The sequence below is a fragment of the Pezoporus flaviventris genome, unplaced genomic scaffold, assembly GCF_033815535.1.
Source record: "Pezoporus flaviventris isolate CSIRO_AGI_PZ_B2104156 unplaced genomic scaffold, CSIRO_AGI_Pfla_v1 ptg000082l, whole genome shotgun sequence".
Taxonomy (NCBI): Eukaryota; Metazoa; Chordata; class Aves; order Psittaciformes; family Psittacidae; genus Pezoporus; species Pezoporus flaviventris.
The window spans coordinates 1,651,002-1,761,492 of NW_026892630.1; the positions used below are offsets into that span (position 1 = coordinate 1,651,002).

The following is a 110,491-nucleotide window of genomic DNA, read 5'->3' on the forward strand; positions in this document are numbered from 1 at the left end:
GCATAAACTCCATCATCATACAAGCCCTTGGTGGCAGCTGCTGTGAAATCATGGAATGTTTAAGAGGCTGTCATTCATATTTCTTTGAATCTCTGTAGAACTGATAAAAATTGTACTTCTGGGTAAGATTTGAAAGAATAAAAGTCAGTCACCTTGTTAAGAAGCACAGCTAGTCACACAGATGAAGCAGCAGCAAAAGCAGTTTCAGGACGCCTAGCTGGACCAAAGAGAGGGGTGTAAGGGCTCCAGAGAGAGGGGTGCACTTCAGCTAATGCTGTCTGATGAGGACTTCTACCCAGATACAGCCTAAGGTGCATTATGGGCACAAAGAAAGAAACCAAAAACCCACTGTCAGGAAAGGATTAGGTGAGAAGGATGAGGGAGCTCTCTCCAGTTTAACCTTAATGTCAATAAGATGAGACAGTTTTCCCCATTTCTTTGTGTTTTATTTTGGGCTTGGCTGATTCATACCTATGTTATCTATTCAGAGCTTATGAACAGAGTTAAGTCTAGCCACAGGGTTGACCAGCTTTGAACCTTTTGTACTTCCTGGGTGAGCGTTAGCTGACTACAAGAAACAAGGCTGCTGATGTTGGGGCTTGGCTTCCTCCCTACAAAATGCTTTTTGCTTAGAAGAAACAAACTAGGAGCCTTGGCAAGGCTCCGGCCAGCCAGCTGCACACACGTGAAGCCTCAGCGGTTCTCATGCCTGGGAAGATTTCACTATTCCTCTGAATTATGCATGAAACATCATTTCATTTGCAAATTCAAGCTTGTATTATTATTTTTTTTCTTCCCTTGGCTTTTGTTGTTCACAGGGATTTGAATCAGAACACCCTGTGAATCCCGTTCTAAGTGGTTTCGGCAGTAAGCGTTTACTCAGGTTGAGAATATCGTTGCCTCAGCTCAGTGAGTATAGCTAAAGAAGGAGAGGCTGTGTGACTGCAAGGAGGTTGAACGGTTGGTGTTTCTTTCCTAGCCCAGAAACAAAATTTACAGAGTTAATTTCTGCTCAAACTAACTAAAGCTTTAAGTGGGGAGTATCCCCTGAACCTGATTGCAAACCACCTCCATAGTTCGTTCAGGTTGGCTCCCACTGTTTTTATCACTAGTTTTACATTCATGGAGTGTACAAACATATATTTTATTGACAACAGAGAAGCCCAAACTTGCTCATTGCAAACAGCTTCCTACAGGCTGACGCAGACAGTGAGAATTACCTGCTTCAGGTGTAACCCTGCAATACCAGCAATCAGACACGTGTCCCAAAATGCATATGAGTGCAATGATGATTTGATAAAAACAGGGAAACCTTCCTACATAATGACCTCAAAGGTGACAAGTCAGAGACCATCCTCTGCTTTCTAGAACCGTAAGAACTGCAAGACTAGTAAATCCAATAGATACTAGTCTGGGCTAGGTGCAGTTCAGTACCTTCAGTACCCCCTTTCCTATTGGAAAGGCAGCATTAGGTTTGATGGGAGATGTACTGTAGCTAGCTCTAATTTTACTGTGCTGGCATCCAGAATGCCTCATTAGCTTTCTCCTGCCAGCTCCTTGCAACACACTAGGACGCGTTCCCTTGCTTCCCATTACTTTCACCTCTATCATTTGGAGACAGGAGCTGTTTTGCCTGCCTCTCTTGGTGGCACACATCAAGGTGACACGTTCTCAAAACACCAGTCTCCTCAGATGCAGCTCAGCCATGGAAATCCCTGATTTTCTTCAAATTCTCCAGATGGCCACCTCCATTCCAGCTTGATTTTCCTTTTCATTTACCATTACAACAGAAAAACAGCCAAATCATCTGCTTGTCTCCCTTATAAGAATTAGCTTCTTGGAGTTAAAGAGATCATAGCTCAGCTGCAGAGGAGATGCTTATGTTTGGTAAAATTAGCATGACTTCTAGGAACCCTTGGGATTACTTTTCTTCACTGCGCTGCATCTTTCCTCACAACTCAAAGCATCTCTGTATGCAAGAGGGTTTCTTGCTAAAATCCAGGTGCAAATATGCTGTAAATATTTAGCTAAGTGTAGTCAACTGTTTAGTTAAGATGCTGGCAAAGAGCTGCCAGCTCTGATTGCTGTCTAAACACAATCACCTGAGTGGTGGCACCCAAGCAGGCAGCAGCATGTTCTGCTGCCACACATTACCAGTGAGTGATGGCTATCAAGGTCCCTGTGAGCACTACAGGGTGCCAGCAACATCCCTCCATAGAGTGCACACATGAGACAGGTTGTGCCTGAGCATCACCTGCTTTACACAGTTACCACTGGTCCCAAGTCATACTGGAGTCTTGGAATAAATCAGACCGGGGACAAAAAGGAGCATTGCTGAGTTTAGGTTAAAAGTGGGTAGAAAAAGCTGATCATGGGAAAAATTAGCAACCAGCGCCACTGCCTAAAGGGAATTGGGTTGTCAGTCATCCCTGACATGAGCTGAGAGCAAACTGCTTGACAGCATGGAGGGGTCACAGGAGGAGCAAACTGCTGCCACTACTGCTTCCCAAAAGGTACCAATGATACTTGGCACCGAGAGATGTCTGTGAATGTGAACAGCTTGTATGACAACCCACCGGGAATCCCAGTTCATTAGTATAAAAATTAAGACACTTGACATAAATGCTTCAGCATTGGAAACCTAATTACTGCACCAGGAATTTGTTACGTTTACAAACATCCATTAAGAACCAAGAACTACCCAGGTTACAACAGGGCTTCAACAGGTTAAAGAAACGAAGCCTGAAGAGCTTTCATTTCTCAATGGAAGTATTTGCTGTATGTCTAGGGGCTCCTGCAATAGCAGCATGCATTGGATGCTGTCCCGGTGAAGATGCCCTGGGATCCTGCAGGCACTGCTGATGCTCTGGCAGCATTCCTGTAAAGCTGCTTGCATGCCAGTGACACAATGACAGACATAACTTAACTGCCCATTCCCTGCAGGAACACGAACATCTATCTTCACTCCCAGTGACTCCACTCCTAGAGATAAATACACTCAGGAGCTGTCAGATGGAGGCAGCTGTAAGATAGCCCTGATGTGCAACTGTTGTCCTGCTTGAGCAAACAGTACTAATGGCACTATGGAAGGAAAAAGGCCTCTGAAGGTATATCACACACTCAGGTAGGACCCTGCCGGGTACCTTAAAGCATCCACAAGCTCTAGTGGAGCCAGGATCAGTCTTACAGTGGCTGTCCCTTCATGTTAGCCATAGCAATACTGCTTCCACTAGATGCTAAACACCAAACAGCAAAGGAGCAAGAACCTTTCAAGAGCAGACCAGATCAAGACCAACCAGAGGCTCTGGGGAACCAGTTTCCACGATGAACATGAGGCTATTGGGCCTCAACAGACAGGCAACCGCAGGCACAGTCTATTGCATCAGCCCTGCTTTCCCTCCTTACGTAGGTACACATGCTGCCAGGACAGAGTGTCCTCTTGAGCTGATCAAGCACTGTGGAGTCAGAAGAGAAAACCCAAAACCAATACCTTTCACTGGATACCAGGAGGTTGTGCAAATGTTTACAAGGAAGATTAACTCTGACAGAGGCATCTGGCACTTCTGAGCCAATTACCCCAAAATGCTTGGGACAGAGTATTTTTTGCATGTGCTGAGTACTGTTGTTGCAGTAAGATAGGCAAAAGGTCTCAAGAGCTGCCTCTCAGCTCACAAACTTACCCAGAATCTTTTCCCCATAGGCAGAAAGGCTCACATCTTAAGGCATTAACCCCTAAAAGATAGTGGAGTGAAGACAGCACATACTGCTATTAGAAGTCTTGGATAACTTTATGGGGAAAGCTCACATTTCCTCCCTGCCTCATGGAGGAAATCTCTGATGCCTTGCAATGCTTTCAAGAGACTCCACATCAACTTGACACTTCAGGCCACCCCATGCCCCTCAAGGCAGCATTCCCCACTGCTGCACCTCAGCACTGATGAGGACACAGCCTCTCCAGACCAGGAGCTCCCTTTCCTCTCCATTGCACAAAGCCATTGCTCAGTTTTAGCCTTAAGCTCTACCTGGTACATGGCACATCCATCATGTTGCGCTCATTCATGCTTAGGCACCTTTTGCTGCCTGATGCTCAAATACAGCCAACACCACTGGAGAGGGGAGAGACGCTGCTGTGCTGCTGCCCCTTGGACACAGCCGTCCATTATGGTGCATATGGGTCTGTCACCGCCTCCCATTTGCTTCTCCACACCATATGTTAAACCAGTAGGATGAGCAGAATCATTTATCTTGGTTTTAACATCTATCTTTTCTTGTTATCGCTGTTAGCCTTTCCCTATCCTTTAGAACACTTGAAAAAATGCAGAGGAAGCAATGGCATGGCCCAAATTCCTGTTTCCAGGCCAACGCTGGTGGACAGGTACCACTTTGGGAATATTTTTGTGTGTGTTTTCTTTTTTCTTTTAAAGAACAGTGCTTCCCACTCCAGCATCTAAACACATTTGCAATCATAGTGGCAATATTTGGGGTGAAGGGATATAAACAACTCTATATTATTGCATGAACCTGTAATTCAAATGAGGCTATGAAACAGCCAGCTCCCAACATGAAATTTTAACATAAATCTATGTGATAAAAACATTTTTTCAGTTGCTAAGTTTTTAACCTTGTACTTCATTAATTCACCTGTGCCAAGCATGCAACAAGATTACCTTGTTCTTACCTTACACTAAAACATAATTGTATCACATTTGCTCTCTTTTCCCCCATTAATCTTTTTAACTAAATTAGGCCTTTAGGATTTTGTCGTTCAGGCACCAAATAGAACTGGTTGCCCAGACAAATTGTGGATGCCCCATCCCTGTCAGTGTTCAGGGCCAGGTTGGATGGGACTTGGGGCAACCTGGTCTAGTGGATGGTGTCCCTGCCTACAGCAGGTGGTTGGAACTGGATGAGCTTTCACCTCCCTTCCAACAAAACCCATTCTATTATTCTATGAATTGAGTTAGGGAAATTAAAGGCGTTAAGATGCTTTCTGAGACATGCAGAAGCCATTAACAGTGATTCCTAATGCTTATTCTGAAAAAGGTAACATTCACTGGCACAGCAGGGGAATAAATCACCCTCGGGCCATTCTCAGATGCACATCTTCTTCTTCTTCATCTTGTTTGCTTTGTTCGCTGTGTCATACACACATCAGAGACTTCCACAGATGCTGGTGGATCGGTGTCAGCACTGGTTGCTGAAAAGGCATGACCATAGGAAACCCAGCACAGACAACAATGGCTACAATCAGACTGCTGCTATGGAAATTGTTATGGCTGAAGGGCAATAATGTGGCTGGTTTTCGGTTATGAAACAAAGTACAGTGTGATATTCTCTCCACCAAAGAAAGAGAACAAAGAAATCAGCACTGCCAGACTTGTGCAGACCTCAGTGTGGGAGTGCTGATGTGCATTGTCCCACTGCCAACATCTCTTCCCCATTCCCGGGGATGTGGAAATAAAAGATCTGCTTCTCCCATTACCACCCAAAGCCACTGAGAGAAGGTCAAGCTTGGAGCATCCCCCACTGTCCTCACTGACGTCAGAACAGGCAACCCCATCCCAAGGTTTTGTGGGATGGGATGCTACAAAACCAAGGAGCACAAATAAGGATTCAAAGTAAATAATTTTACCACAGTTCACAATCTCTTAAATGGCACTTTTTAAAGTCATCTCCCCTGGTGAGGGAGGTGTGGAAGACAGCAGGTAGGTTAACATGACCAAACGTGTGATGTGCCAACAGAGCTGAACCAGCTCAAACACATGTCCTGATTATCACTGTGCTTCCTTCCATCACCATCTGCCGTTTATATGAACCAGTGTAATTTTGTTTTATTTAGATCTTTCATTCTCACACCCCTTGATTTTTGCTTCATCTTTCAGCTTCTATTTCGAAGTCTGAAACATGTCCTTTTACAACATAAGAGGAAAGTCCCAAATCCAGATGGTGGAAACACGGCTGGAAGGCAAAACTGATGGAGGAAAACTAGCTTAATTATGAGGTCACTTCTAGAAAGAGCTACACACTCTGCACCTCCCAGACCTCTCCTGATTTATCAGACTAGTAGCAAAGGCTGAGCTGGCTCCACTAGGATTTGAAAGCCATCCTTCGCTTACTGAGCCATCCTTTGTTCTCTCACACATGGCAGATGCCAAAATCCAAATTCTTAGCTCACAGAATTAGTTTCCAGCTTGTTCAGTGCTCTCTCCAAACAAGGATATAAATTTGGATTGTGTAACCTACATATTCTAGGCATTAAACCTGTGGAGACTGTTTATATCACCATAATTACTTTCATGCAGGTTATTAAAGCCAGATTCATTAGCTTAAATTACAATGACCTATACAACATGCTTAAAACCCATTCATCCTATTAAAGAGATTTAAAACTCATCTCCTGTCATGAGATGTCTGTGATTCTTGATTTGTTATTAGGTCATGCTTTAAAAGCAAAAGCAATTACCTCTCTTACGATGGTAAAAGCCCACTGCCTCAAGATTGCCACAATGCATCTATAATTGAACAGCAACAGCTTTAATGTTCAGCTTGGATGACACAAGCATTGCTTATTGAAATACTGCCTAGGATGGTGTCTGCATACCAGGGAGCACTACATCAGCTGACAAGTTTCAGCAGGAATGATTGCACCTCAGGCATCTCAGGATCCAATATGCTGGGTGTTTCCTGGCAGCGGCAATACTTCCCATTTATGTATCCTAACACTCTAAAGAAACAGGGAAAAAAAGACACCCTCCTGTTAATGTCCTTGCAAGAGCCAAGATCTTTTGTTTGAATGCTTTTCCTTTGAAGTCTTCATGATTTTTATTTCAAAGGAATTTTCTTTAGGAGTTCCTAGAAATATGATGACTCCATGATCCACAACACGCTTGGGTGTTGCATCATTTTGAGAATCCAGCTGATTCAAAACACAGCCATAAAAAAGCTAAGCCAGGCAATGTTTTACCCCAGAAAGGATCCCAGAACCAGTCTCTTTAGGAAAAATATTGCAAATAAAAGACAGATTAGGGACAACGTGCGCTCTCTCTGGAAGCTCTCAGGAGAACTGGCTGCCCTGCATTTGGAGAAGGCTGAGGTTCATAATGACTTCTTTGCCTCAGTTTTCACTGGCAAAGGCTCTGACCAAACCACCCAACTTTTGGAAGGCAGGCGCAGGGACTGTGAGAATGAAGACCTTGGGCCCATGGTAGGAGAGGATCTGGTTCGAGACCATCTTAAGAACCTGAACGTGCACAAGTCCATGGGACCTGATGAAATCCATCCGCGGGTCCTGAAGGAGCTGGAGAATGAAGTTGCAAAGCCACTGCCCATCATATGTGAAAGATCATAGCAGTCAGGTGAAATTCCCAATGACTGGAAAAAGGGAAATATAACCCCCATTTTCAAGAAGGGGAAAATGGATGACCCAGGGAACTACACAGCAGTCAGTCTCACCTCTGTGCATGCCAACATCTTGGAGCAGATTCTCCTGGACGGCATGCTAAGGCACATGAAAATCAACAAGGTGCTTGATGACAGCCAGCATGGCTTCACTAAGGGGAAATCCTGCCTGACCAATTTGGTGGCCTTCTATGATGGGGCTACAGAACTGATGAACAGGGGTAGAGCAGTTGATGTCATCTACCTGGACTTGTGTAAAGCGTTCGACACTGTCCCACACGACATCCTTGTCTCTAAATTGGAGAGACATCAATTTGATGGATGGACCACTCGGTGGATAAAGAACTGGCTGGATGGCCACACACAAAGAGTTGTGGTCAATGGCTCAATGTCCGGCTGGAGACCAGTAACGAGTGGTGTCCCTCAGGGATCGGGGTTGGGACCGGTCTTGTTCAACATCTTTGTCACTGACATGGACAGTGGGATTGAGTGCGCCCTCAGCAAGTTTGCCGATGACACCAAGCTGTGTGGTTCGGTTGATATGCTGGAGGGAAGGAATGCCATCCAGAGGGACCTTGACACGCTTGTGAGGTGGGCTGATGCCAGCCTCATGAAGTTTAACCATGCCAAGGGCAAGGTCCTACACCTGGGTGGGAGGAATCCCAGGAACAGCTACAGGTTGGGCAGAGAAGAGATTCAGAGCAGCCCAGCAGAGAAGGCCTTGGGGGTGTTGGTTGATGAGAAAATGAACATGAGCCAGCTTCAGTGTGCGCTCGCAGCCCAGAAAGCAACCGTATCCTGGGCTGCATCAAAAGGAGCGTGACCAGCAGGTCGAAGGAGGTGATCCTGCCCCTCTACTCTGCTTTCGTGAGACCTCACTTGGAGCATTGTGTGCAGTTCTGGTGTCCTCAACATAAAAAGGACATGGAACTGTTGGAACAAGTCCAGAGGAGGCCACGAGGATGATCAGGGGACTGGAGCACCTCCCGTATGAAGACAGGCTGAGGAAGTTGGGGCTGTCCAGCCTGGAGAAGAGAAGGCTGCGTGGAGACCTCAGAGCAGCCTTCCAGTATCTGAAGGGGGCCTATAGGGATGCTGGGGAGGGACTCTTCATTAGGGACTGTAGTGATAGGACAAGGGGTAATGGGTTAAAATTTAAACAGGGGAAGTTTAGATTGGATATAAGGAAGAAATTCTTTACTGTGAGGGTGGTGAGGCACTGGAATGGGTTGCCCAGGGAGGTTGTGAATGCTCCATCCCTGTGGTGTTCAAGGCCAGGTTGGACAAGGCCTTGGGTGAGATAGTTTAGTGTGAGGTGTCCCTGCCCATGGCAGGGGGGTTGGAACTGAATGATCTTAAGCTCCTTTCCATCCCTCACTATTCTATGATTCTATGATTCTAAAAATGAGCAAACTCATGTATTTGACTGAAACACACTGGAAAACTGACTTGTGCACAAATGGATGTTCATGGCCATCTGATCCAAGCAAATAAAACGTGATCCATTTTAGTTGCATCTGTGCAGTGCTGTGCCCGGACTAGTTAATTTACAGCAAAGGCAGTGGGTTTGGATATCACTGAGATCTGAAAGTTCCCTGGAATCATCCTTTAGATACAAAAAATACATACAAGTATTATAATGACTTTGTTTAGGCAACTATAAACAAAACATACCCCTTGTATACGGAGCATGCACTCATAGGAACGTGGACGTTATCCCCTTTCTTCTCAGTATAGCCGGGACTCAAACTGGCAAAATCTGGAGATTCTCTAATATTCATGTATGCCCTAACAGTAAGAAGTTATTTTAATGGTCACACAGTCAAAATTTAAATACTTCAGTTTAGAAATACCTAACCTTCTTTTCATGATCATTAAATTATAAAAAAAGCAACTATTCCTTTTCTCCCCATTTCCATTTTTGGCCTCTGCTACTGAAAAATGGGCGTTAGGATTACTGTATGTATTTGACGCTATATTGATGGCTTTGTCTTGAAAAAAAAAGAAGTCGTGCATAACCATTACCAAGACAGCCAGCACAAAATTGTCTGCTCAACCTTCTACAGACCTTGAAAGCAGTTTTACAATTAATCCCTGTCCTCATATGAGTCCATATCCCTCAGTGACCCAAAACTCCCCACTCTCCTATGCCACCAGTTATATCCAACCCAAAATTCACTATCAAAGCTCTTGTTTGAACATTCTTTAAATTTTCCAGGCCTTTTCCCTACTTCCAGCCACATGGACACGTTGACCCTTCCTGCTCTTCTTGAAATGCAGAGGCCGTCCTCTGGCAAGCGGCCACCAAAACTTCCCTACCATGGCTTCTTGCCATGGCCAGCTATTGACATAACCACAAAAAGGCCTGATATTTTATCTGTCTTCTCCAGCCTGCAATGCTAGAAGCAAGCATTAGATAAGGTGACCATTAGGGGCCCCGTAGAGAGGGCAAATGGATCCAGAATAACAGCTACAGAAGCAAACTATGTTCCAATTCGTCTTTTGTCTCACAAAGCTACGTATCTGAAAATCAATTGTTCACATCAAGTAAGAGCATTATGTCAGCCAGAGCAATAAAAGCAACACAGGAGAGTGGGAGGCCCAGGACAACAGTCACGGATTTGCTTGGTAAAACGCATCCAACAGCATTTACATCTCAGTCACAACCTGCATTCCAGAGGCTGGATCAGAGGAAAGTGTATAAAACCTACTCTTTAATAATGATTTCTGCAGCTTATAACCCCTTTTAAACCATACACATGTGGGTTTAATATATACACACTTGACTAGCGTGGGGCACTAAGTTACATTTTAGAGTATTATTTATTAGACCTTTTTTAGGGTTAGAGCCAATTTCTTCAACTTATCAGATGCTTTTCTTCATGCCATATGCTTTTTGTTAGAAATGCTGCCTTTGAAAATAGACCCAAACCGTGTTCGCTAGTTTGGGGGTTTTAATACATCAGTTTCCAGTGCTTGAACTAAACATCCTCTCTTCCCACACCTAAAATAGCTTTGCATTAGGTATATATGTAACCAAAGGTATATATGTAACATTAGGTATACATGTAACCATAGCATTAGGTATATATGTAAACAAAGGAGCATGACACATCATAGGCATTGGTCTTTGAGAGCATGAGCTGGCATTGTCATTAATATCTGCATGGGTTTGTTGGCCACAAATACCCACAATTTATTCTGCAGTTCTTCCAGCCTCACGGTTTGGATTATTTGCAATGCAAACCATTAGCAAAAAGAAACTTACCTCTAATATTACAGCCATTAGATAGCACATAATTCAATAATGTCTTACAACAGAATTGTCTTCGAGAGACAAAATAAGATCCCTATAGGAACAAAGCCATAACAATCTTTGATACCACAATTATTGATGCTTGCTAAAATACCTTTGTAGTTGGGTGAAGAGATGCAAAATGACTATTTAGAACACAAATTTCCTGCGAAGGAAAAGCAAAAAAAAAATAAGTCAAATCTTCCATGTAGATGCTTAGTTGAATATGTCTGCAATGTGGAAGATAATATTCCTGTTACAAAAAGGGAGAAAAAAAGCAATTACATCTTACAAGCACAGCCAAATAACAAAGCAACAACTTAATCTTTAAGGCTTCTTCCAACCCAAACCATTCTATGATTCTAGGATTTGGGGATTTTGGTTGATGAGAAAATGAACATGAGCTGGCTTCAGTGTGCGTTCACAGCCCAGAAAGCAACCGTATCCTGGGCTGCATCAAAAGGAGCGTGACCAGCAGGTCGAAGGAGGTGATCCTGCCCCTCTGCTCTGCTCTTGTGAGACCTCACCTGGAGCATTGTGTGCAGTTCTGGTGTCCTCAACATAAAAAGGACATGGAACTGTTGGAACAAGTGCAGGGGAGGCCACGAGGACGATCAGGGGACTGGAGCACCTCCGGCATGAAGACAGGCTGAGGAAGTTGGGGCTGTTCAGCCTGGAGAAGAGAAGGCTGTGTGGAGACCTCATAGCAGCCTTCCAGTATCTGAAGGGGGCCTATAGGGATGCTGGGGAGGGACTCTTCATTAGGGACTGTAGTGATAGGACAAGGGGTTATGGGTTAAAACTTAAACAGGGGAAGTTTAGATTGGATATAAGGAAGAAGTTCTTTACTGTGAGGGTGGTGAGGCCCTGGAATGGGTTGCCCAGGGAGGTTGTGAATGCTCCATCCCTGGTGGTGTTCAAGGCCAGGTTGGACAGAGCCTTGGATGACATGGTTTAGTGTGAGGTGTCCCTGCCCATGGCAAGGGTTTTGGAACTGAATGATCTTAAGCTCCTTTCCAACCCTAACTATTCTATGATTCTATGAATTAAAGTTTAGCATGAAGATTGCTACTCAAAACAGCCAACTGACTGCTAAGAGGAATTTTGGTTGTACAATATATAATGTACCTGATGGCAAAATTCTAGCCCACCTAAGTTACACCTAAATTGTGTGTGAAATGCAACAACCACATCCATCAAAGATGGGGATAGAGATAGGTTAACTGGCAGTATGTTCCCTTGCCCTGAAGGTAGCCAAAATTCAGAGATTGCTGCCCTGGCTCTCTATCCCATTGCACCCGCCTTTCCTTTCAGCTCTCAAGCTACCTTTGAGCCATTTGGGATCATGTCCTGCCCAAAACAAGGCACCAAATGTCATCCTGCCCCTTTCCCCCGGAGGAGGTCCCTCGATGCTCTCCTGCTAAGGGAACAAAGGGCAGCACAGGGAGGGAGCACAAAGCTCAAAGGGTAAGATAAGAAAGAAGAAGTCACAACAATACAGTTACTAAATGATATTTTATTAGGCATTTTTGCTGACAAATAATAAAATTTGGAAAATAAAGGAAGAAATGGGCAGAGATAGACATAGTCCCAGATTTTGAGTGAAAAACATTTGGTCACAGTTTCTCACTGGAAAACAAAGGTCTGTAATCAGCAGATTGATATGAAGCTGCAAGGACATCAGACTCGGTAGTAAAAACAGTAGTAAAAGTAATCATAACAAAATGTACAGGGCAGGATGATTTCCACACTGAGGCACAAACTAAAATGGTGGGCCAAGTCTGCTGACCATCCTCTGTGCATTAACAAGAGTTCTGCACTAATGTAAAAGATGTAAGGAGGTACTACAAGAAGAAGTACTACAGATGCAAATTAAACTGTGATTTTGTTCAGTTGACTGCAAGAGTACATCACATGAGGAGGATTATGACAGAAGACTGGAATTTGCTCAGAAAAGAAGGAGAAAAAAAAGTCTATCTACATTTAAAACCCAGAATGTAACAACTTTTACTTTTTCATCATCAGAAAAGGAATACATCTTGTCAAAGCGAGGCACAGGACAGATGGCCAAACCAGGGAATGCAGGGGGAGTATGAGGATTGCTTTCAAAATATCACAGCCTTTCAAAGCCAGGGGATGTGATAGGCAATGAAAAATGGGAGTGGGGTAGAGGAAATATAGGTGAGTTGCCCAGTCTCTTGGCACTGGTGAGGGGTTTGTGGTATGGGGCACAGGGACAACCAACAGCAGGGAGCGTAACTAATACTCCTACAATGAATTTAGGGAAAATGAGTGACCAAAATCCAGCAGAAGATAGACACTGGACTCCAGTAAAGCCTGCCTGAAAACTGACTTAGAGGAGTAAGCACAAACTCCCCCCAAAACAGAGGGTGACATAGGAAGGTGTAAGGAGTAATGGGCAAAACCATGAGTTCTTCGTAACACCAGAGCCAAGCAAGGAACTGTATAGAAAGCAGACACGAGATCAGAGTATACTAATAATTAAGGAAGCACAGACATAAACAAGCAAGAGACAGAATAACCAAAGACAGTCATATAAAATTAGCAGCTGATACTCTTATCATTACTTTTCCTAATACTGTAGAAAGGAGATCAACTACTTCTTCATGAAAGTCTTGACCTGTCCTCGTTCATTTTCCCTCAACTAATATAAGTTGCTTAGTCTAGCAAAGAGGATACATGATAAACATCACAACTATACTTCACAAAACTTGATGGGGAAAAGGTCAATAATTTCTCAGGTTCAACAGCAACAGAACCAAGAAAGCCTGTGATATATTAGGCTGAAGATGCAGCGAGAAGGATTCGCATCAGGCATTTCTAAATCTCTTCAGTGATAGAAATACATGTAACTCTTCATGGTGTTTAAGAAGGTTGTTGATCTTCAAGGATTGTTTTGTTTTGAAAAAATATAGGTTATACATCTGTTTGTGTGATGGTGGTGCCTTTTGAAGCAGACAGGAAATATGTAACCTCATGAGATACCTTACACAGAAGGCAGGATACAAAAACACCCGGAAAACATTCAAACTCCCCCAAAAATGCCCCATCTGGGAATAGATTTCTATTTCTGATTATCCATTGCTTTTCCTGAACATTACTTTTAACACAAAGATTTACTTCTGTTTGTAAGGAAGTGTAGATGTCATTTAACAAAGACAGTACAATAAATAGCAGTGTCTTAAAATAGAGTTTTCCCCAGTTATCTCATCAAGTAAGACAAATGCTAATGGATACCTCAGAGATTCTTGCTTTCTTCTTCTGATGTTCTCAGCGCCCTTGGGACAGGCTCAGAACTCAGCATCTTACTAATGAAAAAGTCATAGAACCAGAGAGGAAAGCAGCAAAAGATGCAGAGGGGCATGTAAGCCCCTTTGCCAGGGGTGTACAAGCCATGTGGTCTCTTGGCCAGCAAAGCATGCAGGACAGCATTCAGCACAGGTGAGAGGTTGGCGTCACAGTACGCAGGCATACGCAGGAGGTAGGTCTTCAGCCCCAGGAGGTATTCATCACCATAGGCTTGCCTTGTGTCTGCTGGAAGGTTCTCCATCAGCTCCTTTTCTTGCTTATCCCACATGTCGGATGTACCTTGTATACCTGAAACAGCAACATCACAGTACAGCAAGTGGGTTTGGGCTGAATTAAACAAAATTATCTATAATTAATAGTCAATAAGTTGTTCTTCACCATGATGCTGATTCACAGTTGTTCTAAATTGGGTCAGTGAAGAACAGAGAAAAGTGCCAGTTAGCTGTGAGTGCTTTTACCCTGAGGAGAAAGTATGAAGCACAGACTACTAAAAAATGCATGAGGCACATGCACTATTTGGTTACCAGCTCCACCTAAAAAGCCTCTCACAGCCACGTCAGTGTTTTTTTCTTCCTCTTACCCCTCACCATTCAGCCCTTACTCATTTTGTGGGTGTTTCTAATCAGTATTTATTAACATGTGTGAGTCACTGAGGAAAGACAGGCAAACTGAGATGAACAGGATTTACTTGTGTTGGCCAAGTCCTAAGCCCCTCTTTCACAAGTGACACTGGTACTTCAATAACTAGCTTTGTGAAGAATAAAGCTTGTATTAGGCCAGATTTCTTTAAAAGTTATTAATCCCCCCCCCCCATCAGTATCATGTAGGGATGAAATCAGTGGCTTTTCCAGTGCATTTATTGCCCATCTATCGTTCATTAAGCATTGTAAATAAATAAAACCTTTAAATAAACACTTAAATCTCAAATACCAGGGCTTGTTTTGATGCATTAATTTTTCATCCAGAAGTCTGACAATGGGGCCGTGACACTAAAACCTCAGTCATGTACCACTGACCACACAGGCACCGTCAGAGGCCAGTGCTCTGCAGAGCCTCTGCCCTGGAGGGGAGGCATTTAGGGCAGCAGGGATTTATGGCCATTTTGCTTTTCATCAGCTTAAGAATTAAGGTCTCCATGAAGTCACCAGGACTTGCTGAGTAGAGAGATGTGGGATTTGATGTCCTCAGGTAGCTGCCAGGCGTGTCCTAGAGCAGGGACCTGTATGACACCCATCCTGCTCTTGGGTGCAGCAGGAGGTGAGTCTGTAACCTGGACAGGCTCTGCACAAAGTGCTCAGAGCAGTGGAAAGAGAAGGGTTTGGAACAGAAAGCAGCAGGATTGCAGCAGAGAGAAGGAGTGGAGAGGAAATACCAGAGTAACATGGACAGCAAGTAGGCAGGATAACAGGTATTGCTGCAGACACATCAATGCAAGATGAGAGAGTTCAACAAAGACAGCTCTGGTATTAAGAAAGGTAGGACTGACAGTGAGCCCTGAAGTGCTCATTCAGTTCAAGCAAGGGATAACACTCAAACCCAACACATCATGACGCTTGGTTTGTTAACTTCAGCAAAGCTGCAGCAACAGGAAGACACAAATTGCATGAACCCTGCTCTGTCTCAAAGCAAGGAAAGCTCTGCCTAGGATAAAGGCTGCACTTGCAAGGCAGAGGCAAGCAGATGCAGAACTGGAGAGGACATCTCAAAAAATGCAGATCTTCATTTCCATAAACAACATAAAGGATGGGAGAAAAAGTCCAAGTGCTGAGAATCACTCAGGGCTCTGTTTGGGGATGCTGACTACAGGGAAAGAAGCGAGGCAGAAAGAACTACCCAAAATGTCAAATACCAACCTGTTCGGAAGCCTGATGGATGAATTGCAGCAACTTTAATTCCCCATTTGGAAAGCTCTTGCCTCATTACTCCAGAAAACATGGCCAGAGCTGCTTTTGATGCACCATATGCAGCATACCTTGGTAGTGGAATGCCTCCTGCAGGAGCAATATAAACATAATGAAGCTCAACGGTAGATCTTTCCAGCCTTTATTTTAATGATTTAGAAGGAAGATTATAGCACAACCAAAATTATGCGTCTCTCACTGAGGTTAAAGACAAGTCAGTAGGGGATTGATTTCTTTCTAGAGGTTAAAAAAAAGTGAAAGTCGTAAATTAGCAGTTGCTTATAGCAGTTATGCTCACTAACACCTGACAAGACACCTTGTGCGGCAGAAAAAAATAAACCTTAGTGCATTTAAGCATAAAAACTGCTGAAAATCATGACTGTTGGTTTCAGAAACACAGATGATGTTTTAGTTCATATAAATAGTGGAGCAACAGTTTAATGCTGCTGTTTCTTCTTCTTACTGTAACATGAATTTCAAGCTCTTATTATAAACTACAGTTACAACAGGGTAAGTAAGCTCAATTCTAGCTTTATAAAGCTAATTTATAAGTTCTTTCCAGTTAGTTTCAGAAAACTAGAGACAACAGTGGGCAAAAAACTTCTGTGGCTGGAATCACACCCCTCAGGGCAACAGGATTCCCCAACACCCATCACAGAAGCAGACCCCTGCCTATAGTTTTATCTTATCTTCTCCAATCCCAGCAGCAGTTGATCAGATGGAAAAGATAGAAAACAGACAGTATTTTAGGTGGATTTAAAATAAATCTGTATTTTTACAAACCCAAATCTTCCAAAAAATAGTACCTTCCAAATACAGAGATTTTCTCTGTTCCAAAAACTGGTAGACTGTCACTTCTTCAGCTTTAGAAAAATACCAAGATGCTTTAATCTGAGCATCATCCCCCTCTTTACTTTCTCCACAAGTGTGGTGTTATCACCACACAGAGTATCACTGCAGATTTAGGGGTCATCACAGCCACCAGAGGCTGTGTTAGCACTGCAGGGAGGAGGGAACAGAATGGGCAGCCCTTCCTCTTGAGGAGGCAGTTGGGCACATGCTCCAGTGCAGCCTGTTTCAAACATTACATATTTATCTCAATGTGTTTGATCTTTTAAAACAAAATACTTTGATACAGGGGAATTTTCAGGTGAGCCACTGGCGCTGTTTATTGGGTTTTCTACCACAACAACCAAAGTATCACTGGACCTTCTTACCTTTGAAGAATTCAGGCCAATTTTATGTTAATTATTCTTCTGTATGCATCCGAATAAGTTTGCGTTTCAATTGGTTTGAGCCAATTGAATCACAGACTCTTTCCCTCTGAGGTCAGGCTAACCTCAAATTCAGTTAAATTAGCTCTGCACAGACAGGAATAGATCCAGCACAATGAGACCTCACTAACTTCTCTGTTAATGTTTTACCAAAGGACCCTCAGACCTGGCATTAAGAGAAAGTTATTTACTCAAACCAGCCGGTGAGCAAGAACATCTGTGTAAACAGATATAGTTTAAGCAGGGTCATTATCAACTCCTGTAAAGGCAAATCATTCAGCTCTCCATTTAACCCTGCAAACAAGCTCAGGCATTCATGCCTGGAATCAAGACCTCTGCCCCAAAACACTGTAAGTGCAAGCTTCGCTTGTGTGCTCAGAGAAAACAGGTCTGTGCTTGCAAGGGCTGGTGGGCAGAGAAGCACCAAAAAAGTCCTGACAGTTCAGTGCTGATGTCTTTAAGTGTCAGCAACAAACCATAAGCACAGGCATGCAGATACAAAAAAATACTTGGGATTATAAACTGAGAAAAGAAGATTGCAGTGTCAGAGCTAGCCTGCAGCCACATCCTCAGCATAAGCCATGAACACCAGGTAACACCTTCGCAAGCCACCCCAGCAGCACAGCAGGACTTGGGTGGACAGCTGTGCAGAAGGGTACAAGCAGACAGGGCAAAGGAACATTTGGGAAGCAGATGATACAGTAGATCCTTAAGAGGTCTTAAACCAAAATACTTCCCAGCATCATGACATCCTGCTTCTAGCAGGTCTCATTTCAAAGGAGCATTCTTGCTCCTCAGCTGTTGGCTACCAGATACTGTATTACTTCAGTTCCTACATCTTAATCTCAGCTGTTCTCCTAGAATAGAAGTCATGTTATAAAAGCATATATATATATATAGCAAGTACAATTTATGGGACAAAACTGGAAATCATATCACATGCTATTAATTTTTAAAAAGTTGTTTCACTCATGAAAAAATACCATCTTCCTAATAAGTTAGGCTAAAGTAATTTTTAAGAAAAAATTGAAAATATTTTTACAGAAATACAAACACACACTCTCTTCAGTTCCCAGGTTTTTAGCAGACCATGCTCTAGGACTGTGTACTCTAAAAAAGAGCCATCGGATGCAGCAAAAATTAAAACTCTGTTTTGAAGAATTTAATGTTTTTCTTCAGCAGCTGATTCATTATTGTGCTTTCTCACCCTAACTATAGTAACTGAGCCCTTCAGGGGTGGAAAGGTGGAGCTGCCCAAGTGAAATATCTAACATTTATTAGAGACTGTTACAAATGTCATGCACTTACCCAAAAGATATTTATGCTCTGGTTAACCCAAAGTATTAAGAAAAGGTTGAAACTTTATATGTAACCAGCCCAAATGGAATAAAGCCTTTCTCTGCAGAAGGCAGAGAAAGCTTTTGGGCATCTCCACAGTGTGGTTCAATGACACACAGACATGGTCACAGACTTCTGCTGGAACATATTATAGGAACATCTGTGATTTACCACCCATCTTTCTGGAAGCTCACACAGCCATCACTCAAAGCATCTGTAACACAAGATCCAAATTTCACCACCTTTCCTATAACAGCCTATTTTTAGTTGCTTTAGCTGATTCTTTAAGGGCTGATTTCTGGAAACAGCATCCCAATCAAAAGAAAAACCTGCACTTATTACATAGATATTAATTCCCTTGGTGTATTGACAAGCAAGAACAACCAACACCTTCCTCCACATTTTTGCCAAGAAAGTTAGGTGTTTTTGCCATTGCACTAGCAGTTTTTTGGCACTTTAGTTCAGCTCACCTGCCATGCTGGACATGTTAACCAGCCTCCCCTTGGATTTCCGGAGTAATGATAAGAAGGTCTTGGACACTTCTACAGCCCCAAAGAAATTCACCTCCATGCACATCCTATATGTGTTCATGGGGAGCAGCTCACCATCAGCAGGGAAGCCCAGGATGCCTGCGTTGTTCACGACTCCCCAGAGTCCTGGGAAGAAGAAAAGGCATAAGTCTGTTAACAGCATGAAATCATAGAATCATAGAATAGTTAGAGTTGGAAAAGACCTTAAGCTCATCCAGTTCCAACCCCCCTGCTATGGGCAGGGACACCTCACACTAAACCATGTCACCCAAGGCTCTGTCCAACCTGGCCTTGAACACCACCAGGGATGGAGCATTCACAACTTGCCTGGGCAACCCATTCCAGGGCCTCACCACCCTCACAGTAAAGAACTTCTTCCTTATATCCAATCTAAACTTTCCCTGTTTAAGTGTTAACCCGTTACCCCTTGTCCTATCACGACAGTCCCTAATGAAGAGTCCCTCCCCAGCATCCTTACAGGCCCCCTTCAGATACTGGAAGGCTGCGAGGAGGTCTCCACGCAGCCTCTCTTCTCCAGGCTGAACAGCCCCAACCTTCTAAGCCTGTCTCATACTCCACAAAGGTCGAACTGATGAAAACACTGATGATCTGCAGCTGCAGACACACAGTACTCACTCCATGAACAGCCATCACCATTTTTCATGTGGCCCAGAAAGCAGGAATCATTGATATAAATACCCTGGACTGCCTACAGACAGTGGAATGGAGATGACACACAGAAGCCAATGCACCCAAAAGTTAAGAGATGCAGCTTATTAGCAGCTACATTAGTACTCCTGTTATAATGGGAAAAATACAGTTACCTGTATTTTGCACCCTCTCTGAGACTTTCAGCAAGGCTTCCTTGACTTGTTTGGCATTGGTTACATCCAGCTGCAGCACAGAAAGTCTCCGAGAACAGGTCCGTCTCAGTTCCTTAGCTCCAGGTCCATCCTTATTCAAAACCCCGGCAAACACAACGAAGCCTAAGCTATCCAGGTATTTAGCCAGTGCATGTCCTATCCCAGTGTCGCTTCCTGAAAGCATCAAAAAGACTTGAAAAGTTAGGTCTGTCCTATACCATCATTAAAGGCACACACATGCAAATGTAATGTGTAATGGAAACACATGCAAATGTAACCAGAAGGGTGATGAAATAAAGTCACTGAAATACGTATGACAGTTGGAAGTTCAGATACAAAGGTTTGGGGAGCTGGACCTTCGCATGTTCCACAAAGCTTGATAGACCATGTGTTCTTGCCTTCTTGCTGACAGCATCACTTCATGCTCTACCAGTAACAGATTCCAAGACATACTCCATACACACAGCGGAAATAAAACCATAGATTGGTTTTATACAACTATTCAGACTGAAACCTTCTAACAAAAGTGTCTAGGGAAAATAAAAACATGCATGCTTTAATTTGAAATCTCAGATGGAGAAAGCAATTACAGGACATTGGAATTCAAATTGTTGGGTTTTATTTCTTACTTCAAAGAAGCAGCATTATTCTATTCAAACATCTACTGTCCAGATCCTTCTGATAAATACTTTTTTTGTCACAGGCTGCAACCAAGCCAAAGCCAAGCAACTGTTTCTTTACCTGCAAAGGAGTTCAATGATTTCAAACCCCAAGAAAGCCCTTGAGTGGCATTTTTAGGTTAAGCCAAACAGCACCAGCTATTTAATTCATGCTAACACTAATTAGAACTTCTCTTATCCCATCTATCCAAACTTATTCCCAAACTGTTTCTTATAATAAGGCACTGAACTACCAAACGCAGGAAGCACAACTGGAGCAAACACACGACAGCTGCGATAACAACTGTGCAATTCCTTCAACCAGGTAAGGAGAAATATTTAACAAATAATTCAGCTGATTCACAAGTCTCTCCCTTTGTCGCAGCGTTTTGCAATTTTAAGATATGTTAAGAAGGTGTTTTCTCTCCTGATGTCTTTTTTAACTCTGATTCCCATTCTTCTCGCCTACAGAGAAGCTTCTCAGCAAGGGAGGAAACGTGTCACCTATCTGCCCACCAAGACCCCAAATGAGGCAACATAGGGCTCTGCTAGAGAGAGGGAAGGAGTTTATAGGGTCTATGCTGCAGAAGTTTTGCAAAGGACAATGTCAGGAGGTAAATGAGGAGTTTAAGTAACTAATGCAGTTTTTACACTGTAAAGCAGAGGCACATCAGCATGTGCTGTGATTGTGCACCACACATTCCACTCTAACTGCGGCAAAGCAAGCTCCTGGATGCTGATGTGCACTGAGATCCATGGAGCGATCCCAGGGCTTGGCTATCTCCTGCAATAATAATTTATTACATAAATGCTCAGCCTCCAAACCTACATGGCTGGAAACGTGAATGCCGGACAAAGGGCTGGGACTCCTACCAGATCTTTTACTATTTCCTCATTTGTGAAAGAGCTGTGATACTCCCTACTTAATCCTACCATAAACTTACCAGGGTTAATCTCTGGCTTTGACACACAGAGGCAGATACTATCTTAGTTATTCACAGGCCTGCTCCTGCACCCAAAATCCATAGTCAATAGAACCCAACTGCAAAGAGACTCACCATAATCCTGATAGATCTTAATTTCTGTCTTCTAGGTGGGTCTTCAGTCCCGAAAGGTGAAAATATTTAATTTCAGGTGAAAGAAACACAAACTAAATGCCTGGATCAGTCACTGCAAGATGTTGAAAAGAATTTCGTGTCCTCTTTTTAATTCGATAAAGAAAAAATACCTGCTTTTTAGCATTTTTTAGGTCTGCAGTCTGTTGAAGATGTACCAGAGCACTACGTATATCACATTTAGCTTCTTTCAGCCCTGACCCAAAAGAGAAGAAAAAACCTGCATTCTTGGAATTCTCTAAAGAGACATGAAGAGGCCTGCAAATATCCCAAAGACAAGACAGATTTCTGCGTGTGGGGGCCAGGTGTCTTTCCTTTCTGTTTTTTTAGTGAAAAACCCTATTTCTAGATCAAATCCTTCCCCTTTCATCCTTCCCAGCAAGTACACAGCCACAGATACAGATATTAATTAAGTTTTACAACACAGCTTTAACTTGTTGATCACGCTGCCACTTCCCAAATAGGGATGGGTGTAGCTCCTCCAAGAAGGAAATAAAAAGCAGTGTTCATCTGTGCCTGCCATTGGGTTTGTCCCCAACTTTTATCAAAACAAGTCTGATTTGAATTTCAGACCTGTTTCTGACATCCACAGAAACATTACCCTTCAACTCATGAAATTGGAACAGTTGTTAATCCTCTATAGGGAAGAGAGAGAGAATTCTTTCCTCCCTACTTGTATGTCAAAACCAAAACTTTGTGAATTGATCTAAAGATTTATTATAGGAAAGGCAGTCGCTACTGACTGCAACTAAATCATGAGCATTTATCATAGACTCACACTAGGCATCAGAAACGACAAGCCCCACATCAAGAATGAAAAGACAAATTAGCTGCAGAAACTCATCCGCACGAGATAACTGAAGCAAGAATTTCACAATTCCTGCTACTTTGTATCTTCACAATTTTTTTATCACACTAATTTTTTACAGAAACTGGGTATTGGATCTACCAAACTACACTAAAGTGTTTGCATGTCCAGGAGCTTCTGTTTTAGGACACTGAAGTGCTGTCTCCCAGGAAGAGGATCAGAACAAATGTTTCACCAGTGACTTAAAGCAAGGCTCTAGGACGGCTCAGATGCGCACAGTTATTCATGTGAAAAAGCATTTTGACAACTGGATGCAGTTTTCCCTTCCCATGGTACTCTGGTGAACTGTCAGGTTAAATAAATAACACAGAGCAGCATCTGTACAAGGGACGCCTAAAGAGGGCCAGAACAATATCTGACAAAACCCAGAGAGATAAGCACACAGATTATTACTCCATCCTTTGGCAGCCATCTCGCTAGTGATATGTGGTAGCTGCCCAGAACACAGCAGCATTCCTCAACCCTGCAGGGCTGAAAGGGGTGGTGATGGCAGTATAAATAAATAAATAGAATCACCATTTTGCACAAAGTGCCTGCCTCAGGTCTTTTTTAAATTGGAGAAAATGACATCAAAAATTGATTTAAATGCACCTTACACCTGCAAAACATCCTATGGCTGGTACGGGGAAAATGCACTACAGTCAAAACAATTTAACAAAGAAATGTGCTGAGCAAAACTTCTGTTCCAGTTGATGGAGGGCTTGATTGATTGCATAACAGCCTGGATTCGAAGGAAGACCAAGAAGAGCCTCCTCAGACATGTCAGCTGTCAGAGGTGTCCAAACTTGCCTTTCCCCAGGACAGTTACAGCACGGGTACAGAGAAAGCACAATCACTTGCTGGAATATCCCCAACTATTCTTCACCCCCCTGTATTGCTCTAATTCATATTCTCTACAGCAGGTAAGCTCAGAGAGTGCTTTTCCCTGGAGAACTGCGGTCTTACAAAAAGCAAGGAGATGCCCAAGTACAAGCACAACCCCCGTGTCTGCAACCGTGGGAAAAGAGGGATCCCCCCTGCCCAACATCCATCTTCATCTGATACACCTCCAGGGAGAAACCCAGCTGTGAGGGGAGAACATACCTTGTTCTCTCTTAACTTTTGCATTTAACCCCCATATTAATGCTTGCTAAGCAAATCTAAGTTATTTTCAGGTGCCCCTATAAAAGCAAACGAAATTCTGCACGGAATAGCTATGTAAACTAAAGTGACTTAATTCACCATTCCAGAGGAGAAAAAGAGAAAATAAAACAACAAAAAAAAAAGAGAGCGAGTTAACAATACAAGAAGCAGTTGGCAAGCACTCCAGTTTAAAGGCTTGATTAACACAAATAAACAACACCTAAAGTTTTAGAAGAAGCGGAAAAAAAGACATAAAGCCACAAAAATGCCATCCTTGCAAAACAAAAGTGAGGTTTAAGTAGATCAGAGTGTTAACAGAGACTCAATTAATTAGCTCTGAGCTTTCTCTGCTAATGAAGGAAATTACTCAGTGTCGAACGATTTCATACATCATTTCCAAGAGATATCACCAAACCACTGTCTGGAAATACATGCAGCATAGACACAGCATGCACTGTCTAAATGCACATACTAAAAGATAACCAAGCATCCATATCCAGTACAATAAATTCAAGTAAACACAAGTAATGTATGAATAGCATGTTCTACGGGCTCCCAGAAGTTAACGTCTCTCTTAAAAAACTAGAACACCATAAGTATTCTTCTGCTTTTTGCACTGGTTAATTTCACAACTACATCTAAAAAGCTACTTGTAAAGATTAAATGAGACACTAAAAAATAATAGCGTCTATTAAAATGCTTTTCTACTTAATTTCAGAACACTCATTTACCTTAAAAAAAAAAAAAGTCTCAGGCAAAGCAAATAAAATTAGCAAAAAAACCCAAACAATAAAAGAAAACCTCACAAGCATGCATTTCATAGATACTTAACCCGAGGACACAAAGTTTTCCAGCCCACTTGTGAGAAAAGCCAGTTTTGCTTCCCGAAGCACGCCTGCAGCACCCTACCTGTAATAAGCACAGCTTTGTCACCCACAGGCAGCAGCACTGTGCTACTCAGGTACATGGAGGAAACGAGGCACGAGGCACAGAACACCATCAGCCCCTCACCAGTGCCCAGCATGGCCACGCACAGCAGCCCCAGCAAGGCAGGCATGAGGCTCCAGACCAGTACATTTTCTTTACCCACTGGACTCCTCTTGGCTGTGCAGAACACAGTCACCCCAAAAAGCGCAGTGATGCCCACACAGAGCCATCCAAGGGGGCTGTCAGCAAGAGCATCCATAGCAAGGGTGAGAAGCAGGCATGCACACACCCCACCACCGGCTGGGTAAAAGCAGGTATTGCTAAATGCAGCATGTGTTATATACAGGCAGGGGGTGGGGCAGAGAAAGGGGACTCTGTTTAAAGGTTTGACATAATCTCACTTACCCTTGGCATCAGAAAGAAAGCAGAAGCCTTCCTTTTCTTACCTTTTATTCCTTCTGCCTGACAGCTCCACCTTCTGAACACTATGCTGACTGGATAATGATTGACAGCACTGGGAACAGACATGATGTAGCGAGCGCTGGCTTCAGGAAAAAATTAACTGCTATATGTTTTATAAGTTTAAAGTACATTTTCATAGAGTTGGACAAAAAAAAACATAACAGTTTCCTTTACAGCAAACGGTTGGAATTTCCTGTCTAAAAACTTAGTGTAGTTTCAGGGGAACTGATTTCTGATGGGCAGTGGTAAAAACGAGTCAGGACAGGGTTATTTACTCTCTGTAGTGCAATCTGTGTGGTTAGAATTGTGCTTTATCACACATGTGCCACCTTCCCCTCACAACAAAAAGCCCAAAATGAGATTCCTTGCTTTAGCACAAACCTGTGGCTAGTCACCTACTCCCCATTCAGCAAATATCTGTAGTTAATTGACAATCAAGCTAGCCTAAAAGCTGAGAAAGGGTGATTACTGGTTTGCCATTAAGAACACTTCATTAAGTGTATACATGTAACACACATGAGGTAGAATCTTCAGTTTGTCGCCAGTGACAACATCCATCTTAGTTTTGACACGAATATCTGGTTCAACACCCACAGCAAGTTGGATTAAAAAATGTAATCAGTTAAATACATTTGAAAGATTTAACAGCTCCTGTTGTGTACTCTGGAAGTTACCTGAGCAGCAGGAAAATTTTGAAATTCATCCAGCGAAAGGGATTGAAATACAATTTAGCCATATTTAACCCTCTTTTAAAAATCCCCACTGATTGTTTTGGGGGAATGAGCCTAAGTTATCACACAGTCAGATAACATGCTTTGGTTTTCCAATACAAAATGTAGTGCTGACCTATTTTACTTTAGGCACTGGAAGATTGAAGTACAGGGCGCAAACCTAACATGAGACACAAGCACATTTCCCTTCCATGATTCCTCTGGGGTTTTATGGGATGATGAATCTGTTGAATATGAATTTTTAGAGCCAGTAAAAATGAAAGCATACCTCTATAGGTAGTTTACATAAAAGATGAGGTCAGTTTCTTAAAGGGACATTACCCTCAAGGTCTGCTGTCATTACTATTGTGAACACTCATTCATCCATCCTGCCACTAGTGCAAGAAGTATAAACTATTTTCACTTCTCTGCCATTTGCTGCTTCTGCTTTTTAATAGCACACTGGTCTCCAGGTCAATTATGCCTTGCCCCCTGTTAAGGCATCTTCTTACAGATTTCCTTGGAGAATTTTGCTTCCTCTTCCTTATTTACATTATTTGGATGATCACAGATGTGCCGGCATTTAAAGCATCCACTCTCACACTTGAGGCTACAGCCAGCTGCAGCTTCTGCATAATGGGACAAGGGGCAGAAGTGACCACCTCCAGCCTGATGTCCACCCTGGCTCCCCTTAATCTGCGGGGAGCAGACAGAGGTGGTCAAGGGGCCAAACTATTGTGGCCACCATGCGTGCCCCTGCAGAGCATCTCCACACGAGTCTTCCCCTCTGCTCTGTGCAGCCCTGCCACATCCCCCACTGAAATGCATATGTGCACGTGTACATGCTCTCCCTCACACACTGCACTGGAGGGCTGGGTGAATATATGGGCTGCTGGGGATGCCATATGCACACACTGACACAACACCCATCTGCACCCACAGCACTGAAGAACAATCATGGGAAGAACTGGTGGGGACTGATCTCTGTCTGAATTAAAGTTGAATTAATATTTTTAATATAAAATATAACCAGTGAAGGCTTCTTTTAATGAGAAACTGACCATGTGTTCACACTGGTGTGTGAATAAAATTACATGTAAGTGCATACACACCACAAGATGGGTTGCTGTCAGATGGGTATGATCTAAAGCTGGCTGAGAAACGCTAACTTGCAGTACCCACTTCATGAACTCCCTCAAGAACCAGGGGTGACAGATTGCTGCTTGAGGACTTTTCAGCACAACTTCACAACGAGTTAAGTTTTATCACCATATGCCCAGTATCCATCTTAAGAAAGCATCTACTTCCTTTTCTACCACTTTGGGATGTCTCCAGTTCTAACAGCTGTACATTAACAAGAGATTGTGATGGAGTTTGTGTTCCTATTTCTCTACGCCATGACTTCTTATGCTATGAATATACACCCTATCTCACACTTCCTGATAGTTTTGCTGGAAAAGATGTGGCTTCTTTAAATTATCAGGATGTTGCATCAACATAACATCTGTTACAAGGAGGATGGATTTGAGCTAACTGATTTTGAGCCAAGCTTGACCTACCTTTGCCAGGACATTTGTCTGTCTTCCCAGCTTTTCAGAGGCATCAGACAATAACTCAAGTGCCCTGTCCCTTTATGCCTTGGCAATCTATATATTCTATACTGAAGCCTCAATATTGCTTCCATAGTCCATGCCAATGCCAAACAGCAGCGGATTACATGATTCAGACAAGCCTCCTGGGTGAACTGTTCCATTGTGCCATTACTTACCCTCACTTCAATCTCTGTTTCTGATGTTTCTAACTGGGACTTCGCAGATCTCAAGTGTGCCCCATGACACAAGTGTCTTCATGCTAAGTGCTAACTATGGAAGGTCAATTAAAGCAATGGCAAAAGAAGATGCCTTTCATGCAGAATGAGCCTTGCATGGTAATCTCCAACATGAACAGCTAGTCTCTATAGAATTTCTTGAGTCCAAATCCAACTTTTATCCCCCCAAAATTCTACAGTCACAGCATCTTTCATCCTGCGTAGTATCACTGAAGAAGATTTTCCCCAGGAAAACGCATGAATACCTCGCCAGTGTGTGGGATCCTTGATACCACATTCTCATTCTTTAGGCACAATCACTTCTTCCCAGCTATTAATTTACTTCCTTCCTATTTCTTTAAGCTTTTTGCTGTCATCCTTTGCTGGCTCTGTATTTTTCAACATGATAGTTACAGGCTGTGCTTCCGATTTCTGTTCTTAACACAAAAATAGGCAAAATGTTCAGGTTCCCCTGTTCCTTTTTTAAAGTGGGGAAGCTGCGCCTGTTCACAACTTCTTTGAACTGCAGTGCCAAGCTCTTTTTCTGTTCTGGTATTACTCTGGTAATAAGCACTCTTCTGTCTTTTCATAGCTTCATTTCTTGTTCAGAAGTTTTCCTGCTGTTTACTTTTTTTAAAGCCTCTGTGATGTTCCAACATAGTAGAAGCTTCCAATTGAACCACAAGGCCTTCAGAATGTTTCTGTTACCTTTCCCTGTGTTGTTTTTCACCTCTTTGGCCACATTTCTCATGTGCTTCCTTTGCACTTTCCACTAATTTGCTAGTCAACATTCTTCCTTTCAGCACTTTCCCTTCATCCCAAAGTACCACATACCATTCCCAATATTTGCTGTCTGTTGATATTCTTCTGTCCCTGTTGCAATGTAAATTACATTCTTTAGAAGCATGAAACATTACTTCTACGTGTCCAGTCTCTATCTCAGCTTCCTCTGTCTCTGCCAGTCACAGATCTGTTTTTCAGTTCAGTCTAGGATTTACCACAGAACTCTTCAGTTTTCCATTTTATTCTATTGTGTTTGCTGATTCAGGCTTTTTCAGCTACTCCTGAGGGTCCCTGCTCTGTGTGTTTCGTGTGCTTTGTGGCTTGGGTAAAGGATTTGCATTTCGAGCTCTTCTTGGATACAAGGCTTTTCTTAGAAAACAATTTCAGCAGAAAATAGGTTGGAATCTGCTTCAACAAATGAGTCATTAACAAAAAGATAAAAATCATTCTCCTGATTAAATATATATATGAGCAGAAAACATACAAAATCATTTGTTTGGTTGACTACAACTTCTGAGAGTATATAAACACTTTCATACATTCGGATTTTTATGGACTTCATGGCTACACAAGCACTTTTCAGGCTATAAATCCTGGATGCAGAAACTATTGAACTTGCATACACAAAACTAATTTAGGCAAACAGACTTTGCTCTTACAAATATTATTGAACTGCTATACAAAGGTTGACATAATTCTTTTCCTTCAGCCAGTTATCTATTCGGGCACTCAACTTGAAGCACATGAATTATCCAGTAAAGGCAGCAAAACTATTAGTCTGCCTAAAGCCAGGAATGTAGCCAAGTACCTTGTGAATTAAGATCTCTGAACTCACAGGCATGAATAAAGGGAAAAAAGTTTACGTGTAACTGGAAATAGAGCTGTATAACCTCTCCTTTATGTTCAAACTATTTTTTTAATACACCCTTTGGGGAAATAATTCTTGTCAAATGAAGTATGTATCCATTAAAGAAAAGTGAAAAATACATTTTACTTCCAAGCTAAAGGAGGTTTTGTTTTTAGAAATACAGTAATTGTAAAGATTGTAAATTCAAACATAGTAATTCCTGGAGATCTTCACTTGGCAGTGAAGAAACAGCTGTAGCTCACCATTTCTCAATATTCTAAGAAATAATTTTAACAAAAGATAGTAATATTAATAGTAATTACTTCCTCAGCTAAATCTCGTTACTTTCTCAAGTGTAAGAACCTCAGACTGAGGAACATCTGTACTCATGGCCAAACTGGGCTTGTAAATCCTTTTGGCAGGGACCCGTGCAACATACATCTTAGCATTATACAGTCTTCAAAAGAAACAATTGCAGCCTGCCTTTCCCTTGTGAATCCAATGCCTGCAGCAGCTCTATCTTTGCTTTGAAGTAGTAGGTCTTGTAATAACGTGCCATATGAAATAAAGCCATAGGCTGTAAGTCTTCCTTGGTATTTCCATGAACCCTAATCACCCTTTTAAATTTTCTGAAATAGACAAAACATCTTAAATCAGACAAATCATTAAGATTATGAGCACTCCTGTGTATTTGTAAGGGAGGTTTTCTTCTCTATGGACATCTATTGCTCTCTAGGCTTTCAGGAACAGCTCAAAGCGGATTGTATACTTTCCAAACTAATTTTTTATCAATCAAATTGTCATTATTTTCCAAAAAGAGGATAGAATCAGAAAACCTAAAGGCAATTATGTACTCCTCAGCAAGTCAGCCAGGAATTATCTTGATGTTATCCTCATGAGAAATTACACTCGCCTGCTTTCCTTCTCTCATAAGGTAATATGAAACAGCTTTCACAGAACAATCAGGGTTAGAGAAGAAGAGATACCAGTTTATCTTAATCCACTACTTTGAGAGCAACAGACTCTTCCCTAAAATTCTTGAGATGCACCACTGGTTTGCCTGCTACTCTTTTAGAAGTTTCTCTATATCTACATCAAAAAAAAATGCACTTCTGCATCTTCTTCACGTAACTTCTCTTGCATGTCTCCAAACAATGGCAAGTTGGAGAAACATCTGCCTTACATCTGACCTTTTCCACACATGTTTATAATAGACCATAAAGCATTTTCAAATATTTAGGTAATATCTATGCAAAAGTCACATATTTTTTATCATAGTTAAATTCATAAACAGCAATGTGAATGTGGAGGCAAACAGAAAATGAGGCACACATGGTGACCAAAAGCCAGATTAAAGCACGGGTAGACAAACTCAGTAGCTAAGACAGGTAACAGTAGTGATGGAGATGCTAACTTCAGCAATCCCAGCTCACCAGGGACTCCAGGTACATGTGGTAGATTACTAGTTCCCATTTAAATCTGGGCCCTATAGCACCCTTACAAATATTTAACCAAACTGCAAACTTGCAGCTAGCATAAACACATATCTTTAATCAGACCTTTAAGTGCAACCTAGATATAAACCAATATTGTTTAAGCAAGATTTAAAAAATAAAAATAAATCCTCAACTCCAAGTCTATCTGCACCTCTCTCTCTTTGTCCTTTAAAGTGGGGAGGTTTACTACACCATCGACATAACTTGTCATTCCTGGTAGATAGTGACATTAAAAAAAAATCACATGCAACTTGGAGGCCCAGAACATGTCTCTGAACTCTGAGCATGGATTCTGCAAAGGGGATTAAAGAAAACGGGTGGTAGCATCTCGCCATCATCACTTGGGTTATTAACTATGCACATCTGCAATATGCCTTCCCTCCCACCTGCAAACTCTTAAAAACATCTCTGCCTCTCATAAATGGATTCACTTATTTTTAGGTTTTACTCTCTGTTATATCAGTTAGTCTTTGAAATGAAAGCTGAAGCAAAATGAGATGAAAAATGAGGTGATGATTCAAAAAAGCATTAAGTGATCAACCAACCATGAAAAAGTGTCACCTGCCCTAAACACATTCTGTCTTCTGTCACTTGAAGGACAAGTCTCTCGCTTCTGAATGGTGAAGCCATGTATTTTTCCTGTTGAGGAGTCGTGACCTCACTCTGTGTGTAATCAATGACTTACATTATTATTTTGATTGAACGTGTGTTTGCTACATACTGAATGTCACCGATTTCTCCTTTAATGCTGATCCGAAGGGCATTCCCCTTGCTTTCCAGAAATGTCTGTGCTGCTTGTAAACAGCTGTAATCATGTTCAAATGTTGTCAATGAGACCAGCTCTCTGTCAGGAATTACTTAATGACAGACGATCCTTGAGTGGTGCCTGGGGACAAATTAGATGACCCCTCAAGGTCCCTTTCAGGATGTGTGTGGGGTTTGATGGTTCTATGGCAGGTAGCATTTTAGCTAAATGGTGTTTTTCACTTTAGGCAACCCACCAACTATGGAAAAATCAGTATACTCAGTGTAATTTTTTGTTGTTTTGTTTCCCTTTATTGTCATCTTAGACATCTGATATCATACGGTAACCTCAACCCCTGACTCAAAAATTGTTTAGATTTAGATCTAATTGTTTATGTTATGTCTAATCCAACTGAAATCACTGTGACTATTCACACATAAAACTAGGCAGATCATTTAAGAGGTTGCTGAATGACGTCCCAATACCCTTCAAGACTAAATGTTCCTTGAGAGCCCGAACCCACAGACAATCAAATACATTCTTAAAAATAAACACAGACATTCATACATAAGTAAAGGACAGAAACATTCACACCCACGAATTTAAACATGTGCACACCTGCAGAATTAGACCCTGTCTTAAAGCCCTCCTCCACATTTGACACGTGCAAACAAACCTACACCATAAAAGTATTTATTTCTCTTTCCGTGTGACAAAACTATCAAATACAACTTTAATGAACTTCTCTAAGTTTTCAAGTCAGTATTAAAACATTGACAAGCCCCAGGCAGAGGTCACACCTGAACAGGCACAGATTCTATGGGAATAAGTCTGCACAGGCACTTCACCCTAATCATCCCTTGCAAGGAACTCCTTCCCAAGTTACATAGTTTGTAACTTGTTTTATTAATATTGTAAACTATCATTTGACTTTTAGTTTTCATTTCAAAACTGCTTTTTAACAGCATATTTAACAGCCTTAGGGCAAACATCTCTCTTGGATGCATACAAAATTTGTTAGAATCACTAAGGTCTATGCAGGCATAGCTTCAAAGGCAGATTTGGGACCTATAACTTTAATTCATCCACCAAATGGATCTCCAAAATCCATTAAGGAAAAATAACTAGTAACCATCTGTCTTTATTCATCAGGCTGAAAGCAGTTAATCAAACCTAGTGGACATTTTTACTTTCTTCTTTCTCTCTCAACAGCTTTGAACACAGATGCAGCCTTTCCATAATTAAGCTGAGCATAGTAGCTCCTAGACAGATTAATTCTGGAAAGCTTGTAAAAAATGTCAGATGGCATACAGGTTCTGTGTCTTGTCCTTGGGATTTCTGGGATTTTTATTTTTATTTCTTTATATATATATATATATATGTATATATATGCGTATATGGGCAGATTCAGGACACAACTATTAAAATTAACAGCTCCCTATATCCTATACTCTTAACCCACGACAATGACAGCAGCATTAGGGGAACCCATACTCTGTGATTAGGTATAATTTTTCTCTCTCTTTTAGAGATGCAAGTCATGATATCTCCTTCATAGCAAACAAATGTCACTGGGAACTGTACTGAAACATAGGATGCAAATGGCCATCAGTAGGCACCTACTTCCACTCATGAAATGCTGAACCACATTTTTGTGAGTAAGTGAAGGGCAACATTTTTTGTAAACTTATTGACAGTGTTCTGGATCAACATAAAGATGTTCCAAGTTACAGGAGTTATAGTCTAACTAGCTGGAATACGCCTGGATAGTTCCTACCTGACAACTATTCCAGATGTGTTTTTAGGAAAGTTCTCAGATATATGATATGGTTTCTATTAACTTTAAACGGGTATATGCAAGTATCCAAGGCAGTTTTTAGATCTCAATTACTTTTGATAATAAGCTCATGTGTGTTTTCAATTTCCCTTTTTCTGCGTTCTAATATTTTAAAGCAGAAAGCATCTCCAATTCTTAAGAATTTTATGTTTCTTGTTAAATATTCTGGTTTTTCAATTTAACTTTACAATCAAATTTATGGACTGAAACTAGGATTTAAAAGTACCAACCTAGAGGCAATTTTTTGCTTCCTTCAAACTGGGGCTTTAGTAATAGCTCATGTCAAATATGCCTTTGTGCCATTAAAATTAGAATTTTAATATTGTGTGAAAGTTTTAGAGTTCTCACCTTTATAACTGGATACAAAGAAGAATTTATTGCTATTACTTTTGATTAAACAATGCAGATTAAACAACCTGATTGAAAATGAGTTGTGCAAAATTAGGAAACACTGTCCCAGAGAGAGCCATTCAATGACTCTAGAAAAGAGACAGGCAGGGGATTTTCAAAGTAGTCATGAAAACTGGACCACAGGAAATACTGAGAGAAATCAGCAGACATTGGCCAAACTTCACAAGTCAAATTCAAATGAAATTTTAAAAATTAAAGGAGTATAAAACATGGAATCTCTTTGCATACTCAGGAATACAATTTTGCCTCCCCATAGTTAATTTCTGGATAACTGGTTCATCTGTCAGACTTCTAGCCCCACAGATACATTCAAACTGGTAAATGGAAATGAGGCACTCAACTGTACTTGGAAGAGTGGGCAAAAATTAAGCAGCCTTAATAACTCTGGATATTGGACTCTACAGCAGCAAATAAAAAAGATGTATTCTGAGGAAAAATAATGTTGGTATGATTTCTCTTTAAACCACACTCCTTTCCTTCACACTTAGCTTTCATAAACGCTCTAAAGAGCATTTGATAGAATTACTGTTCCCACAGCGCACATGAACAAACTGAAGCAAAGAGAGGTCATGGAATCGTAGAATATTTTGGGTTAGAAAGGAACTTAAGCTCATCCAGTTCCAACCACTCTGCCATGGGCAGGGACACCTTCCACTAGACCAGGATGCTCCAAGCCCTGTCCAACCTGGCCTTGAACACCACCAGGGATGGAGCATTTACCACTCCTTTGCGCAACCTGTTCCAGTGCCTCACCACCCTCACAGTAAAGAACTTCTTCCTTATATCTAACCTGAACTTCCCCTGTATCAGTTTGAATGCATCATCCCTTGTCCTGTTGCTACAATCCCTGATGAAGAGTCCTTCTTCAGCTTCCTTGTAGGCCCCCTTCAGATACTGGAAGGCTGCTATGGGGTCTCCACGCAGCCTTCTCTTCTCAGGCTGAACAGCCCCAACTTTCTCAGCCTGTCTTCATACGGCAGGTGCTCCAGCCCCCTTATTATATTCTAATTAGTCAGAAAGTCATAGATGAAAACTGTATCATGGCAGTCAGTTCTGGACCCTGCTGCTTGAATATGCTGGGTGTAGCAATCAACATGACAGAAGTACTCTTTGAGTGCAAGTAAGCGAAAGACCATCAAATGTTTTTTAGACTTCATAACAATTTTAAAGGTCAGCAGAGAATCACACTGTAGATGCTTATAAAGAATTCCTCTGGAGAATGAGAGAAATGTGGGAAAAAGCAGAATGATGCCTAGCTGAAAAAACACGTGGGCATTGGAGATTGGAATTGCAGGGTCATCGGAAGAGGGTGTTAGCATCCCTGAAGAATCAGAGGCAGCTGTAGGAGATCGAGACATACATATGTAAATGGACAGACATAAATGAAAAAGGAAAAAAAAACTTTTACAAAGAGGGGCAAGGAACAAAAAAAAATATTACTAATCCAAGGGAATTATGCCAAAAACTTGAATAAAAAATGTTACCGTATGAAGATATTGCCCATGGGCAATTGCCAACTATGACACACCTCACTGGTCTGATTCACAGAAGGGTTTTCTACACACAAGATACTCCTCTTCTCCTATTTACCTTTTCTGATGTTATCACCCCCTCTTAGTTCACATCTGTTATAAACTAAACTTCAGTATTGCTAAATCCAAGCATAATTGCTAGCTTAAATATTTTTTTTTTTTTTTAAATTGCAGGAGTCTAAAAGTTCTAAATGTGAGGCTCTTCCTCTTTTGGTTCGGAAGGCACAATGTGTTCAGACTTGAACCAGCTTGCCAGCAGAACAAGACTCAAATCCCAGATCTTCACTCAGGTACAAACTGTATCTACACTGCAGCAGAGCCATGTTCAGCTAGAATTTGTTGAAAAAGTAGCAGTGAGATGCTAAGCCAGGGGAGGTTCTTTACAAGGTGCTGTTTTCCAGAACAGCTACAAGTTCAGTCCTGAGCACTGCCTCTATTTCACAATTCTGGTAGGAATCTTTGTGCACCCTGCTCATTTCTATTCATCTTTCAGGCATCTTCCTTGAATCTAAGTCCAAATGGGAGAAGCTGAAGAGGACCCTTGCCACCCACTGTGTCCCTTTTGGGAAAGGATGCTCCATGTGGAAAACTCTTGGCATTTAACCAACAGAGGTCAGAGAGGAGGTATCTCACAGAGTGGAAGAAGTACAAAGCTGAGACTCAGCTCAGTATTCTTAAGGGCTAAGAATCATAGAACCATTTAGGTTGGAAAAGACCCTTAAGATCATCAATACGTGACAGAAATTAGTAATACTGGAATCTTTAAAACTGGAACTTTAGAATCTGTGAAATTTTGTCAGCACATTAAACACCTACTGAAATCTCTTAAGACTAAACCACAGCCCAGCATTGTATGGCAACACACCTGCAAAAAATGGAGGGATACATTCAACAAATTATCCATTAAAACAAAAGTTCAAGTAATGCAAGCCAGAATATTAAGAGAAAATACAAAAACTTATAATGAAGAGGTGAGAAGTGGAAACAATTATTTTCACCTGTTCTTTTGAATGCCATTACATGAATTGCATGTTGTGCTGTTATAAAGAAATCTCTATAATCTCTAAAGTCTCTAAAATACCAAAGAGCACATAAAGCTTTTATAAAATCAGTACTAATAGCAAGGGCACATGAAGACTTAGCTGAATGGTAGTAAAGGTTTACATTTGGTACCTCACCTGCAAGAGTACAGTTCAACTACTAAAAGAGTCAAAATTGGACAGCTCCAGCACCCAGAGACTCCGGAGAGTGCAACTGAAATATGACAGCTGCAACTCAAAGACTGCAAACATGGCCACAGAACACAGGCATCAGAAGGAAAAAACAATAAAATCACTTTGACAATGTTTCTCAGAGTGCTGTTGTACAACCAACCCTCCAGCATGATTCTGTGATGCACTAAACAAGCTAAAACCACTGTGCATGAAATATATTCTGTAGTATTTAGATACATACGTTTAGTTAAGCATTATTTTTTGTAGTAAACATTCCTCTTTTTATTCCAGAAAAGGAGAAACTAAATTAAAAGTTCGTAACTCACAGCAGCTTCATCTCAAGATATCATGCCATGGTATTAACTTTGGCTGTTATGGCTGGAAGCACCCTGTGGTCAACTCGTTAAAGAAGTTCAATAACTCAATCTAATAACTCTAATTTTAAGAAATCTAAATTATGGAACACATTAATGATGTAATATTGCACCAAGATTACCTATAAAAACTGGATTCAGTAGCAGCAGATGTTAACTGAGATCCCTTCTTACAGTATAATAATCTACAGGAACTGGACTGAGTGAAGTTGGGCTGCTTCACTTCTTACCTGAGGTAATTAGGAGAATACCTAAATGGGAGGAACACTTGTACTCTATTCCCATGAGGATCATTCCAATTTTGAAATTCTCTACAAGTTAGTAAACTTTAGTAAACATTAGGACACGATGGGAAACACATCACTGACAAAAAGCTGACTGAAAAGCCAAAAGTGTGACCCCTTTGCAAACAACACATAAGGAGAGTCTGGCTGCATAATATATTCTCATTAACATTTACAAACTGTGAGTCATTTTGGTGTTTCAATTACAATTATGGAAGGCATCTTCTTCGTAAACAGATAAAACTTCATGGGAGGCTGGATGACGCTGCTCAATAAGCTAATAACGTGCATGTTGCTTAAGTGTAATTAACTGACTGGTTTAGTTGATGCCTAATCTCCCCTTTAGAGATTACCTTTATTTATGATAGTAGGGACAAGAGCCAGGAACAAAACTACATGAGAAACACAATCGGTGAAGTCTGTTAGGCTTTATTGTTAAGAATATGGCACTCAAGGGATTCCTACTGGCCACTCAAACTGCTTTCCCAGGCTTTCCCACAGTTTTTTAAAAGGGCAAAGGAGCTCAGGCAATGTCAGTGACAGACCTGGGGAAAGAACTGTACTAGATAATGCTTTCTCTTTGAAAGTGTAAAATGACAGCTAAAATAGGCATTCCTGTGATGATGATGATAATTATAATAACAATAATAATAATAATTTGTTAAAGCTGAATACCTAAATTTATTAAGCAATTTTCCTCTATATAATTTTATTCAGCTAATGTCTAAAGAACTCCTTATGTACAGTTTTAAATTTTTTTTATAACTTGAAGATTACATATTAGACCTGAGAAATTCCATTACACAACACATCCAGTTACTAGAACATGTTGTTCTTCTAAGTCATTTAAAAGAACATTTCAGTTTATAAAGCATGTTCATAATGCGTTTGGTGTTTTATTCTTATATGTTCTTAGGAAGAATTAAGCTGATGCATGTCCTGGAATTAATCCAGCATTTTCAACTAACACAAATTCTGTTTCAGTGGACTGGATACTCTCTGAAAGATAAAGAAGCAGCATTTGAAACGCAAAACTCAGAATTCTTTCACTACAACAATCAAACAAAAAAAAAAAAAATCATATATACTTGAATTCCCCAGCTATTCAGATCTTGCTTCTCTCTCAAAAGTAGCAAAAATCCAAAATTAGATATAACCAGATGCTGCACAACTTCTGTTAAGTGGAATGAAAAAGAAGAACAAGAATCCCTTGCGGTAAACTACTTTAGGTTACAGTACACTCACATTCTCAGTCAAATAGCTCCTACTTTGAACATGTTCTTTGTGTTATCATTCCAGGACAAAACATGTCAACATAAGGCTTTTAAACCAAAGATAAATGCATGTTACAACTCTTATCTTTGTAACTTTAGTAACTTTGCCCCTTTGTAGAGTTAGGGCATTATTTTTTTTTTGACCAAGTGCCTTCATCCTTCAAAATTTCTGGTTCTGAACAAATCATTTCAAAAGAAAGCTCAGGTTTGTACCAGAAATAGCTCAGAATTATGAATTCTGAATTCTACAGTCATTAGTGTCATGGAACAGAACAAACAACATCACAAACACATACGAACAGAGTGCTACTGTAAACACCAAGATGTTATTAAGTAAGCTTTATAGGGGTTATCTTATTTAAACATGGCTGAAGCAAGAAAGAGATTGCATCCTTTTTTTGAGGTTGTTTTACCCTACTTAGGTGTTCAAACTCTTACCTAATCCTTCATGTGCAAAGTTATGCAATTTTTTGCAATGTTTTCAAGGTAATTACAGAACTAAAATGGGCAGCACCATTTTTAAGCCAGTGTCTGTTCTATTTTATTGCTGTTTTAAGTGCCTGAAAATGGCAGACCACTGCTTAGACCTTGAATACAGTGAATATGAAAGCATCAGAAGTAAGTGTGAAGATGGATAACATCTCCTCACCAAATATGTTTCCTTTCCCCCTCATCAAATACAGCTTCCACTGAGGAACCCACAGAAATGTTACAATTCAGGCTTTGGTGTTCTTGCTGGTACATCTCTTCTCATCCTCAACCCTATTGCCTGAAGACCTCTTACTCACACACAGAAAATTAACACAGTACAAATTACAGATTAAAGAACACGTTATGTCTCAAGTTTGTTCTACACATGGCATAGCACGATTTTCTGCCTGTGAAGCAGTCAAAAGATCAAAGTAGTACAACTCCAACCATCAACTGGGTGTTCAATTATTAGTGTCAACAATTCATAGCAGACTGACTTCACTTAGGTTTTGCTAACTAAGACAGTAAGATTTCTGCGAACCTATAGATCGATGAATTAAATTATAAATTACTACAACAGGGAAGCCATTCCTCATTATCCGTGCAGTAAATAAGGACAGCTGGATGCACATAAATCACCCTTGAAACTGAACCAGACAATTACTGAAAGGTTAAGTATATATTTACCTGCTGAAACTGTTGCCTATTCAAACTTAAGAGAAGACTTGCTTTTAAGAATAAAAGACATTCAGCACTGCATTCTAAAACCTGTCCTCCCTCACTTTGAGGGCAAAACCACCTGTAAAAATCTTTTCAAGAATATTTTGCTAGTCTTTTCATAAGATGTTTCTTAATCTACTCGCTTTTAAAGCATATAATCCCTTTGAGTACAAAGAGGCTCAGTCCTTTAGCCCTTGCAGTCTTCTGTGCTCCTCTGCATTACTGAAACAATTCATAAAATTATAGGATGGGCTAAAATTTGGCTTTTACCTCTATGATGCTGCAATTATATTGGATAAAACCTTTTTTATGCTGTTAAGTATTATTAACCATGCCAAGTGCAAGGTCCTACACCTGGGTCGGAGCAATCCCAGGCACAGCTACAGGTTGGGCAGAGAAGAGATTCAGAGCAGCCCTGCGGAGAAGGACTTGGGGGTGTTGGTCGATGAGAAAATGAACATGAGCCGGCTTCAGTGTGCGCTCACAGCCCAGAAAGCAACCGTATCCTGGGCTGCATCAAAAGGAGCGTGACCAGCAGGTCGAAGGAGGTGATCCTGCCCCTCTACTCTGCTCTCATGAGACCTCCCTTGGAGCATTGTGTGCAGTTCTGGTGTCCTGAACATAAAAAGGACATGGAACTGTTGGAACAAGTCCAGAGGAGGCCACGAGGACGATCAGGGGACTGGAGCACCTCCGCTATGAAGACAGGCTGAGGAAGTTGGGGCTGTTCAGCCTGGAGAAGAGAAGGCTGCGTGGAGACCTCATAGCAGCCTTCCAGTATCTGAAGGGAGGTTATAGGGATGGTGGGGAGGGACTCTTCATTAGGGACTGTAGTGATAGGACAAGGGGTAATGGGTTAAAACTTAAACAGGGGAAGTTTAGATAGGATATAAGGAAGAAGTTCTTTACTGTGAGGGTGGTGAGGCACTGGAATGGGTTGCCCAGGGAGGTTGTGAATGCTCCATCCCTGGCGGTGTTCAAGACCAAGTTGGACAGAGCCTTGGGTGATATTGTTTAGTGTGAGGTGTCCCTGCCCATGGCAGGGGGGCTGGAACTAGACGATTTTAAGGTCCCTTCCAACCCTAACTATTCTATGATTCTATGAGTCTGTATGTTTGCAGCACATTTTAACAAACTGGTATTAGCACTTCAGAACATCAGGTAGTATATCAGGTCAAATTATAACTTAAAAGGAACATGCTAGGTTTAAGAGAGCCTAACATCAATATTGCTGGAGCAACCACTTACTTCAGACTCACAGAGGGAAATGCTTAGGAGTGGCTTTTAAAGAGTCCCTTGAGACTGTTTAACTCTATGGAGATTATGAAGATTAACATCCACTCATTCTGAAAACTGGGTTATCAGTGTGCTCTGCTGACTGCCCAAAGAGATGCACAGACCATACACAGCTACTTGCTATCAAAGTAAAAAGGGAGAACACAGGCTAATCTCAGCTCTGTGTTCTAACCATTTGCTTCTCCTAAAACATGTAAACTTTCTTTCTTCCCTTCCCTTAGGATAAGTAATTGTTACTTTTGAAAATATGCTAATCTACATTTCTGAAGCATTACAGAATGGAAAAGAAGTTCATTTCAGATGACTTCAGAAAGTGCATGCATCACTTCATGTTACTGAATAGACACCTCAGAATCAAGCTTGCTCTTTAAGAATCCTTGCAAAAATAATTCAAAGCACTTTTAGCGTCTTCTATAGTAATTTTTTTTCATAATTAATGCACTAAAGATGACCACAGTGAAACCCGTGCATAAAATTCAAGATGGGCAAGGCATGACCACTAAGCCCAGGTTGTTCTGATCTCTGAAAAGCTACATGGAATGAAAACTGTTGTCTATAAGACACAGTATGAAATAACTAAGCTGCAAGATCTGGTACCATAACATCAAATATAATGCTAAAACTGTCAGGTATCTGTGCTCCACCAGCACCATGGTACAACAGCACCCTCTCTCAGATCACACTGAAGAATACACAACTGCAAAAGGAATCATCCAGACACTTTTCAGAAGCTGGTTCAGCTGGCAACTGCTCAGTATTTCCACCCAACCTGATCTTCTGTGGTGAAAACAGCCAAAGATTGAGCAGTTTGTGCCTTCTGAAGAGCTGATGGCACTCTTCTGCACCCAGCACCACAGACCCAAGATGCTGCCATTGACTGGTGACAGGAGGCTGTGGAAGGCTCCTCACTGTGTACAGCTTCGAGCAGAGCTGCCTTAACCAAATGAGGTGGGACAAGAACGTGTAAGCAGGGCCCTGAACTGCTGCTGCCAGCGTCACATCCAAGTCCCTCCATGGAATCTTAGTTGGATCTTGCTTCTGGACGTGTATGAAAATCTAGCAACACATTAACATTCCCCCCAAAACCTGCATCCCCATTCAAGATGATCTCAAACCTAAACGAAACAAGACTGGAAGAATGATACAGCAAAGCCCGCACATCCTCAATGCAACACACACCACACTTCTTCCTTCACCCAATGATCTCAAAATTCTCTACAATCAAATTCTCTGCCCTTTGCAAGAGCTCTGTTGAGTAGAAACTAACTTCCATTTTTGTGAATTCCAGTTTTGATAAGGAATTCACTACTCCATGCACCTCCTTCTAGTCAGGACTAGAAATGCCTATAAAGTCGTATTTCTTAAAATGAGAAAACACAGAAGAATTAGACTAGGAAAATTATACAAAACATCTGTTCAGATGAACAATTTGACTCAGCCTTAGTGAACGGTGTTCACTAAACAGTGAATACAACTAACGCTGAAATCCTTTTTCTTTCTTAGTGTGGAAGAGATAGGCTAAGTTTTTCCATTTCTGGAACTCATGTGAAAAAGAAACTTTGTTTTGTTGTCTCTGCATCACCAAACATGTGACAGTTTACACAAGCAATGCTGTACAGTGAATGGGTGTCCTAAGAAGAAGTCAATGTTATATTTTCAGAGGGTCTAACCTGCATACCTGCATAAACTCTTTAAGCCCCATACTACTGATTTCCTTGTTTATTGATACTTGTACAGCACCTACAATTCAAGCATCAGAAACACAAATAAATCAAGCACCACCACAACCTTGGAAAGTGAAGAAGTGCAATGCCACCATTGATACACAAATTGATGATCTGAAGGTCACTCAGGAAACTTCTGTCAGACCCAAGAATAAAACTCAGACTAATGTTATTATCCATAACCCTGTCCTCCTTTAAAAATATTCTAGTCTAATCTAGGTTGAATGAAGATTCTAATTTAGAAATTACAATTCTCTGTACCTCCATTCACAATGTAGTTGCTGTTTGTACTTTCTTAGTACTATTGTCACCAATTGGTTTTAAACATTTTAGTCAGACCACTAATGTAGTTAGTTCTGACCTAGTTTAAGTTGTTTCCCCTTCTCTTGTCACATTGCTCAATGAAGAAAAGCACAATTAAGTAATACCAAAAGAAATCAATCAAAAATACAAAACCAGTAGACTGAAGTGTATTTCTCCAGATGAAATATTGCCCTGCTTCCCAAGAAATTACTCTGGGCATGCTTTGTATTTTGATGACAAAAATCATTTTACCAGCTAAGTATTTTAAACTGCAAATGGAACCAAATGAACTAACATACTATGAAACAATAATTAACGACCTCATTGCTCATCGCTTCTAACTTGCATTGTTCACTACAGCGGCTTACCTAGCTTTTTAGTTGCTGATTTAAGGATTTATTTGCAGCCTATTTCAGGCGAATTGCAACTAAGATAAACACACACTCCCGCCCCACCATTTACACTGCAAATGCTTCTGTCCTCACACATCTTGCCCTAGGGCACAAGTCTCAATCTGATTTCTTCAAGTGGCTGTAATATAGTTTGATTCCCTGCACGCTGGGACATATGCAAGGCATCCTCCAAAACTCCTGGTTCTTTAAAGTGAAAATTGGTAGCAGAGACCAGGTTTCCGTGTTGGGAAAAAAAAAACCTGAAACAACAAAACTCAGGACAAATGCTCTATTATATATAAAGTAAAGCTGGAAGTCCACTTATTTGATGGCAATACAGAATTTCTGACACATTCAGAAAGTCCATAAAGTCTTGGGAAAAGCAGGTTCCCACAGGAAATGAGAGAGCACGAACAAATGGGTTGTGCAGAATGATGAGATCCGAGAGTGTCAAGTCTCAAGTCTTCGCATCTTCACATCAAATCTGTCAATGTAAAATGAGGACACTATTTAACCACAGCTTTCACTGGTGTCACCACTTTGAAGGAATGAATGTTCCTTACTATAATTTGAAGACAAAAAGGACTATTTACTATAATGAGAAATAAAACTGATAGTGGCTTATGAGCAGAAGCTTTACTGTATCTTAACTACAGCTTTATTATATTCACATTATTTACTCTGACATTATCTGACACAAATCACTCACTGTGGCTAACATACCAGGCAGAAAGCAAGAAAAAGCAGAATGCAGAGAGAAAGAGAGGGAGGTCTCAATCCTGCAAACTGTCCTGTATGGACATACCACAAACCACAAAGGACAAAACATCATCCTGAGTTTAACAGCTGCCTATCTGCCTATTCAAGACAGGCTGAGGAAGTTGGGGCTGTTCAGCCTGGAGAAGAGAAGGCTGCGTGGAGACCACATAGCAGCCTTCCAGTATCTGAAGGGGGCCCATAGGGATGCTGGGGAGGGACTCTTCATTAGAGACTGTAGTGACAGGACAAGGGGTAATGGGTTAAAACTTAAACAAGGGGAAGTTTAGATTGGATATAAGAAGGAAATTCTTTCCTGTGAGGGTGGTGAGGCACTGGAATGGGTTGCCCAGGGAGATTGTGAATGCTCCATCCCTGGCAGTGTTCAAGACCAGGTCGGACAAGGCCTTGGGTGATATGGTTTAGTGTGAGGTGTCCCTGCCCATGGCAGGGGGGTTGGAACTAGATGATTTTAAGGTCCCTTCCAACCCTAACTATTCTGTGATTCTATGATTCACCTACACAACACAGAGTGCAAGGTTAGAGATACTGTTCAGGTAGCGCAAAGCTCTATAATCTATAAGGAGAAAGTGGCTGAAAAGTTTCCATTCTTGGAGATACTAAATACCAACCTAAGTAACCTTTCTGGCTGAACCTGCTTTGTGCAGGCCGTTTGAGCAGCATTTCCTTTCAACCTCAGTTATTCCACAATCCTGCAATGTTCCATTCAAAGGCAATCTGTATGTCTGCAAGGCATTTCAAGGGATGCTTCAAGGCTGCCTCTTCTGCCCATACAGACGGAAATCAGCTGTGATTGAAGGATACCCTCCAAACCAGACACCCTGCACATCTACACAGATGCATCAGCTCTGCATAGTCAGGTTACACAGCACAAGCTCTGCACTTGAAATAGCTATTTAAGAGTCACCAGAGGTTTACCAGCAAGAATTCATTGCTAAAAAACATCCTTATGGATCACAGAATTCTTTTTAGAATCTGCTTCACTTTAATTCTTGCCAGCCATCAATCACCATAAAACCACTGTGTACCGTGCTTGCTTCCATCAAGGTTTTGCAAACAGAAACTTGTGCTTTTTAAGCAGATTTGACACTGAATCCACTTTTTGAGTCACACTCCCCAAGCAAATCACACTTCTGTGAAAGAAAATAAGAAAATACCACAAAGCAGACTTTGATAGTGTAATTCTTCACTGTTTTCCTATTACGGCTCACTCTCGCATGCAGCTTGCAGTGGATTGCTGATTCTTGACTTAGGAGCACTTCTGCATCAGTCAGTCAGCACTGTGGGTTATTTTACCCATATTTCAGCCTCTGCTTGAGGCACAGAAGATTTCTGCTAGCATGTTACATGGTACTTGTGATGGGTGCACCAGAAGGGTGCATACTCATGGTCCCAAGATGCTGCAAGAGCACAGCTCTCCTATGCATGGTAGGTCATTTGGTATCTTCACACTGTCATAGAATAGAATCATAGAGTCATAGAATAGTTAGGGTTGGAAAGGACCTTAAGATCATCTCGTTCCAACCCCCCTGCCATGGGCAGGGACACCTCACATTAAACCATGTCACCCAAGGCTTCGTCCAACCTGGTCTTGAACACCGCCAGGGATGGAGCATTCACAGCTTCCCTGGGCAACCCATTCCAGTGCCTCACCACCCTCACAGGAAAGAATTTCTTCCTTATATCCAATATAAACTTCCCCTGTTTAAGTTTTAACCCATTACCCCTTGTCCTGTCACTACAGTCCCTAATGAGGAGTCCCTCCCCAGCATCCCTATAGGCCCCCTTCAGATACTGGAAGGCTGCTATGAGGTCTCCACGCAGCCTTCTCTTCTCCAGGCTGAACAGCCCCAACTTCCTCAGCCTGTCTTCATACAGGAGGTGCTCCAGTCCCCTGATCATCCTCGCGGCCCTTCATGTTCAGCAGCAAGATCAGGAACAGCCCTACCCACCCGCAGCACCCAATTCAAGGTGTTTTCAAAGGGCTCTGTAACCACTAGGTCTCTCCCAAGTGTCCCAGTCCAACCTCACACCCCTGAGGTGACACTTGCAGGCACCCACTGATGAAGGACACAAACACCAGGATGTGGCACATCTGGAACAGGATCAGGCTCCAAAGACAATCAGAGATTCCCCACTTTAAAATGCCACACGCTGAGAGCCAAGCCCTGGTTGAGTGTCCTCGGGGAAGAGAAGGGACAAAGCATCTCCATAGCGCACCCACCACACGCCAGCATCCCGTAACCTAGTGCAGAGGCTGAGGTGGTTTTGGTGGTGGGAAAACAACGCAGTGCTGACTGCAGCACCTTTCCGGCACATAAACTGACACGGCAAGCTTCAACTGACCGAGCAAGCCCGCAGGGACAGACCTCCCATCCCCACATAACAACTCCCCCTCACACTGCACAGCCGCCATCTTGCGGGGGCTCCCGCCCCTTGCACTCCGTTTCCGGGAGGCCCAGCGGCACCGCGGCGCTGAGGGAAGGCGGCGGCGGAGCAGAAGGTACGGGTGGGAGCCGCCGAGCTTCCGTGCGGAGCCGCTGCCCTGAGCCCGGTTCTCAAGCGCGGGGGGCTCCGTTCCGCCCCTCAGCGCGGCTGTGCGCGCCCTGCAGTCACCGGTGGGAAGGCCCAACCCGCCCGCAGCGCTCCGCATGCGGCCGCTGTACAGGGGGTGGAACAAGGCCCGGGGAGGAGGGTTAACTCTTTGTAGCGGCAGTTGTATATGAACTTGCTTTTCTCACAGCATCATCGGTAGTACATGTATACATATATATAACCTCTCCTTTGAGAATGGATTTCTGCCTCGCCTACAAGGTGGTGAAATGAAGGGATTCAATAAAACATGAAATAGATCTGTGAAGAGCAGAATGTGTAGCAACATTAAAACTCTGATTGATTTTTAATGTGTTATATTTACAATGTGTTTTATAGGTCAGTTTCCTTATATAGTGCACAAGGAAAGAGGATGGAACCAGAGAAGGCTGCCAAGCAAACAGTACTCATCACTGGAGGAGGTGGCTATTTTGGCTTCCGGTTAGTACGTTAAGTAATTATTACACTCCAGAGTAAATGTAAAAGATTGCGGCTTGCAAGGCAGCAAAATCCATCTGTAAAAGAGAAATCTGTGGGCTTAAAATGCCTGATCCAGTTCACCCTATCTTCTTGTGATCGCGGTTTTAAACAAACATGTTCTACTGTTTCCACCTGCTTTAAGTAAATATGCTATTCTGTTCCCAAATGTCAAGCATCAACTGACTTGCTGACATTTACCTCTGTGGTCACCTTTGTAATGGGGATTTAAATCACTACCTTTCAGCCTACTGTGCTGAGCAAGGCTACACCTATATACAGACACTTCTTTTGATAGTAAGCCATGGCCTGCACACGTGCTTAGCTATATGGATTAAATACTCCATCTGCTGTCAAGGATATATTTATTTTTATGGACAGTGATGTTTTAGGGTTAGAGTTGTTAATAAGGCATGTATTTTTGCCTTACTGCAGGTGGCTCTGCACGCCATGTAAAGAAAAAACCCTATTTTGAGCCTTAGACTATATTCTGAAGTACTTTCAGAGTTACAGCCGCTTGCACTGGTGTGAGAGATTACAGTCATGACCAAAAAGTAAATTTCAAGGTGGGTCTTGGGTGGCAGCCCCCCCAAGATCCGACTTCTGTTTGGCTTTTTCTTCCACTGTCTCCCATTTAAGTGCTATAAAAATACAGGTTGTGGGAAAGGAGTACCAGTTTTATCCTATTTGTCAATACCTGCGTTTATACCTGTGACTTGGAGTAAAACCTAGATGTGTGGCAAAGTATTCAGACCACCATAGAAGCATCTTGTTCATTTCTCCATCAGTTTCAAACACAACAGCAAAGACCAACCTATTGCTGTGGCAGAATTGGGATGGCACAAAAGCAGTAAGATAAAAACAGCAAGATTTAAGTACCTGGCTGCAGATTTACATCTGAAAGGTTTGCTGTTGCTGATCTGTTGGGGACAGAAGCAGAGAAATATCTGGGTTCTTCCAAAAGGCTGCTGGAAGCACTTCAGTTATTTTTCTGATTTTTCCTTTACAGCAGTTCTCTTTTTTTTTTCCCCTTCTTTTCTCTCCAGAGTTTGTTGATCATGAGAAGTTCATTCAGTACCTGAAGTATTACAGTTGAATCTGTAGTAGATGGCTGAATATTTAAGGTTCCCATCAGAAAAAGAAGGGAAAAAAGAAATCAGTATTAAAATAGTTAACAATCTCACCTCCAGGTGAAACATTTCATGCATCATTGTGCTAGATATACTAACACATGGTTTCTGTCATGTTTTAGTTTAGGCTGTGCCATATACCAAAAGGGAGTAGACGTGATTCTCTTTGATGTCATGAAGCCACTTCAGACTGTGCCAGAGGGAATAAAGTTCATGGAGGGGGATGTCCGTTGCCTGTCTGAAGTGGAAGAGGCTCTTAGAAACGTAATCTGTGTATTCCATATTGCTTCCTATGGAATGTCTGGCAGGGAGCAGTTGAACCGAAAACTTATAGAAGATATTAATGTAAAAGGAACAGAAAATGTCATCCAAGCCTGCAAGAGCACAGGAGTGGCAAGTCTGGTTTATACAAGCACATACAACGTGATATTTGGAGGCCAGATCATAGAAAATGGGGATGAATCTCTGCCTTATCTACCTCTTCACCTTCATCCAGATCACTACTCCCGGACCAAATCTTTAGCTGAAATGAAGGTGCTAGAGGCAAATGGTGCTGAGCTTGGACATGGGAAAGGTATACTAAGGACTTGTGCTCTCCGACCAGCAGGCATCTATGGGCCTGGAGAACAAAGGCACCTTCCAAGAATTGTTAGTTACATTGAAAGGGGATTGTTTAAATTTGTATATGGAGATCCTTTTAGTTTAGTAGAGTTTGTACACGTAGACAATCTGGTTCAGGCTCATATCCTTGCCTCCGAGGCCCTCAAAGCCAACAAAAAGCACATAGCTGCAGGCCAAGCCTATTTTATTTCAGATGGCAGGCCTGTAAATAACTTCGAATTCTTCCGCCCGCTGGTGGAAGGTTTGGGTTACAAGTTCCCAACCTGTCGTCTTCCTCTCTCCCTTGTCTATTTTTTTGCATTCCTTACTGAAGTGGTTCATCTTCTGGTAGGCCATGTTTATAATTTTCAGCCCCTCCTCACTCGCACAGAGGTTTACAAAACTGGGGTCACGCATTATTTTAGCATGGAGAAGGCCAGAAAGGAGCTGGGCTACGAGCCTCAACAATACAGCCTGAATGAAGTGACTGAGTGGTTCCGATCTCAGGGGTGTGGAGCAAAGCCAAGAAAATACACCATTATCCATCTTGTGAGGGATGGTGCACTGCTTGTACTGCTGATTGCTTTGGTGGCCTCCTGGTTTCCGTCTGTGGCTGCATTTTCACTCTGAAAGGTGCTTAGCACAGAGAACAGAATTTAGTTGTGTTCTCTGAGTACTTTTGGCTTTGACAGGAAATCAAAGAGAATAAAAAAAAATCAACCACATATTTGTGTCATTCAGGTAAGTATCTTTAATAGTTTTATCCCCAAAGAACAGAATTGCTGTATACAAAGTTGTAATTTTTATAAATAATTCCTCTCCAAAGTTAAATTGATCAGATCACTAACATCATGAAGTTCAGTATTACAGTAACAGCATTTTATTCCAGGTACAACAGCACACTACAGTGAATAGAACAAACATCCCCAGACTGACCCTTCTTCCTCCCTGACAGGATCCTTGATCCATGCCCTTCATTCCTAAAGAGTTTGTGCTACATGATCCAGAGGAGAATAAACTTATTCTTTGATCACATTCCAAAACCAGATTCTGCTTTCCACCTTGAATGTATATGTGCCTAACCAAGATTAACTGATAAACAACTAGACAATAAATAAATGCCTTTTTTGTTTGGTTGGTTTTTTAATGAATGCATTCTGGTGTGTTTTCTGAGTTACCTCTGTGGTATCTAATGACACTTCTCTAAAACGCACAAGTATTAATCTAAGTTAAAGGACTTGAAGCAGCACAGATCTGCAGGTTTTTCTAACAATAACATATGCCTGTTTAAAATGAATGAGCCAGCTAAAGTGCATTCATAAATAAGACCTATGATTTTCCCCAGCATTACTGAATGGTTAAACAAATAATCCATCAAAGACATTCAGGAAGTGATTACATTCATGTTCCACTGTTCATACAGCATTTTTAGCCTTTAATAACACTTCTTTAACACCTGACACCATTTGACTAGAACTTCACCTTTCTCGTAGAGTGATGAACACTTGAAAAGACAATAGTCATAATTTTGTGGAGATTTTGAGAATAGAAAATAAGACCTTGTCAAGTACAGGTCACTACTGTCTCTAGCAACTCCCTTGTCAGTTTAATGTAGGAGAAACTTCACCTCAAAATGTTAAATCATGAAATTTTTTCCCTTAATCCATGAGCATTATGGTTTCAGTACCTCTTGGTGAAAGGACAGTCCTTTAGGAAGTTTACACTTCTGTTCAAACTTTAGTCCTTCCATTTTAATAGCTGAAACTATACCAGTCTTCAGTGAATTTTGTTTAAGTTGCAGTTACTCCCTTCTGTTAAGCTGTTCTGTGATTTAAATGGGGAAGTGGAGAGACAGACGGTAGTTCTACCACATTGGTAAAGGATTCTCAGAGAACAAAAAGGCCTGAATAGAGAAACCAAATTAAGAGTCTGCTGCTACCCATGTTTAAAGATCGAGATTTTTGTTAATGTATGTATGATGCATGAAGACAGCATTGTTTTTTAAATAGTTACTTTTTTGAGAATTTTACCTTAAAAAAAAACAAACCCAAAACCAACAAAAATCACTGTTGATAACTACATGTTTTAGTTGCTCGAAATTTGACTTTCCTCCTCCTTCATTTTCCCACCAGTATGTAAAGAAACCACCATGACAGAAAATAAACATAACAGCTTGAGGGACAGCTCAAGAGAGAACTGAACCCCTTTCTCCCTACTTCCAACCCCCCCTCCCCATACTTTACATGCCTGCATAAAGAGCTTATGTGCCTCCAGCAGAGTGTGGGTGGCAGAAAGGCCACTTTCCAGAAGTCATTAATACACAGCATCACAGTCTGCAGAAGAAAGAAACCTTTTTAATGAAACAGAAAAAAGACTGTCGTGACCCCATGAAAGCACTGGACCGCTGTTCTCTTTCCAACAGGCCCCATTTTTTTTTCAAGCAAAAGCCACTGGGTTATTTTCCCCTTTTAAGTTCTCTGGTTTTGACCCAGTGTTATCAGAAATAGATAAGAAATTTTAATGCCAGCAGAAGCAAGAGACAAATACAAAATGTACGATAAATTGCATAAGCCTGCTGCACAGAGCCATAGTAACAGTATTTCATCCTAAGTCATATAAAAATATGGGACATAACTCCTGTGCCCCAGAGGAGTTTCTTCTGCTATTTCTGATCTTTTCATTAAGTAAAACTCTTGCTATTGCCATTCATAATTAGCTCAGTGGTGGGGTTACTGAAAAAAATCTATGAGAGGGTCCTAAACTTATGAAGCCTAAATTTACACTGTTAATACCAGCTGAGGTCAAAGCCCTGGACAGCTTTTTGGGTACAGAGGAGAGGATCCTTCTAAGAACACATTGGAAAAAAAAGAATTAAATGAAAACAGCCCAAAATACCAGTACTCTGCAGAAGCTGACTCAACACATGAACATTTCCATTTGTCTGGAGTCAAGGACGGAACTTTTCACTGATAACAGAACAGGAGGCTTTATTTTGTCCTAACAGCCCATGACTTCCACTGTAACACAGGATACTAAATCAGGTGCTTGTTAAGAGAAACAGTCAGCAGCCTGGCAATGGCCACTCCAGTCCCATCCACAGCATGCTGGTACATTCATTAAATCCCCATCATTCAGCTGCACCTAGTTAAAAAAGCAAAGTCCTGACTACAGCAGAGGTGAAGAATACTTTTCCTCTTTCCACAATAAAGCCAGGAAATCTGTGGCTTAAGGAGATACTTTATAATTGCTTGGAAATTCCGTATGTATAAAGCCAGTCACAGCTGTTCTATTTTAAGTATTTTACAACAAGAATTCTCTTTCTTCCTGTTATTTATTCTTTATTGCTACTCCTGCACGAATAGCTGAGTAGATTAAGGTAATTAATTCAAGTGTTGTGTCTGCTTCCAAATTTTAATCTATTACCTGTTTCCCGAAAGTGAATTACCAGAAAGTCATCTAAAAACTGAAAAAGTGGAACTGAAAATATAGCACAGCTTCAATTTTTCCTAGTCCTCAAAATTACTTAACAACTGACAAGTGCCTCTCTATAAAGAATGATGATGATGTTTTAAGAGTCTTTGGGCAGCTGCTTAACCTCACATACAGTGTGTTAAGGTAAAACTTTGCTAGATATACATAAACTGATTCTTCTAGTGTATAGTTAAATATATTTATTTTAGATGTTTAAATGCCAATCATCCTTAAAGTAGACCAGTTTTTATAGTGCCACCTCCTAACTGACCGAACCAGTATTTCCCTTTATTCCTATTTATCAATTTCCACATACTTTCAACAATATAGTGGCATATTTATTTATGATGTAATCTTCAGAGAAAAGTGTCCTGAATACTGATAATTTACATGCATTATAAAAGATCTGGGGATTAAACTGCAATTCAAGAGTACACAAATGTTAAGGGGTCTACTTCTGTTTTAGTCAAGCTCACAATTCCCTGTTTTGCTGGAGTAACAGCTAAGAACATAGAGTTAGCAATGAATGACACTGCACTTCAACTTCTGTTAAAACTAATAGCTGTGCATGTGTATAAATGCTGTTGTGGATCAGAATATAAAGTTGGCTCCCAACTGATTCTGAAGGTTTATTTTTGTTATATTAAACTACTATTTCTAATGTCAATAAATGGAATTTCAGTCTGGAAGACTGCAGTTGGAAATGCCAGCGCACGACCACAGCAGAATTCAACAGCAGTGCTTCAGCTTGCATGCAGATCTTTACAACCAGTCTGAAGAATTCAAGGACAATCAATCATTGGTACATACCTAATGCCATCTCACCGTCTACAAGGTAGATACATAGGGGTGGAAAAAAGAATATAGGCAACAAAACACCAGAATGAAGCAATTTTGTGGACTTCATGCCATTACTCACAAATTCAAACATGACCTCCTAGACGACTTCAGCTGCAGATACCTCATATTGATTCCTGTTCAGTATGTGTATGATTCTTATCAAAAGATTGGTCTGTTTTCTTTTCCAATACTGCCAACAATTTAAAAAAATCACAATATGAAGACCATGTGCATTGAGCCAGCAGCGCTTCTGCCCTTCTGCCCATGTAACATTGGGGCAGAAAGTGTAGGGGCAGACTATTTATGGTGAACATCAAAATTAATGTTCTTGAAATTACTACAAACTTAATCTTTGCCTTGTTCAGGCTTTACTGTTGGAACTGATATCAATCTGATGCTCACCGCAGCTGAAGTTTCTATCTACCTATCACTGAAAAAAAGTCGGTTCAGAGTTGCAAGTTAAACATGATCTTCGACCTTTTCCTTCTGCCCTGCTTGTTTGCAGCCAGATGAAGTGCAACAGCAACCATGTCTATGGAAACAATCAATAAGTCAGTTCATATTAAAAACACCCAAATGCCCTTCCTCCAGCCGCTAGAATATGCCAGCAGACCACTTTTCAGTAAGAAATGCCTCGAATGACTGGCAAAAATCATGAAATTCAATGCACAAAGCTTAAATAAAGAAGCACCTGGCATCATCCACAAACAATATTCAAAAACTATTCATTAAGTTATTTTAAGGATTTAAAACTATATAAGAACAAAAAAGTTTAACACATACTTCAAAAAATTTATAACTGATTTTCCTGCTAGATTATAAAATTAGCACACACATTCAGACCTTCTTTCGTATTAAAACAGTTGCAACTGTGCAAGAGTTGCTACGGAGTCTGCCCTGCCTAAGATTTGAGGGGTGAGGGTTTGGAGTTAAAACAGAGTGCAAGAAGCAAGAGGAGAGTTACTACACATCACTTGCAAGTCAACAAAAGAGTCAACACAGTATTTTCCTTCTGAGTATGGTGTAACATCCTCCAGGGGAAAGCCTTACTGTAAAATAAAATGCATTTCCATAAATACTGAGGGAGTGCCACTTTTGACATCACATATGGGTGAAGAACATGTACAGAACTTTTCAAAGGACTATAAAATGTGCTAATTTTTAAGTATTTGCACAGCAGCAGCACAAGTAACTCCTGTGGTCATCACACAGTGGCTGTCCTGTGTCAGGAATATACATACCAACAAAAGAAGCCAGGACAAGTGGACAATTTGGCTATGTCTGCCCTGGAACTGAGCTTAACAAAAAATCCCCACAAAAGGAAAGGAAAACCCCACACAGCAACAGCCCCAAGCTCTAGGGTTTGATCTCCCTAACCTCTAGCATCTTGTAATCACCTGTCTTCTGTGATCAGTCCAAACCTAGATGGGACTCAGCTGCCTATAAATCCTGTCCCACCTGGAGCAACAACCTCAGGACCTACCAGACAAGGCTTTGGGTGACCTTTTCTGATCAACACTGACAGTGCAGTGTTCTCATAGCATTAAATGGGAATAGTGGAGGGTGTTGCACGAAATAAATAGCACAGGGCCTGATCATCCAGCAAACTAACCACATCCTGGAACATGCTACAAAATGCACACATGTGGAAGGTATCCCCACCTCAAGGAACAGCAACTAGATCCCCATATTACACCTGGATTCTGCAGACAAGTAGTCTAGGTTACAGCTTCTCCTCCCAAACCCACAGTTGATGTGGGTTTTAATTTGTTTAGGTGGGGGGCTGTACCCATCTAACCCTCAAAACAGGTTAATCACAGTGGAGCACTAAAGACATTTCAGGCAGGAGAAAGAAAAGCAGAAAATGCCTTTAACTTTGCTCTTTTTTTCAGTTGGATGATTAGTAATTATTTTCTTCATAATAAAAAAAATTACAGAAGCCACCCCACTGTGGGATACACTATTATAGCACTTTCATCTTTGAGACAAGACTGTCTTTACAGAGTTACTATAAAACCTCTAGGGGGTTCCTCAAACCATCATCTGCGAATGCACAATGGCATCAATTAAGTGCCTCTTGGAACAACACAAGTCATTTCAGCATGGGGAGCAAGAGCAACTGAAAATTGCTGAGGCAGCTTCGCCAGGACATGAATCACAAATCCATGTAAGTTTTCTGTGATCAGAGATACAGCACTGTGAATGCACCATTTGATTCCTCAGGAAATCACTTAGAAAAACTTAACTCCTCTGCACACATTCAAAAGTTAAAGTCAAACATATAGATAGCAAAACTCCACCCGAAGCAAGCTGGAATTTGACAGTAACAAGATAGTACTAGCAGAAAGAATCAACACATACACAGATTATGGTAACTGATGTTAAATGTGTCACTCAAGGAAATTAGTTCTGCTTTGGCAGGAAAACACACTTAGCTAATCTAACGTTTTCTCATCTGTAGGTCTATGTTCTTCATTTGATTAAAGTTGCAAGAACTATCATTCTTGGATTAGATACATTTTGGGAAAATTATCTACATTTACAGAACACTATCATTGGACAGTATCACCTAAGTAGGATTGCAAGATTAAAAATTGACAGTTCATTAAAAAATTCATTTCTAAGCACATTAGCAGCTGAAAGGATTTGCAAAACGATGCTATTGCAAAGTAAATGCTCCCCAGAATTTGTAATACCTTTCCTTTCCGCAAACAAAGTGATATTTCCTACTGCATACCATAAAACTTTTCCCTCCAGTGCCTTAAGGCTGTGAACACAAGTTCACACATCATTGCCTTCTTAAACCTTCACACAGAGTTCAACAGGAAAAACACAACTACAGACAGAGGACATTTCATTTCAATCAAACTTACATATTATCTAGGTCTCAAAAATGTAACAGAAAACTTTTAACATGACACAACAGAGTATGAGCTACCAGCTGCCCGAAGTATTTTATACAGTATCAGAAGTACTGTCTGCTGGCTCAGGCACAGTAACACACATGACATGACATTGCTGGTGCAGAAGTGCTTTTACAGCATTTAATAAATTAAAAAAACTGACTACCAGTTAATCTTAAATAGCCAGATTGCTGAAGTGGTGTGATTCCATGCATGTAAATTGTTACAAACATCTTACCTATAGCCTGCGTATACAAATAGAGTGGATGATTTATACTTGTACTTCAGGTATTGATAATGAGAAGCAAGGTCTATCCAACTACGTGCCCTCAAATTTTATAAATCTTGAATACACAGAAGGCCTGGCCTGCACAGAGGGTTTGCTTTGTACAGAATATTAGGAATTAAAACAGTTTTTCTTGTAACAAGAAATTGATAAGGAAACCCGTCCTTCTGCCTCTTCTTCTTCTTCCAATCATTCAGTCTGATGAGACTGCCATTAAGCAGGATGACCAGGATAAGTTAAATCTCTTCCTGAATTGCATCATAAAGGACGCATCAAAGAATGACTGCTTTAAGAGTAGAATTTGCTGTTACTGACTTTCTTCTCCTTTAATCTTAAGGGAAAAGAAAAGGAAAAAGTCAAGTCTACTAGGAATTTCCCAGAAGAAAACAGCCTACCAAGATCAATTTACTTAGATTTGAATGGCAAGTACTGCATGAACAACAAGCATTGCAGATTTTCCCCCTCAGTAAATGGGAGTAACCCAGTGATTCATGTACTGTTCAGCGCACATAAAAAAAGAGTAAAAATATTTATAGAAAAGTCTTCCTCCCACCCCATCTTGAGATCTACTCGAGACTTCCTCCTGGTACATGAAGCCTCTGTCTGTCTCCCTCTCGTCTGCTGCCAACTTTGGGTGTTGTGCGAAAGATCCTTCCTCTAAGTTCTGGATAATGGTCTGATACTTAACTAGCAAGTCTGTGCTGTTACAACTCAATCCTGTTTTTATCTTATTTATGGTTTGTGTATCTTGGAAGCATCTTCTGTTCCCACATACCTAATATCCCAACAACATTTCCAGGGACATAACAGTGTAGAAGGAGAAAGGCAGTTTATTTATTTGGCTGCAAATACTGGAAAGCTGGAGAAAAGAGGAATACAAACTCACAGGAATACCTAATTCACTGTGACCACGGAAACCACTATTTCACTCAGCAGACATTTCGCAGCATCTGCTGGCCTCTAGTGGCGTGCAGCCCAGCCTTGCTTCACGGCAGCCCTTCCTTCCTACAAATATGCTCATTCTACCCTCACCACTCTTTAGATGCTCATTTTGATAAATCTGAGATTTCCTTACTGTAAATCATGTCTTCATAGAGTACCTTGGAAATGAGAATGATTATCCACCCACCTGCGGTTGCATGTGTCTTGATATATCTGTAGTTTGTGCTCATTCACACTGAATTCTTTCAATATAGCATCTCTGTTAGGATTCCTTGAATTCATATGGGTGTCATAAAGGAGCAGCTGGTTATTAAGCTCCTCCGGGCGCTTTCGAAGTTGCCGACATGAGGAGTAAAGCTCTTCTTCACTTTCCTTCAAAAGAACACTGGAAATCAGCATAACTTCTAAGACACATACCCAAAATGACATGGAATCGACATAGTTTGGGGGATTATTCTGTTTTCTTAAATGTATTCCATTAGCTTTATAAAATGTTATAAAAGTAGTTTTAAGTACTATTTATAACTTCTAAAGAAAGTTTTGTAGAAGTATGTTCCTGTAGTTTTTGCAGAAACAAACTAAGAAAGCACAAAAAAATGCCTCAGCCCCAGGCATGGCCAACAATAGCCTCTAATGGGAGCATAAGGGACATTTCAGCACAAGTCATGAAACATGTATACCTAAACACTTCCACTGGAATATTTTTCCCTAAAAAAGCATGTCAGTCCACTGAGGAAAGGACAGCAAATGGGGTGTCATGATGGGGTACAGGATTGTAGCAGTTTTAAGAATACTTTATTTTTGACTCTTCCATCATATTTGTGTATTATGCAACATAGTACAAATCCTGGTGTCTTCCTACTAAAAACTAGACTAAACGTCTAGGTACTGACCAGTAAACAGGACCTCTAAGAACAGCAAGTACTTGGACAATCAAGAGAGAAGGACAGATCCTGTGTTTCTATGTAGCTATGACAATTGCAGAGGAACTAAGTATTTGAAGAATCATGTGCAGCAATCAGTTTCTGTTGCTGCATACGGCCCACATTAGGTCTCCAAATATTCCACAAGCATAAAGTATAATCATTATGATTCCATTTGTGACTTCAAATTATTTTAATACTTCAACACTTCGGATGCAAAACCTGTCTCCTTTATAGAGTTACTAGTGGGGAATAGTACTGGCAGAACTGAAGTCTTAATTTTCACATCAGCAGCAAAACAAGATACTCATCCTACAAGAAATGACATGCAATCAATAAATGTAATAAATCCAAACATTTTCAGAGGCAGCATACTAATAAGAATGCCTCTTTCTGCACTCAGTCCAGATCTAGGAAACCTGATAGGTTAGAAACATACCCAAGGGGTTTCAGTAGATCCTTTGTGTTGTCCCAAAACACACTTGTACCCAGGTATGGATTGAAGCAACTGGAATGGCCTTACTGCTATGCTACTAATTAAGATTTTAAAGTATTTTTTTAGAAGGGGAAAGAAACTTTGTATTCCCAAATTGCAAAGGGAAAAGCAGATTGACAATTACCAATTTGCAGGTGTAATCATCAAGATGTATACCACACTACTATTTGTTCTTGTAAATAAACACATCCACAAAGGTAGACTTTAAAACCCCATTTAAGAATGTCCATTTCAATCTTTATGTTAAAAACCATATACAGTATCGAGGCTGACTGTAATCAGAAAATGTTGATGAATGATAAGAGACACTTTCTGAAGCGAGTAAATAAATTTTCAAGCAAATAAGACAAGCTTCTAAATGCAACAACCACCTCAGTATGGTACAATTTCTACACTATCAAGAAAACTCTTTAACTTCAACAGAAACTTCACAAGGCTCCATGTAATAATTCACAAATATGCATGCTTACAGCTACAATATTCTTACTTCTCTATTCCTTAGAAATTCCACAGCCATCTGTAACTCCCCTTCATAATTCTGTATTTCATCGCTAAGAGTATGTAGATGGGTTCTGTATATAAACAGGCCTGTTACGAAATTATATCATTTTATGGAGGGTCATCATTAAAAAAAAAGGGGGCAAAAGAACAGATGGAGCCAGTCTTGATCTTCTCTGATGCTTCTTGAATGATCTGGCAGAAGTTCTAGAGGTTGATTATCTACAGCAAGACTTGATCTGCTGCAGACTGCCAAACAAAAGGGGAATTTTTTTAAAGTTCTTCTGCCTCTGCATTGGCACCCAGAGATATCAGACACTGTAAAAATACAGAGCTCTGTTGTATCTTCATTTGGCTTAACAAGCAGAAGGGGCTTCAAGAGTGTGAAATGTACTACTGTCAAAGGACTCGGTGCTGACAGATTGGGAGACATACTGCTGCTATGAACATCACTTTAAGAGCTTCTCCTGCCCCAGGCAAGTAATGATCTGAATTTCTGAAGAGAAACCACAGCAGAAGGAGTTCACAATATACCTACAAGCGATGTCCATGCTCGACATAAGAGGCACTGGTGAGTTGCTACCAGTTTTCAAAAAAGCAGCAAGCCAGAAAATAGGACTTCCTCAGGCCTCCTCTGTCAGACTTGTGTCCATGAAACATGCACATTTTAAACTTTATCTTCAAAGGACACAGGTCTCTTCTTTACACACACACGTGGTCTCACCGTCTAGCGCTGTCTTGCTGTCATGACTCTTAAGCTAGCCAACAGAAGAACCTACATAGCTGCCAAACACTGTCACTACAGAGAGTCATTTTGCATCATGCATTATAAGGTGGCTTTGAAAAACCCTTGACAACAGATGTTTGAAAAAGACTGCCACTCCTTTGTGAAGAAGAATGTGACTGAATTCAGTAATTTCCATTTCATTGTACGCAACTGCAGGCACAAATCCCTCCAGGGACATACTGACTTACAGTTAGCAGAAGTTGGGTGTTTTAATCAGGAAAAATAATATACACTGGTGTGAACTGCAGCATAAGCCTGAATGGTTGTAAAAGACCACAAATAAGAATTTAGACTCTTTTTGTTTTTCTCTCTCTGAATCTGAAGGATACTAGAAAGCATCCTGAAATACCCACTTCCCAGAAGCATCTTTAAACGTTCATCACGTGGCCTCCACACCAGTGTTTTTAACTTACATAAATTACTGAGATACAGAGAGTCTGAGAATAATCCTGCTTCAAATCAATATATACAGCCAGTACCTTTGGAACACCAACAAATGCTGTTCACAGATCAGCCACTTTAATGCCTGGCTTCATGAGCAAGGATGCATCATTATTTCCTCCCATGTGCCTTTAAAAATAGTGGTACTTCAATTAGTTATTTTAGAAAGACTGAAAAGAAGCAGATTAGCACTTCTGCAGGAAACAGAATGTCTTCCACAATGGATTGTTTATTGTAATGAAGTACTGAGAGAAATTAGTATCTTCTCTTCTAAAGTGATATCTTTTCATACAGGACCTGTAAAAAAAAAGATTATTCTACGAAGTCAAAGCTGAATTTAGCTAGCTTTGCATGGCATCAGCCAGCTAACATAGGAAGACAATGACCATGCTATTACAGTAAAAACTAGTGGAGGTAATGAGGCTTTGTTAGTGCATTATTTCTTGTGTAACAACTATATCATCTGTCCATCCAGGGGGAGAGTAAATCACTTTGCGTTACTGATCCTTCCCAGTACCTGCAGAAGAAATGCCCAACAACAACACATCAAACACAGAGTGAAAATTAAATCCTAATTTCCTGCTTTCCACAAAGACCTGATAACATATTCCCTAACTGCATAAAAAAAAGTGGCAGTTCTCACCAGAATTTGTTGCATCTCACAGTGAACTAGAAGTGAGGCCAGCTCTATATCTTCACTATAGCCGTTCTTGAGAGGAACTGATCTAAAACCTGCAGTGGAGGAAACACATGCAAAGGGCAATTAGAGTCAAGGCAAAGGGTTACCTGCAGTCACAAGAATGGTGCATACAGTGCTAAGGGCTAGCCGATTCTTCATCACCCAAATGCTCTGCTGCTGAGAGTGGGCTTTGCTATGACAACTACAGGGAAACAAAGGCAAGAGTGGCAAAATTGCTCTTGAAAACTGAAGCCAGAAGCAGAGGAAAGCAGAAAGCTTACTGTACGTATGTCCACATCTAAGAAAATTAACAAAACAAATGCACTGACACCAGAACAGAAAAAAAATCTTCCCAGATTTTACTCAGAGCACATAACCCTGTTGCTGAAATAGAGTATGGGGTAGACAGTGCAAATTGTTCTACATAATGCTTTCCTATCTTTAAAAAGAAGAAATTTTGGTAGGGTGAGAGGATCATTTTAAATATTTATACACTACACATCCAGTATCCTAAAAAACATTGGATTCAAGGAACTCAGATCAAAAGATCATTTATCCTTTGACATGTTGTAGCTGCTACTGAGAGCAAAGTCACAATACATCAGTGTTGAGCAGCATCTTTCTAACTTAGCCCCTTTTTATACCTACTGATCTTACCTGACTTGATTCCTTTGATGGGAAAAGTGGCATGTGCTAAGAAATTGGGATCACTGAACATATCCTCCTCATACACAACAAAGCGCAGGAACGCTAGATTTGGATCATAAATTTCAAATTTCACTTGTTCTGGACAGGGAGCCCAAACTGGATTAAGGCCATTGTCATCTGTAACGAAAGGAAACAGTTGCAGTATGAGGCAATAATTTCACTTCATTCGCATATGAGTATGTATTCTATGACATTTTCTGGGGATACAAAGACCCAAAAATCCTGTTTACCATCTGTCTCCTCTTGTAACCTTGCTTCAGAAGGTTCGTATTTGTTTATTTGGGCGGGAAGATAGGAGGAAACTTGGCAGGGATGGAAATACATGAAGAAAAGCTAATATTATTAAAGCTATTATTTGTAATTAAACATATACTTGGACACATCTGTAAAAACATGAAAAAAGCACTGAGAAGACTAATGTATCATGGCCCAAGTCTTCGAGTCATTTATAGAACACTGAGTAATTTGGTATGTGAAACACAGCCCGGTTTGCTCTCTAAAGTCTTGGTCATTTCCCAAAAAAGTTAAAATCATAATCCTCTTCTCTGAAGTATGGAACAGCCACAGTGCATGTTCTTCTCCTGATTCCACGTTTATTTTCCAGTAGGATGAGTGGCTAGGATAATTAGAACCTTGTCTACTAGAAAAACACTGCTGTATCTAGAAATATTAAACAGTGAACTATTAAGTGCCTGAGATATTGCCCCAGTTCAGTGCACTTAAATGAAGTGCATGCACACACAAACACACATCCCTTATGCAGAATTCACCAATTCAGCTTTGACCAAACTTCAGTTGGGTTGCACATTATGCTATTTCACAGCCCTATATACCCAAGCTGTCTCCAAGGGGATGCCAGTCTTAGACCTCGAGTTTAACTAAACACAGTCCGGCTCTCACAGTAGTTAACTCCCCATTTGGGCCAGGCTTTTGAGAACTGACTACCACTACTGGAGGCACTTTCAAGACAGCAGTTTTTAAAAGTATGCAAATACACAAACTTGTACACAGGCAAAACCTTAACAGAATTGTGACTTTGGGGGGGGGTGTTACAAACTGCAATAGTATTTTTTTCTGAATTTGATATACACTGAAGTTTCTCAAATTATCTGGCCCTGAGGCAAGCAAGAGAATAAGCAGGGTGACAGTTAACTTAGTCCTCCCAACACAGGTTACAGGCCAGTTACAGTCAACATAAATTCATGGTTATCCTCTACTCACTTTATTTAAGCACACCTGAGGTATAGCCATATCCCTACAACACAGAAAACTGCAGATACTCACTCACAACTGTTGTCTTGAATTTGTTGTTATCATATTCAGCCCCACAAATCTCTACCTCTACAAAGGGACAAGCAATGCTTCTGCCAGGTTTAGGGAGATGACGAGCACCTAAAACCTGCAAAAGCAACTGAGTTACAACCACCTCCAAAGGAAACTTGTCAGCATTATTTCTGTACAGAAGGTAGCCTACAGAACTAGAGGGGGGTGGATCTAGAAGAACATGCAAAAACCCACCCTCCCTGTCTTGAATAGATCTGTATGTATTAAACTCACTATCTGTGCCACCATTAATAATATTGTCCATTCGGGTAACCCAGTGATTTTCACTGCAAGATACTGTAGCTGACATTCACTACATACAGTATGTGGTTCCAGGCCAGGCCTGTAATATAAGTTATCTTTCTTCTGTCTTTATGACATACCTATTTTAAGACATTCCTGCTTTACATTCACAGCCCGTTTACCTCTTCTCTAGACTGTAATAAAATGTAGTCAATGTGTTTCTTCTCAGAAAACATATTTTTAAAGGGTATCTCCTACTGTATAGCAACTGAGAACAGCAGTTAAATTCCTCTTTGGTACAAGAAGACAACAAGGCATAATTTTCTAATTATAAACCCATCTCCATGAAAAATGAGAATGACATTTTGATTAAGTCACAGAGAACCAAATATGATGAAGGGGATGGTCAGCTTACTATTTCTTCTGCTTAATTTCTGTATTTCATTATAAATATCTATCTTCCTCACTAGAAATCTCTGAACTAGTTAGTCTGCTGCTGACCAACCTCCATTAGGACCCTGCTATTGAGAAGTCATTAGATTGGAAATGCAAGTTAGTTCATTTGGAATTTTTATTAGCAATTATATAAAATTATCCCAGGATTGTTTTCAGTGCTATAGTATGTGCTTCATTAGCATGATAAAGATATAGCTTTCTTTTCAGAAACCAGTGGAATTAAGTTTTTATTCTCAAACACACTGACATTTAAAAACAGTATTTTGACAATCTGTCAGATCTTGCTTTGAAACATAATAGCTTTAGTTTTAGTTTTATAGATACTTATGACTTGTGAAAAACATAATTTACAAAAGAGATTTACCCTCACTGTCATAATCATCTGCAGTTTCCTTTTCGAGTCATTTGGCATTGGGTCATATTCTTCATTTCGCATGCTTTCTGGCTGGAGAACATAGCCAGTGCGTCCATTAAGTGAAAATAGGGCATGGTTCAATTGCATGTATTTATCTAAGGAGAGAGTTAAACAGTCATAACAGAAGAAGATCTGTATTCGAATAAAGCTAAGGAAGTACCAGACTAATGGCTCCTCTCTGCAATTCTTTCACCACTTTATCAGAAAGACCTGGAAAGGTAAGTTGGAAGACTTGGTTCCCTTCAGTAACTGAACCTTAACAGGCAATTTCTTACCAATTTTAATCCCAATAAACCCATCTCTATTCACAATTAGTTTCCTATCAATGTGTCACAAGCTAGCTGGCCCTTACCAGAAAGTGGAGTACAGCCTTCCCTGTGGCTGAACAACTGTTCACTCACCTGAAACATACAGTAGAAATATTTTTGCCTACTTACCGTAAGAATCAAGATGAAATAAACCTTTTAGAGTTTGCAGCTAGTTAAACTCAGAAACAGCGCTTTTGGAGGCTGATTTTGGGGGATCAGCTCTATCAAGCAATCCACACATTCAAAACCAAACTTTGTTCTTGCACATCACTTCTTGCAGGGGAGCACAAATAAAGAGGACAACCACAGTGAGGAGGATGACAGAGGGGCCAGAAAGCTGCTTGTTTATAGCAAAATAGAAGGTGGATTTTAGATTCTTTTTAACAAGAACATTACCTGGAGTTTGGAAGTTAAGAGCCACCATCTGGGAGCCACAAAGCCAAAGGCGAAATGGGTCATAGTTGGATGAGTCGACCCTCTGTCCTTTAGGATAGACACGTGTCAGTCCCTTCAGGTTGTATTTCAACAACTCAGCTGGCTTTTGCTTAACAATGCTCTCCGCCTTGGTTTCCACAAAAGAACGGATTTCTTTGAAATCAGGGTTTTCTACATAGGATAGGGAGGAAAAAGGTTACTACAGGAAGAGAGAAGTTGACATTTACACTGCATTTCTACTAATATTTTGCTTCACTTTGCTTTGTTTTGTCCTTTAATGCAATAATTGGCACAGTTTTCATGCAGGCAAACTGGGTGAGCATCAAGTCTGGAAGTGAAAATTACCTACTTGCCACACACTTTGCAGAAGGGCAAATAAGAGTCTATAGTCACATTCTCATCTTCTCATTGCTAATAATATACTTCTGATCACTATAGCATATTTAAATGAGACGTCTTTTCCAGGGTTTAAATGGGGAGAAGAAAGGGTGATCCAGGGTTAGCCAATGCCTCAAACAATGACTATAATTACAATGTCTTAACCACATTGACAGCTTTGCAAAGAAACTTAAAGGCCACATTTGCTGGATCCTCAGGCAGCAATGACAAAAAAAATGGGATAAGTAGTACATATTTCAGTGTCGGATTCCACACAGCACTTACAGAGACCCCAGTTCTCATTTCTACAATGAAACTATATATACCATTCCAATATCTTGCACAAATAGCAAACAGGTTCTTACAGTAAAATTACATGATGCACAGCACATCCATTTTGAGGGTTTTACAAACAGATCACAAGTGTCATCGTCAGCCAGAGCTTCTCATCTCAAAGAAGTCAGTTGACACGTAACTAGTGAACTTCCCCACGAAAGACCTAGGAGAGGGTGTATCTAGTACTAGTTAGAATTTTGTGACAGTTTCTTTGTGACAGTTGAATAGCATCAAGTCCCTAGTGCACAATTTCGAAGTCCCACTGAAAACTGCATGGGCGAGGCAGAAGTTTGTTTTCCAGCAGAGAAATGGTAGATTTTATCCTCAGTTCTAAAATATCAACTAACATCTGTAAAGACAGTAGAAAGGGTAAAATTCAGATGTAATGTCAAAGGAAATACCTAAGTTGTCCTTGGTTTTGCTTGTTGGCTTGCAGTAGATTACCAGATCAGATAATTCAATAGCAATCAACTGATTCTTTTCCCAGTATTTCCTCCTGTTCTCCTGTAAAATGTGATGAAGTTTTAGATTACAGATACACTGAGCATTATGGTAGAGTAACACCAGGGTACACTCTAATGCAATTACAAAGTTGATGCATTCTTTGTTGCTCAGATTCCTACCTGATACCTTAGCCACCTGCACAAATGCAATGTACTTAAAGACCCAATTCAGAGAACAGGCTAACCAAGTGGGTTTGGGGTGTAGTTGGAGGTATGTTTTGAAAGGGGTTGTGTTCCTGGGGCTTTTTTCCTTAAGCAAGTATTTCAGTGCTTCCCTGATTAGTCCTACTCAGTAACCTGGCAACAATTACTTATTTTTTTCTTTTAATGGACTCTACTCAATTTTAGTTATATTCTCCACTCTGTAACTCACACAAATGCAAATGTATGCAGAAAAATTGAATGGATAATGAAGCATCTGTTTATTTACAGTCCTGAGCAGGACTTAGGTCTTGTTAGTAACTCCCTAATAGCTAAATCCAAACCCCGTAAGCATTATTCCTTTAGCTTTCTATTTGCGCACCAAACCAATAATGTTACGTGTGGAAAATCACATGTAATCTTGTTATCACCAGTAATAAACCCACTATCTACTTCCATGTTTGGAAGCACCTCCTCTGTGGAAGCTGAGCAATGGTCTGTGCAACCACAGACTGGGAACTCCTAAAATCACTGAGACTTGTCTTGAGTGAAGACATTGGGGCTGGAGGCTTTTTAGACATAAGAAACAATTGCACAATATTAGAAGAGTCTCATACAGAACAGTGATTAGCGTTGGTCCAAGAGGTTATGAAGCAGCAGCAATTAGGAAGTCTCCCAAAATAATTTCCTCAACAAGACAAACTGAAGAGGAATGAAAACCAGACCTAGGAAGCCACGGGCTTCCAGAATGTTTCACCGAACCAGAGATTATACACTGAAATCTAAGACAAACAAAGAAGAATATGGTATTTAGATTTGGAAATAACCTTGGGAAAAAGCTGTCCAAACCTCATTGTACTTAGTCATCCACCACAGTTTCCCAGACGTTGCTTACAAGTGATCTGAGTTCCAAATAGCAAATGATACTTCTAGATGCTATGAGCTCATCTTTAGACATAACCCTCTAGTGATAACCAAGCAGGAGAGATAGCAATGAACAACCATTACTAAGAGCATAGCAAGTGTCAGTATTAAGCAGAGATGACAAGATATGTGAAGCTTAGTTTTACTTTTTGTGTATAATGGACACTGCCCAAAAATGAAGTCAGTTAAAACCTGTATTGCAGCACAGTGCCATCTCACCATGCTTTCTCCTTCCATGAAATTCAGCCTGTTTACTGTACTATCAAAAAGGGCCTTTCCCTGACAGCTTCTTCCCTGCTCCATGCAGCAGTCTATCATGTGAACTTTCTAGAAGCCAGGCTGTAAGAAAAGCCCCGACTGACAGAAACAAGCTTTAAAGCATCTTTGAATACATAGTGTTTAACACTCCTCTAACTGTACAGTGGGAGAAAAAGCTGCCAAGCCCCTGAAGAGCTTGTACATTAAAAAAATTCCATTTAGAGACACTTCTAGGTCACATTTCTCTCCTTATTTCTAAATGGAAGCCTGGCAGAAGAACTGCCTCCCTCCTCCCCTAACGATAGGCCAACACCTCCTGTTGGTTCTTCCGTTGCTGAATTTGCAGTTCTTTGTTTGAGACACCAACCTGCCTGCTATAAATAGGATTATGATGACCCTCAGAGCATTACCACTCCAGATGACAGATAAACAGCCCAAGCCAGCATGATACTCAAAACATATCTTCTAGCACTCATACCACCCACTTAGTAAAACACGAATAAAAGCAACAAAGGAAAGAGTATCCTTAAGCATAGTCATTGTAAGGGCTTTCTGGTCATGTCAAAGACTTCTTAAATACTAGAAAAGATTGATGGCGAGATAAATTAATACATCAGAACACGAAAAGCAAGTCCTGAAGAATGTCTTTAAGTGGCACACATGTCCCGTTAGAGGGACACAGAAGCTAAACTTAGTCAGAATCCTTTAATTTTTAGGCAAGGATTTGGAAATATTACTACTGAAGATCTGGTAAATGCAGAATGCGCCTATTAGTTACAAATAAATAATTACCCAAACAATTCCCTACCAGTGCCACTGCATTCACCGGGAAGCAGAGTTAGTACTCACAATTAAGAAGAGTTTACGTAAAGGCAGCTCGGATTTCACATATACTCACTAGTGGATTCACAACTCTGAACAGAAACAGCCTGATAGCTGAGCTTCTTTCTGCTTAACTCTAGGACTGAACCAGTGCCACCAGACGTAAAACTGTAATGGTATCTACTTTGTGCTACTACATGCACTTCACTGAGGTGCAGAGTGCAACCCAGACAGTATACCTCTGAAAAAAACCTGTTAACAAATTTACACAAAATGCTAATTTACATTCCCAAAAGAGTTTGGGGAACAAGATTTACAGCATCAATAAAAGAGACAGAGCAACACAAAACAGAGCAAAGCACCATGTGTTAGCAAGGTTTGGCAGCTAAAGACAAATCCAATTGTAAATTTATAGCAGAACATTATAAAAAACAATAAGGGACAGATTTTTAGCAATACCTCTTCTGTAGTTTTCCAAGTGATTTCACGGATACTTTGGTACCACTCAAAGAGTTCTTCTACTTTATCAGTTGCAAACTCAACACATGGATCTTCTGGATTCTTAGGTTCCAGAATGAACACAAAAGGCTTTTTGTGTTTCCCTTGTGGCATTTTCACTGTTGAGCAACACAGGAGCAAGAGATTTATACTGAAATCCAACAGTTGTTCTTCTAAGCTGTCATTGTTGATTTATGGCAACAGTCAGTATCATAAAGTTTTATCATATTAATTTATTTTTAATCTTTCCTGCAAAACATAAGAGTCTGCTCAACACAGAAAGCTCAGAAGTCCATAGGTAAGCATCAGAAAATACATACCAACATTGTAAGTATTGAGTACCAGTATGCCGCGACATAGAGAGCCTAATGGATTGTCCTCGATAATCTGAAAAACACGAGGTAAATCTGACCCTAAATCTTCTCTTAAATGAATATAAACAGGACATTAACAGAAATAAACACGCACCATTAAACCTAATTTCAGTTTCTCTGAAAGCATGCCCACAATAATGTTTAAAAGCCTGTTTCCATCTCAAGAATTTCCTACTTTGACAAACACACGAAAATCACTATAGTGAGTGCAGCTTCTGTCCTGACAACTGGTCATTTTTCTTGTCTGCTTAAGCCTGCAATGATTGTGGATGGAAATCTAATATGTGCTTTCCTGCAGAGACTCCTGGAAAGTCACTGGGAGTGCTTCAGAACAGCACAATTCAACATTTTATTTTTAAAACTCAAAAATGTCAAAAACTGATTACTGTGGAGTTTTCTTTTGTTGAAGAGAACTTTGTCCAACACTAGATTTTTAGCTACTTTTCACAAACAGTATAGGGTTAGTTATGCATAAAAATACTGGAGTGTGAAATGGCTATTAAGATGTGATTTTACACATAGTTTTCTTATTTCAAATATTAAAGCAGTAATTATACAGGCAAACTAGTTAAAAGTTTCAGGTACGTTATTGTTTAGCCAAAGTATCTGAAAATTCTGAACTGGTATGATTTACATTAGCAGGAAACCATTATAACCTCCTAACACCGCACCAAACCAGCTCTCTCCTTAAGTAGTTTTTTACAAGGGGTGTTCTGACAATAACATTCAGAGAATGGTGAAGAGCACATTCATTCCTTCATGTTCTCTCAAACACAGCATGCAGAGTCATAATTCTCTAAAGCAGACTTGCACATCCAGCAGGCAGCATCTTCTAGGGTAAGAGAGCAGACAAACTTTAACCCTCACCTGGTTTTCAAGCTCAGCAGAGTTTTCAGATGACAGGTCTTCAACATAATTAGATGGAAAATAATGTTGGACTTTTTCTCCATAATCCCCCTTCCACCTGAATTTAAAAAGGAAAGTGTGTATATATATATATATATATATATATATATATATATATATACAGACACGAACAAAACCCCCCATAGTTCAAAAGCTTCAATAGGCCATTAATGAAGCAATAATCCTCAAGAAATTGGTCATTAATAACCCCATACTGGTGACAGTCTAGCTGGCTATCACCAAAATATAAGTGATGAAGTAGCTAAAAGCTCTAACAAAGTGATCATTAACTGTAGTAACAGACTATTTCAGAGGGATTACAGTTATTGTAAACTGCAATTAATTACTTAAGAGGCTTTTTCCCCCTCCAGTACTAAAAATACTATTATGTGGTTGATTACCCTGCAGAAACTACAGGGAAACATTAGATTCCCAAGCTTTCCAAGCAATTTACAAGCCTTCTAAGAAAGAAAACCTCTTATGAAAGGAGACTGTACAGAGAACTAAAAAAGGTGGGTTTGATTCCCGAGAAGTACTTAACAGATCAAGGGAAGAAACAGAGCAATGATGTCAATGGTAACAGATGCATGACTTCCCAGAATACACAAGTGTTCAGGAAGGATTAATGTAGTAAAGGAGAAATACTGGATACACTGGGCTACGGAGGTTCTGCAGGCTGAGGTTATTGCTGCAGGATAGAAAAATGGAAAGGACATGAAAGAAGACTTGAGGATGACTGTTTGGTTTTTTTTGGCATTAAGATTTGTAAGGCCACAGTCAGAAAGGAGCAATCAGACAATAAAAATCTTTTAAAAACTACTCCTGGAAGGTCAATTTTTAAGTCCATCTAAGAAGTCACAGGAGTTCTCCTATGAGGAATCTTTGTCCTTACCAGCCTCCTGTTTCCTTTGTGACATTATGAATTAAAGCTCCTCGAGAGAAGCTCAATTCATCACTTCTTTTGGCTGTGTAGTCATACAAGGCTTTCACGGTTCTCTGAGGCTTTAAGAGAAACAGAGCAAAGGGGGTTATGCAGGGGGATGGGTTATAAAATAATCAATAATGCAATCTTATTTAAAACAAACAAACAAAAAATTAAAAAAGGGGATTGGATCCTTTTTTTTTTAATTTTTTTTTTTTTTTCAGTAATGAAGTTTAGAAAACACACTACTAAAATACTAAAGTTCCAGAGTGACATCTATTGGTGGTAGCAGGTGATGGTACTTAAATGCTATTCTTCCAAGTTACCAGCTTGGAAAAAAGGAAAAAAGAATCTTTCTTTTATGAGTGCTGTAACATAATTACTGCAAGACACACACAGACTCAAAAAAAAAGGGGGGAAAAAGGAAAAAGGAGAACCACATAATGAAATATCAGTCCTCTATCTTCATTACATGTATTCATACACAGCTGGAGGCTGGAGGCTTAGGTGCCTACAAAGCCTCCACTTCCAAACCACACCAGCTATCCTGCTGGTCACATTTCCTTTAGGAAGACATGCAGTTTTAGCAGGACAAGCAATTTCTTTATCTTGGATTTACTACTACCCAAATTCTTCAGCGGCAATGCAAATTCACTGGCCAAAAAGACGAAAAAGAATTACAGCCAACAAAATTTACAAGCAGGCAAATTTTTATGGGAATTTACAAGTTGGCAGGGCATAATAAAACCCAGAGATAAGTAGACATTCGCTGTGCCACTTGTTTTTAAAACATATATATCCTAAAGGAGGACAAACCTTAATAATTCATTAATAAACCAAAGCCACCATTTTTATACAGAAAGTATATAAATAAGAACATGTGGGTACAACTTTTAAAGAAATGCTAGAAAAGCGTCACACCCTTTAAATTTCTGCTGTCCTGTCCCCCATAAATCAAGCAGCCTAACGCTTTCAATAATTCTTTTCTTTACTGCTAACAGGAAATCAACAAGCAAGTCTCATAAATCTCAGAAGCCTACAGTAAGTGTGAATATCTCTCTTTAAGCATACCACTGTAGGGGTGATTTCACTGGGTTCCACATACATCTTGACATCGTAAAGGGAGTTAACATCTTTTTCCTAAAAACAGGAAGAAAGGGAAAAAAAATGAAGTTACAAGAATCAAAAATCATAGAAGTACTGAATGAGCATTCATTACTGAAACCACCTTTTGACAATACCTAGGCAAACAGAAGAGGAGGGAAGCAAGACACCTGTTACGCTCATTTTTATACTTGCATATAGCTGAATGTGAGTTTGTTATTTAATCTGTCTATGCCTCAGTTTAATGAACAGTAAAGCATGATGAAACAGCAATACCTCACAAACGTGTCTCTTAATCAGTCAAATAGCTGTGAGATTGTGAGTACCCTTCTATATGCAACCAGGGAAGACAATACCTATGCTTATGATTTTTGTGTTACAGTACTTTAGTCCCAGTGCTGGTTTCACTATTAGATAAAAATTCTAAAACAATACACACAGTCATATATTTAATCTTGTTCTCTCCTTGAGTTCCCATTTGGACCTGATCCTAGGATGCAGAACCTTAGCTATAGGCAACATAATAAAAAATCCTGAGGTCTAAAATATTTTCAATCCTTCTTTGTCTTCCCAGAAAAAATAAAAGCCCAGATTTTAATTTCTTCAAACATGACAGAGGTGTTTTCCCTGCAGCTTTTCTAACGTGTCCCTGCAGACATATATTTGAACATAGAAGATGTCATCTCAGGCTTTTCAAAAGCCAGTTACCTCAGCAAACCTCTCTCATCAGGAAACACGTCCATCCAGAAAGTAGGCATCTATTCTAAGCTAATTATCCAGGCTCCTAGTTCAGTCTATGGACAGAGGCAAGTATGTCTCAGGGAGATTTCTTCACATGTATCTCAAAAAGTGAGCTTTCTAAGTACCTCTCACTTTTTACCACAGAAGGCAGTTGGATGCCATCTGTGAGATAGCTCTACTGTGGTGAAGCAAATGCCACCACTCATCCAGAGCCAGAGGCACAGCAGAATACTTCCTTTTCTTCTGAAATGCTTAGCAATTGGCCTCTGCGTGATCATTTTAAGATCTCTGCCCACTGCAGCAACAGAGGCAGGGCCAAATGCAGGCAAGGCTATTATCAAAAACTCATTTTAGCAGAGCAACAATTCCCCAATTCACAGAGCACCGTTTGCTAATCGAACCAGGAGGAAGGCAAGAGTTGACCTGTAACCAAAGATGAAGCTCTTTCCTTCACATATCTCAAACCTTCTTGAGAGAAGTCAGTATAACCACCTCAGTTTCAGAGATAAGAAAACTATGTGCATCTGCCACAGCTAGACTCAAACCCAGCACCACTGGATCTGAGACTCAGTACATTACAGCAACTGTACCGTGACCATCACTCACCACGCTGTAGCGCTCCAGCAGCTCCTCAGTTACCGGGTAACGCAATTTCATCTTCCTGTACAGCGGATGCTTCTCATAGTACGTTACCAGCTCCACTAAACTCTCAAAATAGGCCGAGGTTCCAAGCACAAAGTGACGACCTTCTTGCTGAATTCGGAAGTGCTTCACCTTCCCTTCCGCTCTGTGAAAGAAGTGCAGGTGCTGTAAGAGGTACTGGTACTTGCAGTGAAAGCACCAGTGCTGTAAAGTGGAACAAATGCCTTTGTGCATCTGAATCACATGAAATAATTTCTCCCTCTTCCAAAGTCTCTTTTATTCGAGTTTCAATTGCCTGATTAAATGCACAAAAAGACATTCTCACTTTTCTGTGATATACATGGCCTTGAAACATATCCATGTTTTGCTTAGATTTTCCCCCCTACACATAGGTAATCTGTCACCTTCACATGAACATAAATGATCAGAGTCCTGATAACGATGATGCTCCACTGCCCCTAAGCGACAGGCACACTCCCCTCAAAGCGATTTGCTGTCTCTTCCCTATAATCTCTCTCATAACTGCAGGAATCAATTTTGAAATGAAAAAATTCTTGTGCTTGAACACAAGATTTGTACTTGTGATGATAACAGTAACACAGTAGAAACACTGGCAACCATCCCACCCACAGAAGACCCCTGTATCCTTTTCAAGCTGCTGAAGTTTTGGTGCTTCTTGTTTTCCCCACTGTGAAATGGTTTTATTGAGATGCTGCAGCTCCAGTCACTTCAACATCCACCTTGGTAACAGCAGAAAGCTTCAAACCAAAGTACAGAGGGGACTGGGGAATTCTGGACACCTTCAATACATAATAAGGCATGCAAATAAGAGGAAAAAGTATTATTTTTTCAAAACCAATTTTATATGCTGCAGAAACAGACATTTTCAGAGAACCGCAATTTGATTTGAAGGCACAATCAAGAACACCACATTGCTATACATTTTATTACCGTTATTCCAAGAACCACAATTTCAAAAGTATATTCCCTGGTAATAAAAGTGACAATTTCATTCCAACATTTCATTTCCGTCAGTTACATGATGGGTTAGGATTTCCAGGGGATAAGGACCTAGAATCACTGCTGAACCAGCACCAAAGAAAACTTCAGAATAGCACCCTGAACTAAGGAGCGTCAAGGAAGAAAAAAAGAGCCATGCACAGTTCTGTATTAGAAGAAAGGGACAGTCGATGCCCAAATATTTTTTATAAAAGCATAAAGGTTTATTCCAGTCACAAAGCAACTCTTGTATACATCCCCATACTATATAAACCAACCGTGCTAATTACTGCACGTTTGAAAGCAAGAATTCTATTACTCTAAAAAAAAAAAAAACAAAACAAAACAAAACAAAAAACCCACCCACGTTATTTTTTAAGTAAGAAAATCAGAACACTATTGTGCTATGACGTAATGCAGTCATATCTGCCTTTTCTTACCTGAAAGTCATGGCAAACGAATCAGGTTCATCTCTCTTTCTAATTAAAAAGGCTCCATCTCGAGGAATTCGCATCAGCATGTCTTCTGCCTCTCCCCGACTCAAGTTGCTATAGTACCAACTACAACAGTTAAAATGGACAAAGGATGACAAAGCTTGCCTAATGCCATTCGGTAAGAATATCAGGAAGTGTTATTAACAATAGCTTCAAATATTACAAGAAAAATTATGCATTAGATTTTCTCCATCTTGCCACCTGTGACAGCAGCTTATTACAAGACATTGTAACACAGCAGCTTATTTTGGATGAAAGAATCAAGAACATATCAGAACACCTTGTCTGTCTGAAATCATAAGTCTGCATTTCTTCCTTTCAGTAGGCCATTCAGTTTTCAGTAGTTTATTCAATTTTGACATGGTAGATTTAAGGAAAACCCCAAACACAGATAAAGAAGAAAACACCAGGTATTTGTATTTTTCTGTTTTTTTTCACTGTAGGGATACACCTATCTTGGATTTAATGAGTCTTTAGTGAAGTTATGGCCACTTATACTGGCAGTACATCTCAACCTTATACAGAAAGGCAGAAAAGGCCAAACTTGAAAATACTCTCCTCTCTCAATGGCTTCCAAAGTTATATATAGGTGGTCAGTGACTCCCAAATCTCAGGGCAGGGGAGCAAAAAAATAAGTTTAAAGTCACAGATCAGTATTTAACATGCAAAGGAGATTTACTTTTTCTCATTGCAAAGAAACAGAACAAAGGGCAGTGATTACACTGTCAGCAACCAAGAGCAAGCTCTGCTCAGGATCTACAGCAGGCAAAGGCCTGTTGGAAATAAACTCTAAGCTGTACTACTTCCTACCAGCATGGGCCGAATTCAGCCTAACCAACTGCGACAGGGGTGAGGTGGAGGGCGGGAATAGGAAAACGAAACTGGGCTCACTGCCCCAGTAGTAGAGTTTCCACATGGCACAGATCATGACTACTTAGTTGTCAGGCCACAGCCAACTTCTAAATGTCCAAGCCAACCAATTGGGTGCTGTAGAACACAGAGTTGAGAAAGGAGGAATTGGCGTTACAGCTCTCACTGATTTTCCTAGTTGCTGCTAGTCAATTGCTTTCCCAGTGACTGCTCACTGTTGTACCAGGTTCTCACAGTCAGTGATCTTAGCATCTTTCAGGGAAGCCTGCTCCTATGACATCTGACAAGCAACAGTGTGCTCCTGAATCTGGGGAATTTTCTATGCAAAAATCAAAGACCATCTAAAACAATGCAAAGGACCCTGACATAACAGCCCTGGTTCTTGCCTTCTGTTATACATACTCTTTAGTCTCGTGAGGGCTGGGATTAGGGACTGCATCAGTCAGGCGAAGCTCAAATTCAGCACATCGTAAGTGGGCTTCCTTGTAGTGTTGAATGAGATCATAGATGCTATCAAAAGTGAGGTTGTCCGTCAGGTAGTATTTCACAGTGTCCCCATCAGTCGAAGATCGGATCCGGCAGTGCTGGACTCTACCTGACCTCCTAAAGCAATGAAGAGAGGCATAAGGAAAAGAGGTTTTATAACAGGTTTTCTTCTTTTGAAGCATTTCCTCACCTGTTCTTGGCCAACTACTTTGTGAGCTTGTGAAGAGGAAGAAATCTGTGTCATCTCATAAAAAACCCGAAGAATAGCAACAAAAATCCTGACAAGTAATATTACAGAATTGAAAACAGTAACTTCCAACCCACAATGGCTTTAAATTTGGCATACACTTATTCCCTGCAAAATTTGCTCCAACAGCTCTCTTGGTCAGAAATAAATTTGATACACTATTCTTCATACTATCCAAACCAGAAGAAAAAACAAACCCAGACTACCATAAAGCCACAGACACACACCCCAAAATTCTTTATTATTTTCCCTCTAGAGAATCTTTTCATTAAAAAGATCAATCTCTGATAATAAAGGTACACTCATGAGACTACCTTTACAGCACAGAAACCAGTAATTTATCCCTAACTTAAAGACTGAATTTTAGCCCTGAAGAAATAACAAATCCTATATCCTGACTGAGCACCAGAAAAGCTGGAGATTGAGAGAGGGAAATCAAACTTAGTCCTCTCTTGTCAACTGTAACACTTCAAATAAATCCTACTTTGCCAAAATGCACGATATTAAGACTGAAGTTTCATTTAGAAAGTAGTCTTTCACAATATCATCAATAACGTAGTAATTTTAACAACTCTTCATTCATATTTCCTCTAAGCTATAAATGTACTTGAAAAATACACACATTTTTGTACAATGCCATAAACCAAACAAAACCCACATAAACCTTTTATGACAATCACCATACCAGAATGACAAGGTGCAATCATTAGGGAAAGCTTCACTTTCCCTAACTAGGAATGTCCCATCCTTGCCACCCATTTCAGCACAATATTCCTGAAGCAGTTTCTCAGCAGTTGTTCTCCCCTCTTTCATTTTCCCATGGAACCATTTCTCTTTTAAGTGCAGTTCAGTACGTTTCACCTCCTAGACCAGAGAATAAGAGTTTTTACAATACATTTCTAATTTTATGATCTTGAAACAAAGTACTTATTACTGATATAACAATCTACTATTTCTAGAATTCAGCTTCCTAGCCCTGGACTTTCCCCTTCCACAAACAAGCCAATCACCTTCATAGTCACCCCTGACTCTACTCCCCAGACAAGCCATTTCTTTGGAGCAGTGATCAATTTTAGAGTTATTCAAATATTGAAAAAATGCAGCAATGCAAATAACAATATATATTTTCAAGGAAAAAAGAAACCTACTGCTTATTTACAGTTTCTAATCAGCTTTTCCCAGGATTCATCTGTGTCCTTCCTTAATTATTTTACTGATATTAACAACTAGGTGAATAGGTAAAATGCTGTGCATCTGCACAGAACTATGAAGCATGCACATGTATGTTAGCAACATAACAACATGCATGGAAACCTAAAAGGTCAGAACAATAAACGACCCTGAACATCACTGCTATTGCAAACCTTACTGAGTTTCATATTTCTCATGCACAACAGCCAAGTAATACATGCTTACCTATGACAAACACTTTCCAAACGTGAAACGAACATGTATTGTGCAAGAGGCGTGCTGTAATGCTAACACAACAAACCTTAGTTCATCATTCTGTCTAGTTTGAGAACCGCAATAATGTCTAGCCAAAGGCATATAAAGCCTTTGATTGCCAGCACACGCATCAGCAGCACTGGCATTTAAATACAGTTGTATTTGTACTCCTCTTTGCAAATTAGCAAAGGGAAAATGTTCTTTTATTAAAAATAGGGTTAACTGGAGTACAGTGGCAAAAAACCTTTTTAAAAGGGTTTTCTCTCCACATACACTTGTTATCTGACACACATCCTCTGCAATTTCAACACTGGCATAAAAAATATCCATCTCTAGACACTCAAATAATCTGAGTAAATAAAAAGAACATGCTTAAATAACAAAACATAGTCATCACCTTTGTTAAATCTTCATCAGCATTCTGTTCGATATCATCACTGAATGAAAGCTTTTCATCAGCAATAGCACAGTAGTGCCGAGTCCATTTCTAAAAATGAGAGATATTAAAACCATTAACAAGACAGAAGAAAACTCAACAACCACCATTTCAAAACTAGGTGTAACAATAAACAGAATACCTCTTCCCCTCATTCACATCTATTCAACTGACAAATTTTGAGAAAATTAATATAAATTTCCAGGATTACACAACCTAGTAACAAACTGCAGCAAATGTCACGTAAGTGATACCTGTTCTATTGTGTCCCACATGTAAAGTTCTCCTTGCTGGTTTTTTTCTTCTTTCTTGTCTTCCAAGTTCACGTCAATATCTCCCTTTGGCCCCAGTTTTTTGTGCTTAAAAACAAACAAACCAAAAAAAAAAACCAAAACAAAACAAAACACCATATTCATTCACATAGAATCATATAAAATTGGTCAAAATATTTCAGTATACACAGACAACAATATTACAGGAAGTGTTTCTCTCCACCTCACAGCCACCTTCTGTGATTATCATAACTACAGCTGTTCCACAAGGCTTTATGCAACAGCACTGGAATTAAAGGTTAAAAATTTAGTGGAGGTATCAGTCAAACAATGAAGAAACAACTAGTTTGAAATGAGCTCACCATTCTTCAGAGGACAGAAAATGTGAAGTAACAAATACCAAGAAATAAGGCTAAAACAAGAATCCCTCTGCAGAGAACAGGACTTAAGGAACAAAACCGAAAACAAAGTGATAAGGAATTCAGATTGAATGGGGAATTCACTGTTCTACACAAAAACTGAGCAGAAGGGAAATACTTTATGAAAAGAGGGTCTAAATTCTGCTTTCTTGAGAGAGCTCATAAAAAACAGCAGCTCAAGGGGCTGAGAATAACTTCAAACACTTAACTGCAGTTAATGATAGGATTAATCGCCTCGTATCTAGTAGTTCTCAACTACATTCAGTTCTGCATAACCTAATTTAGGTAGATTTCAACTTGACAGGCTTATCTGAAAAAAAACCCACAGGCCGCTGAAGCAGGAGTAGCCTCTGGCTGTTTACTGACAACATTTTCCAAACTAAAGCCAAACAATACAATCGGCTTACTGGCAGGTGCTGAAGCACGTAAGGGCTCTTCAACACTATTTTAGACAGGACAGAATGATATGGATGTTCTCTTGTGAAGACTCATATTAGTTTGTAATTCCCTTTAAATCAGATCTGTCATGTTATTATTCATGTGCCTATCCAACTCCCCTCTATGCTCTGCAAGGTAACAACAGACAGATTGGAGGGGAAAAAACCAAAACCTTACGCACAGAACTTTTGTACCTTATAGTGGGGTGCTATTATTTCCAGTCATACTTTAAGAGGCAGATTTAAGAGCTACTTTAAGAGCTGTATGCTTATATCTACCCTTATTTCATCTGTTCAGAAGTTTGATAACCAGGATGCAGTACTGTTATAAAAGCTGGGGAACAGAAGCAGAGACAAAAGTAATTATTATTTTACTAAAGAAATCATGAGCAGCCCACACATTCCACCTGACTTTTGCTTTGTGAAAAGTTCTACTAAAGCTTTCAAACTGAGAGACCTTTATTTGGTTATCTGCCTTATGTTGCAACACAACAGCACTGAGTAAAACATCTGTATTGCCTAGACAGTCTAACAGTGACTGCCCTCTAACAGGAGCACCCGTGTGTTTCACAAGTGGTTCATAAATTGCGTATTTAAATATAATCATAGAATGGTCTGGGTTGGAAGGGAGCTTAAAGCTCACGCAGTTCCAACCCCTGCCGTGGACCGGGACACCTTCCCTTCCCCAGGTTGCTCCAAGCCCCATCCAACCTGGCCTTGAACACTGCCAGGGATGGGGCAGCCACAGCTTCTCTGGGCAACCTGTGCCAGTGCCTCACCACCCTCACAGGGAAGAGCTTCTTCTTAATGTCTAATCTAAATCTCCCCTGTGCCAGTGTAAAGTGATTCCCCCTTGTCCTATCATTACAGGCCCTTGTAAAAAGTCCCTCCCCAGCTTCCTTGTAGGCCCCTTTCGGTATGGGAAGATGTTCTAAGGTCTCCCTGAAGCTTTCCCTTCTCCAGGCTGAGCAACCCAACTCTCTTCAGCCTGCTTTCACAGGAGAGATGCTCCAGTCCTTTGAGCATCATCATGGACCAACAGGTTGATGTCCTTCTTATGCTGGGGACCCCAGAGCTGAATGCTGTAATCCAGGTGGGGTCTTGTGAGAACAGAGTAGAAGGGGAGAATTCCCTCCCTGGACCTGCTGGTCACACTCCTTTTGATGCAGCCCAGGACGCGTTTGGCTTTCTGGGCTGCATGTACACACTGCTAGGTTATATTGAGCTTCTTGTGAATCAGCACCCCCAATTCCTTCTCCTCAGGGCTGCTCTCAATCCAGCCTGTACTTCTGCTTGGGACTGCCCCAACCCAGGTGCAGGACCTTGCAATTGGTCTTGTTGAACTTTATCAGATTCACAAATCACACTGAGCTAGTAAACATCCATTAACTTTTGTAGCTTGCAAGTAATTCTGACAACTTAATTGTGCAACCTGCAAGTACTATGGGTTTTATTTTAATGAGAGGCACTATTTGGGGGGAAAAAAAAAGTTAATAATACTAATTAACTTTCTATTAAAGAACATAGTTCACTCGTCTTTAAGCAGACCACACTGTGTAAGATCATGACAAGCACCTGCAGCAGTGAATCCTTCCTGAAATTTTAGCAACAACATTTCAGGAGCTGGAAGACCTTTAGGAAAGAGCTGACATTCAATCTGGCACTTGAACTAGCAACACTTATTCAAAGAAAACCAATAGCAAGCACTTTAATATGCAGTTTTACAGAATTCTGTGCAATACTGCAGAATGTTCCTAGTACACACCTAAAGCATGGGGTTTGTTGTCTGTCAACAGAAACGAACAGCTAAGCTGTGAAGCCAGAAGTAGTATTTCTGGCTCCTGCTCTTGTTTTCTTGTTTTACCTACAAGCACACAAAGTGAGCCTACCTTGATGATGATTTTTTCTTTCAGCTGGGTTGGTGATGGTAGCTGATCTGCACTGGCTTCAACAGGCTTCATTAAAAGCTGATCCCCAAATACCTCCTTGAACACTTTGGCCATGTGTCGCTGCTGCTCCACGCTACAGTGCTCTTCAATTGACAGAATGAGTGGGTATCTTTGATGGAGAAAACAAAGGTCAATGAAGACAATTTCTTTTTGCTACCACTGGTAAGGCAAGCAAAAACACAGCCTCCCTCACCCCGTCAAAGAAAATATTTAGAACAAGCAAGAAGACAAAAGGAACAGACACACAACAGTTAGTAACAGATGTGCAATCAAAGAATTATTAAGGTCAGATGGGACCTCTGGAGGCCATCCAGTCAAAACCCTTTCTTTGGGAAGGACCAGTTACTAGGTTGGATCAGGTTGCTCAGAGTTTTGTTCAGCCAAGATTTGAGTATCTGCAAGAACAACGATTCTTTCCAAGCATTTCAGACACAGTTTCAGGGCTAAAAGCACCATTATGTGACAATTCATTTCATCTCTGCTTAAAATAGTGTCTGTTTTCCTTCACATGCATTCTGAGAAAAGTCTGGCTCCATCTTCCCTACAATCATCCACTAGGTAGTGGAAGGCAGCAGCCAGACTCCCTCATTAACCTCTTCTTGAACCTAAACAAGCTTACTTCTGTGAACTTCCCTTGGCTACCATGTGCTCTGGCCCCAGTACTGAAATCTGAGGCAGAGAAAGCATCAAATACTTCAGCTTTCTCCAGTCACTAAGTCTCCTGTCCAACTCAGTAGCAGGCTCACATTTTTCTTCAGCTTCCTTTTGTTGCAATTGTAACTGCAGAAGTCTTTCTTGCTGTCCTTCATAGCCCTCAGCAATTTCATCTCTGGATGAGCTTTGGCTTTTCTAATGTTGTCTCTGTATCCAGGAAATATTTCAATATTCCTTCTGGGTAGCATATCCCTTAATGCAAGTAGGGAAAGCATCACACAGCATTCATAATACTGATGGGTCTGAATCCATAACGCATCATATATTACGGCTGTCATTAACACAATATGCCTGTGCAGACACTGTCCCATGTGACAAAATAACACTTCTCTATGTATAGCTGGTAAAGTGGAAAAATAGGACACCACAGCCTTATCTCTTTCCCAATTTTTAGGCAGTGTTTTTTTTCATGCTAAAGATATCTCAGTGCAAGTTATAGACAGGCAAAGCAGAGACGCAGATTTAAACCCAGGTTATCAGTTCAGGAGGCATGCTTTGAATTCTACATTGTCTCAGCTAAGACCTCCCTGAGAACATAAACATCACCTGACAGACTTTACTTTGTCACTTGTAGTGCTTTATCATTAAAAAGACATAACCTTCAGCATGTTTCACACATCAGTTTAACAAAAGACCCAAGCAAGGAGATAGCTTTAGGGCCCTCACTGTCTTCCTGATGAGAAAATTGTTACGTAATAGGAATTTTCCTCAAAACAGAATCTATTAAAGACCCACATTTGGCAATAATGAAAACTACTGGAATGTCATTATTCTGCTATTACTTTTTTGCTTTAGAATAGAAAAAGTTCAGAAAGTTCTAAGTGTATGAAAACAGGCTTAAGGAAAATGAATCAAAGCTTACTCAGATGCAACAAAGGCATGATCTTTGATTGCCTGTACTACATCATCAAATTTGATCTTTGTTGTCCGTGTCCATCCATGGTAAATGATGGGTTTTCCATCAGGACCATCCCAGCAATCCACTAGGAAAGACAAGCAATTGAAAAAGGAAGAGATTAAGCAGTTACCTAAATAATTCTACTACATAGAAACACCCAAATCTTTGGTGTTGCACATTCTGAGTCAGAGATTTTCATGTTCTAATAAAATATTCGAATAGATTAATTTCTATTTCTCACAGAGGAAATTAAGCTCAGTTAAGTAAGAGCAATATAAATCAAATACAATATAAAATTTTCCCAAAGCATTACCATATTGGAATCTGGGAATAAGGAATTCAGGTAGCTATATTGTCAGCATACTAGCTCACAATAATTATCCAGGGATAAATACACTCAAAAAGTGGCAAGTAGAAAGTTTATGTCTTTTGTCATTTTTAAACCTGAAACTAATTTGAGATACATTTGCATTAGCCAAATTGAACAGGCAGTAGCAAGTAGGTTGTGAAATAACACAAAATTAAAACTTTTCAATAAGGTACAGGGATGAAGATGCATATACAGTTGGTGGAAAACAAATACACAAGACATCAACTGATTTACAAGCAAGCTGAACACGATGGCAAATGGCACCAAATTACAATCTCTGTGCATTAGGCTTGTCTGTATTACAATGAAGACAAACTTATCTAAGCTACACAAGTGATTCCAGTTCAAGTCCAAGAGCCAAGACTGTTTCAGTGTACAGTGAAATAAGATTTATAAATACACTCTTAAAATTCCAAGGGAACAAGAACCACAGCACATGATTGGGGCAACAGTGAGGCATATGAAAAACAATTTAGGGAATCAGTGCTTTTTATATGACTAACTTCAGCTTCAGAAAACAAACTAGTTCTTGATTTCAATTCTTTTTTCTTTCTTGGTAAACAGGGGAAACTCTGCTTGTATGGGCAGCAAGTTACAAACCACTCCACAAAGTCTCTACTCACACTCAATACATCGACAGCCCATTCTAAGGCACCTGACATAAGCTTCTGTGGAGGATTCACTTCGAAGCTGGTCTCCTGTCAGATACCTAAGGAGTAAAAGGAAATTGTAGAAGACAGGCAGTCAATTCCAACCATTTCCCACTCACTCACTCACAACATTTTTTCTCTTGTCATAGACAGTGCATGCTGATTTTTTCTTTATTATTATCACTTTCTTTTTTACTTGTGATGGAAGAATTGAACTCTGCTGAACTTGATGCTAGCATATTTTTGAATGCACCAACTTATAGGCAGCTAAAGGCTCAATCTAAGCATCAACCAGTGCTGACACATTTCTGGAGAGGAAATCATGAGCTCTGAAACTTACCTAAACCTCATCATGCTGAGGCATAATCATGTTGGAGGGATGTGGAGGGTATTTAGAGTGATACCCACCCTATACTTCAAAATATACCTATAAGCTATATCCATATACACTTTATTTCATTCCCTGCAATATTTTATTTGTTCATCTCTCTTCCCTTTCTTTACACCTTCTTTCTTTTTATTACAGTGTTACATGAGCAGATCTCCTTCATCTGAAGATAGTCCAAATTCATAACCACATAGGTTTGTACTTGGGCTAAAGAGCTTGCATACTATAGACTGCCAAGGAAAAGGGACAGATACATACCTTTAAACACAAACTACAGAAACCAGCATCTAAGTTACTAAGCACAAAATTCTAAAACCAGTGACAATATAAAAAGGCCTTTGAAGTTCTGACTGTAAAATAAGCTAGAAATAACAAAGAGCATGGATAGCAAATTGTACTCTTCCTCTGCCTCAGGCACCTCTGCTCTAATCCTTATGCTGGCAAATAACCAAGTCCCTGATCAGTAGATGTGTTAATTTAAGGTCTCCATATTCCTTTCCTTTTCAGGACCTAATCTTTTCCACTTTGTGACACTGTAAACTATCAAAGTATCTATACACATGCACACATGACTGCCTCTTTTCCCAAGGCAAGAAATCCACTGCCCTTCAGATCACTCTAAAAGTATCAGATTTTCTCACAGGACAAGTGGAGTCCTTATGGCATTGTTATGTTCAGGTAAAATTAGAGCCGACACTAGCTCAACGAGGCTGTTGGTGCTTGGAAAAATGGAAACTCCTTCAGTAACTTTGTGAAAGCAGAGAGGCTGGAACAGTTTCAATTCAAGACTTCTTTTTATTTTTGTAACAGGATACAGGGTTTGGGTTTTCTAGCAGCTGAGCTCAGTTGTATCTCAAAACCTCTAAGATCTTAAGGAAATGGGAAAACCAAGTCCCACAGACTGTATTTGCCACATTTACATCACACTTTTGGAAGGTTTCACACACCCACATAGTGTATATCTGGCATAATTTACTTTCTCCTAACACACACTAGGTTTGTTTGAACAGGGATAGAGAATGGGACTTTTGGTAACTTACGTGTTATGAGAGGAAGAAATCCAGTAGTGAGACAAAGGATTATTCATGTCTTGCACATCTATTGAATCATATTTCTCATCCCAAATACTGTTTTCTTTTGCAAAAAGGTAAGTAAGGAACTACAATACAAAGAGAGATACTGAATTTAAATGTTTTTGCCTCAAAAGACTAGAAGAAATCCAGTGTAGCAAAAGAAACCTATTAACAAGAAAGAAAAGTCCAAGAGGAGCTACTAGGAAGTATCACTATCTTACCTCATCAACAAAGAGAAAGGGTTCAGCAGTTTCTCTCATAGTGTCATCAATAAACTTCGTCATTCGTTCTCGGACTTTACTGAGATCGTGTGCCCAAGATTCCTTCAGACAATAATAATATAGTAAAACCTTTAGAAGTGGTGTTATTCTATATAAAACTGTATGAGGAACAGGGAGACCTACAAATGTGACTTACTTCTCCTTTATCTAGCTAATTTACTGCCAATATACTCGTGAATATACTTCCTCTGCGAAGTCTAAGGGAGAAAAATAAGATCTCCACCTAAGTACCTTTATAAAGATTTGAGGCCCACAAAATACACACTACTATAATCGCTATCATTTCTAAGTGCAATCTGAACTTTCTTTTAATACAGCGAAATACAGAGAAAAAGAAAGTAGAAAACTTATACAGGAAGGGTAAGTCTCACTTTTCAATTATATATGCAAACCTGGAGGGTAGCAGCACCTAACAAATAATGCACAATCCTCTCCCATGGTGTCTATGCTAAATAACATTAGAGAAGACTGTAAAGACACAGTTCCAATCTCCATCCATACTTATTTGCTTGCTGACATGGGACATTGAACTGGCTCCATTCAATAGAAAATCACCTTTGACTGGAAAGTAGGCAGTCAGCTCAGCTTTTTATGTAAGAGCTGCTAAAATGAGGCCATGGCCAAGGCACTACCCCTGATGTACCTATGATGACAGCTGTAACTAGGCCAGGCTATCTTCTTTGACATACATCTAGTGTTCATTTCTATCCTTGTCTGTTTATCTACATGACTAAATGGAGATCAGTTAAAACCTTATTTACTTTGTCCTCCCTCTCGTCCTCCTGTGCACCTTCAGAGTCTTTACATAAATGAAAAATAATAGTTCTTATGAACTTCAGTGGCAACAAAGTATTTGTAAGGCCCAGTGTCACAGCTGACATTAATCATATTCTATGACACATCACATTTCTTTTTAATGGACACAGAATGTGCTCAACAACCTCAAGAAAAAGAACTCGGAATTACTGCAACATTCTCACCTGCTGCTCACGTAGCAGGAATCTCTGGAAGTCATGGAGATGAACTGCTGAGGCATCTGGACGGTCAGTATTTCTTAAAAAAAAACCAAAAAAAAAAACAAAAGGAAAGTGAAGGAAAGAAATAAGAGAGCAAGTGTCACCAGATGTTATAGCAGAAAATTACAACAGATTTATATCTTGGGTTTACAGTATAAATGTGCTGCCACCACCAAGAAAGTTTTTACAATGTCAGTAGGATATTGTAATATTGTATTATCTAATTACTGTATTTTGAGCTTTTAAAGAAGCTTCCTGGATTCCTGATGTACTTTTGAAAGTGATTAACTGGGAAGAGTTAAGTACCAAAGTTCACCTTCCTGTATGCAAAAAGCTGTATCATTTCATTTTACCTACTAAAGCAGCAGAACACAAAAACAGTGATGTAATTAAAAGGCAATCCTGCAGTGTTATAGAGAAATGTGGAAAAATAATACAAATTAAGAGCCTCACCCAAGAATGAACACAGAGGAATCCTTTTTGAATTCATCAAGAATCTTAAAACAAACAACAAAGGGGGAAAAGATAAATAATAAAACAATATGCAATTTTCTGTCTAATTTCATCTAATAATATCCATTGGTTTGAGAAGGGGAAATATATGCCTGTCTCTTCTAGAGAAGCTTCACAGAAGTTGGCAAGATGCATTTTTAATTAAACACATAGGAAACATACTGCCAAGGCTGACAACTGCACTTCAGGCCTTTCAGTGTGAACACATGCAATGCTGAGGCAAAAACTTGCTGTTGATAACACACCTTCTATACACAGACAAGTTAAGTTTCTTGGGAGCTTTTATTGTTTGATATCAAAAAAAAAAAGAAGGAACTACTTATTACCCATTACATTTATTCACGTGAATATAAAACCTACATTGCTTCCAGCTTGGCACAGCATAGTTACAGATCACAGGAAACTTACCAACTGGCCCAAAGCAGTTGTTGAGCAAATTGAGGAGTTTCTTTGAAACGATGCACAAGGGATGATAACAAGAGTTTAAGGAAGTCAGATACCCTCTTTACTTGGCGTTTCACTCTTCAGCTTTTTCTGCTTAAGCTAATTAACTAGACTTTCATGGCCAAAACTAAAACCCTGACAGTAAATGGAGACTCTTTATTACTTCACAATAATTTCAGCATTGCTTTTAAACAGCATAACAAAGCTGTATGCAAAAGAAACAGTACTGACTTTGACTACTGAAGCTTCTATTTTAACAACTAGTTGAACAACAACAAGCACATCATCAACAGACATTTATGCAAGTAATTTCAAAATCTGCGTTTCACATAGATTTAAAGGCTTCCTGACTTTCAGAGTCACTAAACGTATGCAGTTTCCACCAGCTTCATGAATCTGTGCAATGAATACATGGAAAGAGTAGTCAGACAGTTGCTGAAATGTTATTCCTCAGAATTCCCACCTCCCAAGACCTGTCTGATGCATGTCTTGTAATGGACTCACCACTCATAATCTCCAAGCATGAGAGAAAATGAGAACAATTGTTGTTACTTGATGCTCAGGATAAATCTGATTTACAGAATGTTTTAGCAATAAAAATATTAACACAAGTATGGAAAACCCTTGTTCCTATCAGTAGAAGGGCTAGCCAATTAAAAGACACTCTACATCCTGAACAAACGCACAGTTTCAAGTTATTCCTAAAAACCCCATTATACATGTGCATATCTGTACTGCCAACACACAAGAAGCAACACAAATAACTGAGTCGTTATCTTAAGACAAATTGCTGACGGTGACTTATCCACACTTCAAGAACAGGACTATACTCTTTTTCTATTACAAGAATGGGGGGAAAAGGAAATCAGTAACTAACAGAAACAAAAATAATCAGCATTAACTCTATTCTGATCAAGCACTTTAATAGTCTGAAGACTACTTATGAAAAAGCTTACCGATTTCTGTTGTTCAAACATGATTTTCTTGTAGAACAAATGAAACTGTTCAAAACTAAGCTCTTCCTTATGAGCACCTATTTCCTACAATAGAAAGCAGCACAGAGAGAAATTAGAATTCCCCGAACTGCATTTGCAAACAGTAAACAAGTTACTCTTACTCCAGCTGCCACCCTCTCATGCATTCTATTTTACTCCATTTGTCTTAACCCCTTAGGATTTTTTTAATTTAGTTATTTTTTTAAGAATACAAAAAAGTAAACATATTGTTGGTTTGTAACCTAGTGCTCCCAGCCCACATCTTTAGCCTTGCATTTTGTACCCTGATTCTGTTTCCACTAAAAACAGTGAAGTAGTGCCCCATTTAGTCATTGTTAGCTGGAGCAACAGAAGCAAGAATGTATGCTTTAAGGGTGGAGAGTTGGAAAGCAGGAAAAGGTGGGGATATTTAAAATTCCTGTAGGAATGGAAATGACTTTCAGAGGTTACTCATATTAGCACAAGTTGGAGTGAATGATCAAATTGCGAAAAAAAAAAACAAAATATTCTTTTTTTTATATATATTAATTTTAAAAATAAAACACTTTCCTATGCACTTGCACAGTATCAGCTGAAAATGCAGTGCTGGCTTTGGTCAACCAAACAATGAAAAGAAGGAACATTTATGCCTATATTTTCTTATAGCCTTGGATATAGGCAGAGCCAAGCTGAGAAATTAACTGATATAATTTATTTAACCATACACAGTAAGAAGCAAGAATATAGGCTGCATCCTGAAAAGAAATAACACCAAACAGATAGAAGTTATCAGGTAGTTACCGCAAATTTATCCTTCAAGAACTTCATGCTGCTCACTTTGAAGTTTACTTGGGGAAGGACAGTTTTCAGCTCTCTAAGACTGATACTGAGGAAAAAATAAGGGAAGGAAAAAAAGTATATCAAAACTCCAGAGTCCTGCTGTATCTAGTCAGCTACTAAGATCTGCTATCAACCCTGTGAAATACTCTCATTTCCATTGTGTAGAGAGGGAAGGAGGCAAAGCAAGAAGGAACTTAGCCAAAGTCCATGCCAAAGCCAGATTAGAACTCAGGAAATTCCTGGCTTTCCACCTTGTCGCCAGACCTCTGGAAAAAAAACACTGCTTTTAGGAGCAAGAAAGAGCACTCTGTTTGTACCCTAAACACCAAGCACAAGCAATTTCCTCAGGGAAAACAAGTGTAAGCCAAAACAAAGAACTGGGACTTCATCAGCACTGGAAAAAACTCAGCCTGTGAAACAGGACTTGCCTGGAAGCCTAACCTTTACAATTAACCTCCCTAGAAACTGCAACACTAAACACAATGAAACTCAGCACAAACTCCTTTCCTGAATTTTTCTGAAAGCATGAATCACCTATCAAGAGAACAGAAAACTGCCCTCCACACAGTGCAAGCCCCCCTTGATCCTAACTGGACTGCCTGGTAGTGCTGAAACAATGCTAAAGCAACAAATGAAACCCTTTCAGTAGACCCATACTGTCAGTCACTGCTCTACCCTAAGATTAGCTTTTGCTTCATGATCCCCACCAACATGTCCCTACTGCAGGGCTAGTTTTCCAATACATCAGGAGGTATAAGCCAATATCCCATAAAAGGATGGTACTTGCGCCTTCACCATTCTGGCCAGTTTAGGAAACACTGCTTTGAAATGGCTCCTCAGCTCACACTAAAGCCAGGTGCACAATGCCGCAAGCTGCCTGCAGAATGGTGTTATTTCCTGCAGTAATACAGTCCTATTCACACAATGAAATATCATACTTTATTTTGCTTTTAGGAAAAGGCCTGAATGAGAGGAAACACATGTACTTTTCTATACTGAATTACACCTTAGAATAAAATGCATGTTGCAGACAAAGAGCAGAATCATGGTAAAGTAACAGATGTGAGAGAGGAGGGGCTAACACTCTCCCCAGTGTCGCATGGTTGATAGCAATGCTAAGAAGTATGCAGCTGAATCCACTGAGGTAAAAGCAAGTCTCCTTCGCTGTTCGAAGAGCTACAAACCCACATCACACACGGACCTGAAGCAAACTACTGAAACGCAAACATATGCAGCTGCACAGCACACTGGGAGCTATAACCCATGGGACTTCCTTCACATGAGAAGCACCAGGTCAGAGGTGATTCTTTGACTTGACTATTCTAATATTGTGCTTGAATATGTGGGAAAGAGACAAACCCATTTAGCCAGGCCAACTGCTTAAAGATAAATAAATAAATAAATATTTTGCCCTTATTCTAAACCATTAACTTGGCTTCCTTCTATCTGTACCCTCAATGTATCTTCTGTATACCAGTAGCCTCCTTCTCCTCTTCCCTAATATCCTCAGTTATTTCTTCAATCTCCTCTTCCTCTTAATATTCTGTTCTGTTCTCCTCAAAGCTCTGACTCCTGAAGGAAAGAATTCAAGTTATTGCTGGGACAACCCTGTCTCTGGATATATCTGACACTGCTGCTGTGACCAGTTTCAAGCTAGATACCATGCATACCAGCCATGTTCAGGCCATGCTAGGACTGAAACAAGGCTAATTACTAAAACATCTGCCATGATCTTTGGCAGCCCATGTTGAACGTTGCTTATGCACTTTCATTGTTATGAATGCCCAAACAAGCTTTTAAAAGCTGGTTCCTATCTGTCTACATTAGAATGTAGTCACTCCAATGCACACATGGTTCAGTAATGAAGGAAGAACTGGCGGCACAGCTGCACAGGAATGCTCACAGCAGGTTATACAGTCCAACCTGCTGGGCTCCAACTTGGCTGAGAAAGGGCAAAGACCTCTATGAAGCAAACAAACTAACATGCCTGCACAGATGAGCTTAATCTCTACAGTAAGACTGGAAGAAGACAACTCCCTTCTCTCATTCTGGCACGTTAATTCTAGGCAAAAAAACAAAACTATATATTTTTCATCATTTGCTTCATTATACCACATGCATGAACATGAGTGAGTGCTATGAACACACTGTGTTTAGCAAAAGGCAAAACTCAAGTTGTTAAAGCAAGAGCAAATACTATTTTCAGGGCTCTTATTTCACATATTAGACAAAAAATATTTATTGCTTTTCATTCATGTTAGAGCCTGCAACAAAAGTTCACTAAAAACATACTGAACAAAGAGAGAGCTTCTTACCTGTTCCTTCTAGTTTGATCAACAGAATAGATCTGCTTTCTCAGCCAGCTTGTGGAAAAGAGGGAAAAAAGAAAAAAGGTTTAATCTAAGAATTATAAAGAAAACACAGCCAATGAATACCAAAATCCACAGAGGAAATTCAATGGAAATACTTAAGAGTCATAAGATACATCTCTATAATAAAGCAAAACATTTCCAGTGTAGCATCTAATGATTCAGCCACTTTTATAACAAGTCTTTGTAAATATATACTTTTCTGCTTAATACTTTTTAAAGCCACATAAACAACACAGGAAGGGTGGGCAGGATAGAAGCAAACGAGCAACCAGAAGCTGTAAAAATCTAAGTGGTAAAGCAAGACAAAACTTCAGCTAATATAGAGTAACTCCATCAAGTCAAGATTTATGCCAGCTGAGGCTGCTGGCTCAAAGATATGTTAGATGAATAAAAATTAACAATAAGGAGGGAAGGAGTTTAGAGAATCCTAAAGAAAATCCTCATTAGAGTGTGTGTCCCTATTAGGTGCACAGCAAAATACTATTAGCAGCATTAACAGTAAATACACAGACATGCATATACACAATTTTGATCTAAAATGTCACTAGTAAAGCTTATCCTCAGCCTCTACAGGAATCACTCTGCTACACAAACACAGCCTGGAACCCACTAGCACTTTTTATAGTAGCCTGCTGCATTACCATGGAGTAGATGAGAATAGATAAGAATACTGTCTCCCCAGCTGGAACAGCAAGCAGGTAAAGATAATATCAATGTCAAAGCCAAAACTGGTCAAGTAGCAAGCAAGAACAGGGTATATCCTCACAACAAGTAAAAGCAGTGACCACAAACAAAAATGTCAGCAGTGATAAAAAGCGATCAGGTACAGAGATAGTGTTAAAGAGCCCTTCAACAAAACTGGCACTCTCAGCATAAGTAGTTTCACGTGCAACTTCCTATGAAGCATTAAGGGCGCAGTTCCACCATCATATGGCTGGATGCTAAAAAAGATAGCCTCAAAAAAAAGCTCATTTTCAACCTGGCTCTCTGAGTCAGCTGGTCACATTGCCATACAATGCATTTGGACATCTACTAAAGCAAGCCTACTGTGACTGCATAAGACACTTCAATTTTTCAAGAAGTCAATGCACACTAACACCAGCTATTTTTGTGATCTCATTGAGAGACTTTTGGTTTGGTGTAGGTATACAAAGTAAAGTAAATTGCAAGTCTGCATTAGTGGATGGAGCAGAGTGGCATTCCAGAACACATATATAGCAAAATAGACAATGAATTTACACATGAGCTTTTCTGTGTCGTACGGTAACTGGAGAGTAGTTGTTTCTTTCAGATTTTCCACTTCCAATTCCAAAGAAACGTCAAGTCTCATGAATTGAAAACATGTCCACATACCTCTCCGTGATCGCAGGTGTGGGAGCACTAATGACCTCTTGATACAAGATATTCAAGCCACACAGCCATTTATCAGCATCATCTTTAGAGTCAGCTGAAAAAAATAATACGCTATGAGAAATGTTGAAACAAAATCAACACAAAACCAAGGCACAAACTTGGGATGTTTAGACAAACCCTAGTATGTAAAGTGGTTGATGAATCTTTCTCTTTAATAAATCTCATTGCATAGCTTCACATCGCTAATGATAAAATTAATAAAAACAGCATAAATTTGGGGGTAGGATGTTAACTCTGGAAGCTCTGACAAGAAAAAGACCTTCTTTTAGAAGTCTGTTTCTCAGGGTATGCAAGTTTCAGTATTTCAGCACAGAGACTACAGAAGTGCTGGTGAGCTCCTGCAGTAACACAGTCAAATTCATTTTCTTTTCTCCTACCTCCCAGGTGCCAAAAGCCCAGGGACCTAGATGTAAAGCAGCTTGAAGCACACAGCAGAACTCAGTGTGGTGTAGCATAAAGCTAGTTCATTATATTCCAAGCAACCAACAAATAAATTGTAAAGTACTGGCTTTTGATCGACAACCACTTCATGTCTGTCCTAACCTTGCCTTTAAACACAAATTGTTCCAGACTACACTTAGGCAAGAGGAAGAGGAAGGAAGCAATGTACAAAACTGGTGTAGCTTATAGAACACATTTAATACAAGTTTAAAAAAGGTCTAAAATTCTTTACCCAGCCAAACACCGGAAGCCAGATACATCTTCCTCCCAACCTTACAAATCAGTTTATCACTGCCTTGGGTTTTTTAGGTATAATTTGCTTTTTCATTTCCCAAACCAGAAGAGTCCTCCACATCATTTAATGTGATCACATTTGATACTGCTTTGACCTAACACAACCAAGATGATGAACTTGGTGTGCTGGGTATAGCCTTCCCTGAGGAATACCACAGTTAAGCTGAAACCACCTTTTGGGCCCTTAGATGAGATGCTGTCATTACAGCCTTCAGCTGGGAAAGTCCATTCTCTTTAGCATGCTGGTTCTAAAATTTCATGAAGGCATTTTCAATTAAACCAGTTCTGAAAAATTATTTTCAGCAGGAACTGTAATCTGTGCAATTCTTTTAACTGCCTTCAAAGCAAAACAGTTTCTCAAAAGATGAAGGTTACATTTTATTTAAACATACTTTCAAACAATGCTTTATTCCCCAAGGATGAAGCTAGAGCCTAGCCTCAGCTCCCCATGGAAATGTTTTCCAGTTTGTTACAATTTCGGAAAGAACACTCGCTACAACTGCCAAACCAATTCTGCTCCCAAGACAATTCTGCCCTTTATGACAGCTACCATTCCCCTTAAGTAGCAATTATTTTATATTGTTTTAAGAAACCACGACAAAACACTTCCTTTTCCTTGCTGATTTCCCCCTTAGTTGAAAGTTATAACACGTTGTTCTGCAGTTCAGCATTACAGCAACATGTCTCACGGCACCAAGTGTTTCCAAAGCGCTGTCAGAGGCCTGTTTTGAGAACAGCCATGGAAGAGGGATGGAGATGGAGGTTAGGGGAAGTCAACCTGGCACAGTTGCATTTAACCACAGCCACTTACTGAAAATCTTCACAGACTTCAGCCAACAATGGTAAAATTTATTTAAAGTGAAAAGCCTACAACGGTGGATTAGTCATGAGCAGTCTTTAATTTCCAATGCATCAGACTGCAAAAAGAAAGTCTTCTAGTACTGCAATCTATTAATTCAATTTTAAAAAGGCAATTTGAGCATTAAAACACTTACAAAACACTCCCCTTTTCTCCCCCATTAAGATTTTGCAATTAATTTAACTATTTAAATGATAAGTAGCTCCCACTGTCCTGTGCAGCAACACGCCCCTTCAAATAAATGGGCTGTATGATTCTAAATAGAGGATCCATCACAACTATTTAGAAGATACTCTAGTAAACTCCATTAGTAGAAAACTGTATTCAGCCTGCACTGTAAGAACTCATATCCTTTTTAATTTCAAAATTAAAATTTTGGGGTTGTGTGGGGTGGTAATCTCACCTGAAGTAAGAAGTGCCCCAACCCTTTCCCTACATACAGGATCAACTTCCCTGTTTCACAGAGAACTCTTCATTTTCAGTTTATCACCTTCCACTTTTACTTATGGTCCCCTAGTAAACCTCTTTTAGAAGAGGTTTAGTATTACTAGGTGATTAGTATTATGCACACACCTCAAACTAGAACTTCATTTTTCTCAATTAGTTTCCAGTTGTTCATAAGCGACAGGAAAGTTTCTGTGATACAGCTGTATTATAACTCATGACTATTGTTTCCAGAACCATTTTGGCCAGACTGAAAACGCCAGGGCAATATTCTGGCCAACTGAAAACAACAGCAAATGCATTGCTGATATGTTGACAAGTTTATTGGAGATATTTAACCAGCAAAGTCTACCTTGCTAGAAATGACTGTGCAAATCAGAAACTACACTCACACAATACACTGTCTGAAAGGAAGTGGTGTTCCCTGCCCATGGCAGGGGAGTTGGAACTAGATGATCTTAAGGTCCTTTCCAACCCTGACTATTCTATGATTCTGTTCTATGATTCTAAGACATTAGAAATGCAACAGTTCATGGATGTGAAGGGCCGAGTAAAAGGTGTATCTCCAGACTTTAAACACGTGGTGCACTCCTGAACTGCACAAGTCAAAACCACAGCCCTCTCTGCATTATTGTTCCATCAATGTACTTGATTTGTTCTATTGGTAGGTTTAAAGAAGAAACAAGAAAAAAAGTACCTGCTAAACTTAAGGTGTTGAGGACAAACTGGGTACCATAAAAAATAGTAAAGCAGTGTTCTTCTCTTTGTTTCGCTTTGCAACGCTCAAAGTCCTTTGAATTCTTTCCTGGGCGAATTTCTTTTATTTCCAACAGATCCACTGAAAGGGAACAACATTCAGTCAGTTAAACTGCACTTACATTCCAACAGAGCCTGATACAGTAAGATGAAGAACTCAAAGCATGCATACATATATGAAATACCTCTGTATATAAACTTAGAGATTTTTATTGGTCAAGAAATGCAAATTACCCCAGCTTTATCATTTCACTGTCACCAATTATCCACAGACAAAGTGTATACACATGGCCCCTTCAGGTTACAGAAGACAAGATTTCACAAATGGCATATACTTCAAGCAAGAGATTTCCAATTGCCATGACAACGTTTCAGGGACAAAAAAGAAAAGACACAACTTCCAATTTACCCACCTAAAAATTATGCATCAGATCTTAGATAGATCTTGTCAGCTAGTCAGCTAGTATAGTCAGTGGCACTTGTAAGAAAAATATTTGAAGTAGTAATATAAAGAGAAAAACCCAGCCTAATAATTAAAACATTTCAGTTTTTTCCTGGATAAATGACAGAGATCTCTTTGGCGTTAACATAACGTGTTGTACCACTTTCAACTTGCTGCTTTCTACAGAACACAAGTACGTATTAGAGCAGAGCAGATTGGGAGCACTGCACAAGCACATTCTTTCTCAAGGCAGCTCCCTTTTCAACAAACCCTTGCTACATGGCCTACACAACAGGAGTGAGGCAGCACTGAAATAGAAATATGTGCACTCTCAAGATAAGATACTTATTAGAAAAACTGAGGAAGTGGTTTTGTTCTGCCTGTGGACCAGACAAATAAACAGCTCTTCCCACTTTCGGACAGCCTTGACTTATGAGCTACAGGATGAAAAAAAATATTTCATGGCTGCTCGTGCAATGTGTTTATCAGACTTAGAAAGATCCAAGGAAAATAGCTGAGGGTTTCTGTCTATGCATTTAAGAATGCCACAATATAACCCGTTTTAAATAAGCACCTCATCAGAAACAGAAGACAGTTAATAACATAATGAAAAAGCAGCTCTGCTACCAACGAGTGAGAGCTCAACACTGGTTAAAGCTCCAGCCTGTGTAATGCTGGGTTTCTTTGATGCCAACATGGAAACGAGGGACAGACAAGCAAGGAAGTTCATCAGTAAAGTCCTGATAATAAAACATTGATTCATCTTGAAATTTCTTATTCTCTGCAAAGTATCCCAAGCCAAACTTTCCACCAGACACTCCTTTCTCCCAGTCATTAAACAACTTACATTGGAAAAATGGGACCTCAAAGGTTAACCAAAACCAATCGTAGGACACAAGCATTTTTCTTAAACTTACTTTTCCACGTGTAATTATCTTCAAGATAGACCTTTACACATCTCAACCTCCAGGTCTCAGCCACCCTTTCAAACCATGAAAATATCTCCTAAGATTTGCGTATCTGCTTGGTCAAGGCCCCTAAATTCAGATGCAAACTTCTAAAATAAATTCATGACATGACCATAAATGATCAGAAACCAAAAGCTCCTTCCGATAACTCTAATCCTCTTACCATCCAAAGTCTCACTTAGATTCCTAGCAGTGTGTCTGAATATCCACCTGAAAAAGATGATAGGCTGAGAAAGATGGGGCTGTTCAGCTTGGAGAAGAGAAGCTGCATGGAGACCTCATAGCAGCCTTCCAGTATCTGAAGGGCGCCTATAAGGATGCTGGAGAGAGACTCTTCATTAGGGACTGTAGTGATAGGAGAAGGGGTAACGGCATAAGATTTAAACAGGGAAAGTTTAGATTGGATATAAGGAAGGAGTTTTTTACTGTAAGGGTGGTGGGGCACTGGAATGGGTTGCCCAGGGAAGTTGTGAATGCTTCATCCCTGGCAGTGTTCAAGGCCAGGTTGGACAGAGCCTTGGGTGACATGGTTTAGTGTGGTGTGTCCCTGCCCATGGCAGGATCATAAGGTCCTTTCCAACCCTAACTAATCTATGATTCTATGATCTAAGCCCACCAATTCACATTAATATCAGTAGAGAAGAATCAGGACGTAGAGACAGAAAGCACCCAAACAGAGCGGGAAGGACCTGCACAGCTGCAGAAAACTGTGCACCATGCTGGCTCATTCTAACAGTGCGCAAGAGTCACCTCCTCTGCTTTCCCTTCACTCAGCAAATCCCTGCTGAAAATACAGTTGTAACTTCAGATCAAGGCAGACCTTTCACTTCAGACTCCTATAAATCCACACACATGAACACCACACCACAAAGCCTCCCTCAAAGTATAAACTATAAGCAGCAATAAAACAGATTTCACAACCTGCGTTGCTGCTGTCATTTCAAGTAGCTCTTACCTCATACTGACCTCTGAAACAAACATACTTACTCAATGTCTTCCCCCCGTTACATATATATTCACTGCAGTTCTTTTCCTTGCATTACAACCATTCAATCCTACCATCCCATTCTCCTGTGTGAACATATGGTATATAAATATAGGCACAAGCATTTTTGTATGCACAGGTTTCACACTGGTAACAGTATTATCGTTTCCCCAGCTGGCCTTTGAAAAAGAGATTACTACACCACAGTTGTTAAACATTCAGTAAACAGAGACAACATACTATGGATGTCCTGCCAAGTTATCATTACTTTTACTCAAATAATACATGAAACAGATGTATAAAACACAAGTTTTATTAAACATTTAGATTTTTACAGAAAGGAAAAAAAAAAATAATACATGTTATAATTTCAGAAAATTAGTGAAAACTACCTGCATATATTTTAATGACATTTTATAGTGTCATTTAGGATGCATTATTCTGTATTACTGAAGGAAAAGCCAAGGCAGAAAAACAGAGAGGGAAAAGACACATGTACAGCAAGCATAAACTTTGGCCTGGCGCTCAGTTCTGTCTCCCCAGGTAGTCTGGAGTCATCTGCACCCTCCACACAATGCCCACTAACTCCAGAATGGCTGATCCCAACTGAACCAAGAAAGGAACAGGCCAGGAAAGGCCACAGCATGTTTCAGACTCAGATTAGTACATCAGCTGTACCAATTGAGCTGTTACGCAGTTACTGTGAACTTTTCATAGCACAATCTGTCACTGAACAGTTAAAATGCAACTTCATGTCTGTGCCAGAACTACAAGCACATCGCCTCTATCTTCTGACTGCCTTGCACTAATAGAGCCTTCCTCTTTCTCAATCCCACATGCTAATTGCAGAGCTGTATCCTGACTAGGCTTTGCAGACAGATATTGCTGGGCCCTGATACACCTGAAAAAAGGCACAGACCTGGGCATACGCAGTTTGCAGTATCAGATGAAATTCAATATGCTTTCAGGTGTGATTTCTGTAAAACAGTGCGTTTCCAAAGGAAGTATAAATCAAAGTATGCCCTATAGAGAAGTTGACTCACACCCGGCAAGACAAGGATGACACTGCCAACGCATTCCATCTCCAGACAAACAGTTCAGAAGTCTAGTGTCACTCTGAAAACCTACAATACCAGCTTATATTTCATCCATTCTTTCATGTGGTTATTTCCACAGGTTAGAAGGGTCTCCTTGGCAGCCTCATCAGTCACCTGTTGATTCTGACAACTCCCTCAAGTGGCTCTTTAACAAGACTGGACTCCAAGGCACTTTGAATTACCATTCAGTTTCAGGCTCTGATCTGGAGGTGCAGTATTCATTGTAGTTCAGAGCTGCTGAACTTGAGCTCCTGCTGTTGTGTTGTTCAGCAAATCGGTTAATTCACTGCATCATTACATTACTACATAGCTACTTTTCAGAGACTGCACAGATTAATTGCTCAGTGACTTCCAGAGTGCCTGTTACAGCTCTTCACTGCCATAAACTTAACAATAAACATTTGGCACTCCACAACTCCACTGATCTCCATTCAAATAAGCTGGCTGCAGTTGCATTTAGTCAGATACTTATAAGTTTGAATTCCTGTTACTTTTCCTTCAGTTACACCTAAAGGCAGACAGTAAAACAGAACCTGACGGCTTAATAGAGCAACAATATACTACAGTCCTTCCCAGTTTGAGCTCTGAATTCAAGGGGCCATACTTACCAAATAGCTATTGATTTCGTATTTAAAAAATTAAAAGGCACCTTCATAAAATGAGATTAGAATAGGTAAAATTTACATATGTGCCCAATATCAACCACATTCAGGTCCATGAAGTTCATTCCTGCCCCTATTCGCTGACAGAAATTCTGGTTGTTCTAAGATAGCATTAAACATTGCAGAACTGAGCTGCTAAAGGGAAGAAATAATTTGAAAACAGCTAAAGGCTACACACATTCATTTTTTTCATTTGACCACAGAACTGAGCTCTACATACTCAAAAGAAGACTTACACAAAGATCCCTTGGGTAACAACCAGAGCACAGCAATTTCAAAACAGAAACAGGTGAGTTTTAATGTTCTTTTGAACAAAAGAACTCCACAAAGAACACAACGTGGATTCACTTGTGCAATGACCTCCCGATTTTTAATGGTATTCAGAATACAGAAAGCAAATGTGAGTTAAGTTTATTTATTAGTATTGTATGTCTGAAACAATAAGGTAATTCAGACAGAAATTGTACTACCAGGAAAAAATAAACTACCAAAGTCACTACTGGAAATTCGCAAGGTCAGGTCTAACATTCAAGCCAAAAGGAGCACTCACTTCACTTTCCTCAGCAGAATATATAGATATGCACCACTTCTCCAAAAAAGGTATAGATGCTATAAATCTTCATACCATCTTATCCAAAGGGAGGGTGGGGGAGTGCTGTTCATTTTCCCCCATAGAAGAAGTTCACATTAGTAGAATTGTTAATGCCAATTAAATTACTTAGCTGTTTAACCTATGAAAAAAAAAAAAATAACCCCCCCATCTATGTTAAAGAATGCAAGCCACTCCCATAAATAGTCTGTTAGAGGTTAGTTTTTTAAGTTTCCCAACGTATCTGACAGCCAAAACGATGTGCAGAACCAAAATTTGCTGTCTTTGGCAGGTCATTTTAGAAAAGATTTTAAAAGCCAAATTAGCAAAATTTAGTTTTAGGGATAAAATTCACTAAATACAACAAGAAAAAAGATTTAAAAAAACCCAAACCTTGTTAGCTGGAACAGCACCGCCTGTGGGAACATACATAAGGCTGCCATTACATTAAGTTATACATCCCTGCATTTCACCTCGCCCTGTAAATTTTATGTGGCCTCTTATCAGGTCATGTTATCTACACAACTGTATTATAGATGCACTGCTTCTCCAATGAGCTTTAATCATTAAATATCCAGGTGCCACATTTTACAGAAACTAGTGATTTTTGCTTGGCAGCGTAACACAATCTGAAAACACAAACACAGTGCAAACTTTCAGATCAAGAAAAACCAGAGCAGCTCCCACAGGCTCTAATTCTACACATTTACTAGGTACGTGCTTGGTTTCCATTCACTCCCTTGTTTAATATACCTGTGAAACATGAAAATTCAACTTGGTTTCATACTGGAGTTTTTTTTCTTTAAATCACATTCTAGAGGACAAATTCTGTAAAATCTCTTTTCAGCAGGAGGAAAAATCTCAAGTGAACTTAACCATCTATGATAACTCTTTTTCATAGATTAGGCATAAGATCAGTAACAACAAATGACTTTTGAGATGGCAAATGTATTTAAAAAGTGGGCCACAGTCATTTTGTTCTATAAACTCAGTAAAAACATTACAGAAAAAAAAAACAAACAGGAGAAGAGACAATGTGAAATTAGCAGTCCACGTTAACCCTAAAATAAAACGTTATGCATTGTCAGTCGTATCTTTCTCTTAAAAAGGGGTATAAGACAGCTCTAATGCATTAATAAAGTTATGGAGTGAGGAAAATAGGAATGGTTACTGTGTGTTATACCTAGCCATACCATAAGCATCCAAAGCCTCAATTTAATTAGCCTTTATTCCTCTGCTTCATAAGTTTGCAATTACATTGACAAGAGGTCTGCATCTCTGCCATTCCCAAACACAGGTGTCTCATCCTCTGGGAAACAAAAAGTTTTCAGACTACATTAGTACTAACACATCTATTCCCCTTTCTCTTTCAACTTCACCTATACCCTAACCTCTTGCTCTGCATATACAAAAAGTATTTTAACAGCTGATATATAAACTTTTCCTAAACATGGTCCTCCAATGCTTTAAGCCTACTACTTGTGCGCTTAAATGGTCACTAGTTGCTTTTTTTATTTCTTGAGTAGTCTGCAATGAATCAAACACATCAAAAAAAAAAGATAAGTGATCTTACTTTTCCAAAGCTTAAGGGATTAAATTATGCTTTAAATCATTTTACAAAAGCAGACTGCCTCTTCATATAAAAGGCAATAAAAAAGAGATAAATCATCTTGCATCCTCAACAGAATCTTCCTTGAAACGCCCATGCTTGTATTACAGAGAAACAGACACTTGCACATTCAAAGGATTTCTCAGAGCATAAATTCTCCTGCCTGTGAATCACCACTTAATGCAAGGATTCACAGAAGAGTATGAAGAAACTCATACATTTTCCAGTGACTAATCAAACTCTAATCACCACAAACTTTCCCTTAATAATTTTCCACTTTGCATCTGATAAAGAATGAATTCTGGATTATGGAAATTATGGATCAGCTTCCTGGAGATTTACACCTTGTCACCTACTTGCTCTACAACCTTAAATACCATAACCTCTTTGGGCTCTAATTTATTCACATGCATATAAATGTGTGTACCAGAATATGAGGAAAACTGAGAGGCCCTGTTTGCTACTGAAAGGTACTCTCAGCAAAACCTCAGTCAGCCAAGACAGACATGTCTCTTAGCAGAGTAGCGACAAGCAGTTCTCACTCTTGGCCACCTCTTCCTTCCCTTCTGCCTTTCACTGCTGTCCCATAGTTCCCTCCACCGCTCTCTCAGCTATGACAGTACATTTGTTTGTGGGCCACTTGGTATCCTAGCAAAGAAACAGCGCAGCAGTGTAGCTGATGTGGAGGCAGAATTGACCCCCAGATACCACGGTGATGCACAACACACACACATCCATTGTACGGCGAGCCTGTGAGAGCCTGAAGTGGGAAGAAACAACACAGGGTGTGTGTGACCCAGGGGCCGTCACGCAGACCCACGCACAGTTGCAAAGGGTAAACATACAAAAATACACAGCAGAGCCATAAGGAAGTGCCTTGCTGAGCAACACACTGCAATAAATCATGCTGGTATGTCACAGCTTCACAGTCATGTATCTACTATGCATGAATTAGCTTCTGCAAAAAAAAAAGGCCCACTACAAATTAAACAAGGAATTTAGTTCCCTCTCTATGAAGAATCTCAGACTTCTTTCTCTCATGTGTTGGTAAAACAAAAGTTAGTTTGGCCCTACTATAGTTACCAAGATTTGTAGTTCTTAAACTGCAAACCATGAACATACGACGGTCAATAAAACCTATGGGTAAACAATCCATAGCCAAGTCATACCGGGTCCCCACCACACACTTTCCCCTGCTACACTATCCAAATTGCCAAATGCCTTTGCTAGCACCAGGCAGCTTCTAAGTCAGGCTGTGCTAGCAGGAAAAAGTGGTGGAGGCATACTGTGGTCCACCCTAAACTTCCAAGAGATTTACTTATTTCTCCTGGCAGTGGTACTGATACCAGCTGCAGATTTAGTGCCATCGGTTTTAGATCCATGGCCCTGCAAAAAGTGCTCCTGTTTTTTTGTGCTTTTACACTCAAAATTCCACCCAAAGTTCAAGTTACACTTTTACATTTAAAATGCTTTGCAACAGAACTCCCACACTTAAACCAACAGCTTCTGATATATTCAGTGGCCAGAGGAAGAGACTACAGGAGACATTAATTCAGAGCAAGAATTAAACTTTGCTCTGGAGGAGCCTTTCATTCTCCCAGCTGTCTCCTGGCAGACAGGTGAACTAGCCTTGTAAGTTATCTGCTTAATACACACTGTCAGAAATACCATTCCTGTGCATAACCCTTAGTCCCCAAGACCTCATTCTGCACTCTGTGACAGTCACTACCCTTTCACCAGGTCATTGCAAAATTTACTTCTCATCCAAGAAATGGAGCAGATTTCTCCTACTGCAACCAATGACAGGGGCTCCACTGAAAATAGAGCTAGCGTGCATACCAAGAAACATAAATGGAGGAGTGGAACAAACCACAAGGGCTTCAAAGCATGGGTGATCTGATAAAGCATTAATACCACTCTGCAACATACAAAATACAACAAAGGGAAAACAAATCCACGATACAAATAATCAAACAAACCCCATCTAACTCCTCAAGGGAAAAACATTTGTCACCGTAAGTCATACCAATCACCGCTGACCTAGGCAACTTACAATAAACAGTGCTGAGATGCTGAGCCCTACAAGCAGTCCCATAGTCCACCCAGCAAACTTCAGGTTATCTTTAACAGTTTAAAATAAGGACAATGCAGAATACAAGGAAATGTTATTAATAAGTAAGAGGCAGAAGAAAAAACTCTGACATTTTGTAGCCAGTGTCTACAAATACTTCCCTCAGACTATGTCGGAGCTAAATGTCTCTATGTACAGAACAATAGCAAGATGACTAAAAGAAGCCCAAGCACAGGTGAACACAGTCACATCTAGCTCAGACCTGCTTCCTTCAGCCATTCGCATAGCTCTCTGCGGGCCCACATAAGGAAGCACGTTGCTGGCATTCATTTTAATACACTAATGAAATCCTGCATACCAAACATCCATGATAAAAACATTCTCAAAGGATCACTGCTCCCTTCTATGCATTTTGGTTTTGACAATGGATTGTGTTGGATCCATCTGACACAGGAAAGGTGTATGCAAGGTACTGTGCAGTTTTAGCAGATGACCAAAGAGCAGCAGTACTAAAAACTTCTCTGGCCTCCACTAAACCTGAAAAACATTTCAGGACAGGCAGCCCCTCTTTTTCCATTGCTAATCTTTCTCCTTTCATCTAGAAGGAAACTTGAAGCTCCAACAGATAGAAAACATGGACAAATTTTATTTAACTTTTCTTGAAAGGTGCTTAGTTTTGTAGTGCCTCCTAAGTTTACAGGCTAAAAAGCAAGGAGAGATGACCAATAGTCACTTAACTTAATCTTTGTTTGGGCCTACAAAGCATCACATTTTACAACAGCAGAATCACAGTAAACGGCAGAAATGCACACTGTACAAGAGGATCAGAGTTCCCTTACAGAGAGCAGAATCTACTGTCTCCAGCAAGTCTGATTAGCTTGGACAAGCTCAATAGCTAGCTTGATCTCACAAACATTGCCCCACCATCCAAGAATTCACTTGACTTGCACAACTCTTGGCTGCACAGCTCTACAGTAAAGGAAAACTTCTCATGCACAGGTTATCAACACCGTTAGGACAACTCAGGAAGGGTGTGAGCAGATACTGTTGTGCTGGTGCTTCCCCTCCCGCAGGCGGGCAGGGAGGACTACCACTAGAAGAGCTGGTACGTAATGTCATGTCTCCGATTTGTAAAGCTAAAACTTACCAAAAGCTGAAATAAACTCTTGTATTTGAAGAATTAAAAAAATCATACAGCACCATTCTCAGTACCACAGTAACTTGCCAAGTTAAAAACATGGCCAAAAATTCAGCTGCTCTATTACAGTGAGAGGATTTACTTGGTACGTATCAGCTTAAAATTTGGCCTTCTGATCTTAGGCCATCCTGCCCTAAAGGACACAAATAACCTGTCCTCTTTCATTTAAGGAAAACACAGAGGTTTCTCCCCAGATCGTTTTTGTTAGAAAATTCCTTTTGTAAATGGCAACTCAAGTCTTTCAGAAGGTCAATGTAAAATCTCCAATACTTAGTCATGGTGTGGTCATACAATGAAGACAGAGACTGTTTAAACCAGATTTCCTAGCCTTTGTATATCCTTACGTCTTCCCACACGGAAGGGATGGGTTTAGAAAGAGTTATCTAAAGAAAGGTGGCTCCATTTTACTTTCTCATCCAGATGATCTCCATTTTATGTACTAATCCAGAGAAAAACACCTGCACTGAGCAGGAAACAGCCATAACTTTAGCAACTCTTCCACTCTAAACAGAACTGCTGACAGGATTTTAATGAAAAAGACCCTTTCAAGAGTAATGCAATTTCAAATACACAGTACTGCCACATTTATGGCCATGGAGTTGTCTAAACATTTAGATCAGTATACCTAATCCTGTATCTCCTTTGCATGGGTTCCAGAATTAAGAGTAGATACCTTTTTGTTATTGTGAGGTTTAACTTAAATCACTTCCAAAATAACATTAACCAAACTTGAAAAAGGACCTTGTAATAATTATGAGCAACTCTAGATTAGAGGATTTTAGTGTCTTTCAGACATTCACAGTTTACCAGCAAGAAAACATGCACTAAGACATCCAAAATTCCCAACACACAAAACTTTTTCTTAATTTCTAAAGGACAAGCATTAAAATAAAATATAGAAGTCAGTCTCCATCTTCTCTATCTATTAACAGCCTATTTGTGTGTCTCAAAGTGAACTGTCCTCACTATCTGATTTAGACACACAAACCCCACAACAGATGCAAACATTTGGGGTTTTGCCTTCTGTAAAGAGCAGTTGCTTGAGTTAAAATAGCACACACTCAACAGGAAGCCATCTTGCCTTTCCCACTCATACTGAATTTTAATTCTTGCTGGAGTGTAGGACAACCATTAAGATTGCATCACAAATACTATTTCTTGTACAGCACAAGCATATTAAGCAATATAATACTGGAGATGATAATTCTGTGCCCTCAGCCACTAAAAAATATTTATTTTTTACTTTTTACAAAGTCAACAAAATCTGCCACTGAATACTTGGAGTCGGTCATATCTACATTTATATATACAAGTCAAAATATTCTTTCTCTACCACAAAGGTGGTACCATGTCCTCAGTATAGCTCTAGAGAAATAAAAGTTTAATTCCCCATCATTGGTATTCAAATTCAGCCATTCAGTTACCAAATATGAAAGCTTCAAATCCATAATTTTTCCACTTTTCAAGCAAAAGAAAGCCTGAGTTCCAGTTAAAAGAAGAAATAGCAGCATTTAAATAATAAATAAATATTTCCATATTTCCTTCCTCTTCAGTAAAAACACTGTCAGCAAGTTAAAACTGCAGTGACTTTCATTTCAAGCAGATCAGATACCATTCATGGTAAATTGTAACAACTGTTCATATTATACTCTGAAACAATGCCTGCAAAACACAGCTTGGTTTTGGGCAGATTAATTGCTTTTTAGACAACAAAACAGTATTTTACATATTCATGTTTTAGAGTAGGGCATATTCTCAGATCTGAAAATTCTACCATTATAAAGGTCACTTAAATGTTGATCAGCTAAAGAACTGCTTCAGTACTACAATTCTCAGGGAGAGAGGCACACGGCTTTTGGATAAGTCACAGGTCTGTAGCTATATTCCCCGTTCTAGTAATGACTGCTTGTGCAACTGGAAGTGAGTCATTACCCTGGTGCATTATCCAGGTGTAAGAGTCGAAGTACAATATTCATCTTCTTTTAAAAAGGTTAAAACCTATACATACAGCAAGCTAATTATCAGCATGTACTACCACAAACACACAACACCCCCAGGAAGCTTTGATAGAAGATTACAAGTCAAACAGTGAAAAGTTGACCCCAAAATCCAGAATGCACAGTCTGTACAATGTTTAATTCAGCCCTTCTGTGCAAATGGCTATGCTAAGCCTTCAAATACATGATCACAAACTCTTTCTATCAGAGGACTCTAATGCCTTGTTCACCCACTAAGTGGTCATTTTCTATTTTGTTTTAATCTTATTGCTGTATGCATAACCTCAGGCTTTATTTGGTGAGCATATTCAAGCAATTCTCTCATAACTGAATTGTTATCTTCTCTCAGGACTTCTTTTTTGGCACACCTCACTTTGGGATTTGAGCATATCAGAACCAATAATGTACTCACATTCTAACAGGTCTTTACAGGAAGCGATAATTACCCTCATTTTCCACATGAGAAACTGGGACACTGAAAGATTATGATCCAGAGTACTTGTTAATTACAGTGTCCAGACCTGCTTGCTTTTCCCCATAACACTCTGTATGACCATATTTTCACTACCAATAATTAAAACATCCTCCAGACAACTGGGCTTTCATTCCACTACATTGTATTTCTAGTTTCACAAGGAATGAGACAGGAACCAATCAAAACAGTAGCAGAGACTTAGTACTTCTAAGTAAGGAGCATGAAGGCAAGCTACACAATTCAAAAATCATGCAGCTTCTTGGTGCATGTCTTGCACCCCCTCCCTTAACTATGCCTCAGACTCCTGTGTTCATAAACCATTTTTCTTCTCTTGGGCCTTGATTAACTTGTTCCTCACTGAAAACCTTGTCTGCTGAGTAACTTTGATTCTCACCTCTGCAGGTTCTTGCACTTCAGTATACCTACCTGCTCAGCCTTCCCAGCTCTCCAACTCCAAACTCCAACGTCTTATCACAATTTCTTTTCCCAAATAGCCCCAGTTCCTAAACTCTATGTTTCTCATATTAGCTGGCTGGCCAATAAATGTTTCTGCAATTCAGACAAACAGTTCAATTCTGTTATTGAAGATAAACACCATTCAGCAGTTGCATAGTAAAATCATGCCCATGATAAGAGCTAAATAAATAAAAGAAGTCGTATGAAAGCACTGTGATTATATTATAATAACAGGAGCTGTACAAATACCAGAAAGCACAGGCTGAGCTTGGTTGACATCAGCCATGTTCAGTAAAAACAGAAGATGAGTCTCAGTTTATTCTTCTACCATAGCTTTTGCAGTCCGATGTATCTTTACACTTCCATTTCCCAAATCTGTTATAAATAATGGGTTTAGTCAATCACTTTAGATACTAAAGAGACAGTATCAACTCAGGACCCTGAAACTATGCCTTATAACCCACAGCTTCATCCTTTTAAGTCATTGGTACTTTCCAATACTGGTCATAAATAATGATTTCTATACTGAAACAGCAAAAACAGAAATTTCACTTCAGTTTCCTTGAATTTGGAAAGGTTTTTTTTTGAGAGAGCGTAAAGAAGTACTGCGTGTTTGAATTTACAGGACATCTTGATGCTTAGTGATGGAAAAGAGCTGTCACTCAGTAACTCAATTCAGATAACACAAGCACCATCATATTTAAAGATGAAGACTTTAAGATCAGGGCTTAGGGCAAAAGCACATTAATCATATTTAAGTAGCGTTAAATACCTAAATAACAAGTTGCAGAAGATTCTTCATCTACATTGCAATGACTCAGAATATTCTCAGCAAATTATCAAACTCCTTTCAGACAAAAACTTCATGTTGTTAACAAAGAATCATTAAATCAACACTTGACAATTATAGCAATCTATTAGTAACCCCAAGTTCAGGTACACTTGGCAAATACTCACAGAAACCTTCAATCTTGTCAGCTGTTTTGCTCCATGCCACCTGCCTGGTTTCCATTATGACCTGAATAGTCCTCCTTTCTGGACTACTCTTCTTAAGACTGAATACTGTCATAACAGTTCCCAACTCCAAGGTCCTTTTGATCTGGCTTTTCTCATACTCTGGAAGACCTCCATAGTCTATACTTTTTCTGGGCATTTTTATATTTTTTAGTCAAACTTTTATGGGTTTTCAGTGTCTAAAAAAAAGAAAGAAAACAGAGAAAATTCAGTATTTAAAACAGTAGACGCATGACTTACATTAACAGCATCTTTGCCATTTTATCCTGAAAGTATGAACAGTCTTCACAGAGGGAGGTACCAGTGATGCTTTGGTAGACACAATGCAGCAAAATTTATTACAAACAAAGAGTCTCCTAAGACATCAAAAATGTGCACTTTAACCCTAGCAAACTTCTTTCAAGCATCAAATCTGCTTTTATTAATTTATATAGTGAGAGGTCTTTGCTCATGGAGATACTCTCTGACACAGAGACAGAAGTAACTTTTATGAGATATCACCATTCTTATAGGAATTTCTTTATTGCTTTAGGTTGTTTGTAAAATTATGAT

General features: G+C 40.0%; 3 protein-coding genes across 5 annotated transcripts; 1 reads left to right on the forward strand and 2 right to left on the reverse strand.

The window, feature by feature from the left end:
* Positions 1-12,189: 12,189 nt before the first annotated feature.
* HSD17B2 (hydroxysteroid 17-beta dehydrogenase 2) lies at positions 12,190-25,509 on the reverse strand. 2 transcript variants are annotated; one of them, XM_061475042.1, is made up of 5 exons: positions 25,067-25,509; positions 19,891-20,103; positions 19,007-19,192; positions 15,877-16,014; positions 12,190-14,311 (listed from the first exon to the last, which is right to left on the reverse strand). In XM_061475042.1, the coding sequence occupies exons 1-5, from the start codon at positions 25,146-25,148 to the stop codon at positions 13,953-13,955; spliced, it is 978 nt and encodes a 325-aa protein (XP_061331026.1). In that variant the 5' UTR covers positions 25,149-25,509; the 3' UTR covers positions 12,190-13,952. The 2 variants fall into 2 exon arrangements, with proteins under 2 accessions (XP_061331026.1, XP_061331025.1); XM_061475041.1 differs by lacking the exon at positions 25,067-25,509 and adding an exon at positions 24,603-25,041.
* A 12,280-nt stretch (positions 25,510-37,789) lies between these two features.
* Positions 37,790-110,232, reverse strand: PLCG2 (phospholipase C gamma 2). 2 transcript variants are annotated; one of them, XM_061475060.1, is made up of 32 exons: positions 109,883-110,232; positions 96,318-96,458; positions 93,523-93,616; positions 92,113-92,160; positions 89,759-89,843; positions 88,940-89,023; positions 87,480-87,523; positions 86,991-87,063; positions 85,951-86,052; positions 85,697-85,815; positions 84,242-84,327; positions 83,213-83,333; positions 81,577-81,745; positions 78,814-78,918; positions 78,521-78,610; positions 77,363-77,541; positions 76,347-76,547; positions 75,021-75,140; positions 73,546-73,726; positions 72,166-72,234; positions 71,065-71,174; positions 70,134-70,230; positions 69,213-69,279; positions 68,854-69,011; positions 66,148-66,250; positions 64,994-65,203; positions 64,239-64,384; positions 63,137-63,251; positions 61,802-61,969; positions 61,109-61,197; positions 57,508-57,692; positions 37,790-38,121 (listed from the first exon to the last, which is right to left on the reverse strand). In XM_061475060.1, the coding sequence occupies exons 1-32, from the start codon at positions 110,076-110,078 to the stop codon at positions 38,103-38,105; spliced, it is 3,774 nt and encodes a 1,257-aa protein (XP_061331044.1). In that variant the 5' UTR covers positions 110,079-110,232; the 3' UTR covers positions 37,790-38,102. The 2 variants fall into 2 exon arrangements, with proteins under 2 accessions (XP_061331044.1, XP_061331043.1); XM_061475059.1 differs by lacking the exon at positions 37,790-38,121 and adding an exon at positions 56,042-56,709 and having other exon boundaries at positions 109,883-110,229.
* Positions 46,495-50,084, forward strand: SDR42E1 (short chain dehydrogenase/reductase family 42E, member 1). Its single transcript, XM_061475026.1, has 3 exons — positions 46,495-46,582; positions 47,011-47,112; positions 48,401-50,084. The coding sequence occupies exons 2-3, from the start codon at positions 47,045-47,047 to the stop codon at positions 49,506-49,508; spliced, it is 1,176 nt and encodes a 391-aa protein (XP_061331010.1). The 5' UTR covers positions 46,495-46,582; positions 47,011-47,044; the 3' UTR covers positions 49,509-50,084.
* Positions 110,233-110,491: the final 259 nt, after the last annotated feature.

Bases quoted from the DNA above. Each gene is read 5' to 3' on its own strand.
- HSD17B2 (XM_061475041.1), bottom strand. From the start codon at position 24,879: ATGGATGCTCTTGCTGACAGCCCCCTTGGATGGCTCTGTGTGGGCATC. The intron at 19,193-19,890 runs GTAACTGTATTT...TCTTCTTCCCAG, and splicing joins AGAGAGGGTGCAAAATACAG to GACTCTGGGGAGTCGTGAAC. The intron at 16,015-19,006 runs GTGAGCTGAACT...TTGCTCCTGCAG, and splicing joins TAACATGTCCAGCATGGCAG to GAGGCATTCCACTACCAAGG.
- SDR42E1 (XM_061475026.1), top strand. From the start codon at position 47,045: ATGGAACCAGAGAAGGCTGCCAAGCAAACAGTACTCATCACTGGAGGA. The intron at 47,113-48,400 runs GTTAGTACGTTA...GTCATGTTTTAG, and splicing joins GGTGGCTATTTTGGCTTCCG to TTTAGGCTGTGCCATATACC.
- PLCG2 (XM_061475059.1), bottom strand. From the start codon at position 110,078: ATGCCCAGAAAAAGTATAGACTATGGAGGTCTTCCAGAGTATGAGAAA. The intron at 93,617-96,317 runs GTACTTTTTTTC...TATTTTTTTCAG, and splicing joins CAACACCTTAAGTTTAGCAG to CTGACTCTAAAGATGATGCT. The intron at 92,161-93,522 runs GTATGTGGACAT...CTTTTCCACAAG, and splicing joins ACACCTGCGATCACGGAGAG to CTGGCTGAGAAAGCAGATCT.